At 40.5% G+C, this 144,179-nt stretch overlaps 2 protein-coding genes across 4 annotated transcripts in view; both read right to left on the bottom strand.

Annotated features, from left to right (window-relative positions):
- thrb (thyroid hormone receptor beta) overlaps positions 1–22,954 on the bottom strand; it is an 86,544-nt gene extending 63,590 nt beyond the window's left edge. For 2 of the 3 annotated variants that reach the window (XM_028400119.1, XM_028400118.1), the window contains exon 1: positions 22,524–22,954. The gene's annotated coding sequence lies outside the window, so the exon portion shown is untranslated. The remainder of the gene's footprint in view (positions 1–22,523) is intronic. The other variant, XM_028400122.1, reaches the window with a different exon arrangement.
- A 20,252-nt stretch (positions 22,955–43,206) lies between these two features.
- LOC114431596 (retinoic acid receptor alpha-A-like) lies at positions 43,207–100,839 on the bottom strand. The gene is made up of 8 exons (XM_028399152.1): positions 100,603–100,839; positions 91,020–91,168; positions 75,600–75,741; positions 60,440–60,600; positions 53,143–53,319; positions 48,933–49,137; positions 46,452–46,610; positions 43,207–44,018 (listed from the first exon to the last, which is right to left on the bottom strand). The coding sequence occupies exons 1-8, from the start codon at positions 100,757–100,759 to the stop codon at positions 43,759–43,761; spliced, it is 1,410 nt and encodes a 469-aa protein (XP_028254953.1). The 5' UTR covers positions 100,760–100,839; the 3' UTR covers positions 43,207–43,758.
- Positions 100,840–144,179: the final 43,340 nt, after the last annotated feature.

Consider the following 144,179-nt stretch of genomic DNA (forward strand, 5'->3'; position numbering starts at 1 on the left):
CTTAGAAAAAACACACAATTAAGGTGCAAAAGTGTGGAAGGATCTTAGACTCAGCAAGCATAAAAGTATAGAAAGGGTACTAATACAGACTGAGTATCAATAAAGAGCTGAAGAAACTGATCCAACAGAGGCCCAAAACACTGCACTTCCACAAGTGTCCACTTGAGGCTGGCACCAAAAGTAAGTCAATCCCCACAGACCTCTATATTTTTAACATGTGCAGTAAAGTTTACAGCCTTGGACTGAAATGTCATATCCAATAAGTGTTATTTCAGATCACCAACTTCCTCCTTGCCCATATTTGGTTTAACCATGCTGATTCAAGCAACACCATGGCGTCTACTCAGGAAAACTGGTGCATGGCTGTCACTGTCAGTTTGAAACACACTGTGTTGCAACTGATCACTGAACAATGTTGCCATCAGCAGAATCCAGAATAATAAACAGTAGTAAAAGCAAAATGCAAAAAGATATTTAAAACCCAATGGATGCATATGGCTTAGCTTTGCAGGAGGGTTAGGTAAAGAGATCATAACTTACCTGTGGTGGTGTCAGTGGTGGATTACCAGGATCCAGTCACATGAAAAGAGAAAAGACAAGCACAACATGAGTTTACTGCACTGCACTGAATTGTGGCAATTTCTGTGTCTGGTGCATAACCCCATTTACTTCAGTCACATGATCACTCAAAGTTATTTATTTCACAGGATGGTCAGCTCTGTCAAACCAGGCCAGGCTGTACCATCAAGTCGTACAATTCACTTTACAACAAGTTCTGTTTGATGCTATCTTTGCTAGGACCCAAATCAGCAAAGAAGTTTATATTTTAACAGAACAGCCCATTTCGTTGTATCACCCTCAAATATCTAGTATTGGTTAGTGTGTAATCCTTGTGCAGCTCCTTTGCAACATTTGTTAATAGACAACCACACACTGAATAGATCAGAGGTGTCAAACTCAAATTGAGGGAGGGAGCCACTCCGGACCTTGTTTTCCTATGAAGGGGCTGGTGTTTTTTTTTTTTTGGTGGGGGTTGGGCGGGCAGGGGCATGTTACACTGTGACTTTCTCTCTCTCTTTTTTAGTAACCCTAAACATGATGTATTGGATTAGATCTCGCAGTTATCACTCACTATTATTGGTACTTACCACAAAACTGACCTTATGAAGAAAATATTTTGCTAACATGTTAGCCTCCTCTGTAGCCGTGTGCCTTGTTTTTCCTCTCTTCTCCTTGATCTTTCTGTTCTCTGTATTTAGTCGAGTAATTGTGCTTGAGATTATTTTCCTTTAGGACGGCGAGTGTTTTTTTTCCACACACCAAGCAGCTTTGTTTCCACCTAACTTCCTAAAATATACTGCTGTGTCCATCTTTTAAAACTGTGTTCACCATTCACTTGCCTTTTTCGGCTTGAAACACCTTTATTGTTCACAGCTGTACAACAACTGAGCAGGAGGCGCCTACCTTTGATCTTTGCCGTTACGTTTGCTGCACAAAATAAATCATTTTTGTTAAAAGTGGAATGTTGTGTATATGAAAAATGAAAATAATACATCCCGCCCCAAAAAAGGACATTTGGGACATTGTGGTGTGGGCCAGATGGAACATTGCAGCAGGCTGGATTTGGCCCGCGGGCCTTCAGTTTGACACATGTGGAATAGTATCTCTGTTAATATGTAGCTGGCAAAGAGAAGCACAGTGAAAGAACCGTATGTCCGCACCAAGATGGCACACAAGACAATTTTGCTGATGACATTTAAATACAGATCAAACGCCACATTGGAAATGACAGATGTCCCTGTCCAATAGAATACAATAGAGTACCAGGCGGTGTAGTCTGATCATTGATAAGGACATAAAAGATAATAGAAACACCACCAACAAATCTGGTAGGTGCATTATCAGAAAGTGAGGGAATAAAAATAGCCTTATCGGGTACATATTCAAAGCAGGGCTTGAATCACACAAGCACCTACCTGTGATTTTCAAACAAATAGGGCTCCATTTAATGTTATCTTACACACACAGGTTGAGCTAAAGGACAGAAACTGCCAGGAGCAACAATAGGGTTGGAAGAGCCACTTGAGCTTTGTTTGTCTTGTTGATACCCGAGATTAAATGCAGAGACTGTTTTAATCCACACAAGCACACGACTGTTATTAGCTGAGTTCTCCTGTGGCACTATGGCAAAGGCCTTCTCTCTACTGTTAGCAACAGCGTGGAGGCGCATTTCCAGAAACATCAGAATGTTCCATTATGGAAAGTTTTATCTACCAAAAACAAAACTTAAAAGTGATTTGTTCTGGGAAAGCAGAAGTTAGGATCACATTCCAAAATCACAAGCCCCCTGATAAATCATGTCCAATGTGACTGGTCTGTAATTTGAAAAGGCTAAATTCTTGTGCTTGTATTCTCCCATATGATTAGATGGGGAGAGCAGTCCCCAGTTGATCGTAATATGGCTGAGTACATGACTAAACACATGACAGTAATGTGGGCTGTCTTTTATATTCTTGTAGTTGTGGTTACCCGCTCCATCGGATTAATATATCATCATCGCTACAACAGTGTTAAGTGCAGTCATTTAAGCAGCCCTGCTATAGCAGTACTCCTGTTTACGTTTACAAAGCATTGAGGTTAAGAGAATGGCACTGATTATCTGGTTGCCATGGCATCCATCATTGGGTGGGATATATTAGGCAACAAGTAAATATTTTGTCCTAAAAGTTTATGTTTAGAGCAGAAAATGGGCTGAAGAAAAAGCCAGTTCTTTCTCAAGTTCTTTATAACTTGTCAATACACAGAAAATATTGTTTGGGCAAACAGTTTAGTTTTGACAAAATTTTAAATTGAGACTAAGTGGTTTCAGGAAAATATATCAAATGGTGCATTTAAAGACTATGGGAAAGTTTGGTTGGGAAAAAGCAGACATTTCAAAATGCGTAGTGAACTGCCTTTATGTCATCCTGTCATCCTGTTGACAGCTGTGACAGCTTCAACATGTACACTATGTTGGACTGTGCTGGAAATAAGGAAGTTCATCCACATTAAGAACCTGTTTTCGAAGAGTGCCTGGAAGGAAGGCACCATCCATCAGTTTTCATCAAATGCAGTTCACACGGCTAACAAAACCAGATTACTGATAGCAATGATTGCCATGTTTTATAAAGGGTCAATAGGCTCGCCTTGGCGAGATAGTTAGCTTGTCATGTAGCTATCATAAAACATTCACCCGATCTAAGTGGCTTCTGCAGCAGGAGAGGGGGCAGCAAAGTTAGAAGTATCCATCTTCATTCTTAGAAATAACTATCAACTGCTATTAATTGTGTAATTTATAATCCAATTCATTAATCATCTACACATTAATCAAATATAAAAAACAGTTGTCAGGTGCAGCCCCAGTGGCAATTAAAACATACCTTTGACACAAACCAGGTCAGATTGTCACATTCAAGAAACAACAAAGATTGATCATATTTATGTTTCAAACTTTTAAAAAGGAAATAAAAAAATACAATAGCTAAAAGAAACACTAATCCTGGCTTCTGTGGCTTGAGGATTCTCTAGGCAGACATAAAAGAAGCTTCATACTGCCTTGTGATTGGGGCGAAATTGCAAATGTGTGTTTCACTGACACACCGCTACCCTCAACCTCTATAACAGACATTTGATTGATTTTTATACTATGAGTGGAATTGACTAAAGTGAAATGATGTGTTTGGTTGGATTTTGCACTATAGATAATAGCGTCTAGTGGAAGCTCTGGTCAATGTGTCTGGAACTAGTCCAAATTACATGTTCCAGGAAGTCCTACACAAGAAAGGGCCAAATAACAGGCTAAGAAAAATAAAAGGTCATCTGGATGCAGGACAGGGCTGAAGCTTTTACTTAAGAATCTCTGTACCGGCGCCCTGCCTGGCTTTTATATTGGAAAAACACTAATTCTGGCTGCTGTGTGTGTGTGTGCTTTTCTGGGAACTGCTGCACAGTTTGCTCTCCTTGCTGAACTTTAAATTTGTATGCTGCACAGTAACCTCTGTGATCAACAGCAGTGTTTTCCAATCCGCAGGGGTTCCTCTTAGAGAAATGTCAAAGAACTTTTTTTTTCCTTTTCAGACAAAAATACAACGTGCGGTAGTTGCAGGCTGTTTTGCCAAAATGCCAATTAAAAACAGTCAACCTCGGAGGCGGAATACGTGTAGAGCGCTCTGCTGACCACAGCCTTGTTTGATACTTTGTTGGCAGCTCGTTCATTAGCATTACTGCTGTGTCACTGTTTTGCTGTGCAGTGATCCAATGTATTCAATAAGAAACAATTAAAGGAATAGTTTGCATGAAAAACAGAAACTGTCCAATCAAGGTTGACGCATTATTTTCATATTAATATTTCACTCATTTAATTACAGTGCTGTGTAAACAGTCAGTCTGTCACACAGTTGACACAATTATTTTTCACTGAGCTTCATAGTAGCAGCTGGCTGGAAGTGGTAAGACTGCTAAGAATCAATTTGGCAATTAAGTACTACATATACAATCAAATGTGTGTTTTTTTGCCACAAACTGCAAATTCATGGCCACAGAAAGCTATAATATGAATGCAAAATACTGATTTGTGGCTACAAACTACGTATAAAGTGCATGTACACGGAAATCCTCATTTTAGGCCAGAAACTAGGTATAACAAGCAAACATGTTAGCATGTTCTATATATAAATCGATCTGTTTCTGTTGCTTAAGGCTGACTAAAATGTGGATGACCTACACGTTTACTTACTGCCAGTTGCAGCAACTTTCTAGTCTTTCACATGAGTTAATGGCAGTTACTACATGGTGAATTTGGCTATGGTTATTTTTCACTTCCCAGTGTCCACTTGTGGCATCATATTTTGAAAATCAACTAGATTCTCTCTGCTGTTTTGGTTCCTGACTTCCTGCCTGCTTAATTAGGTGCATATTGGCGCAGCTCGGCTATGATGGAGCACCAAAATAGACTCAGCTTTTTGTTGCGGAGCAAATCAGTGGGTTACTTTTGGGACGGCAGGTCTGGTGGGACCACAGTCATTGACTAGAGTGGCAGCGAACACAGCAGTGAACAGCGCGACCACAATGCATCATAAACACGCCCTGTGGGACTCAGGGGTTGCAGTGTCACCAGTTTCACCTCGCAGCTTCAGTAGCATTTGCTGGTGAGATTACTGCAACTCATCTGGAAATGGTACTTTCTCAATTTGGGGAATTTCTAATCCACTTGATTTGGTACAAACAAAAAAAAGAAGGAAGTGACCTGATTTTGGTTTTTCTACTCCTAACAAGAGTGAAATTATTGTTATAAGTATTGCAAGTAAGTAAATAAATAATCAGATTTTCCTTTATTTTGGTTTAAAAAAAATCTTATTTTTAGTCCATATTCCAATCCAATCCAATCCATCTTTATTTATAGAGCACCTTTTAAAAGACAACAGGGTCAGCCAAAGTGCTGTACACAGCCTACCAAGCATAGAATAATTGACTAATAAAATAGAATAAAATGAAATAAAATAAATATAAGTTGATAAAACATAGGAATATACAACCATACAATAAAAGCACCAGTCAGGGGTAAGAACAATAAAACAAGTAAAAGTCAACAACTCAAACAGAGTTAAAAGCCAGAGTAAAAAGATATGTTTTAAGTGATGACTTAAAAACCATAAAAGAATCCGTCTGTCTAAGGTGCAAAGGCAGTTTGTTCCACAGTTTCGGACCTGCGACAGAGAAGGAACGGTCCCCCCTGCGTTTTCTCTGTGTTTTTGGGACGACCAGGAGAGACTGGTCAGCTGACCTTAGAGAGCTCTTACAAACATTCTACCAATATTACAGAAAGATTTCATATTCCAAAATGAATAAAGTATGTGATCAGTATCGTATTGTCTACCATGGTCAAACAACATTGTGTTTGAATCAGCTGATTTATTTTTAGCTCTTACAAACATTCTACCAATTTTGTTGCCACAATAAAGTATGTTATGGCCAGGATGTGTGACTTATTTTTTTTCCTGTCATGCTCAATAAAAAAAAAAAATCTATTTACATTTAGAGGTTTCATGTTTCTGATGGGGTGATCCTGTGTATTTCTTCTAGTCATACCACTAATAATTCTGATTTCCATTGTATTGCATCTAAATGAGCCCTGAAACTAAACACCAAGTCTGTCTGGTCCATCTGCTCTCAATGCATGTGATCGCCTATACACAAAGAACCATAAACAGCCTTTGATACATTCACTGTCATGGCCATTTTAAAACATCTGAGCACAAAGCCAATTAAACCACATGCAAACAAACCCCAGATCCAAGTTTTATTTAATTTTTTTAGCACATTCCTATGAAAACCAATAAATCTTTGCAGTTCCCAATGTTTGTTTTAGGCTCAGATTTTCTTTCTTTCTTTCTTTTTTTAAACCTAAGGAGATCTCAAGGCAGGGCTTACAAAAGCCTAGCTCTAATTGCAGCTACTAGGAGAAAGTATGAGACAAAATCTGCTTTACTCTCAACATTAACAGCAGTTGGAGGGCCTTGGCAGAAGCACTAAAGCCTTTTGTTTACTTCTAAACCATTTCCTCCAAATCAGGCTGAATCATCTGATTACTTAGATGTCTGTAAATCTAATTAGCCTTATGTCTTCTCTGAAAGTCCTGCTGTGAAGACACAACACTGACATTTTCTTTCAACACAAGAGCGCAACTCAGGTTTACCGAAGAGGATGACAGTGTAAAGAAAAAGATATCTTCCTGCTCCAAGCTGCCTTGACAATGTTCCTTTTCATTCCTTTGTAGCTGAAACAAACACTCCTTTCATAATTTACATAAACTGCATTTTGAATTCATTGTGTCACATCAGCTATTTCATAAAAAGTAACAGCCGCTGTTGACATTTCCTTTGCTCTTCATGCACAGAAACACACACACCGATGCACAACAGACTGGCATATGGTATATAGAGAACAGGAAGAGGGAAGAGAAGTGAGACAGGAACTGAGAGCAGAGAAAATACATTGTATCTATATGACCAAGTGTGCTTACACTTAGAAGGGTATATGATTTATGTCTCAGCAGTGAGGGGGAATTCACACATTAACCGGCACACTAAAATACAGATAACAATAGTGCAAGCTTTCCATGGCACCACCTTGGATTTGTCAACAACAGGAACAGTCATCCAGTCTAGAGACACGGCTTCCTTTCTGCTTAGCCATGTGTGTTAAACTTCCTTCTGAGTGTTGAAAGGGTGACAAGAAGTGGGATGGAAAGCAGCATGAATTAACTGCATGTCATTTGTTATGTGTATTATTACATCAGAAATGTGAAGTAATGCCGTCAGCGATGCCTTCCACACCGGTTGACCAAAAGCTCATCCGCTGCTCAAGATCTAAGAAAATATTGAACAGCAGCAGATGGAGATGCTGCGTTTGTGGTAAAACTTTACTTTTATAAAATGTTGAATTGCTGAAGCCTCCTTTTAACATCTAAAAACTGCAACAGAGGTCAATTTAAGTGTGTTGGAAATTCCTCTCAGTGTTAGCATAAATGTATGCTTTGAAATAAAGCTTGTGGATATGTCTCTGCCTAAACCAGTCTCTTTAAATGGAGTCACTCTGCTTTTTTGTGTGTTAACTCAAAGAAAAGGTTTAAGTGGATTCATACTGACTTCAAACAGCATAGCTAAAACCTCCACCACCGCACCCCCCCAACTCAACAGATCTGACTTTTCTTTATGTTTTCTTTTCTGCTTACATCATGTTGCTGGAGCATAACTGCCAAAAGTTCAGGGCACCTTTAGACAATGTCTGTTGCACAGTAGAACTCAAACAACATGATGCTTTTTGATTTTTTTTGGCAGTGGGGCATCCAAGGGGCCTGTTTTGTGTCCTGTAGCCCAGCCACACATACTGCTGAAGTAACATCTTGAATATTTTATGGGTACTGTCAGCAGGTTGGGTCTTTCCTAGGGCCAACTGGAGGGTAATGCAGTGCTTTTTAACAAAAACAAAATGCCCAAAATAAGCCTTGGTACAACTTCTCCTAAACTTTCTGTATGTTTTTAACACAACACAACTGCCTGTTAAGATTTTGGATACAAGTAAAGGAACTACAGATGTACTGGCACCAATATTGTAAAAATTCCTCTAATACTGCCTTAAATGTAGGTATCATATCTATGACCCAATACTTTGATTTTGCAGTATGTAACACAAGGTTCGATAGAATTTTCTGGGATAAAATAAAGGAATTGTGATTCTGATATGTTTTCAGAAATTGCTTCTTCTTCACTAGACTAAAACAGTTGTTGTCATGGCAGCAGAACACATCTTGTGCTAGCTATTGTTTTTATTTATAATTGGCACAGACTCCAATCAGATGTAGGGCCCTATCCACATGCAGTCGTTAAATACTCAAAAGGTAAAGGTGTATAAATAATGATGGTGCGCAACATCCCTGTTTTTAATGTAGTTATTCAAGTTGATTTATAAATAGTTGAGGCTTGTGAGAACCTATCAATCGGACATTGATCACTGAAATCAGCGATCACTAAAATCTTGGATACACCAGTGCATTCTGTGTCGGCCTCAAAGAGAAGAGTTGTTGGCAGGGATTTAATAGTATAGACATAAGTATTAGCATACTATTTCCGCATTCTTTATCAAAATGACACCAACTAGATATTGAGAGCACTGTGTGCTTACTTTTATTTTTAATGCTTTAAATACTTATTTGTTGGGTAACTGTACTTATTGTTCAAGCTTCATTACTTCTTCCACCACTGCTTGTTTTCCAACTGTGTATATGACAATAAACGTGTCAGTTGTATGAGGGACACGCCCATTTCCATGAACATTACCGACTCGTTATCATCCCTCCTTCAGACAAACAGATATTTGGCCAAACGAGCAAAACTGTGAAATCCTGAAAAGTAACAAATCTTCCATTTCTGCCATTGTTCAGCAGCGAAATGTCTTCAAAAACTGTGTGTGCGTGACGCACACTGCACTGGGAGGCCATATGAGGAGTTCTGCACACATGTTTCTTGCAAAATATGAATAGTCTGAACCGAAACTAACTTATTTTTGTTCCTGTCACCTCCGGGACACAAACAGATTTCCCTGTTCTTGTGGAGTATAACAAGCTTAAGATCTGCTGTCTGTCTGCTGCAGCAGTGGTGGTGCTAGTGGCACTGGTTTGCTGCTGAGGTGGTGCAACGTTTGTGTTCATAGCTGACCTAGGGCTTCATTGATTTGAACGATTAATTACCTCTTTAGGACAATTCGTTTTTCATGAAAATCGCCGATGCACCCCGCTGTGCTCCAAAAGTTAAAAGTGGGCTCAGTCCTCTCCCACCTGTATCTGACATAGACTTAACAGAGTTGACTTAAACAACATGGAAGCCGGCAGGGAAGAGCTCGCCCCAAAATTATATTATCATCCATTAAGCAGCCTCTCTCTTCACTTGATGCCCGCAGGCTGCCCTATGACACAGACTTGACTAGTTGCCCATTTCTGGTTACAGGTATGCTGAACATTTAATTACACATTGTCACATTTTAACTTCAAGATGTTTTCTTTGATTTCAACACCTCCAACAGAGCCATGCAGCTCTGTCTCCCAAGTGGGAGACATCCACTAAAAAGCCTGCACTGAGAGAATCACTTTTAACAAACATGTTTTTAAGAAAGTGGAAAAACAATCGATTAAAATCATAAATCAGGTTTTATGTGGAAAAATTAAGAGATTTTATCTTTAAGTCACATTGCCCAGCCCTAAGCTGACCTTAAGCTAGCATTTGCTCTGGTCCATGTAGCATCACAGAACAACGATATGGGAAGCTGCTCCTGCAATTTCGCTGCTGGTGACTGGTGGATTGTCTTGGTGGTAAGGTTAGGTTTTTTTGCACGCACTGCAAAACTAATGCACAAAGAACATACATGACATGGTCTCCGATTTCCAGTTTATTTGCCGATATTCCAGATACTGACCTCTCCATGTGAGAGATCTGTCATTAAATTAATAGGTTATTAAACATGATGTTGTCACTGTTGTGCTACATCATATTGATCCCAGTGCTGCATGAAGTTGAAGGTTTGTAAAACTGAGAGAAAATCTATCTAAACATCACGACCTGTCAATGTTTTTTCAAAACCCAGATCATAGTCATTAATTAACTAAAAGTGTCTGCTCTGGATAGTAGCTGAAACACTTCATCTCTCAGTACAGAGTTTACAACATAATAAAAGGAAGCAGTGAAAAGTAAAACATACTCATATTGGACACCAGCACTGACATTAACTAACTAGCTATATCTGATGGAGGTGAATACATTACCCAATGTATTGTTTTCTACATTACAATACATTATGCATCAGCATGTGCAGCATGACCAGTAGACCTGACCCCTGACAAACATATAGAGCAACAGCATGGTGTGAACCCAAGAGTCAATTTTACACTTGCTACACCAGATCAACAGATTTTTGCAAAGGAAATAATATTGGATCAGTATCAGCTAACACGCAACACTCAGGTCTAGGGGTCGAGACTCAAAAAAGTTGCATCAGTGCATTTTCTACTGCATACATGCACAATAGAATATACTTTATTAATCCCTTTGGAAGGTCCCTCAGGGAAATTCGGGTACCAGCAGCAATACAAAACCGACAGTCAGATCAAGAGTTAAATACAATAAAATAGAACATAGTACAGTAAAAATAAAAGATAAGAGAGATTATGTACAAACATTGCACACCAGCATAGATGGAAATGTAATATAGTGCAGTAAAAGTAAAGGAATTATGTACAAACATTGCACACTAGCATAGATGGTACAGATGGATTATTGCACATATAAATTATTGCACGTGTGTTGTATGAGGCAGGCTGTACTCCTCCCTCCTGCCAAAAGCAGAGTTGTAAAGTCTGATGGATCGGGGGACATTTTAAGTTAAAGATCAAAGTAAACACTCCTGTCAATGTCTTTTAAGGTTAATTGCCCATGTGTAGTAATACCAGCGTTCACACATCTAGTGGGAGGTATCCATGGTATCAGATCAGTACTTGTGATAGGAGAGAGATGAACACATAAAAAAGCCTGGCACCTTACACCTTACAAAGTGTGTTACATGTTACCTTCAGTATTCAAACTACAAATAACAACTGATCCAGTTACTGAACAATCTCTGGGTACACTGTCAAGACTATGTAAAGTAGACAAGTATGTAAAGTAAGTACCGTAAAGACACCCAGCTACTATGTTTTTGTGGGGCCTGCGTTTCTGAGTTCAATGTGAATTTCTCCTGTGGGAGACTAATACAGGATTATCTTAGTCATTTAAGCATTTAAAAAGTCTGATGAAGTGTGGTCAGGTCAGGACAGGCAAGTCCTGCCACAACAAAGTGGGAACACTTTGTTAAAACAGAAGCTGATAAATGCAAGTTATTATCCTCAACCTCAGTATATGCTCTAAAGCCGTAACAATTAGTTAATAAGTGGAAGTTTGGGACTACTAGTCTTGAAAAAGCAACATTTTCCACTGGTTTGTCCATAAAAACTGGTTTGTCAAAATACAATGGCTGATTGATTATGGACAATCAATCAATAATGCAATCAATCATCAGATCGAGTACACTGCAGCATTAGGATTTCCACTTTTACAACTAAAAACAGTCCAGCATGATTTTGTGTATTTACTTTTGGTGACGTGCTGCATTTAGAGCCATTGTTGCCACCATACAAAGCGCCAACACAGAGTGATCAAAATGTTTTACTCATTATGCCACAATCCTGAGCTAAAACAGGATACAATAGCATGACAAATATTATAATTTCTACTAGACAGTTGATCTATTACAGACCAGCACACTATTCTTTTAAGTGTAACTTGTGAAATTAAAAAGACTCTAAACGAGCAACTTTTAAGATTACATTACGTGTTTTTGGATGGTGTCCCCCAAAACAGGCAAAGCTACTGTCGTGGCTGAGCATAAAAAGGTTTTTCTGGTCTAAGTAATTGTAATTTGAACGATGTTTCAACAAAATTTAATGATCTCCATCTTCAGCAAACATTCCTCAAGTTAAGATTATATAGTCAAAATAGGGGTGTATTCTTTTAACCGACTCGGCATGTGCAAACAGATTATAGGTTAGATTGTCTGAATACCCTTTTGCCTGAATACCAGGCAACAACCAGTAAACACCATCAGACATCTGGATAACACCTTATTCTCTCTCTGTGAACCATGGTCCTTTTGGGCGGGCAGGAGTGAGGGTACCAATACAGAGACAACCTAGAAGTAAGCCCTGCTGCGGAGTACGCACAGCCTCAGAGAGGAAGAGCACGAGTGGCTGAGGCGCCCAGCCAAAACAAAGCTGGAGTGGTTTCAAGCCTGGGTGTCCTTACATGACCCTGCCAAAGTCTGAACTTGAACTCTATCAAAAACAAACTGTACAGAGACCCAGAGATCAACAAGCCTGCAAGGAAAAAAGCTGCTTAAGTCTAAGTACATAACTCTTATAGAAGCAGACTTCATATTTAAGCTGACCTCTCTTGACCTCCTTAGGGTATCGCTCTAATTTTTCAACATAAGTGGAAACATTGACGGCTGGAGTAGTGGAAGCTCACTCATTTTGGCATTCAGCAACCGGCTCAAGGACACAGCAGTTGTCTGTCCTGCCTGTTGCCGGGGCACAGCCTCTCCAGCATACTCCCAAAACTAAACTACTAATACTATTCTTCCTCTATGCACCTTAATAAAGCAACATCTTATGAAATAGTTGCCATTTGTTCGCGAATGACACATGCATAATAGCTGGAATGTTAATTACAGTGTTAGTCTTTCTTTGTGTGCCCCCCTGACTGGGACACAGTCACTCAGGGATAAAGGTCAGGGAAAATTAAAAGGTCCAGATTTGGAGCAGATGAAAGATGGATTAGATTACATTTTATAAGCCTTGCAAAAAAAAAAAAAAAACAACAACCATAATATGAATAAGTGCATTTACATTAACATTAAGAGATTCTGGTAAGTTTTAAGGGGGGCTATGAGACTGGTCCACCCAGTGACACAAAATGCATCTAAAGAATATAGCTGCTGCTTACTACAAATTACTGTTCATCCATCCATCCATTTTCTGCACCTGCCTTGTCCTGTACTGAGGATTATCCCAGCTTTTAATGGGCAAGAGGCAAGGTACACTCTGTAGTCTATCACACTGAGAGACAAACAACCATTCACATTCATCCCCACAGCTAATTTAGAGTCCCCAGTTAACCTAACATGCACATCCACATGTTTGAGGAAAACCCAAAGAATCTGACGAAAACCCAGACAGGCATGTAAAGAATGTGCAAGATGGAGTTTGTACAGGTTTGGGACCGAGAACCTTCTTGCTGTGAGGTGGTAGTGCTAACCACTGCACCACTGTGTCACCCCTGCAACAAATGACCAAATTATGAGTCGATTATGGTGAAAGTCATCAACATAGAGTGGTAAGCTGCTTGGTACAGCTAATGAAGTTGGTATCTGTGGCAGCTAAGACATTTTACAGAAAAGCTTAGTGCCACACATGGACAGTGGAGTGCTGGATACAAACCTTATGATCCTCAACAAACCATTAAGCTGTAATGGACACACAGCATAGGGCAGTAGGAAGGAAGCTAAAAGGTAGGGATGCACTACACGGATTGGCTAATCCACAGGGACAATCTCTTCCCTTCATTTCTGCAATGTGTGCTACATCATGCATCAGCAGCACTGTGGCATACTGGTAGACCTGACTCACAACAAACACAGAGAGCAACAAAACGGAGTGAGCCAAATATTACTGCAGGCTATTTAAAACCACAATAACAAACTAAGTATGTAGAGTTCTTAGCCACGAAATTAAGTTTTTGACAAAAAAAAAAATCTTAAAGCCAATACAAATTGTAACATCATCTTTTATGCAAAGCTTTGTCTGTGCAATGTCAAGGTGCTTGCTTGTTTTTCCTAACCACAATCCCACAGGTACATGCAGTATTAACACCTTTTATGATGGTGTTTTTTTGTTTGGCTAATGAGCTCATTCAGCCAAAAAGCCATTATTTCTGAGCACATATGGCTGAACTGATACTGACCAACCTAAAAAACTGTGTTTTGCACAGGGTTGTGTTGCCTTTACAAAAGTTAATAAGTTTGAGGCAAAACTGAGAGCTCAGAGCTGCCGGAGCATCTTTAAAATTTCAATCTGTTTTTTATGTCTGACATCTCCACTGCGAAGAAGTTGCTAACACAAGGACGCTTGTTGTCATGATTTAATAAGGCCTATTGCCATGCTCTGTCTTGTCTGTATGCCATGTGAGCAGTTGATTCTGACAGCTGCAGAGTACAGTATGTACAGCCAGCTAGACATCACACCACCCGCCACAGTTTGTCAAGACTTCTGCCTCCTTGTCACTATCACAGTTTTCCACAATTTAGTAGCAGGTTATGCTACTGAAATACTGTATTGTTGGCATACAAAGCTTGAAAAGCTCTACAACTTTAGTGGTTTTTCCTTATTTTCAGTGACGGCACAATAATAAAAGAATACATATGGGATTAATCAGACATGGAAATTACCACCTCAACTAAAACTCTACCTAGTCATCTTTTAATTTGATCATTTGTGTTTCGAGGTAGCAACCAATTGTAGAACTCGTCCGTGCTGGTTCTCGCAAAGAGGCCTAGATATCAACAACTACTTGCACCTCACATCACTGCTTCCCAGAGTTCATATTTCAACAGACAGGGTGAATTGGACTCTCATGGTTGGACTGCTGCAAAGAAACCACAACTGAGGGAGACCAATAAGAAAAGAGAGCAGCTCAAGCCAACAAACACAAGGAATGGACATTAGGCCAGTGGAAATCTGGACTTTTGTCCAACGAGTGTTTCCAACTAAAATGAAGGCGACCGGACTAGCTGGAGTTTTAATAAAAGGTCATTCGTGGGTGGTACTAACCTGAAACTCACATGTCTAAAGCCTGATTGTTTGGTCCTGTCTGTCTGCCTTGCATATGGGACATTCGACTTACAAGCCCTCGAATTGCAAGCCCTGGCTCTGGGTTGTCCCCCATATGTCATTAGCCAAGTTGGATGTTACCTAATCTGTCACAGTATTGGTATTAATACTGGCCTGGGCCAAATGCATTCAACTTAGTGTAGAGTTACAGCTATGATAACGCTGTAGGCCAGTCTACACCTGTACCATTATTTCATCACATCTACATGTAAACGATTAGTGATATATCTTAACTACAGTAAAAATATCAGTGAATATTCTATAGAAATACTGTTTAACCCTCTAAAACCTTCTGTCCACCCTATTTTTGGCTACAACATTTCGAGGAATAAAATATCAACCTCATGTTATGTTTTCCAAGCGAGCATGGGCTGACTAGATATTTACCGGTTTGCATTTTACAGCCTCTACAAAGTAGTTTTCTAGTTGATATTATTCTATACATCCACTGTAGGAAGGCTATGGATCAGTCAAAACTTGCTTAATTTTTGTCATGTGACTGATGTCTAATCACTCAAAGCTTTATAACGTTTTTAACTTGTAGAATAAATCTAAGAATAACACTTTTCATGACTTATAAATAACTTAAGGCATACTTTATCTCGACATAGTAAAAAACTGAACTGACAACAGGCCCAAGTTCATCTCACAGACAGCTGCTGCAGCAGGCTCCTGCTGTGTCCAAGCATTCCTGGACAGAGAGTAGTGGCAACAACGTTACCACAGACATTTCAGTCTCATACACAGTATAATCGCAGCATTTTGTGGAACTGCTGTATTGCTCAAAACTTCTAGAGACTGAGGAAAAATGAAGTGGTACTGGTATTTAAATCATCAGATCTACATCAACTTATTGGTTGAATGTGGGTTCACAGGGATGAGATTTCAGTGGTGTTTTGATGGGTAAATCCTGCACCCTCAGGGCATAAAGATAAACTCAAGGCCTTCAAGATAGACAAACGGCAGAGGTTTGTGTTAATTGCTTTGAATACGCAGCCCTTCAGTATGCATATAAACAAAAAGCCTTGACTATATTACAGCATCCTTACTTCTATTGCCTTTAGTACGCATAGCAACACATTGTATGATTCCTAAAAGTGAGGCCAAGATATCTCACTTACAGGCGCCATCTTGGAATCAGTCTCTGTGCTGTAAAAATTCAGAGGTGAAACTGCATAGTCATTGTTCTGCCGATACACTCAATACTGTGTCAAGCACACCAGTCTCTCAGCTTGTTGCATAGATTGGCAGCTCAATTAACTGCTGACTGTGACATTACTTCCTGCTTTTGTAGCCAATACAAACCTACAGCCCGTTTGAACAAATAAATGTGACAAAAACTAGCTAACAAGCCAGGAGTGGAGTGTTAGATTTAAATCAACACCACGGGCTACACTGTGTACTATATGCAAGCAGAACCAAAAAAAAAGCATCCGAAACACAATACAACACAGCGTTTGCAAATCAATTGTACAGACATCAAAGCAACCAAGGAGCCATGAAAAAAACAAAAAACTTGATATCATTTGTTTGTTTGTTTTTTTTTTTTTTTACAGACTTCCTGCCTGGTAGACAAACAAGCCAGACTCTGTAATTCCATTCGTTTTCCACAGATTCCCAATCTGAGCTGCGAGCTGAGCCCTGGTGGTCAGTCCACCACTTGTAATCCTGCCACAGTGACCGATTGACCCACCTTCACTGGATCCCCTTACCTGCACCCTGAAAGTGGAGGCCCCACACGAATGCGATCTAATGTCACCACAATAGGTCAATTTAACACTTTGAAAATGAACAGACACTTGATTTACAGCCATTCAAAGCTGCTACCTGAACGACTACAAGAGAAGACGCCCAACCACCATCCCCTTCCTTGCGAGACCCACTGCTGGGAGGGGGAAGGTCGGCATTTAACTTGTGGCCGTTACTGAATATTGCAAAGTGCAAGATAAATTAATGTAATTGCTGTCATTTCTTTTAGAGGGGAGTTTAGAGGGCAAATTATGCATGATTACCATTATGTAATCATGAATTTCATTGTACTGTAATAGTCCAAGTCATAACTAACTGCTTCCACGTGTGGAAGGGAAGTGGTTATGGTTCATTGATAAGGCAGAGTGAAATAATGAAAAATGGAGGAGATAAAAAAAAGGACAAAAGAGAAAACTGCAAAAACCAAGGGGGAATGTACATATGAAAGCTTTAGAGGAACAATATAATGTTACACAAGCTAACGAAATAATTAACATCACAATAAAGAGTTTTATATGTTTACTTTCACTTCTAATTACTGAAATTGCAGCTTAATTCACTGCATTTATATTTATCTTTTACCAGCTCTTTCAGAGCTTTATTTGAGGGAAACATTTTGCCATTTGGATAACATATGGAGTCCTAGATATTAAGAAAGCTGAAAAATAAACAATATAAATATCACTATGTAAAGTAGTTGAATTATTTATTTGAAATGTTATTTTGAAAAATGAATGACATTTGCAACATTTGCAACAACTTAATACTGGGAATCTCGACTAAATTCATGTCACATATATTTACTATTAACCAGCCTATTAAGTCTTTGGGGGTGGGGGTGGGGGGGGGGGGGGGGCATTTCGCTTTGAGGACATTGTATAGAATCCTGAAGTGTCAAAATACAGTTTTTATAATCAAATATATAATGACACTTTCAGGCTCCAGACCCCTGTTGATGGTGCACTGCAGGACAAAGCGGGTTCAGATGATGGGTGGATAATGACACTTTCTAAAATAATTTCAAATATTTTATTATTTTGAAAAATTAACTCTGGACTTTCTGTAATCAAAATCTGAAGTAGTAGTAACAGAACTAATCCACATGTGCAAGTTCTGGCTCGAGTTCAAGTTTGAAATGTTGAATTAGTCATGTTTTTTTTGTCAGCTTTGATCTTCCACATCAAATTGTATCATAGAAAATACACAACTGCCTTCTTTGTGTTGTGCACAAATTTGGTTTGTTAGGCCTTAATTAGGTGCAATCCAATTCCTCTTAGTACAATACTGTACAATTGATTCCAATACTAATTCATCTCATCCATCGAGCCGGGCCGTAGTGAAGCCATGCTATCCATCCCTCTATGCTATTACGCTATTACGTCTTGCAACACCAGTCTAACCACATTAACAATGCAGCAAATCATTGCACTCGAGATTTCTGTTCTTAAGCGTAAATTAAAATCAGTGCTTTATTTTTTATTTTTTTTAGAACAGTTACAGAACCCCACTTTGTTGAGATAAATTCATACCAGACAACAGAAGGTTTGGAATGTAACAAGATTCTCTAATTGGAACAATAAGGGCTTATACAGCTATGAGCATGTCTGCCTGTACTTGCATGCAAACACACACTTGGCAGCTTGCAGATCCAGCAGCCTCCCAGGCTATAGAGAGCAGAGCAGCAGCAGAGCACTGGCTTTGGCATCTCAACACCATCAGAACTTCTTTGTGGATTTTGAGTTAACATGCTAAATGTATCTCATTGTACTGATTATTGGTGACTTAATATGTGACTATAGAGGAAAGAATTATTCAAATAAGCAAACTCAATCTGATACGCATCCTATGTCATAATATACCTGCACAACATTGTCCACAATTATTATGAAGCATTTTTTTCCCTATATTCTCTTACTTCATGTTGCTGCTAGGAGAGGAAGAGGAGTGCGCTAATTTCTGCACAACTTCTTCAGACACCATTGTTTGTTTACATTTTTCTTGTGAGTCTTTGGCTGCTCTTCCCCAGTGATATCACACGCATTGTGAAATACTGATGAGGGACAGACCTGCAATCTGTCAAGCATCTTAGCCAAGTCACAAATTTTTGCATCTACAATTGCATCTACAATCGCATATAGTACAGCCTTCCATATATAAAAATATGAAAAGGTCCTCAGCACATTGAACTGACAGCCAGTCTGTGATCTGGTTTAAGCGGCAGAAAGGAGCACAAACCTGACTGGCTGCATATGTCAAAACCTATATTTTATAAAATTCACTACAATTGTCTGCTGGATCAAAATGACATACAAATCACAATATGGCAATATACGCTCATGTGTTATGTACGCTTCCTCTGATTTCAGGGTAATGTTGTCTTTGCATTGACCTACTTGCCTCCTGAATCCAAAACCCCTTGAACCTTTTGGTGATGCACCTGTTGTTATGCTATCTTATGCGAGCAGATAGTTAGCCTTGAAGTCTGCAACTTCTTTGCTTACAGCATTCTTACAGCATTTTGTCAGAATTATATGTTATTTCTTATTTTTTTTCTAATAAACCATTATGGCCCAGTTTATGGTCAATGACACTTTTGCATTAATAGCAATTTCCAAACACATTGGAAAAAAAGGACATTTCATGCACTTCCTACAGTGAAACCAAGCAGACACTTAACTATAAATATCCTTCAACTACAGGAAGCTTACCTGTAGAAGTCAGAGTCATGTGGGATTTTTTTGTTTCACACACAGCTGACTTTTGTTTATTTTTTTGTTCCAGCCTGTTCCTTGCTAAATCTTGGTTTGTTTATATGTAGAGATTAATTTACAAAGTTAAGGTGTACAAGTGTTCATTCCTATTCGTTTGAGTTAACACTGAAGGCTGTCATGGTGTCATTCCAAAGAATACTGTGGCTGTGATTATTGTGTCTAAAGAAAAATAAACATGGAAAGGCACCTAAATTAATTCAGTGAAAGTGAAACTGAAGCCTATAACTAACATTTGGAGCCTAAGGTGTTTATTTGGAATATCATCAACAATGTAACAAGTCTAAAATGTGTACTTGAATGCAAACCTTTCTGTCTCACAGGTTTCACAAGTTGTTTGCAGCTGGCTACCTAGCATTTCACCCTGCATAGAAACGACATTAGCATTTTAATGCAGAGGATAAGTAATGTATTATAGATGTAGTATAGTAAAACTATTGTACTGCTGTACTGTGCAATCCCACATCTACACCTAAACAGACGGATAAGCAAATTAGGTTGTTTAAACAAATGCAACACAGCAAGAATCTTACAAACCTTAGGAGGACTACTCAGGTCAAAAAGGGTGTATACACCCACCCATCCATATAATACATAATTAACTAAAAGACTTTATGACTAGTAGAGGTGACTGCAGGAGGTGCGTGGATCAGAAATTGTGCCAAATGGAAAATGGAAAATAATGTTTTCAATGTTTACTTTGGAAGCGGAGCATCAATCACATCAAAATAAGTGCTTTTTAATTTCTCACGTTAAATCTCCAAACTAAAACATCCATCCATCCATCATCTGAACCCACTTTGTCCTGCAGTGCACGGTCACAGGGGGCTGGAGCCTATCCTAGCTATCTACAGGTGAGTGGTGAGGTACACCCATCACAGGGCAACATACACACTCACACCTACGGGCAATTCAGAGTGACCAATTGACCTAACAAGCACATTCTTAGAATGTGGAAGGAAGCCGGAGCACTCACATCGGCACAAGGAGAGTGTGCAAACTCCACACAGAAAGGCCCCAGCCAGAATCTAACCGAGACAGCGACAGTGCTAACCACTGCACCCCCGTGCCGCCCCACCCAAACTAAAACAATTGCACACTAAAACAATTGCACATAATAATGCAACAAATTTCATCTGCACAGTTCATGACGTCCAGCTCACTTCACTCATCTCCCTCCCACGCTGAATTTTACTATGATGTTTCTGCTTTCTTTTATTAGGAGTCAAGACTTGTTATGTAAAATTGTCATTGCAAGGGTGGGGCATCTGTCTTGAAAGCAGTCAGACAAGTTTCAACTCAAACATCAAAGGATATTCCAACCTAATCTGTTCCAGCTACTGTACTGTATATAGGCTGCACATAACCCTTGCCTTGTGAGCCAACACTCTCCACGCACAAGCTCCTGAACACAGGCAAACATGGACGACCTTAAATACCCTCAGCTGACTGATGCTACCTTCAATAACTCCCTTTTTGCATGCTGTAAATATGACTTGTCATGCATTCTATAGTTTAATCATGATTAGCAATGTATTGTTAATGTATTTACTCTTAAACAATATAATATTAAAGCGAATTCATAAACATAATAATTGACATGTTTCATTTTAATTTAAAATGTGATATGTTAGGACTATTTATGTGAGCACAAATGGGGATAAGTTATTTTTATTAGGCTAATATTTAACACTGTTAATAATATCTGCAGTAATAGTGTAAACCACTCCACATTACTTACCTACACCCAGAACTTCCTGGGTCCTTCGTGCTCAACCACCTTTGTGTTTTCTGACAGCCACTGAACGCATCAGTGCATGCTCACGCGGTAACATGTCACAAACCCCCGTCAACTATAGCTACTATAGGTAAAGGTAGAATTTAAGTGTAAATAACTACGCTTATGAATTAATTCTTCCCCTCCACCCCCCGAAATAACGACCCATATGTTGTTACTTGATGCGTTAGAAAATAATTAAGACATCCCTTTTGTACATATTGATAAATATTTAACTCTAAAGTCCAACATTATGAACACTTGGTGCTGTTTGCTTTGCACGCCAGATGTTAATCGAGCGAGTCAATGAAGTTCGGGCTGTGAAAGCGAAAGCAAAGTGGAAATGTTACAATATATCTGACTTTATCTATGCGGCAACGTGAGTCAAAGTAAGCCAGGCAGTGCGGGACTTGCGTTATTGTAAGCTGGTAAGATATGCTTTAGCCTGAAGGGGGGATAACGATAACTCGGGCCCATAAACCGACTCCCTCATGCACTCATAAAAGCTAACCCGGGTACGTGCTGTTCTGTTGCACAAACGGAACTTCGAGCAGAATATATGTCATTTTAAAGCGCCCTCGCTTTTAGTTACGTTAAGCAAACCTCTTAAACAACCTCTAAGTACGCTTATGCATTATTACGAACTAGTGTACAATTCGGCTTCAACAAAACACACCAAAAAATTATGAAAACGTAAACTTTTTTGCTGAATTCTTCTTTATTGCTGGTATCTCATTCCGGCAAACTGCAGCATCGTGGGCGTAAGTGAGCAAAGTACCCCGTGCTAATGTGGTAATATTCCACTTATAAAGTTCTCTTTGCTGGATAATTTTTACGCCGAACGGTCGTAGATATGCTAATTATTCCAGTAAGCTCCAAGTCATGTTCACCCAGGTGTGAACCGTCTAACTATTAGCAAATAAGCGCTAAATTGCACAATTTCTTAATGGAGTTCGGCGCGTACCCTCCACAGGACATACAACACATTAGTGGCGATGTTAAACATAGATGTGAACATTAAGCTCGAAAAGCACAATATACATTCACTTAGCTGCTACACTGTCAGGTTGCTAGTTTTTAAGAGCCGCTGTCATTAGCTACATTGTTGTCAAAAAATATATCTTCTACTTCACACACACACACACACACATATCAAACATACCGCATATGCGAGACGAAGCTCGTATCCAGATATTAGTTGGAGTCCCGCTTCATGTGCATTCCTCTTCAGCTGAAACCAGTGTTGATCTCCGCCGGCTAAACTGAACGGGACACGGGGTTTAACCTGAAATGACCCGCGCTAGTGCAAATCAGGCGAGGGCTGTATCTCTGTGTGTGTGTGAGTGTGAGTGTGTGTGAGTGTACTGTATGTGCAGAGGAGTGAGTGCAGTGTGGGCTAACAGTGTAGGCTATGCGGCTACGACAGTCTGTGCCCTGGACGCCAAAAAACTTGAACATGGAGCCGAAAACAAACCTTGACGCACAGAAAGAAAAAAAAAGAAAAAGAAAAAAAAACCGCACCGAGCTGACTGACAATTGTAGCGCACAAACTGAACGCTACGGGGACTCAGAGAGTCGAATCACGGACAGAACCGACCAAAATAAGCCTCGCCCTTATTACAAACTCCCAAGTTTTTTTCTTTTCTTTTCTTTCTTTTTTTTTCTATGGCGGTTTGCTGCTGTTACAGTAGGCCTGGTACATGCCGACAGGACAGGAAACACACAGCTCCAACCCAAAAAATAAAATAAATACTTTAATAACTTATAAGATATGAAATAAAAAAATGGATCAAAAACATTAATTTGACACATTATGTGTTTCAAAAATTAAATCTACAGTAAATAATAATATAATAATAATAATAATAATAATAATAATAATAATAATAATAACAAGCATAAATTATTATTATTAATAACCATTTATTAAACCTCACAGGAAATCTGTGCAGTTGAAAAACTATTAAATAAATAAAATATATAATAAAACTCACTTAATTTGCAAATTAAAAATAAACTGTAACATAGGCTATACAATTGTAAAAAATGATAGTGTATACAATAAGCTGTGCAAAGGAAGAAGGTGATTGTATCAGCTTCTTCGCTAATTGAGTTTTTGAGTATCACTCTGCTCTTCAGATGCTTTGACCTTAGGCCTTGTGTGCTTCTGTGTCTGTAAATGCATCACTGGATTTCCTAATGCACCTGGACTTTGCATTGCTGGACTTTCTTTCTTGGAATTTTTATGTCCACTTGCAAGAGCGCCACCTCTTTCTCTCTTCCTCCAGGATTTTATACACATTCACCCTCATACGGTTGTCACGTTTATTTCTTGTGTAAAACTGTAGGAGGGCGCCACACATAGTAATTAGTGCAGAACTTAATATGGTGTTCGAAATAAAGGATTTGAGATTTATAAACTAGGAAGAATAAAAACAAAGTACAAAAAACTATGTGCAAACAAAAAAGCTGACAAAGACAAGAAAGGACATGGAGGTAGGCACTCATAGGCAGTATAATGAGGCAAAGGTGAACACAATAAAGGCAGAGCAGGCAATCAGAGAGGAGTGGCAGGAAGTCCCTGCAAGGACATTGTCACTTCAAAATAAAACAGGAAGCAAAGCAATTTGGGCTATTTTAGAAGATTAATACAAGTCTATTAAAACTGGCTGCAATTCATCTTGAGGGGAGTTCTCATGAAAGTCCTCTATAAATAAAAGTGCTGATTGGCTAAAATAGTTTGTTTTCAGACAAAAAAAATGCTGTATTTCACTATCAGATGCTGATTGGTCGGTTTAGATTATAACTGGAGTGACAGCAGATCCTCCCTTAATGGCAGTCCTCCACTATATTTCTATATAGTATATTTTCTATATTTCTATATTCAAAATGGTGGACATAGTGAAGTGGTTTATTGTTAATGGAGCTGTATCTAATGACTATTTATAATGTAAACATTTTTTCTAGACTTATTGTTTGTACCATATGAACTTTACATTTCAGGGGTCGTATTTACAAAGATTCTAAGAAACCCCTTATCTTAGCTTGAAAACATCTTAATAAGGGCTCTTAGCCTAAAAGTGATTTAGGAACATTGTCAGAGCCAATACTGTCCACACAGTGCCTCTTACGGACAGGAAAATCAGACCACGACACTGCTTTCAACACAGAAACTCAAGGGAAGCGGACATTTCAAAATAAAACAGGGAAAAAACTACAGGTGTTTCTCATCATCATGGCAGGAATAGTCCTTCAGAGGCCAGGTTAATATGTTGTAAGAACACAGTGGAGCACTCAACAGAAAAAAAGGCTGCAGCAACACTCCGAAAAAGTGTTGAAACACTCTCACTAAAGTGTTTTTGTCAGAGGAGCCAGTAAAAAGGAAATGGTGCTACGAGATGACAAACAACAGTGTAATAAAAACATCCTGCCAAACAGTTTCTAAACTGTGGCCACATGACATAATGTTAAAAAACCTTCTGTCTTTGCGTGTGTATGTGCACACGTTTGCCACATGCATTCGGAAAATTTGGAAATCTGCTATCAATAAGTTTCCATGTTGCTGTCAACAATAGAACAGTCCTTTAGCAGGACAAACCATTCTTGAGATGCATCCTAGGACCCAGAATAGATACAGCAAAAATAAGCTATTAGGAAGGCCTGCAGACTGTACATAACGATGGACAATGTGGATCCACCTCTGCCTATTGTACAAAAGTGGGGACAATCTTGCTTGAGGATGCTACCGTGTTGCAAGAACCTGAGTCTGTGCAGGTCCTTTTCCCATCCATTAACATGACCCAGTACTGCAGCCAACCACCAGGGGGCAATCGAGATGTTTTTGGCTTCACTTTTGGGGGACTGTTATGTCGTCCATCTTTATATACAGTCCATTGAAATACTGCGGTAATACAAAGAATACAAATACAAAAAATGTGTTTTTCCTATTGTGTTTTGTGTCCCGTATGTAAAATGGATTTTTGTATAACAATATTTGATTTTAAAAGTGTTTTTTATTGCGAGATACTGTTAAATACATAAACACAACATCACATTCATATCCATGAAGAAGAGACAAACTTTACTGTCAACCCTTAGGTTTTTTTTGTTTTTTTTTACAGTGCAGGTAAATCAGTTATCAGTTTCAAAGTCTCCTGAGGTGAATTGTGTTCCCCGTCATGCATGGAGTACTTTGAATGGCGGCACCGATCCCTTTGCATTGAGCCATTACGTTTCCCTGCTTCACCTTTGGTTTTGTAGTTTAACTTGGATGCTCTCCAACTGTGTAAGGGTGTGTGTAAGAGTGCAGAACTGGATTCTGTCCGGCAGAGAAGCCTGTGGTGACTACTTATTTTCATATATAGGCCCAACTGATGCGTGGCATCTGCAGGAAAACTGCTTAATGAAGAGTAATAGTTGCCGTTTCATACTAAAGTTAAATGTTTTACACCTTGAGGTTTTCTGGTGTAGGTAAACCACACATGTTTTCATTATCCACCAAGTCAATAATGCAATAAATAAATAAATAAACAGAACAACAGGAACACATTGCTTGTGGCATGCTAAACCACAGCTGCATATGTAAACCACATGACCTGTTGCTGTATGTGGGCTGATAAAGAATGCAGAAGGTGTTTGCATTAGGTCTGCCTGCTCGTGAGAAGAATACTGTGTTACAGATCTTGTCTTCATAGTATTTACTTGAAGGTCACAAGAATGTATCAGGGTGAGTGTGATATTTCTGGAAGATTTATATGTTGGTATTCAACATTTTAGCATAATTAGTTTTAAATTAAAGTTTGATCTTGTTTAATCTATTTAAACTGCGATATACATACAGTCAATGCTGATCTTATGGACAAACCAGTAGAAAATGGCCTTCCTGTTTCTGGACTAACAATTTTAAACTTCTATTTATTGAGTAATTGTTGCAGCATTAGTGCATATGATGAGGATTTAGATGGTAACTTTGTGTATAAAAGAAAATATGTAAGGTTATTAAAGATGGCGGACACAAGTGCAGGTTTCCTGTAATTGGTCCAAGGTCTAATCACAGGCAGGCAGTGAAGCAAAGGTACACAAAGGATAAAGCAAATGATGGTCCAAAAATAAAAATAAAAAAAAAACACGCTAGAGTCATACACAGAGTAGAAGTACTAATACTAATGCTAGGAGTACTAATTCTAGGAGTAAGCTCAAAAGGCTTACAAAGAATCCACTAGGTAGCACTGAGGCTTTGTGGAGGGAAGACGCACATGATACACAGACGGATAGGAGAGACCATGAGACACAGGTGAGACCAAGCGGCAACCTTCGGGGCTCAAAGTTGAAGCCCATGTGGAAGTGGAACCTCCCACCCAGCCTCAAAACGGCTCTTCAGAAACAAACGGGTGACGTCACGGAAGCTCTGTCCATAGTTTTTACTGTCAATGGGTGAGACACATTAGGGAGGAGGAGGGAGCACAAGAGGAAGGGGGAGACAAGACACCTGAAACGAAAGGGGGCTCAGTGACTTTCAAAATAAAACAGGAAATAATACAAAACCACAGATAAAACTAATACAAACACAAAAAACTACAAAATAAAAGCCCTGGCTCAGGTTGAAACTCTGACAATAAATGATCTTCTTGGTGTGTCCTGACCTCATCACCCTCCATCAGAAGACACACAAGCTTAAAAGTCTGGAGGCAGGAGCTGGATGTCCATATTGTTTTGTCCAAATAATGTATGATCGATGCCACTGTCATCCACAAATATTAGTCTAGGATGAGTTAGCATATTATCCTCCTATAAGTTATAAGATGATTTTAAATGCCTGTAATTGACCAATTCATTCAGACCACTGACAACCTGGACAAGATCCATTCAATACAAAGACACTGAGACTGCATCAGACCGAGAGACAACATCCAGGGATAAGGATGTTCGCCTCTAAGCTGAGCTGATATAAAAAATTGTAGTTCCATAAGTGTCCACTGGAGGTGGTCAATCCCATAAATAAACATGGGTGCACCTTCTGTGATGTAACCAAGCAGCAACCTCCGGGACTCAGACTTGCAACCCATGCAGAAGTGTCAGAACTTGTAGTTCACGCCGCAACCACTGGGGGTTTCCCATAGACTCCCATGTTAAAATAGCCAACTTCACAGCTGAAATGAACATGTTTACAGCCTGGTACTAAAAACCATTATCTTAGTAGTCATTCCTCATGCTCCAAGGCTGGACAGGATTGACTCACTTTTAGATCTAGCCTCAAGTGGCCATCAGAGGAACTGCAGTTTTTGGCACCACTGTACTGTCTTCATTTTCTAGAAAGGCTGCAGCTATGATGAACAACATAGCCTTATGTTGGTGATGTTGGTGAGTCTTGCTTTGTTTATTTAGTTACATAATCATCGTGTTCAGTTGTTCTGAGATTTTGTATTCTTTTTCTATTGCTGCAGTGACCCAGATTCTCCACGTGGATCATTAAAGTTTCATCAGATCCAATGTAATGTAATCTGATCTAATATTACTCCGACTTTGTCTTGGATGTTTGCAGTGGCCTATATGGGCTGTTTTTAGATCTTAATAGGCTTTGAGCTGTGGGAGATTTTAATGTAACAGTACATTCACACTGGTGATATCTTATCTTAATGACTTGCCCCGAGTCAGTATTAAAGTCGAGGAAGTCTTCTTCCTTTTTTTTTCCTTCTGTTGTAGCTTTTTTCAGGTCAGGGTGTATTTTGCTGTCATATGATCACCTTCCAAAACAATGCTGTACTATGTCTGCGTATAATTTTATGATTATAATAATTGTAATGCTGTTGTATGAGTAAACGGCCGAAGACCCCATTCTGTCACCTTCAGCTACAGATTCCTGTAATTTTTTATAGTAAGTGACAGGAGATTAAGCTTGTCTCTATACTCATTTCACATAAATGAGCTCCTAGATTCAGACCTTTTAGCCTAAATTTGCAATCAATCAGTCGGTATGGCTGCGCATGTGACATGCCACCCAGTCATCTGATGATAACAAGAAGAAAACAAGCGGTCAGTTGTTAAACATCTACGCGGCCGGACAACAATCAAAGAGATCATTCACATCGGATGTCAAAAGGACAGATTCATCAAAACAGGGATGAATCTGTCCTGTAACCTGGAATATAATGAAGAAAGGGGCTTTGTTTCTATTTTGGATCTGAACTGGTTAAAAACGAGTCTTTTTCCCTCTTTAGTTGAACTCTGGCTGCAGACAAGCAAGATCTGTCAAAACAGCTCCAAACCATCATACTGCCACCACCATGCTTTACAGAAGTGATAATGGTCTATTGTAGAATGCAGTTTTCCTTTCTCCATATGAAATATCAGCATCATCTTCCCTTTTACTGTAGTGAGCATGTATGGAAATCAGCTGATGTTTTAGGTTATATTTCTTATAGAAATATTGAAAAAAGGTCTAAAGGATAGGTTGGAAATTACCATAGGTTTAGTAAAAAAAATCCTTTATTGGGTAGATCCTGTTTAAGACAGAGCCTAGATTTCTTTAGCAAAATGAAAAATAAAAATAAATTACATAATCAAGTAATACAATATGTACAAAAGCTTGAGGAGAGGTGAGGTGAGCCAGATGAAGCTAAACAGGCTCAAACCATAATATTTCCATGCTTCTGTTGCTGGAACATTGTTTTTTCACACTCTTCCTCCATATAATGTAATATTGGATCATTTTCCTGCATATGTGAATGATTTGTTAAATGAATGAAATGTAATATTCCTTGTTTGATAGTTGAATCGGGTTCTCTTTGTCTACTTTCAAGCACTTGAGCGAGAATCAGCTGATGTTTTTTTGGATCAAGAGAATGTGGCTTACTTCTGGCATTGATGTAGCACTCGTGGCCTTCATGAAATGGATGTTGGCCACTTTTGGCTAAGATGTAAGCGCAGTAAGCACTGGGTAATCTGCCTGTGGGTCTATAGTGGCCCAGATTTTGACCACTTTTGGTGGAGATGTGGGTATAGTCTGGCCCCGCCCTGTGGATCAGATGTGGCAAATGGATGTGGACCAGTAGTGCCGCCATTCCACGCCATGAATGATAAAAGCGCTGAAGTCAGCTAGGTTTAGGCCACACCAACCTTGCTTTCTAGGTGTTTATGCAGAAGTATATAATATTTTCAAATACCTACTGTAGATTGTAAGAGTTTGGATTAAAAGAACAAAACGTTGTAGTGCAATTAAGGTGTTTACATGCTGTGATAAAATGTGACTAAGCTCGGCATATTATAGCCAATAATATAGCCAATATAGACAATTATATTATAGCTTACTCCAAATATGAGTTTAATTGATAAAGGATAATGAGAAGAAGGTGTTCACATGGTATGATCTTAAGCTGAGTATACTTTTACACAGGTGAATCCTAAAGTATTGCTGTACATGGAAATGTAGTCGCTTCTGAGCTTGATAGACTCTGGACTCAACATGTCTCTGCTGTAGAGGATTGAAGTAGTCAAGACTTACAAAGAAACACAGCTAGTTACTAGCTAGTAAACAAAATATTAGGTACAGCTCGTCGGAGACCAAATCATAGTTAAATTGTGAGGACATGCTCATATTTGCTAGCAATTAAGCAAGATAAAAACAAAAAGGACAGCCAGTTGGACAGACACATGTGTAATATTATTATTAACAATAGCCAACCCGAGACTTGTGAAGTCTTGTGAAATCATTTAGGAAGTGAACTTTTTGCACCACAGACATGATATTCAAGAACTTCCATACACAAATGTGCATTCGCTGGACCAAAGTTAAATAGTTGAAAAACAAAGTTGCCTCAATCTGTCCCATTCCATCCATTCAGTTTGTCTGAAGTGCCATCCAACAATGTAAAAAAAAAAAAAATGAAATCAGCGACGCAGCTGACCTGCTGAACCCGTCCTCTCTCTGATCTCCTCCACCTATAAATAAAGTATCTGTGTGGAGTTGAGTGCTCGCTCCCTCTGGCAACTGGGGCATTTTGTTCTGGGAGCTGTCAAGTAGCGTTATGATCAACACAACATGGAGCCCTCCAGACCAGTTCACACAGATTCACACACACATACACATATACAAATATCTCATAACCTGTTTTCACAGCAGGTCACCACGCAGGTGAAGTGACATTAAATAAAGAGTGAGACCAGCTTTGGGCACAGCCTCTGATAGCTTGGTTGTTAAACTTAATCATTGCAGAGATGAATATATATATATATAAAGTCATTTTTAAGAAAATGCTGAATCATGATGTCATGGATTTAATGTTTAAGAAATGTGACTATTACAGTTCAGATTTAGCCTAACCAAACTTTAGCCACGAGCACCAAGAAAGGCAGGTTTAGTAAGAAAAAAGTGTAGTGTTGAACAAGCAGACTATAAAGAGGAAAAAATGAAACACTGACTCTAATTAGCATAAATCTAATTATTCAGATTATTCATCTAAAAACATCACAACAGTACAGTGTCATCTTGTCCCAGCAGAGATGATGACATCACTTAGTCGGTGTGGTGTGAAAGTCTGACAGTATAGGTGGGATTAGCGAACCAGCAGTGACAGCTTTATACTGTACAGTACAACATAGGTCATGTTTGTATTGGAATATGGCTACCAATGGCTAGTGGTGCTGTAACAAGAACCGTAATGTTAGTGTTGCAATCACTGTGTAAACGTGCAAGTAAGAGCAGATGCTTTTTGACACTGTTGAATCGCCATACAAATAAGTCTGACGCAGCTTTTAGGTACCAGGTGCGGACCAGTCCACTCAAACTGGTACCTAATTACCACTAATGTGCCATTAAAGACAAGGTTTACTGCGCACAAACCTTCTTGCTGTGGGGTGACAGTGCAGACCATAAGCTGCTAGTGGCTAATGTAGATTTTATCTATACAGAGGGGAGTGCTTCACTATATTAATGTTGCCGTATGCACATTTGTCTTACATTTTAAATACTATTGTTACATCCATTATGCAGCAGCTAGCTTTAGCTTAGAAGATTAGCAGGTTACTATTTCCTGTGTGCACAACTTGTTCATCTTATGACAAAATCCATGCAGCACATGAACAATTGTTACTGTAGTGTGCTACTGTCATCTGGAATGACACACAGCACTTGTTAGAGTTTGTACATTTAAAGTATCTCAATTATTTGTTCAAATTGTTTATATCTAATCATTTATTATGTGTGACACACATAATAAATGCATATACATAAAGACACACACACAACGCCCTGTTATGCAAGTGTTCACTTCACACATGTTGGGAAATTTGGAAACTTGGCACAACTCCAACTATGTCCTAGAAGTCTGATAAGTTCAAAGCGTGCAGGCCTTGAACACACCCTGAAACAATAGGCTAGTATGTTGCTGTTATATAATGTCACATAGCAGCTTTAAGGAGAACACCCAGAGGAGCGTGTGTGTGCACATACGGAAATTAGAGGTACACACATGACACTGATGAGATTCGTCTTTTTTAAACTGTGTAATCTCAGCAGCTGGTTAGACCGTTTGTAACCTCAGGCTCTCAACTGTGTCACCACCAAAGCCTTCCCTAACACCATATCCAAATGTTTCAGCGCTTCCTGGCAGTCCTCCCGTTGTAACTGATAAATGCGGCTTTAATATAAGATTATTTATTGCAGCGACTTTTCTCACGGACACATATAAAACTCGTGATAATCACATATGTGGTCTGGAAGTGTGGCAGTTTTATGGTTTTATTGAATTGGGAGAGAAAGGTCAATGCCAAATTGTCACATGGAATACTGTGCTGTCTGCTGCTGCCATCAAGTGGTGAAATGCAGGAACTGCACCTTTAACTCAGGGAGCATTTGAAAGGCCAATATGGAAACATTTTCCATAACAAAGTGGACAATACTAAGTACCTTCTTTATGGGGGTTTTAATTAGTTGAGCTGCAGCAGGTGCTGCTGATCATCAGTCCTTGATGAATTGATCATCAGCAGGTGTACAGACCTCTATAAAAACAAATGTTTTGGTTTGTTTGCTGCTCTGGAACATTCAGGTGTGTGTTAACACAATGACAAGAGAGAAATATAAATGGTGTTAGAGAAGCAACTGTTTCTGCACATCAGTCTAAAAAAATATATAAAATGTATGATTTGGGCTTGTTTAACAGTCACAGAGTCAGGACACCTTGCAGTCATTAAGTGGACCATGAACTGCTCTGTATACCAGAGTATTCTAGAGACAAATCTACCTGACAGTTTAAGCTTGAAATGTTCTGATGAACTGGACTTCACTGTGTGTATTGACAACCTTGGATGGCCACAAGAGGGAGACAAAGACACCAACACAACGTTCTGAGGCTCGGTGGGAGGTTCCAGGACGTCAATGACCGCCGCCATGTTGGCAGCGTCACGTCCGCCAAAACTCCAAATATGGACAAAAAGGGGGAGCATGAGCGGGGTTTATGGGGGCGGGCGATCGTGGAAGCAGGAAACTCACGTTGTGATACGTCAACTGTCTGTCACTCGAGCGGCAACGCCCATAATTATGCGTAATTTTAAGTCCGAATACAATTGAAACGAGTGAGTTGTAAAAAAATTCACCCCCCCTACAATTGACACTAGAAGGGAACCTATCATCTGAGACCAGAGTGGTTTTTTGTACCAGGATGTAAACATGTTTTTTTCTGCTGTGACGTCGGCCATTTTAACATGGGAGTCTATGGGAAATTACTCGCTTTTGGAGCCAGCCCCCAGCAGTTGCGGCGTGAATTACAAGTTTTGACACTTCCGCATGGGCTTCAAGTTTGAGCCCCGAAGGTTGCTGCTTGGTTTAGTCCCTACAACAATCAGATACAACCTAATTTATTGTCATTTAAAACTCCTACTAGGGTTTGTTATTAAGGTTATATCAAACTATATATTTATATTACAATATATGAACAAATATTTTAAAATATATATAAATAGCTAACATTAAAACACAGCAATAAATTTACATTGTTGACATGTTTGCAGATGTATTAAAAACGAAAATGTGACCATCTACACATGGTCCTAAGTATTCAGAGCCTTTGCTGTGACTCATATATTGAATTCAGGTGCGTCCATTTCTTCTGATCATCCTTCAGATGGTTCTACACCTTCATTTCAGTCCAGCTGTGTTTGATGATACTGACTGGACTTGATTAGGAAAGACACACACCTGTCTATATAAGACCTTACAGCTCACAGTGCATGTTAGAGCACATGAGGATCCCCAAATCCAGGTGTGAAAAACTTGTTGAATCTTTCCCAAAAAGGCTCATGGCTGTATTAGATCGAAAGGGCGCTTCTACTACATCTGCAAAAACGTCAACAATTCTGTGTTTTTCTGTCAATATGGGGTGCCGTGTGTACATTAATGAGGAAAAAAAATGAACTGAAAATTATTTTATTATTATATATATAATTATATAATTATTTTAATGGCTGCAATATAACATAGAGTGAAAAATTAAAGGGTTTCTGAATACTTTCTGTACCCACTGTATATGAATCTATGTTAAAATATCAAACTAATATATTACACTAACATATGAAAACTGTGATAAATATATTAAATACAAAAACCCACACGATGATGCACAGATCTTCCCTGTGTACAACCAGCATTATGAAGGTCTTAACAAGGTCTGCAGCAAAGCCTCAACTCCTAACATAACTATAGTGGAGAAATGCCCACAGAGCGTGCTGGAACCAGACCTGTCCTCAGGTCCTCATCTCTGAAACGTATATGTGTAAAGAAGCCCTGATTTCATCTACAGCTGTGACCTGATCCTCAGATAAAATGGACCAAAGAGGATCCAGCCACACCCTCAGGAGCACAGGCTGAACTCACAGCAGTGGTGTAGGAAAGCCTGCAGAGAATACTGGAACACACACCAAGGACGGCAACCACCTAAACCTGAAGACTGTTTAGGGTCTCCAATGAAAAACTGCTCCTAGGTGACAGGCTAGTCTAAGAGTGCTTCAAAAAACCCCTTATGGACAAGCAAAAAACCAAGAGCCTCGGTTTCCCTCTCCTGGGACTGGGTACTAGGAGCCCCACCTTGGAGCCAGGCCCAGAAAAATTAGCTGCTACAGTGGGCACCAGGCATGATGGGAGCGTCACTTCATCTTGTTTTGTTATTAATGGTAATAATAATAATCACAAAAAATTAAAACATAAATTGTCATCAAGTAGAAATCACTGTATTTAAGGTATGGGTGTCACACTACTTGTTGTAAATATAATCAATGTTGTGCATGATTGTAGAGCTGCTTGTTTTTACTGCCCTCTCCTGGTCACAGGCCACAACTGCAAAAGTGATCAAACAGGCAGAAAGGATGAGAGCAGAGAAATGGTCTGTGGGCAGCACCTGCAGAACCTCTCCTCTATAGGGGCTGTCTTGATAACTGCCTCTCATTTCCACCTGTTGTCTGTCCCATTTGCACAACAGCTGCTGAAATTGATTCACAATCAGTGTTGATCCTAACTGGACAGGCTGATTTCACAGAAGTGTGACTGACTTGGAGTTACACTGTGTTCTTTAAATGTTCCCTTTATTTTTTGAGCAGTGTAGTTTATCTTCTTCTTCTTATTATTATTATCACTAAGCAGGTGGGGCTAATGAACTGAGAGTTCAAAACACACACCTTTTTTTGATCAGGTGACCTGTTAATGAAATAAATAATAACAATAGTACTTAAACTATAGAAAATAGAAACAGAAAACAGAAAAAAAACATTTAAAAATACTAATAAATAAAGAAAAAATATTAAAAAATTTAAAAATAATTTTTTAATTTTTTCTCCAGCGTCATCTTCTATGCTGTAGTGTGCTGGGGCAGCAGGATGAAGACGGCCGACACCAACAGACTCAACAAGCTCATTAGGAAGGCTGGCTCGGTGCTGGGAGTGGAGCTGGAGTCTGTGGTGGAGGTGACAGAGAGGAGGATACTGAGGAAACTCCTCAGTATTCGTAACAACACGTCTCACCCCCTGCACGACACACTGCTGTCCTACAGGAGCACATTCAGCGGTAGACTGAGACTACCGAGGAGCAGCACAGAACGCCACAGGAGGTCCTTCCTGCCAGTGGCCATCAGACTGTATAACTCCTCCCCTTTCTGTAGGGAGAAGCGCTAGATAATCATGTCAGGCATCACTGTCATTCCCTCCACTTGTCTATATTATGTTTACTTAGCACCTTACATCTCCATATTGTATCCATGTATCATATATTGTGCTCATACTGCGTACTGTACTCTTATTTTTGGATTATAGTGACACTTATACTCTTATACTCTGTACTTAACTGCATGTAATGCAACTTGATACCTCTGGCACAAGAATTTCCTTCGGGATTAATAAAGTTTTATCTTATCTTATCTTATCTTAAACTAAAGAAATGATGCGTGCGTTGCGCCCTCTCACCAGGCAATTGTAATCACTTATCATCAATATTACTCCCTGTCTCCTCTCTGCCTACATGAAATAAAGACACATTCATCAGTGGGAGCCTCATGTGTCTGTTCAAACCTGATTGATTTGATCAGAAATCTTTGATCTCTGCTGCTAATCTGTCAAACATCCCGTCTCACATTGATCGAAATAAAGTGTGAAGAAGTGACACAAATCTGTAGCACTTAGACGGCTGCTAGTGATCCACAGCGGTCATGGCAGCAGCACGTCAATAAGAGCAGATTAGACGTGGCTGTAAAAGCAAAGAGCAACATGAGTGTTGTTTGAAGGGGCTAAATAAGGACACACACACACGTCACTGTGCTTGCCTTTTTTTTTGAATTTATGAATATCATATGACTTCCTCCCTGCTTTTGATTGTCTTTTTAATACATTTCTTTGATATGACCTGCAGTCAGCTTCAGGTAGCTGCTTACTGTCTACTGGTAGTCTTTAATTTTCATCCACAGTGACTTCAAACCGCCGGAGCCGAGAGTCACTGATTATCCTCTGACAGCACCGCCTGATGTAACACGGCCGTAACACAAATAATTATTGTACAAAGCGGCAGTCCTAATGTGGTATGACTCCTCTGACGAGAAGGAGGAGGGGGAGGAGGAGGAGGGGGAGGCAGACGAAGGGGGCTTGCTTTGTTGTTTTTTTTTTCTTTACTAAGGTACAAAGAGGACATCTGATACTGATGAAGATGACTCAAGGTATATGGTCCAAACCATATAGTCATCGTAACTGTAGTTATTGTAAATGGAGTCATTTTGAGGTCATACATCACCTCTCAGTCACGCTACAATCACTTTTAGCAGGTGGAAAAATTGCACGTTATGGGTTTCACTGGCCCTTTAAAAAAAGGGATTTTAAAGGTAAAAAAATCAGACTGCTTGTTTAAAATAATGCAAATTCACAAAAATGCAATGTTAACATAATTTTACAAAAATATTACAAAAAAGTCAAAGTGAACACATAATTATACATATTATTATAAACTGATTAAAAAATATGAAGTAAATAAACAGTTGAATAAATATTGACACACCAGTCAGGTTGTGCAGGTAGTCTGACAATTACTGTAATAAGAATCAGATGAGAGCACTGAATGTGTCTCAATGATTGTGACAAACTAGGCAGCGACCTCTATAGATCAGAAATGAAGCACGTATATTAAATGTAAAAAAAAAACAAAAAACTGCAGTTCCAACCTGCAGGCTTCCAAAACTGACACAATCACCATAGACCTCCATGTTAAAATGTCCAAATATACATATTCACAGCAACAGTTTTGGTCTCTTTGGATAAGTTCCCTGTTTTTGGTTGTGATTATATTAAGACTTATATTATATGCATAGATATGGGTGTGACTGCTTTGACTGACAGGTAGATGGCTACATCTTTGTCAGTATTGTGAGGTTGGCGACAGTCGGAGCCACACACCATGCGTGATGTCATGAGTGCTCAACAAGTAGTAATAACTCCATTATGGAACACCTCTCCACTGCACCTGAGTTATTGTTAGCAAAAAAAAATGTCCCAGTATGTCCAGCAGGGGGTAGTACTCCAATGTAGCCAGACAAGCCACCAACATTCTAAGCTGTCATGACATTCACAGTCAGTAGACTAATATAATCTTATCATCATCTGTAAAAATATAATGGCAATTCAAGTCAGCATCTCTCATGTTTGTTTCTGCCTAGAAACCAGACTGTAAGAAAACCAACTATCACCTGAAAGACACCAAAACAGCATTTTAAAATAAATATATTTTATTACTTTGCCAGGACAGTTCATGGTAAAGTTAAACAGTATATGAACATAAAAAGCATATGTTAATGTACAAACAAAGACAATATTTAAAATGGAGAGCAGAAAACAGATCCGAGCTCGAACCACGGAGCAGCTCCCCGAGGTCTAACCTACATATACCAGCAGCAGGGGCTGATGGGATAAATCCACAGCAGGCCCCCCCCCCCCCAAACCCCACGACCCCTCCCTCCCACCCTCATGCCCAGTAACATTTGAGCATAATATAAACACGACTATACAATGCTGCAGAAACAAAAATGTTGTAAAAGGTGACTCTGGACATTTGAGATGATGCAGACAACAACAGAGCTACTGTTTGACGATTGATAACTGAGGTTCACAGTCATGGCTCTGGGTTAGGGTGTTTCATTTGGGGTTTGACCGATATCAGGTTTCACAATTCTGTCTCTTCTGGGTTTAAATGCTTAGCTAGTTCAGTGTATTTTTACTGGTCTCTAACAGCAGCTAGCTTAGCATTTAACGACATATGAAATCCTACTAAAACTAGCTACTAATGGTGCATGTGTCAATGGGTAAACATGAGCTGTTTTATTAGAACCATGCCACTTTGTATTCATGTGGCAGTGTAATGAATCGGGCTACAATTACATAAATAAATACAAATTTTACACTCCATTTTTTTGGCGTTTAAATTTATTTGTTAGTATACGCTATATTTACGCATGAGCATTCTGCTAACAGATACTTATTAGAGATCATCCTTCAGTGGCAGCCACAGTCATTGGGTGTGTTAAATCAACATTGTGCATGTGTGGCAATCAGTAATAGCTATAGAGTTTCTGCACGTGAAATGCTGTGAATCTACTTCTTTACCATGTTACATCAAAACAGAATTATTGTTATCACTGCATGAACTTGACATTATTCGGGCTCCATATCTCTAAAGCGCCCCCTCTGGGGAGAAAAATGAAGACAGTGGGACTTCCGTCTCTCTATTAAATATTCTTTAGAGGCTAACCTGTGCCCAACTACTGTGTTATATAATCAACATTTTGGGAAATTCACCCTGTGGAGAAGCTTATTTACTGTTAAAGAAGCTAAGAGTACTAGCACCATGAAGAACAAGAAACCGAGCTAGCTAAAGTGCAGCTACAGGCGAAGAGATGGGACCTCGATACCCTGTTGTCACTCATACACAAGGCCATATATTGGCTTGTTTGGTTGGAGGAATGAGTATATATTGTGATATTGGATAGCTTCTTGTTATTTAAATTATATCTTGGATTGACTACGGCACATGCAGCTGAGTAATAGAACCCAATATCGGTCATACCCTAGCATGGACCTTGTCCACAGCATCTGGACTTGTCTCTGTGTATATGAGCAATGCCACTTGGCCGAGGTCCTGCGTTTGTGCATTCTGGTTGAGACGTCAAGCTATTATTAGCGCATATGTCCTTTTCCCTGCTTTGACAAGTCAAAATGTCCGTCAGGCCTATAGCTGTCATTTGATTGGTTTGATTGATTGGTGACAGCTGATTGGCTGAGTGGGGGCAGTGGGGAGCAGCTCTGCTGTTTGAAATGAAACAATGATTTCTGCTGTAGAGGTGATTCTGTGGTCTATTTCTCCCATTCAGGGGCTTCTCTTTTTCATTGTCCTAAAAATGATGTATGCATGTTATATGACCTGGATGTTCAGATATCAGTCTGGCACGTTCCAATTATTTTTATTTTTTTTGGTTTGTAAGTGGATGTTTTCTGAAGGACAAAAAAAAAAAACAAAAAACAAAACAAAAACACAGAGCGCCTTTTCCACAGAGCTGCCAATTGTAATGCAAAGCACACACCGTTTATATAACATCTCTGCAGTGAGCTAGATAGTAGAGTAGTACAGTTACGTCGGTACAACATTCAACAGAAACGAACAAGAGTAAATTCAGCATTGTGAAGTTGTTTCCCAAAGGAACAGTATAACAGTCCCTGCCGCATCCGGGGAGGAGGGACGCCTGATTGGCCGAGGGCCAGGCCAGCCCGATGATGCCGCAGGGGTGAATGTGGACATTCTTCGGCTGTGAAGGTTTTCCAGCTTCGAAAAAAGAAGAAGAAGAAGAAAAAAAAGCCAAGATGTCTCCCCCCTCATCTCTCACCAGGAGAGCAAGACAGAGAGACAACCAAAGAAGAGTGTTTCCTATGTTACATTGTGATAAAGTAATTCCTTAACACTGCATATCATTCTTCTGACGTTATTCACATTCAAATATGCTAAAAAAAAAAAAACTGAAACAGCTCTAGCTTCTCTTATGATATGTATTTCTGAGCAGGGATGGAATGTAGACGGTTTTATTTATATGTGCTGCTGGGACCCAGAACCCATCACTGAGAGGAAATATCTATGGCAAGACGTACGTGCCAAAAAGCAAGCGCAAATCTCCAGATCGCGAGTTATAATTAGGCCTGAGTTCTATCAAATTTAATAAATTCTGTTTATATATATTTACATAATATCTTTCCAAACATAATAATAGACACTAGTTTTATTTTAGTGGTAATTTTAGTACTAGTTTTATATGGGTTTTAATGAGTTCTTCATAAAAACATGCTTCCACAAAATTAAATCGGGTCTCTCTCAATGATGGCCATATTTTCTATTAAATTTTTACAAATATTTTACAAAAAAACTCCCAACATTTTGTGAATAAAATTTGGTAAAGTTATTTTGCATGACTTCTGGAATATGCACATTTTCTTGGTTCCTGCACAAGTTTTCTGAGTGCATCTCACGGTACACAAAGACGTCCATGTTAGTGTTATTTGTGACTATGCTGTGTCCGAAATCACTCCATATGGCACCGTCATGCGTCTTATTTCTCACAAACGTTTTTCTCCAAAATTTAAATTTAACTCAAACCTCATTTGGAGTTTTTTATAAAGTTTTGTGCTTAAATAGTCCTAGTGGTTAGTCTCTGTATTCAGTTTCAATATGACAGTATGATGCTGAAAAGGTTGACATGTGTCTAAGTGCTACAGTCACTTCGTCCCTGTGCTGTAAGTGAACAGCCACTCCATACATGCAAGTGAATGGAGTCATTATTCAGTCAGCTGGGACAGTGGGGTAGTGAGGGATCTGGGTCCTGTAAGAGGTTCATTCTTATTGTTTAATAATCATACGTGACCTCGGCTGTGGAGAAAAGCAGCTTTCTGGGATCATCTTTTAATTTCAGCGGGGACCACCTCATCTGATGTAAGACACACCGCCCACTTCCCTGCCAACGAGATTAAGAGCTCAGTTGGATCGACTGTCCAAGGAGGAGCTTTACTCGACTGCACTACTCTGTGAGGGGAGAGAGGATGGAGGGGGTCAAAGGTCATCTGAAATCTCCTTTAGCATTGTTAAATGTAGCTTACGTCGTCAAAATCTTGAAGCGAGCAAGGCAAACGTTTGGAGCGGGTATACGCTCGTCCCACCCCTCACCGTGTGCTTTCAACATCAGTGTACAATCATCCCGACCCACACGGATTCGGGCCATCAGTGTGGTTTTTGTAAGGATTGCATTGCCCCCGTGTTTCACCGGTTCAAACAAGACACTTCTTTAAAGTAAAGTAAAAAAATAATAATATTAAAGAAATAAAAGCTGTTGAGGAGCTCTACTCGTAAGGCCATAACAGAGCCCATGTGCGGTTGGTAGTGTATGCTGTTAGTGGTAGATACACACTCATCGGGCTGACATTCAGGCAATCATTCTTCAAAAAAGTCAAAACTTCAGCAGGCTGTGATCAGACCCAAAGGTTAAGCATGTGAATGCTAGCTAGAGGAGAAAGCAAAAGCAAAAAATGTGACATGAGGAAAAGTCTACTTTCACATGTTGGTCCAATCAGTTATTGTATAGTTCCCATGCAATGAAGGGTTATTTGCTGGTATTTTTGCTGTAGATTAAAGTCTGGCAAGTACCAGCAAATTTGCCAGAATTAGAGAAAAAAAGAAAGAAAACTGCAAGAATATCATGCACACATTTCTCACAAAAAAAAAAATCAGAGAACAATTTTGTACAAAAAGAAATCAACAAAAACAAAACTCCCAATTCTGCAACATCAGGGGTTAATAATGACAGTTTGGCTTTGCTAAGTTTTAGTTTCCCATGCATATTATATTATATTGTTCAGACATTAACTATTATATAATAGTTAATGTTAGGGAAGCTGAGAATAGTTGTGACTGTTTTCAACCAGTTATCTCAAATAATTAAATTGTCTGTTAAGACATGATAACAGGGCTCATTTCTTTCTGATAATAACTTGAATAACTTAACTAGAGACAAAGTCTCAACTCTCAGATCATATTTTTTCACAGGATAAAAAGATGTGGGAAATGACACCAGATTTCAGCTTTAGTATCACTGTCATGACTGTTCCGAGATTAAGATTAAGATTAAGAAAACCTCTATTTGTCCCACAATGGGGAAATTGCGTTCTGAGGTGTTGCTTGCTACAGCTAGATCCTTTAAACTACCACTACTACAATAGCAGGTATATAATAGACAGGGTTAAGGCTGTTTGGTTAGCTGTGAGAGTTTGCAGAGACTGATGTTATTTTACTTTTTTTTTTACAAGACTACAGGAGCTATAAATGATCTTTTTCATGTGTTATTACTTGCTGTCAGGGTGTAAAGACAATATAATGGAATAGAACAAATACTGGATAAAATCATCAACCCTGGTTTTAACACAAATCAGCACCCTCTTTATGAATAAGAAGTTGAAATGAAGTTGGTTCAATGGCTGTTGACTGTTAGAGACCTAAACTTGAGCAGAGCGGTGTCTGCTCTCTGAAAGCAGATTATGTGGATACATGACATCGATCTCAGTTTCACTGTTGTTGCTCCAACATCCGTGTTCTCTTGTATTCCCTGGAAATGATGAGACTTTTTTTTTCCTTTACTCTTTCCACAGAAGAAGGAAATTATGCTGGTGGAAATTAGATTAATAAATAGCAAGTAGAGTAATGTGAAGGCAGACGTTTTCCTCATATCGAATAAACCCCAGGAAACCTCTTAAGTGAGCAGATAATAATAATAATAATAATAAAGTGCGATACTTGAGTCTTGTTCGAAGTCCAAGTATATATAATGTAACAGGAGAATGGATTCTGTGTTATCACAGCCTGCTGCAGAACAAAAAAAAATCTCTGGCATCTATCAGCAACCTAATTTCCCCGATCTGTTTTGACAGTGAGGTAAACTGATTTACTGAGGAGATACAGGCAACCAAATGACTTGATTTCATAGACTGGCTTATTGTAAAATCCAATCTGTAAAGTGAGAGCGACCAGTCTGATGAGTGCGTATCGAAGGCTGCTGCCGCTGTGCCCCCCCCCCCCTCCTTTGAGGGAAAACGGGTTGAACAGACTCAGGCTGTCGATATGGAGAGAAGCTTTGCATTCTGGCGGTGTGTGGATGTACACTCATTCACGTAGACACATGAAGTGTTATAAAAGACAAAAAAATGGTTTTAAATATAGGAACAAATATAAAATATTAGACTTCCGTAATGTCTATATGCAATAACATTCTAGATACGTTTTTGAAGGACTTACGATTAGTCCTGCTTTAAACCATGATGTATCGCCTTCAAAGATAATATTTAAGACAATGAAAAAAGCACCACGAAGTTCATCATAGAAACAGAGATCTAACCATACAATGGTATGTACAATGTATGTATGCCGACAATACGAGAGATGGGAAGAGATGATGGAGAAAGAGAGAGAGAGAGAGAGAGAGAGAGAGAGAGAGAGAGAACGAGAGAAACCATTTATCAAACTCCCGTCATGCAGATAAGAATTTACACAGGAGACCTGAGGAGTATTATCTCTGGTGATTTGTGAGGGCCATGGCCTTCCTGTCACAGTCCCGGTACCAGAGACACCACACTAAATAAGAGCTCGATTCAGAATTAGACACAAAGCACTGATCCTTTGAGGCCTCCGTGTTTTCTTTTTAAGCAGAGAATTTTAAGGGGACAAAAAAAGGACAAGGATATAAAGATAACGTAATACCAAGCGGATAGGGTAGAAGAGTTAGAAGAAGTCGGGTGTCTTGACCCGGCTGTTCTTTTTTTTGTGCAAAGGAATGTCAGAAAGAGTTTCAGGGTGCCTACTAGGGCTCGTCACTGGGCGGCGTCACCGTGGCCCCCTCTGTATCCAAGGACTCCGGCGACTCAACAGGTGCGACGTCCTCAGTGGGGCTACCCTTGCTGCTGGGGCTGGCGCCAGCCTCGGCTGAAGTGCTGCTGCTGCTGCTGTTACTGCTGTTACTGCTCTGACCATCTTGGCCCTCCGAATTCTCCAACATCTCCTGGATGAGCGGCGGCATGGAACCTGGGATCTCCATCTTCAGAGAGATGACCCGCTCTGCACCTGTAAGACCCCAGAGTAGTAAGATTCAAGATGTCAGTGTGAATGCTTGTATTGTTTTTCTTCTTTAGCAACAAAAGCAATGTGCACTTAAACACACTATAGATGCAACTAATTAGCCCATATGATGTGAACCCTTGTGAGCGAAAGCAACCCTCCGCACCAGCAGGTGGCAGTAGACTATTTGTTATTCAAAAATTGAAACTGGCAGGACTGCTTACCATTTTCACAACAGTTTCTTCTTTCCAGATGCACGTGTAGTTATAAAAATATTTGAATCCTCAGATGAAATTGCCCTCTTGACTTTGCTTGCTTTGATCACGTCTGTTCTTTTCAGGGTATGCTAGCAGCCCTACAGTGTCTCACATGTGCAATTGACCCAAAATGATGTCAGGTTTTTGAGTACATTCAGCAGAACTTCGCTCATTTTTTGCATATTTGTTACAACAAAATGTAACAAACTAATTATAAGACAACAAATGAAGAGAAGAACTAAAGATTATCAGGATTAGGAGGCAACTAAATCCAGTACAAACAGTGAAAGCATCAGCAACCACATAAACTGACTGAACATTATAGAAAGCCAAGTTTAAAAGCCAGGGTTTAAAGATTCAGATAGGGTGAAGTATGGGAAAGTCTATAATAACTCATGCAGGTCATTTACAGTCAAGAGGCCCAGGTCTGCAGTATAAACAAGTCCAGAATGTTTATGAAAAGACACATCAACAAGTATAGATCGATAATTTTACAGTATATTTACACTGTATATAATACTATAGGTTTTGCAAGTCAAATGCTACAAAAGATTCTGTTTTTTATCATATTGTACAAAAACAGGGCAATAATGCAGTGCTCTCTCATGCAGTACTATGCCACTAGCTTTAAGGAGCAATTTGTAATTAAGTTAGTTTCTCTAGAATGGGGCTTAGACAAGTTAGCGTTTCCAGACCCGAAGTCCTATTACATCAGTGCAGAATAAGAGTAAGCATATAAAATAGGACTAGTCAAACTAACATGCTAATTCCGATTAATTAATTATAGAGTAAATATGTGCTGTGGTTGGAGTTCCAAGTACATTTATATCCACCAAAGTAACGCCTACTCCCTTACGTCATTGCCCTTTGACCCCATGCATCCCTGCCCCACGCGAACTCCATACTAACATTGTTAACATGATGGAGGCAGATGACCTGAGCATATTAAAAGACAATTTACTCTCAAAAAACAACGCCATGGAGCCGTTATTTGCGTTTTGTGTAGCAAATTCTCAGAGTAACTCCAGCCTTAAGTTTCACCTCAATGCAAAACACATAACAGTAAGCTCTGTAGTCAAGTCGGTGACTGACGTTAACACTAGCCACCAGACTCGTCACTCTACTGGAGGAAGAGTTCAGACGCAAAATTAGCAAGTCCACAGATTGACCAACTCATTTGAAAAATGGTTTGCAATGGACTGCAGGCTAATTTGAGTGGTGGAAGACAAAGGGTTGATGTTAAACCTAAAACTGCAGCATCCATCCACTACTCCACTAGAGAAATGAAGTACCTTGAAGCTACCACTGAACTGATGTAACATTGGAAATCTTACCACACATAATGCATGACACCAGAAATTTAGCAGTCAATACTAATATAAGATGACTCGCTCAACTCAAGGCCCCCTGCCCTGTTCTATCTGCCCCACACCCGATGTCCAAAACATGTATAATGTGGCTGAAAAATGAAGATTTTCAATTTTCATATAAATTTAAACTACCTGCAACATTCCACAGCAAAAAAACATTGTCCTACTAACAAAAATAATTGTTATTATAAATAATTGTGTGTGTGTCAAAAATAACAGCAAAGATCAAATGTAGGTACTCATAGTCTGCCTGCTGTTGTTGGGCGATCGCAGCTCTGAGATTTTTTTTGTTGTTGTATGGCTGTGAATAATCAAGGTGTTTCAAACATGAATGAAACTGGATTGTGAACACAGTTACAAACATGGACATGGCAGTATATTTTAAGGAGTTTGGTGGAAAAAAAACATGTCTGATTTGCAAAAAATGACTGTCCTAAAGTAAAAAAAATCTCAAATGTGATCGCTGGCTTGAAATGTGCTTGTGCTTGAAGTCAGGGAACAGAAATGAGCAGGGAAGACGAGAGGAAAAATGAGCCACACAGCTACAGAGGAGGCTAACATCTCAGCAAAGTTTTTTTTTCATCAATATGCTGCTGCAGCAGTTGACTTTTTGTGGTGAGTGAGTACATCGTCAACATGGGCACAGGGACAATATTAAGGGACTCCTGTATACCTACTAATAATAGTGAGTTTTAAGTCCAACGCCAAAGAGGACTTAAAAGGGGATCAGAATCGAACATCATTTAAACTCTGGGAAGACAAATAAAAAATACTACTACTTTTTTCACAATGGATGTTGATCTGTTTCCTACCTTTAGCGCTGATGCTGCGCAGGTCTGTGATCTTCATCAGGGTTTTGGGGAACATGTGGGGTTTGCTGGGCCGGCGTTTCCTCACGTAGATTTTCAGAGCCTCCAGCAGTGGCTCCTGGAGCTGGTCCACCTTGGACGGCTCCTCCAAGTCCTGACGATCTGATAAAAACACATACACACACACAAATCCATTCAGACTTGGGGCTCACTTAAGACAAAATCCATGTCTTGGCTATATCTGATGTAGACAAGCTAGAGGCTAATACTTGTTATCACAGCATAAAGCCTGGCTTGATTATGACGGAAGAATATATCTGATTGTGTCAACTCATTCGTTGTGGAGGAGAGATGGCTAGAGTTTGATAATTTAAGCAGAAAAACTAATTTGAACCCTTTCTTTTGATAAGTGCGAAGCCTCAAACGGAAGGGAAGCTGCAAATAAAAGCATCAAAATGACTGAGCAGCTGATGCAGTATTCAAAGCTATGACTCCATTCTGAGCTGAGTACAGTGGCTGTAGGATGACTCAGTGGTCAATTGAAGTAGCGGCTTGGTTCTCTGAACAGAAATGCCTGCTCAAATGCACCAACAAAATATGCTTTGGTCTTTATAGCTTTCTCACAATCAACCTTTCATTTCAATCACTGGAAATGTAGAGAAGTTACAGATTGTGGGTGCAGCATTTTGTGACTTATCAAATCCTCTTACCTCATGTTCCAGACATGAAGACAACATTACATCAGTGAATAACAACTTCAGGCAGTTCTCATCACAATACAGAGCTGTCAGACAATCCTGTGTACACCAACCTGTCAACTGATTTGTTAAGAAACTTAACAGAAAGGAATACAAAAATATCTTCTAGAAAGTCTTTTTCCCCCATTGTTCTGCTATTACAAAGTTTTTGGCTTGTATGGGACACCTTATATAGGAAAACCTGTGTAAAAATACATTAAAAATGCACCCTATTCATCCCTTATGAAGTGTCTTCCCGCAGTTCACCATCAAGCCATAAGGGGGCAGTGTGTGCACTAAAATCAGAAACTCTTGGACCTGCAGCAGTCAAGGTGTGATTACAGATGCAATCAGAGGTGTCTTGTACTTTTCATGGATAATGCAAGAGCCTGTAATATTTGCCGAGGCTTGGCGGGTTGAGTGTATAAATATAAATTGTTGAATAAAAACCCAGCAGCGATGGAGCCTCAGCACCGTTGAAAATGATGGATGGAGGGGAAAAGAGTGATAATGTGAATCTGTGTAATTTTTTGGTGGATGGAGAGTAAAACTTTGTGTGTGTGAGAGAGGAAAAGGCACACTTGTGTATTAAAGTGTGTGTGTGTGTGTGTAGTCAGACATGAGTGAGTTAGTCATGCCTCGGGTATCTTGTTGGAAAACAAGCAGCGCAGGCTCATTTCCTCTGGGAGGGCAGTTCAAACATTCCACTCAGCTAACTGACACTGCTGTGACATACCTGTACATCACCCCTCTCTCCCTCTCTCTCTCCTATTCTCCCCTCCTCATGTCCTCCTCCTTAGTCAGAATAGTGCTGCCTCACTGATAGCAACCTGTGGTTGACCTGGTTTCAGACTCCCGTAGAGGCCGGCTTACTTTCATCCCAAATTGGGCTGCAGCTCCACTCAATATTTGACTGGAAGAATCAATACGCACTGACTGTGTTGAATGGAGAGCAGTCAGGCATGGTTCAAATGTGGAGTGGATCAGTTATTATTGCCCCTTGATGCACTCTAACAATACACTGTCCACTTGTGTTTGAATCACAACTGATGTTAAATAAATAATGCAAACAGCTTTTAATTTGGTGTTTGTTCTTTTGTGGTGGTTTTCTATATGACGTTCTAAAATTTAACCATGGCTTCTTAGTGCTACTATGTAACTACTGCAACTAGCAACCTTCCATCCATCCTTTCTCTAAATACACCCTGTCTTTCCGTCTGTCTGTCTGTCCAACAGGGTCACAGCAGATGCACCCAGACTACCCTGTCTCTAGCTCATCCTCAGGTATCCCCAGCTGTTCCCAGTCCAGGCAGGAGATGTAACACCTCCAAGTGAGTCCTACTGTTTCCACCCAGATGGCTCTGCTTGGCAAACTTTTAAAAACACATGTCCAGGGGGCATTCTAACCAGGTGCATGAACCACCTGAACTGCCTCCTTTTCCATGTGGAGGAGCAGCAGCTCTACTTTGACGTAGTGGAATACAGTGTAACCAATAATGTCATAAATCCTGCATCAGGCAGCAGGCCATAAAAGACCAATGTAGGGGCCTGTGTCCATGTTTTTCTAAGACAAGCGCTGGCAAGTATTTGGCGATCCAATAAACTTAAGACAAACCAACAGTATTTGAATCGAGCCATCTGCTCCCACATTCTTTCTTCTTTCTGACCTTTTTTTTTCCAACTTAATACAGTAGCAGCAGCCCCTTTCACTCAATAAACATCTACCAGTCTGCCCCAGTTCTCTTACCTCCAGAGATGAGACAGATGGCGCTGAGGAGGCCTGTTTCCGTATCGTCCATCTCAATGGGCAGCAGCTGGTTGGCAAAAGTGAAAACCAAGTCTGTGAGTGGGCCGAAGCCAGCGTTGTGCATCTGCGTCCGGTTGAGGGTCAGCCCATCTGAAAAGGTCATGGTGTCCTGGTCGGGGGTGTACCTTGTACAGATGCGCAAGATCTGATCAGAGGGGGAGGAGGGCAGAGAGAAGATCAGTTTGGAGGGATTTAGTAGACAGGAAACTGCAGAGATAGTAACAAAAACAAAAGAACAGATGGAAGAATGGGGAATACTGCAGGTTGGAATTCTTGTCAGCATTAAAGAGTCTTGTTTCTGGTGACTTTAGATTGTTTTTTTGCACAGTGGAATTATTTTAATATTAGATTATTTGGAGATCTTTTTGTAATCCCTTGACTCAAGGGATTAATTTCACAAGACCTTAGAGAGCTCTTCTTGCTGTGATGACACAAGAGGTTTCAAGACTTCCCAAAGAATGGATTACAAGTTGCAATACATTTACTTATTTTAATTCATTTATTGTTTGACTATAAATTCAGGTAAATTACAGAACTACAGATTTCTGATGCTTCATTTTCACAGCAGTCATGTCAGGAACAAGCTGACTCTTGTGTCAGAAGTCTACAAAGTTTCCAGCAGCCAGAGACAACAATCCAGACCAAAACAATGACCTTCCACTGACTCAAAGAGAATAACCTTTGGGTCTCCCTGCTGCACTGCATGTGCGTGTTTGTGTGTGTACACCTAATGAAGCAACTGATGGTGGATGTGAAGCCTACAGTAGCCTTTGAAGCTATTTGAGTGGGCTGGCTCTGACAGTGAGTGGCAGGCGTGACTGCAACATGAAACAGAATAAAACATGGCTACTGGCGGTGACTCGCACCGGCTGGCCAGGCCTGCACTCAGATACACACATACACGCACACACGTATATATATATACACACACACACTTAGTGTTTGATCTCTTCTCTGACACTCCCTCATCCAGCCCTTGTGCACAATATCAACGCCCTTCACCATGAAAATGTGCCGGTGAGCGGATGCTGATGGCTGAGTGAGAGCCAGAAAGTCATCACGGTCGGCCTTCAACTTTTCACCTCTGTGTCCCTGGGAGTTCATTCCACTGCTTTGTCACATTTGACAAGTATGACTTGGTCAATACAAACTCCCAAACCGGTCTATTAATATGACAATGCCACTGAAAGTGAACCTGCTCACAAAACAGACACATACACATATGCACACACGGAATAACAAACACTGTATGTGCAGCTGAGCAGTCCTCATTTTCTTCAGCAGTCATTTATCCAGGTTGTGGCTGGATGTGATTTTGCTGCTTTGCATTTACATCTCACATTAGCATGCATCTTCATGCATTAATCATTCTCTCACAGAAATGCAGACTATACAGAAGTCCTTTAAAAACACCAGACTGCAGGCCGCCACCGACTTTGTGACATGTTTATAATTTATAATTAATGGGTTTATTAATGGTTAATATATCATCTGTTCATTTAAGGGATTCGCCTAAGTCTGTCTGTGGATTGCTTTTACTGTTTACATTGTTTACAGTCAGTAAGAGCTCAGTCAGCATTGGCCAATGTCGCAATTCGTTCGTTGGTTATGAGCATTTTTAATATAACCATAGCATGATGTGAAAAGATGGAGAAAACAAAAAAGAGGCCATATGGATCTCTTGTGCTAGACAGACGCTTGAATAACTGAGAATGCAAAGCAGCATTAAAGTGACACTGCAACCATGGGTGGATAACAAACTGGTTAATAGACACAACATACACCATCTATCCCTGTTGCTTCAATTTACTTCCTAGCATTGATCATTTTTTTCCTGTTTCTTTCCAGAATCATAAAGTTTGCATCTAGCTTTCCCTTGACCGTGACTCCACCAGCTGTCCCTACCGGGGACAAGGCTGCTCTGCACAAATGTCAGCTTTGGTGCCAAGTTCTGCTTATGCAATATTCTTGCTCATTAACATTAGCCCTGCAAAATCAGCAATGAGCTATGAGGTCTGCAACAAGCTATTGCTAGCGTTACCCCCTTCCAGTGATGACATCAAAAAATAAAACCAGCTTTTCTTGATAAATTCTAATTTTTAGTCTATGTTGCAAAGTGAAACACATCACAGCTCTTTCATCGCTTTTTCTTCTTCCTCCCTTTCTTCCTCTGGGAAACAAATACTAATCAAATCCGTCCCTTAAACTCCACAACACAGAAGGAAGACAGACAGCCATTTGCCTTTTTTTCCATCTCATTACTGCAGCTACATTGATACAGTACATTGCTCCGTGTAACAACTCTTAAATAACAAACAAACACTGAGCTGCTGGCAGCCTGCACACATTTTCCCTTCTGTGAAGAACACACAGCATCATTAACAAATGCAGAGCAAGTGGCTGCCCAATCTTTAAATAAAAGGAGAGAAAAGAAAGAAAAACACAGAAGTCCACTGCTGAGTGTCCTAAAAAAGATTACACGCTGAGAAATGTCTGTGTGTGTGTGTGTGTAATCTAATTGCCGCTACAGACAGCTACTCCACATGATGAATTGAATTGACTTGAATGATCAATTTATCTGCACTTCCTGACTTGGATTGGCCAGCTGAGTAGGTCATCCAATAAGGTTTGAGGACTGGTCTGATAGGAGGTTAAACCCACTGATCCTCTGGAAACCTGAGGCTATTGACTTACTGCACACTTTAGAGGAATGAATGGATTCGTGCACACAAAGGAACGACTGAAAATAAATATTTAAATTTCTTCAACTAGATCACTCTCTGTCTGCTAAAGAGGGGTGGGGGGTGGGAGGGGTGTTTATATAACTGTGTTATGTCACAGCTCCGGGGAAATGTATAGGGAGGGTTATAGCTTATTACTGAAAATTTCAGGAGGATCTTAACTTCTTGGGGTGAGTCTCTATTAATAGAAAATTTGTCTAATCAGTGTGCTGACTAAAGCAAATGCAGAGGAAGGAAGGTGGCAGGAGTTGGAATGTGAGCTTAATACACATCTAAAAACCCTTATTACTTGTTTCTGTACATGTGATTAAGAGTGGAGTTAATACAGCTGGGTTCAAATGAGGACACGCTGATGCTGCAGTTCCAGCTATGGCCACAAACTCTGCCTGTCTTTAATAATTTACTAGCACTCTTTATCTATAAATATATAAAATTGTATTGAACGATAAGCACTTATCTTTCATTCCCCAAATTCCGGCTAGTCACTAAAGGTGACCGCGCTTTCATTGTCTATGCCCCCAAACTCTGGAACTCCTTGCTAGAGGCCTCTTTAAAATCTCTTTTTTAAAACTCACTTTTATCGCTTTGCTTTTCCAAGTCGTTGACCTTATTGGACTCAAATTGCTATTTTGTGTTATCTTAATCTTGTTTTTTATTTGTCTTTATTTTACTCTTATGCGTGAAGCACATTGAACTAACCACTAACATTGAACCATTGCACTAACCTGTATGAAAAGTGCTATATAAATATTTATAAAGTTTGATTGATTAGTGTGAATACAAACACTAAAGCTACTGTATTCCAACATAACATAGCGACAATGTATAAAAGCAACTTAATTACAGTTAGCTTAGCTAACTTAGCTTGTTAATGTTCTTCTGTATGTGTCAGGGTTTCAGGTGTCTTGTCTTCCTCTTCCTCATGTGCTCCCTCCTGCTCCTGGTGATTACCTGCTCCTCCCTAATGTGTCTACCTGTGCCTCATTGTCTCTCCCTTCCTTCCGTATATCATGTGTGTTTTCACTTTTGACTATTAGACTGGAATAAATGACTTAACCTGCCTCCTGTTTTGTGCTTAAGTCCACCCTGACATTACGTTTTTACACTTGCCAATTTCCAGCATTTAAATGAATGTTATGCCACAATGTTGGGTCCCTTTTTAGGCTGCATAATTGGAAACTGTATATCATGTTTCTTGTACCAGCATAACAATGTGATGTTCACTGATCTGTTAAGAGTGAAAGGGAATGTTGGCATCCAAGGTGAGATGTTTTTACATGATAAATAGCTAACAACTAGCCAGAAATTAGACCCAGACTTTTGTGCTGTTTCCATAGTGCAAGAAGACAACTGGATCTTTAATCTTCTTATGTTTGCTCTTTCAAAATAAAAGCAGAAGCAGCACCCACCAGAATGTCCAGGCAGGCAGCTTTCAGGAGCGTGATCTGGTCTGCGATGGTCAGCCCTGTGAAGCCAGGCACTCGTTTGGCAAACTCCACGATCTTGATAATGCACTTGGTGGCCAGCTCGCTGAACTTGTCCCACAGGCCCAGGTCCAGCCTCACACGGTGGTCTGCACTCGAGTTCTGCAACACACACGCACACACATAGACAGAGAACCAAGCGTAAGGCAAAGAGGCAGCTACTTTTGTCACCGCACAGACTGCTGCTAATGATCTCCTCACAGTGCACCCTCTTCACTCTGCTCCATACAGTATGTGTCACACTTACATACAGTAAATAGGCGCCATAAGACCTGAGCCCTCACAAACACTGGCAGGATTGTTGTTGTGAATATGCCGAGCTGAGCCTGCATGGTGGCCGGGGCCTGCGATAATGAGCGTAACAGTGTCAGTGGGATGCTTTGGCAATGATGGGATGCAGAAACACAGCTGTGACAGGTAGCGGCAAGCGTTTTGAAGCCAGAGGTGCCATTAATACAGCTATACGGTCCAGAACCTACACAAACACGAAGACGAGAGCGGTGATGGGTGGAAACCGCGGAGCAATAAAGACAGTAAGGAAAATGTGGAAGCAAAAGTGCTGTAAGACACCACAGAGAGGAAAGAGAGAAAATGACAGATGAAAGGGAGGGAAGTTAAGTAGCAGTATAGCATTATGGGAGGAAGGGGGGGGGCACAGGAGAAAAATTTGAAGATCGTCTCATGGGAGGTGATGTGTAAGCTAAGGTGAGATTGATGCATCAGTTTGTTGATTTATAGGGCAGATGGCAGTTTTGATTAAAAGTCGCTTGACAGCCGGTATCATCGGCCTGTGATGTGTTTTGATCTGATTATAATTTTTGTGTTTTGGCAGGAGGAAGTGTTCTGCATGAGCCTCAACAGAGTCTGGTTTATTATTTTGAGCCATCACTTCATCAGCAGGGGAAACAACGCAGGTTTATTGCTGGATTTGGGTTGTTTTTTAGAGTAATGCTTGGTTTTTGTTGCAGAGATAGAGACCAAAAAGGCATTGTTAGCTTCACCCTGGTTTCCTTGACAAGAAGCTGTAGCCACTGGAATGTAACCTCTATTGTCTCATTTAGCTATGTGATAGCAGCTGACATAAACCTGAGTACAACAACAACCAAACTCAGGAAAACACAATTAGAAACGCTAGCAAGCCTCTACATAAATTGGTATACCCCTCAGTATAACCACCACCTCAGTATAAGTCGCATACCCAGCCAAAGGATGAAAAAAAGGGCAACTTAAAGTCTGGGGAATACGGTAGTATGTCCCACTATGTCGTATTTCAGAGGCAGTATGTCAAAGTACCAGGATGTTCCAGTACATTTGGTCACATTTCATAGTTGGCAAGCTGCCGTACCTTTTGGCTTTTCTGATGCCAAGTCCATGTGTCACATGACTGAACCACTGAGTTAAAATTCAGAATTGTATATTCAAACCGAATAACCCAACAGTTCTTTGTACTCGGCTGTAAATATGTTTATTTCTGCTGTAAAAAATCAGGAAAATTGCAGTTTTTGCTGCTTGATTGGAACAGCTCTGGCTTGTTTATGCCTCTCTTTAGTATGATTCTGCCCCTTTGTAGTCAGGTATCGAACAACACTAGCAACTTTTATAGGACATGCCAGAAGCAATGATGGACTGGTCAGGGCCACTTTTATAATATTAAATATCTTGTGGAAAATGTGAACACACTAGGTGTAGCCATTGGAAAAAAAACACAACACAACCCATTTCCCCCCCCTCATAGCTTTTCTGCCTGCTTTTCTCCATTACATAAAAGCTTGTGCATGGAAACAAACAATGCACAACTCTATAAGTAGGATTTGCTGCATCAAAAAGATTTGTGCCATGGCCCCGGCCTGCAGAAATGCTGTGATGCGTTCGGAGTTTACACAGTATGATTCACAGGCCTCAGGAGATGGTGGAAACAAAGCCTTTGTGCAGCTGTAATTGACTGTTGCATAGCCTCTTTTATTGTCTGATCACAAATACAACTGCAAACAGACACTGACAAAGAGTGCCTTGTGTCTCCAGGCTAACTCCTTGGACACTTAGGTTGTTTATGCAGAATAAACAACTGTAATGAAGTCAGTAGCAGGAATCAAAGCATCTCCAGTCAAATTAGATTTACTGGCAAACGAGACAGGAGCGTTTGAGCCAATATTAATGACTATACCTGGCGGAAACTGCAGCATGACATTTACAGTGGCTGTGATTTCTTTATGTGGTGATATATGACATTTTTATTGTATTTGGAAAGTGAACTAAGCTGTCACAGTGGGTGGATCGACATAACTGACAAGTTCTGAACTTAAAGGCAGGGTAGGAGATTTTGAAACTCAGTGAGAGTCAGCCAGATTTTGAAAGTAAACACACGCCCCTTTCTCTCGGAGTTCACCCCGAAGCCACGCCTCCCAACCAGTCTGTGACTTTGGCCATCATGCACGCACCTCTCTGGTGCGTGCAGAGCAGGGAGAGAGTGACAACCAGCCAATACTCCGCGCAGGTGCGCCTCGTAGGATTGGCTGATGTTTTTAGCGTTTTATAGCTTCCACAGATGATTAATATTCTTTGTTTTAAAGCGAAACCGCCAAACTAATTGGTTGCTATCGGATTGTAAAGAGAAGTTATACTAATTAAACAAAAAGTGCATCAGAAGGAACTCTCCTACCCTACCTTTAAGAAAAAAAAAGAAACCTTAACATACTCTATATCAAAAAAAAACAGTGAATATTAAAATTAAACCTTTTTTTTGCTTTTAGCAGTCCACATGTCTGACCATAACACTTTTGTTAAGTCTAGTCACAGGGGTGTTACATAACCAAACCATCCATTCCAAGCATGATACCATTGTCTTTTCTTTTGCATCATGTTCTTGTCAGGGGAGAGAAACCTCTATGAATCAAAACTGAAACCCAGACTGATTGAGTGTTGTCAAATGCCCTGGCAGAATGCCTTTACATTTTATGGAATAGAACTGACCTGCTGAATAATTGCCTATACACTAACTTTACTTAGAATGTGAATGATTTTTATAGCAAATGCTATTGTTGAACTCCACAGAAAAGATAACATTTGCTTTATGTCATGTGAAAATTTTATTATGCTAGTGGTAGGCTACAGCCAGGTTAACTATACCTACTCATCAGGTAAAGCTAATTTGTATTCCAATATACTTCCCCTAACTGTGCTCTTTTTTTTATTAGTTGGATGAGGATACTGCTAGTTTTAGCTTATGACACTAATCTATTGAATTCTTAATTTTGATTAGTTAATGGCGGCACATTGCAGTCTACTTCTTAGTACTTTGGGATTTCTTTTTTTGTATAGTTGTTAGACATAAATGTTTTAGATCATCAAACAAATTTAAATGTTAGACAAAGATAACACAAGTAAATACAAAATGAAGGTGTTTGTTATTATACATGGCCCTCTGTGAAAAAGTGATTGCCCCTAAACCTAATAACTGGGTGGGCCACCCTTAACAGCAACAACTGCAATCAAACGTTTGCGATATGTCAATGAGTCTTTTACAGTGCTGTGGAGGAATTTTGTTGTATGTTTGCAGAATTGTTAACTCGGCCACATCGGAAGGTTTTCGAGCATGAATCATGCCACAGGATCTCCATTGGATTCAGGGATTCAGGGAGTTTGACGAGGCCATTTTTTATTTCTTAAACCATTCAGAGGTGGACTTGCTAGTGTGTTGTGAACATTCTTCTTCAGGATGTTTTGGTAGATGGTGGAACATGGTTCCATTTACCACACCAAGTCTTCCAGGTCCTGAGGCAACAAAATAGCCCCAAACCATCACACTACCACCACCATATTTTACTGTTGGTATGGTGTTTTAAAATGTTTCCTGGTAAAACTGAGGGCCATGTAGGGTTTTTTCCCCTTAATAATAAACACCTTCATTTGTTGTTTTGTTTGTTGTTGTTGTTGCCACTAGGAGTTAATATCCCCCCTGTTTTTATGCTATTAACATAACATAACATATTAAAACATTTGTACAGGAAAAAAGTGCTATAAATACTAAAAAATTAACAAGAAGTATAATTCCAGTGCACTATGCTTTGTTCACACAGATGGGCAAAGTGGCCATAAATGTCAGCTCATCAGCTGGAAGTACAACCTGGCTGAAAAGTAGAAGATTTTTGTAAACCCAGCAGAGCAATATGACAACATATTGTTTTAGATCATGTGTAGGAAGGTGAGGTTGCTTTTACACCCCTGAAGCAGGTGGGAAAACTGACAACGCAATAAGACATCCTTTACTGAAAATCCAATATATACTCAATAATGTTAGCAAAACTTGACCATCAGTCTTAAGCCCAGACCCGGGAGCTCTTTCAGTGTGAGAGGGCCTGAGCGTAGAGGCACCCAGGCCAGCCCTGTCTCCACCGCACATCTATCCCCTGAGGTTGTTACGGTGAGGCAGTTAGCACTGTGGCTGCTGGGCACTGTCACAAGCACACAATCTATTGTGTGGCCACTCGAGAGAGAGAGAGAGAGAGATAAAAAGAGACAGAGAGAGAGAGAGATCATTAAATATGATCTGGGGTTAAGTGAGAGGCACATTAGGGCCGTGCTTAAATCACAGACAACGAGCCACAGTCGACACAACAGCACTACAGACGCACATTCCGCTGATTGACGTCCGATTTGATGGGAAAGGAGGAGGTGTGTGTTTATGTATGTGTGTGTAAGAGGGAGAGGGAGACTGTGTTTGCCCAACGCACATACGTTGGGGAGGGTGGTGTTGGCCGATATTAAAGCAACTTATCTTGTTCTTCCCTCTGGGTGAAGAGAGAAAGGGTGGCAAAAAGCAGGAGTGGGGGGGGGGGGGGGGGGGGGAACTGAGGAGGGGAAGGGGTGAGATTTTTATTCCTGAGCCCCCCCTCCTTCTATCCCACCTTCACGCCGCAATCTCAGTCAATTACACCAGGCACATAATTCAATAGAAAGAAACAAGGAAGTCGCCAGGGAATTCTAATTTCATTTAAGAACATTTATCCAAACAAATTAGACAAGTTGCAACATTAGAAAAGAAGCTGGCAGTGTAGAAATGAGTGCTCTGCAGTACATCAGTCGACTCGTGCGTACACATGCAGAAGGAAAAAAGACAGTAAAAGCAGACCGCACCTGTGATGGATGGTGACAGCGGACAAACTCTAATGTGGCTAATATCACCAGGCTGAGCTGTGTTTCTGTGAAGCAGCAGTCACCACTGCTGCCTCCGCCGCCGCCACCGCCTGGCCTCCTTGTGGAGCACTAATGCTTTATTTTGCCTTTGAAACTGCCAGGCTCATTTTTCATTACAATCACTGTCAATGAAGCGTTATTCATTGTGGAGCTAAGCCCTCTCACTCGCGGCAGCTATCTCTGCTAACCCGGCAATGAACTCCTAAATCACTGCAGACTAGGATTTGAATATTTCACCACATAATTGGAGCTTTAACCTAATCTAGGAGCGCGGGAGCTCCTCTACTGTTTCCGATGAGGAGGACTCAAAAGGCGCATCAGGATCCAATCGCTTGTGATAATGAGGAACTTCTCACAGTCTATGAGCAAGCATAATTACCACTGATCCAGATTACGGCTTTATCTGAGGCCCGACTGCCATGCCGACAAACAGCAAACACTGGCTTATATCATAACTGTGGAGCAATATTTTTCCTATTATGTCCAATGAGGGTTGTTTATTTGAGTAAAATCAGGAAGCGTCTCATGGGAGAGGGAATAGGATGAGGGTGGAGTAGAGAAGGGTTACAGCGATTAGGAGCTTTGTGTTGGGATTGAAAGAGGGAAAAATACACAGCTATGGAGAGGGAAGTGTACAGTGCACGGTGACGACAGTGTACAGCTGCACACAGTGGAGAGCTAATAGCTGCACTGTATGCCAATTTGCTTTTGCGTCTCTTACCCCGTCTCGGCTCTGAGGTCTATTGTGAACAAATGAATGAATTTCATCACAGTGACAAGAGAGACATTACCGCACATTATGGCTGCCAGCGGATCTGTTTATCTTAGCATAAACGATATTTTACATGATTGACAGGTGTCATGAGATTTCTAAAACTAGCGAAATCAAACCAATAAATATTACCCGCCCCACTCCCCCGCTCCTGCTTCCAAAAACTCCCCGCAAAAGATTTGTTTGTGGAGCATTGGTGTCAATCACGGCTCGCTCCCCTCGTCTGTAATCTATATGTAAGTCGGCTTAAAAACAAACACATTAGACGCTGTCAGCTCCCTGCGCAATGATGCCGTGTCTACGTGTCAATCAAACCTACTATCAGTTCATAACAAAGGCCTCACCGACGCCAAGTATGTGCTGGAATTACCTCTCGAGGTTTTCTCCACAATTCTATGACCTCAAACTTTTCAACCAAGTCATGAGGAGTGCAGGCATCCCTCAGGATAGGGGGCGGGGAAACTAATCAGCATCCTTGCCTGACCGTTTTGAGACTGGACAAGCGATGTGTGGAGATCCGATCCTTCCGCAAGGTCTTTCGTGGATTAGCTTTCTGCCGCTTTCATGGGTTGTTACTTCAGCAAGGAATTTGAAGGTTCAGGGACGGCAAAGAATTCTCAGCCTTGATGTGTGCTGAGAGATGGCGGGGGGAGCAGGGTGAAATAAAGACCTCACGAACCTTGACAAGCATCCTCCGCGTACAGGCTTAGGCTTCTGTTGCACAAATCTTGTCGCCTGATTTACCAAAGCAGATAACGCCATGCATCTGATTTGTTGCATTTCTACTTTTCAAAAATGTCAAAAAATAGGAGTGCCAGCCTGACTGATGGGCAGCTGTCAGCAGCACCTACTTTCACCAGTTTTTGTCTGCAACATAGAAAACCTGGGGTAAACAACCCCATCTCACATTCATCTCACCAGAGGCAACAAGAAGTCATGATATGTTATTATTATTATGGCTGACTTTTACTGTCCATCCATCACACTTATTTTCTAATCAATAGCTACTGAAAGAAGAGGTGTTGGTGAGGATATGTCTGGACAGTCAGAGGAGTACATCTGAGGTCTCAGGTTGCATTAGAGGGGGATTTAGAGTACAGTACAAAAGATTGATTATCATTAGGAGCTATGCACTTGTGGCTAGTCCGCAAGACCCAATCAAAGAAAAACAGATTCAGAGATGAATAAAAAAAAACACAAACAGTGCAAGCAGACTTTCATCGATTCAGAAAGACGTCTTCCAGACAGCAGACTCACCGTGGTGTATTTGCCAAGCTGGCAGAGGGAAGGGAAGGTTTCTTGATGGGCCTTACGGATCTTTTCAATGATGGTCTCCAACTCGGCTGTCAGCTCGTAGTTCTCTGCCAGCTCCGGCTTTGGGCTCTCCTTCTTCTTCTTATTTCGGTCATTTCGAACAGCTGAAAGAGGGAAAAAAAGGTTTCGGATTAGACTTTAACAATGAAAAAAAAAATTGCTGACGTCTGTGAACACATAAACAAAGTACAACGCAACAAGGAGAACATGAACTTTGTTGCTAGTAAGCATTTCTGTGGTTACTTTTTTAGAGCTGCAGCAAGTTGTCAAGTTTTACTCTGACTTTACATGAGGACAGAAAGTTTTCAGCTTTGTCAGCTGAAACAGTCTGTCAGCTTAACAAAATCTTAAAAGAAAGAAAACAAAAGTGGCTGTAAAAAAACGTTAAGTGACAACTACGAAGCCATTTTAACTCAATTTTCTTTCTGAACTCTGGTGGAACTCACATGGAAGTTGGAGTCTGAAAAGGAGCATACCCTCACAGGCCGCTTTACAAGATACACCTGTTCAACGGCCTACTGTTGTTTTACCAATTGGCTACATGTATCATTTCATCAATCGGCGATTAACGATATAAGCACCAGGCACTCTGTGTTCATGCAGTGGATAGTTCACACGATTTTGAAAAGACTCTGATCAGATAAAGGACGCCTCTGCAGGCAGCCTCTGAACGATCAAAAGACGAGGACCATAAATAATGCAGGTGTGCAACATCACTGCTTTAGTGTAGTTGTTCAAGATGACTTATGAATAGACAGGGCTTTTCAGCACTAATCGAAAGTACAGCGAGTGCTGAAAAAATGTCATTATTCAGCTGTGTTATTTTTTTTTAACTGACTTTAATATTCTCCGATCTGTCCTTGGGTGATGATATAGTAAAACAAAGTTAGCACATACTAAGTTCACCATAGAAAGCAAGAATCTGAAATATATTCCTGGTTAAGAGTTATACATAAATTAATTTTTTATTCCTAGAGCCTATAACTATATATGGCTACAGCAGTGTTATATGTGGTAATTATACATACAATTCCTGTGCTCCTCCACCACATCAGGATAGTACAATCACTAGCCACTTATTTATGTACACCTGTTTACCTGCTTATTAACTCTGATCAGCCCATCACATGGTGCAGCGACTTTACATGTAGTCATGTAGACCTGCTGAAGTGAAAGCTGCATCAGAATAAGGAAGAAAGGTGAAGACACCTTTAACATCGCATGGCTGTATCTTCATGGACATTACCGGCTCGTTATCATCCCTCTTTCAGACAAACAGATATTTGGCCAACAAGCAAAACCGTGAAGTCCCGAACAGCAGCAACAAATCTTTCCCATCCGCTTCAAATATGTTTCTGTCGCTGTCCAGCAGCAAAACGTTGTCAAAACCTGTGTGTGTGTGTTTGCAACATGCTCTGCAGTGGGAGGGCCTTATGAGGAGTTCTGCACACAAGTACGCAATTTCTGACCTTTTCTTTCTTGCCACCTTGGGCACGAACAGATTTCTCTGTTCCATTGGAGTGCGTAACAAGCTTTATCACACAGCATTCAGCTCTCTGCCAACACGTCCATGTTCTTCTTCTTCTTCTGGATTTCTGGCAGGTGGTCACAGTCTGACTGCAGCAGACGCATTTTCAAACGTACACACACAGAGGGTCCTGCCCTTCATTATCGATATAACGCCACGATATAGGCCTAATGTGTGTCTGTTGTTGAACCACAGGGATACTGTCAGAATTGCGGAGAATTTCTTCCCCTGGAACGGCTGGCCGCACCAGTTCGACCTCCGATTTTATTTGTTGCACCATTGAGAAATTAAGTCGCATTTGCAACCAAATTGGTCACACTCTGGAGCCCTGTATATGAGTCAAATATCCAAAATAAACACATGCAGAAACCCTTCAGGAGGGAGTCCCCTCTGTACAAAGCAGAAAGCCCAGCTTGTTGTTAGTAAAGTGCACCTTGAAAGGCGGCAGTCCACAGGGTCCTTTGCTTCATTAGGTGCAGAATCTTTGAAGTCTGTTGCAGCAGCAGATTCAAACAAAGCAGCCATGTTTATTGCTCAACATACAGCACGATCATACCCACATCACAACTCTCTGATCAGCGGCACACACCTCTTTAAAATAATAAGGACAGAGAGACAGAGGGTGAGCTGGGCCATTGTCATTGCTGAGGCACCTAAGGGACCTTTCATGGCTGACAACACAACAGTCACATCCTCTGCCCTAGTTTACAATAAATAAAATCCCTTTATGTTCAAACACTAAAGCCAGGTTTGGAAACCGATCTATAGATACACAGAGAGAGAGAAATATATATATATATATGAGGGATTTCACAAACTGTGGCCTACTTAAAGAACAGAAACCATTTTGAAGTTTATGAAACCTCACCTCAGCTCTTGTTGCACCACCATTATCATATATTGTAACCTGAAGAGGGAGTGTATAAGATCAGTGAACAAGGTTTGCCGAGGGACACAGTGACAGGTGCATACAAACACTGACATACACAAAGGGCGTTATGCAGTAGCTCCGAATGCATAAGAAAACAAAACAAGTTCTGAGAGCTATACAAGAGACTGAAAGTCACAGAACCGAAGACCTGTATTAGACTAAGAAGAATGAAGAATATAGATCCAAACGGTGTGGTAAGAATTGCCTTCAAGGCTACATTTGAGACTCTTTTTTGTGTTTTTTTTGAGTTGAAACATTATCAATAATATATAATAATATACACTGCTCAAAAAATAAAGGGAACACTTAAAGAACACAATGTAACTCCAAGTCAGTCACACTTAGGAAGCAACACTGATTGTGAATCAATTTCAGCTGCTGTTGTGCAAATGGAACAGACAACAGGTGGAAATGAGAGGCAATTATCAAGACAGCCCCTATAATGAGAGGTTCTGCAGGTGCTGACCACAGACCATTTCTCTGCTCTCATCCTTTCTGCCTGATGTTTTGCTCACTTTTGCATTTTGTCAGTGCTCCCACCCCTAGAGGTAGCATGAGGTGGTGTCTACAACCCACAGAAGCTGCTCAAGTAGTGCAGCTCATCCAGGATGGCACATCAATGCGCACTGTGGCAAGAAGGTTTGCTGTGTCTGTCAGCACAGTGTCCAGAGCATGGAGGAGATACCAGGAGACAGGCCAGTACACCAGGAGACGTGGAGGGGGCCGTAGGAAGGCAACAACCCAGCAGCAGGACCGCTACCTCCTCCTTGGTGCAAGGAGGAACAGGAGGAGCACTGCCAGAACCCTGCAACATGACCTCCAGCAGCCACTAATATGCATGTTTCTGCTCAAACTGTCAGAAACAGACTCCATGAGGGTGGTATGAGGGCCCAGACATGACAGAGTCTGGAGACGCTGTGGAGAAGGTTCTGCTGCCTGCAACATCCAGCATGACCGGTTTGGTGGTGGATCAGTAATGGTGTGAGGAGGCATTTCTTTGGAGGACGCACAGCCGTCTATGTGCTTGCCAGGTGCCTGACTGCCATTAGGTACCAGGATGAGATCCTCAGACCTACTGTGAGATTATATGCTGGTGCAGTGGGCATTGATGCCATGGACAGTGTTCCTGACAGTGTTGCTATAATCAGGCATTAATCTCAGATGGAGTTCTGTATTATTATGTCTTAATTCAGCAGCCTCATGATTGAAACGATGCACGCATCAAATCCCATCAAATCCCATGCAAAGGGCTGGCTACAGCAATGAAGTCCATATGTTGTAAATATTGTTTTGATATTCCTGGGATCTCACAATGTAAACGGTGTCCTTGCCACAACTGAGCACCTAAATGCATCAAAATGAATTTGAGTCATTTTCAGTTTCAGGGAACCTGACAACTTGCTCATTAGTGTCACTGCTGAGAGGCAGTGGTAATGTGGACAATTTAATTGCTCCATACATTTTGACCTACATCTGTGACCTATATGTCTATAGACCTTCCACTACATCAACTACTATTATAAGGTCATTAAAGCATTACAACATTGACAGTGCCAATGTCAATGACTAAATTAGACTGCATTAACCAACCAAATGAGACATAGAAAATTCAGATCCTCACAACAGAGTGGGCTGGTTTCCTCGCCTCACACCTTGAAACACTAATCTTTAAAGATATAGGATGAACCCAGTGATGGGAGAACTGATCCTAACCTTGTCTGTCATCAGAGTTTACAGTGTCACTGTGGGGGCATATGGGAGGAGTTAGACTAACTGAGGAAAGAGGGCACTAAGCTTCATTCAATCCACTGCTCCACTAAGACAAACTGCCAGTGTTGAGCACAGCAGCAGCTGATCAGCCACAGATATCGAAGGATTTAGAATGGAAACATGCTACAATGACTAGTGCAAATAAACATACCATATGTTGACCCAGATTTTTAAAGTCACAGCACAGGTGGACACTCTATCTTCACAGTTCATAGCAGAAATCATATAAATCTTTCAATATACTAAACCGGAAAAATGTATACTGACGCCCTGACTCACTGTGTTTGGATCAACCAGACTCACATGCTAACAACATGGTGACAGTCAGAGCCTTCCACACAGGCTATGTCTAATGTCTTTCACTCCTTTTAACACACAGTTAACGCATGCTAGATCACAGATAGTTAAATAAATACTGAGTGCAATGCATCCAAGTGTAGTGACCACTGGTTGTGCACTACATTTTGTGTGGATTACACACAGACCATTGCATATAAAAGTATAATTAGTCTAATTACACATTTAGCCAGCACTCCATTATGGCCAACACACTATGTAGTGGAGTATATACAGTGAGGTCAATAAGTATTTGATCACCCTGTGATTTTGCAAGTTATCCTACTTAGAAATTATGGAGGTGTCTAGAATTATTATAGGTGCATTTCCAGAATCTAAAAATAAAAATCTGGAAATCACATTGTATGATTTTTAAACTAATTATTTGTGAATTACTGTGTCAAATAATTTTTTGATCGCTTGAGTCAAAACATTTTAATATTTGGTAGAGAAGCCTTTGTTAACAATTACAGAGGTCACACGGTTCCTGTAGTTCTTCACCAGGTTTGCACACACTGCAGGAGGGATTTTCCAATCCAATCCAATCCATCTTTATTTATAGAGCACTTTTTAAAAGAAAAGTTTCGGGGCTGTTGCTGAGCAACATGGAGTTTGAGCTCCCTCCAAAGACTTTCTTCTGGATTTAGGTCTGGAGACTGGCTAAGCCACTCCAGAACCTTGATATGCTTCTTACAGAGCCACTCCATAGTTATCCTGGCTGTGTCCCCTATGGGTCATTGTCATGTTGGAAGACCCAGCCACGACCCATCTTTAATGCTCTGACTGAGGGAAGGAGGTTTTTGCCCAATATCTCACAATACATGGCCCCGGTCATCCTCTCCTTAATACAGTGCAGTTGCCATGTCCCATGTGCAGAAAAACACCCCCAAAGCATGATGCTACCACCCACATGCTTCACAGTAGGGATGGTGTTTTTTTGATGGTACTCATCATTCTTCTTCTTCCTCGTGGATGGAGTTAAGACCAAAAAGTTCTATTTTTGTCTCATCTGACCACAGGACTTTCTCCCATGGCTCCTCTGGATCATCCAGATGGTCCCTGGCAAACTTTAGACAGGCCTGGACATGGGCTGACTTAAGCGGGGGAACCTTCCGTGCCATACATGATTTCAAACCATGACGTCTTAGTGTATTACTGATAGTAGCCTTGGAAACGGTGGTCCTAGCTCTCTTCACGGCATTGACCAGTTCCTCCCGTGTAGTTCTGGGCTGATTCATTCTTAGCATTATTGATACCCCACGAGGAGAGATCTTCCATGGGGCCCCAGTCCGAGGGACATTGACAGTCATGTTTAGCTTCTTCTATTTTCTGACGATTGCTCCAACAGTGGACCTTTTTTCACCAAGCTGTTCGGTAATTGCCCCGTAGCCCTTTTCAGCTTTGTGAAGGTCTACAATTTTGTCTCTTGTGTCGTTTGACAGCTCTTTGGTTTTGCCCATGTTGCTACTAAGTCGTTGGCTGATTGTGGGGTGCACAGGTGTCTTTATGACCACTAATGACCTCAAACAGGTGCTACTAATTTAGAATCATGAGCAGAGTGTAGCTGGACTATTTAAAAGCAAGATTTCTAAGTAGGAGAACTTGCAAAATCACAGGGTGATCAAATACTTATTGACCTCACTGTAGCTATTAAGTAGTCATCATGGAAATGGCTACAGTCTGCCTGCAGAACTCCACTGTAAGGACACTTCCAGGGCAGGCTCCATTCTCAGGACACCCCCACCCCCGTCAGTACAACAAATATATAACGACTACCATAAAGGAAAATGGCTGAATTACACCGAAACTAGTATAAACAAACCCTAGTGGTCCTGCTAACTGACTTCAGACTCAACACACCTCGCTAACCCTCTAATCTTGCTTCCGGTTACACGAAAATATTGAAACTGGTGGATAAAATGTTCGCAAAAATAAATACAACTACATAAATACATACACTTACTTGTATTTCACTATAGTTTCAGAAACCCCACACTCTTGAGCTTAGCACACTGAGCAGGTCCCCTTGCTATACACTTGACAACTTTGCGGCTTCTGCCTAGCGCACTGCAAACATGGGCCAGCAACAAGAATGGCAGTACTATCTTGCTAAAATTCCGACAAGAAAGAACTTTTTCAAAAGCTGACAACTCCAAAGGCAAAAAGGGAAAAACACAATACCTGTCTTTTTTAAGAGAATATTTTATTATTAAACTATTGAAAGAAGAAAGAAGAAGAAATAATAACAAAAGAAAAATTTTGTTGTTAGGGAAGACAGTGTAAATATACTAAAAAACACAATAAATAAAATATAAAAATAAAAATAATGTAAAGTACTCTAACTATAAAATATGAATATCACTATGATATTCATGATATTATAATTATTATTTAACCCCTATCCTTTCCCACGTCAAATTGTATAATTTTACTCCAACTGTGAGGAGTGATTTTGGCCAATACAGGCTGGAGACCAGCAAGATGGCTGTAGCCTTTGTGATGTTTTCACATGCAGCACAGGTAGCTTTTTGTTGTATGTAAAAAAACAGGTCTATTTGTATCCAATATAAATATTATACTTACTTTTATAATTGATGCAAATAATTCCATTGCTTGATCAAATATCAAGGCCTTAATATCAAATTTTTATTTAACAAATGGACAAAATGCTGCTGTGAGTCATGGCGGTGGCGAGAGGGCAGCACCAAAAACATGCTGCTCCCAGGGATGGGGTGATGATGGTGGTGGTGGGGATTATGGTATAGAATAATAGTGCAGAAACTGGGGGGGATGGTCCACAATCTGTTCACGTGCGTGTCATTCGTCACAGTATAGTGACAAACTGTGTCTGGCGAGGGGGTTGCGGTCCTCACAGAGGAGATGTGATTTAAGGAGACAGCGACTTGGCAAGTGCAACCCCACACCGACCCATGGCAATCAATTACAACTACACTCTGAGCAAATTATTGCAAGCATGAGCAGATACATCCAAATGATGCATCGGACAAGAGACCATGAAAATATATGGCTTTTTAATACCCACCAAAGGGGCAGAGGAAGCCAATATGGCACATAGCCTCTCATTGTAACGTAGTGCCTGTGGTCACTAATATCAGTTTTTACACCTCGTGCTGTATTTGGCTGTTTAAATTCTACTTTTATGTGACATTTGATGACTTCTATAGAAAGTGAATGTGTTAGCTGTCAGGCTGTATACTGCCTCGGACTGTAAAATAAAAGCTTAACAAACAACTCTAACAAATAAAAAGCCCACCTGCAGTTCAGTGGTTAAAAACTTTTCATTTCTCAAGAGGGCTTTTATTGTAAAAGACTGGGAGGCATGATTATAGGACAAAAAAGCACTTGTTACCACAAACAACTTGATCCGTGCACAGATCTACTTGTGACATGTTAGCATGTCACATAAATAAAGGTACTGAGCTACTCTCCTCTCTTGCCTTACCCACTCACTCATTTTTGTGCCACATTAGCATTTCAGCAATAAGCTACTCTCTGTTCTTATCTTGCCCTGGTCCACTCCCTTGATTATGTTCCATGTTTGCATATCTGCACTGAACTATTCTCCTCTCATTCCTTGCCCTGGTCTGCTCACTCATTTATGTATGTGCCATGTTTTCTTGTCTACTGTAAGATAATCTACTCTATTGCCATGCCCACTCTCTACATTTTCATGTGGGCATTAAGCTCCTCTCATTTCTTCTTCTGCCCTGGTCAATTTATGCATTTATGTGCTATGTTAGCATGTTGGTCCTAAACTACACTCCTCTCTTTTACTGCCCTCTTCCTCATTTGTGAGCTGCTTTAGCATGTCTTTGCTCCCTACACCTGCCCAGGCCCACTCTCACATTTACATGCAATGTTATTATGTTGGCGCTAAGCTACTCTCCTCTCTTGCCATGCCTGCTCCGTCCTTGGTTTCCCTGTCCTGATCTTGACTCTACTTTGCACATCAGCCCCAAATGTTGCATTATAGTTGCAAAATGTTCTTGTTTTTTACATAAGTTTGTAGAAGTAAACAGTTTATTTTGGTTAAATGTAGTATTACGTGGCTGTGATGAAATTTCACAATTTGAAGCTTATATTGGTAGTATTCTCTGCCAATACTACATTTTGGGCTGAGGCCAAGTAACATTAATAATTTTTTTCTACTTGAGGTCAACAAGAAGCTGACATCTGGTAACATACTCTGCCTGCTGTGGGGGTGCTGTGCAGGTAATGTACAGCAGTTTAATCTGAGCTGTGTCACTGAAAACTACTGCTTGCTGTTGGCTACTAGCAACCATTTAACAATAAATCTGTGGGTGATGAAACCATCTCTGTCAATTGTTTACGCTTAACATGACTCAATGCGGGTCACTACAACACTCACTGCCATGATGATCTTTGAAGTGTTTGTTCCTGCACAACCCTTCATGAATTTCTATCCAGCTGAAAGATGTGGGTGTGCGCACTGTTTACTAGGACACAGTCTCTCAGTGGGGCTCTGAGGGAGCACTGTGAATAAGTGAGTGTCAAGTGTTTCTGGAGTGCTCTCCAGAGTGTTAAACCAGAGGATGAAGGGTCATTGAATGGAGTTCAGACACGCTGTTAAATATACTCTTTGCAGCAATGCCTACTGTCACGCTAACCCCCCCACCCCACTTTTTTTTTTACACAGTAAAAATCTCTCTTCTATCTTTGTGTCCTTTTTATTTCTGTTTTCTGATGGTGAATTCTGGCTCACTGACAGTGGGGCACGGAAAAAGGACGCTCTGCAAAACGCCGGCCAGCCATCTGCATGCTGCTGTGTCTCTGCAAGCAAACAGATGCAGCGGTAAATAAACACCATCTATCTGGAGCTCACATGGTGCGGCCCCCGGGCCACATGCCACAGCTCCTAACATGGCAGTTCCAAAACACTAACCAGGTGGGGATCAAGGAAGGATGATGGTTCTTCGGCTGCCAGCAGAATGTTGAGCTTAGGCTAATGGTCCTGCTGGGGGGAGGTGGAAGGAGGGGTGGGGGTAGTTAAGTACCAACCTCAGCAGCAATGCAAGCAGCACTCTTTACATTTCAAAACACACAACAGAAACAATGTCTGTCCAGAAAAGTATTTTAGCAACATTTGACAAATAATCTGTGGATACTATCACAGATGGCTGATAGTGCTGCTGTACAATTAGCAAATTACTCATATATAAGCTTGGGTCTTCTACCTAGAAACTTCCAAGAAAGCTTCGCTCTCAGGTTGCTGGTTTATGTTTACAGAATTAGAACAGGAAGCTAAGCCTCTATCAGGAACCTCTCCTGTGGAGCCAGCTGCCAGATTGCGGTCATAGGAGCAGATAGCCTCTCTGCTTTTATGATTTGGCCTAAAATCGTCTTGTTTGATAATGCCTATAGCAAGAATAATTATGGCTGAAGCCCTTAGTTAGAGCAGGATTGTCTAACCGTTAATTGTCCCTTAGTTATGATGCTACACATCTGTGCTGCTATGGCAACTCCAAAGTGAACAGTTTTCCTGTTCCCTTCCTCTGGTCTACTCTTGCACTTATATGTCATGTTATTATTTCTATACTAAACAACACTCCTCTCTTAGAGAAGATTGAAGCAAGGCGTCTGGACTTGTAAGTCCAGACGCCTTGCTTCAATCTTCTCTACATATGATGACCTGGATGACTGAGAATCTTCATCAACAACACTCTGCGCTCTGCCCACTCCATTATTCATGTGCCATGTTAGCACTGAGCTACTCTCCTCTTTCCCTCTGCTCAGGTCCACCCCTGCATTTTAGTGCCACTCTTGCATATCTGCACATCTCTATTGCAAGGGTCCACTCCTTGATTTGTGTGTCAAGTTAACATATAGGCACTATGGTACTCGACTCTCTTCACCTGCCCTGGTCCACCTCTACATTAATGCACTTTGCATATGCTCTGTCCCTGTCTTGGGCCACTCTTTCATTTACGCATGTGCCTGTACTAAGCTGATTTTCTCTCTTTCCCTGCATTTCCCCTCATTTATGTGCCTTGTTAGAACTAAAGGCTGTTCCATACTCCGCGAGACAAAGAGCGGAGAACGCACTCCACGGGTGGTAAGAGATAAATAAAAAAGGTCTTTTCCCCACTGAGGTACCATACGCCGCGAGACGCGTGTGTGCAGAACTCCTCATACGGCCCGCCCACTAAACTATAAGGAAAGACTTTACTGAGTTTTTTAACACACCACAAGGACTTGTGCCATGGCAAGAGGACATTATACAGAGAGGGTGCCTGCAACAGCGTGAGATGTCCGGCGATGAGTTGTGAAAATGCGACATTAAAAGTAACAATAGCAAAGTTTCAGTGTTTGTGCCTTTATGACCACATTTGCACATCTACTGTGTTCCAATGTGCCTGCGATACTTCAAACTGTCCGGTGATGAGCTGTGAAGATGCGACATTAAAAGTAACAATAGCAAAGATATACAGACATTGTTAACGAGCCTATTATGCCCGGGTATGTAGGAGTATATAGAATGGTAATAACAGTCACCATCTGGTATGTGTGAATGGCTGTCTGGAGTTATTGGTGACAAATCACCCTTACTTGCCTTTCTTTCTTTCTTTTATTGCTCATCATGCAAAACCGGTATGGTCTTATCTAAATCTGTTGAATCAGTGCTGTTTATACACCTACCTATATACCTGGAGAGGCTCTTGCGCTTCTCCACTTTCATCACGCCCACAATAAATTCCGACCAATCACAGCATGGTTGCCGCACAGCCTTGAAAGACAAAGTTCGGCCCAGACCCTGTGCACAGGAGTGCGGATCAGCGGGTGGTCAGAGACAAAAAATGACGTCATTTTGTGGGCGTAACGTCTGCAGGGGGGAAAAATGTCTTTGTCTCGCGGAGTATGGATCCAGCTTAAGCTACTCTCCTCCCTCCCCCTGCCCTGGTCCACTACTGCGTTTATGTGCCACATTGACATTTTAGCACTTAGCGGCTCTCCTCTCTTTTCCTGCCCAGTCCAGCTCCACTCCCACATTTATGTGTTAGCATTTCAGCACTTAGCTACTGTCTTTTCTTCGCTGCCCTAGTCAACTCCTGCCCTTAGGTATCAGTCTTGTATGTCTTCACTATGCCTGTCTACTATACTTATCAGTCTTATCAGGTCAGTATTTCATGCCGCTAACTGTGTGTCCTCTCTCTCTCTCTCTGTGTACTCTTTTCCAAGCTCTCTAGAGCTGCGTGTTGACCTGTAGCCCTGACCTTACTGACCTTCTCAGTGCTGAGTGGCTGCACTTGTTTATTCTAAGCAAACTATCATGCTTAACCTTCTATCAGCTGGGAAATAAATCACTACATCACTCTGTCCAACTCCAGGACTAACAAACTTGTCTTTGCTGGCTGAAACCCATGGAACAGAACACTGCGCTCTTCATCCCACCTCAGCACATTTACCAAATCAATCATAAATCAGATCTGTAATCATGATCTTATGAAACTCATGATCCCTAAAAAACACAATGACCCATTCAATCACATACCTACTGGTGCTACACAACTGACAGGCACAAATACTGACACACAAGAAACATTGCTCCCTTTGTGTAACACTCTCAGTAGCAGTTCAGTAATCTGCACAGGCACATGATGGCACAGGTCCTGCGTGCAAAAGCAGATGTTCCATCTTTTGACTGTGCTCTCAACACCCTGCTTTCATAGTGAAGGGCTACTATAATATTCCCAGATGATGAGCCTGTGGTGGGGATCTCCAATCTGAAAAAAGTTGTGCTGTACCACACCAAACTACAGTCGTAGTAACCTAAACCAGCTTGCCTTAGCCGACGCATTACTGTTGCAATATGCACATTTTTACCTGGTTACTATAAGATGCAGTATGGGAGAAAGGGCCCTGTAGTACACATCCGTGGCCCTTCTGAAGCCGAGACCACCACCACATCACCTGTATCCACAAATACATAGGAAAGAAAATAGTCTCCTTTCTCATCAGTGGCACCGTGGGGGGTTTAGCCTGAGGATATCAAGATATCATCGTTCTACGACTCCTCTTTCGAGGTGTGAAACAGCATAACAGAAAGGAATTGAGCCACCTGCAGAAGCTAATGGAGCATGAAGTGGACCTGAGCTATAAATGCTGATGCAATCAAAGGATGCCAATAACCTGTGAAATGCAAACTGTTCTTATGGATGGAGCAGGGGGGTGGGGGCACCACAAAGGCCTTGACAACAGCGAGCAACTGGGTTTTCTAAATGGTGTCAGTCATCACAGGGATAAGAACTATATAGGCTCGGATTTCTTCTTATGACATAAACATTCCAAAGTACATTTTTGTGAGTAGGCACAAAAACACTTTGACCCATTCATCCACCCTAAAGTCCTCTCTGCGTAAAGTTTCACCTCCCTCCTTTCTTTTTCTTCCATCATGATAAAGTACAACCAACAAGCCGCATACAGGTCATCTTTTTTATAGGAAAATAAATGTCCGTTTTCTGAGACAGCACTATGTGGATGCTCAACAAGACTATGATGCAATTCCTGCTTTGCTGGCTGAAATAGTGGTCAGTATATATTTAACACAGGGCTGAAAGAAGCATGAGTCAGATCAGCAGTGCTACAGTAACGATCAGTCCTGCAGCAGCTCACATGACTGATCATCCCAGCATCATACTGATAAAGCTATTACAGTAATAAGTCAGTGCAGATCTTAACTGAACCACAATGCTCTTCACTCATATTAATAAACACTATCTCACACCTTTTACAGTGTTCGATGTTAGCCATTTAGACAGAGTGTTGTACAATACATTGACAGGCCAAATACAAAATTAAAAACCATAAGGAAAAACAACTCAGCTAGTAGGTAAGAAACCATTGGATAATTACTACAACAATTTATATGATGCTCCCATCATGCCTAGTAGGGATGTCCTGATCAGACTCGAGTCTGAGTCTGAGTCATTTGATTTTGAGTATCTGCTCACATCAGTCTAATTGGGCTCACACTGAAAAGAGAGGTTCAGGGAGCATTGGACATTATTTTCCACACATGGATTGGCCACCAACCTGAACCTGAACCCCTCTGAGAATCTTTGGGATACAGAGTTGTCCCATTCACCATAATCATACATGATCTTGGGGAACAATAAATGGAAACACGTGTGGTGATAGTTACAGTCTACTGCCTCTGAAAGTCTACTCATTTACTATGGAATCACACATTTTAAGTAAGACACCAGTAAGTATGACAACATGTAAATGTCCTTTCAACAGTAGCTATTTTTACTTGTCTATTCAAACAACCCACAGGTATCACTAATAGCAACAACAGTGGTTATATTCAGTTGAAATGTCCTATTGAGCCATGCCAGTGTGACATGTGAATAATACCAGGATCCAGAAACTCAAGTACCTAATGGAAATCAGCCATCCTTCATTTGATTATTTATACCTGTGCTTTTCCTGCTGCTTAATGTCAAAACTGTCTAGCTGGAGATGAGCCAGACCTGCACAGGATCGATCACAGGTCACGGTGAGGTTTCTGACTTAATCCCAAAGCTGCTCTAATGTGCTGGTTTTTAGGAGTGGGTTGCACAGAATTAGGGCATGATGGAAAATAACTACCTCATATTATGGATCCTCCTGTTACTGATTTAATCAGAATTCTAGGATCTAGGAGGATCTATTTGTTTATGTATTTGACTGTTTTTTATACTTTTTTTTAAAAAATGAAATCATGTTATCAGGTATCATTTTCCCTGACATGATCTTGCCTTGTGACCAGAGGAAGATGATACTTAGCCATGTAAAGCTGAGACTTAGCAGCTCATTGATCAGCAATTAGTGTAAATGAAAGGCCTAGGGGAATATAGTAGCTGCCCACACAAGTGAATGCTTGCACTGCCACCTTAAAAGACTCTTAATGCAAAGTGCATACATGCGGTTTGTCTACAGAGATAGGTCACTCACTTAGACTCCGAAACAAAGATGGCTTTGCCGAGGTAAAGAACACCCAGTACAAGTTTGTCCCGATGATGACATTCCCTATATCCATTGACACAACACAGGTTGTAATCCTAATGCTGACGGCTCACATCGCACTGTACATTAAGTAAAGTGACACTGACCTACAGTATATAACCTACAGTTACTAAGAAATGCAAATAAACTTTGAAAGGAGGGAATATTTTACAACTCTGCATCTCTATGGCACTCAATAATTATTAACATAACATAATGGTAAAATTACAGGTGGACGTGTTAATTTTGGACTTTCAGATGGATCAGATTAGACAGATTATGCTAATTTTCCAGGGTCCAATCTATTTTTTTTTTTTTTGGCCTATTATCCAGATGCTATTAGAACAGTAGATTCCCTCTTCTGTGTAGCAAAACACTATGAAGTAATTGGGTGAAAAAATGAGGGGACAACTTCTAACTTTCCTGGATTATTCATATATGAGCAAAGAGACTGTAAAACAAGGGTGGAGCTAAGGTCAGCACAAAACTGTGACAGTATTGTTAAAACTCACACTCTTTGGACATTCCCACTGAGAAGCACTTCTGCAGGCGGCAGTACTGACAACGGTTCCTCGTCACCTTGTTGATAATGCAGTTCTTGTCCCGGTGACACGTGTACACCATGTTCTTCTGGATGCTTCGTCGGAAAAAACCCTGAAGGGGACAGACATAAAAGGGGAGGTTCATGAAAAGCAGGATCTGGCTTTGTTAACCTCATTTTGCTTCTAATTTTCTGTGGCTGCCTACTTTCTAAAACATCCACTGAAATTCTCCTGCCACTGGATATCATAACATCATGACAGCGTGCACATTTTTGTCTTTTCATTGCCATTAAGGCTGAGAGAAAAGAGAGCCAAAATGTCCCTGCTGGGAGAATCTGTGGAGCTTCAAATGCTGGATTTAAGCTCAGAAAGAGAGTATAGTGGGAACAGAAAGTGAAGAACCTCAGGGTATCAAACAGTGAGGCTGCTGCTGCTGCTGTATGGGAGAATAACCAAGGACTTTGGTTGAGCTGTGGGCGAAAAAGCACCACGTCTGAACTTGACAAGGTGACATTGAGCTTCTGTGAAATACCAAAGCCACTTGTCTTTTAAATGAATGCTTTCATTATAATTCAGTGGCACAAGCTGTGAAATAATAGAACTTAATTAGTCTCATTCAGTGTGTTATATTCAAAAAGAGGCAGCACTAAAAGAATTAGTGACAGTGAAGAGCTTGGGTCATTACAGTTAGTTCTGTGGGTTCAAAGAGCTGTTTACACAATTGACTTTATCACAAATAGCTTCCTCAGCATGGAAAAAGAGAACTTATGAGCTAAAAGAGAGGGTCAAAGTGATTGGCTGGAGGAGAGCAGTGTTTAATTTGTAAAATATCAGATCTCAGAACACAGAGAGAGGTGTGTTCTGGTGGCCTGGAGACCTCTGACAGGTTTTATGAGCTTCATGTTGTGCCATGTTCGTAAATAGGCAAAACTCTCTCTTTTTTTGAGGTTGCAAGAATGGATCATTTTGGTCACAATTACTGGTAGAAATAAATAAGTGGTTTCTACAATTGGGTACTTGGGGAACCACAAAAAACAAGCGGTCAATATTGACACAAGAGGTGCTAAATGTAGTTAAATAGGTTCCAGTCTCAATGTAGGAGGTGCCAATAAAGCCCTGCTTAGTGGCAAACAGGAGAGCAGAGCTCTTATTACCTATAAATGAAAGCATGAGTTCATCATCATCTGTGTTTGTTGACGAATTTTGACATCGGAAAAATGTATATTTTACTTTGATGGAGCTAGATTTATGCAGCCACAATACCCATGTAGGTGTTCATAAAGTGTTCTGCATGCTTTCTTTTCTAACTGAAGTCTTTTGTCAGACCAAAAACATATTTGCTGCCATTGATCACCCAGTTGGAGACTTCTCCATGTAAACCACACACACACACACACACACACAGACTGCCTGTTTCAAGACAAAGCGGATTCCCCCACGAAAGTCTCTGGACATAGAACCGGAGGCTGAGCTTGGCTGTTGCCGAGCAGAGTGACACAAAGCAGAGGCACATCTATAGGAAGCAGGATATTTTCTTCCTCCTCTTGATATTAATTTCTACAGTTGTCGTCCATCATCTAGACCCTTTCGCACATGTTTGCAGGCGTTTGTGCCTGAGGAGCTTCATTCAGTGTGTGTGTGTATGGGGGTTTAAATTTCCATTTACCATAGCTGTCTGTGACGGATGGGACCTTGCCTTTTCATTAGTGAAGCAGGATGCATGATGGGTAACAGATTAGATCACAGGACTGAAACGGCTGACTCTGTAGCCCATCTCGCCTCATACTGAAACATCCGTCAACTGCCCGGCCGCCCCCTCGGTAGCATAGATACTAGCCAAAAGGAACCAATCGCGAATGAGCCTTGAGGGCACGTGACCTGCCCGAGGTCACCTCCCCTCTTTTGGTATTACTCATTTTCTTAATAGAGGCCTTTATCTGGGCTGATGTAAGCTGAGTGACTTAGTAGACATTACCTGTGAGGCCTGATGGATGACAATGGAAGTGGCCTGCGTCCCCATCAGCTGCTATATAAGTGTGTTCAGGTTGGGTGCAGAACCCAAGGCTACTCAGGTACTTATGTCATTCAAAGTTGAGAGCATGCAGGTCACTTAGCCTTGGAAATCTATGTGTGTATGTGATATGCTGTACAGTGTGTGGAGATTTATTCAGGAAGCTGCCGCAGCCTGAGCACAGAATGTTTTCCCGAGACAGATTTGCATTTTGTTAGCTTCAGCTATTTGGGGAAGGTTTGTTGACAGCGATGCTCCTTGTTTAAACCTTTCCTCATCTACATACATGTATATATTACATTTATAAATATGGAAGGAGGGAATATTTTACTTGTACGAAAATGTACCAGCCTCCACAATGATACAAGCAGCCGATAAGTGAGGTCTAACTTAATGAGGTCCATCTGGAAGCAAGGCTAATAAGGTCAAAGTGGATGTACAGCAAGACCTTCAGTGAACAGACACAGTTTTATTTTTACCTAACATTTCTGCTGTTAGTAAGTTAGACATTTTATCATTGAGGTCTTTGTGGACTGACTCACTTTTAGAGCCAGCCCCTAGAGGCTGCAGAGGGGCCTGCAGTTTTAGACATGTCTGTCTATAACTTGCAATAATATCTTTCATAACTTATATATGTGTAAATAAAGGCACAATTCAAACTGGATCAGAGCACTACTCCTTTAGTCTTGATGATGCAGACTACTAGATCTGCAGCTGATTATTGTTTGTATTGATTGGCTGTCCATGATTAATCAATAAATCCAGCACCAGCTGCTCACACATATTATATACTTTATCTAACTGGCACACTGCTATACTTCTTCTATAAGATAAGATAAGATAAGATAAAACTTTATTAATCCCGAAGGAAATTCTTGACTCCTTGATTATATAGACTCCATACATACTCTTGATTCTATAGACCTCATACATACCGTACAGACAAATGCAATTGTGTAAATCTCTCTATACATATTTTCTGTATTTGAGTATTTACTTATTTAATTTGCTTGCTTTTCCCTCGTGTTTTTACTGCATTTCACTGCCCACACTTTTGAGCATGTGAAAAATTAATAAACCCTGAACCTCAATCTAACAGATCGAACCTTCCATTCATTGACTAATGTTTGCAGCTTTTAAAGAATATAATGAGGATTTAGATGATAACTTTGTGTGTTTGACAACAACAACAACAACAAAAACTCAAAGAACTTACAGAATACAGTATATACTGAATCCCACTATCATGTTTCTTAATGCCGTACATCCAAGAAATACAGTAAATGTTGCAGCTTACGGTATATAAACCTGCCGTTTAATTATTTTTTTACGGTTTTGCTTCCATTCTTCTTTCTCTGTAGGCTGTAACTGTGTGCATAATGTGTGTTAAGAAGGGGCTTTTGTGTATCTCCAGTGGCAGTAGTGAACAGATGCCACCACTCAAAGCACTTCATCTTAACAAGCCTTCGGGGATAACACCATCAGTGTCTGAGATGACACCGATACTCCCACAATCATCACATCTGCTCCCTCGCCTTTTTTCTCTCTCTTTGTTTCTGCTGTTCGTCAGCATCTCCTCTTATTCACCTTCCTCCTCTCTTTTTTCATTCTCTTCTGCCGCCGCAGGACGCAACTGTTGACCTTAGATGGCTCTGATGTTTGTCTGCGCGAGTTCCTGCGGGTTTACTCGTCTGAAGCTTATAAATGTGCGACCAAAGGACACCCTTGAGCTGAGTGTCGTACAAAGGTGTTTACCTAGGTAGATTGTGAAGGGGGAGGGTGTTAAGGAGGTTTCAGGGCTGCTGCTGCTGGAATAAATAAATGATAGGATCAGAGGTTTCAGCTGTGGGGACATGCTAAGAATGAATTGCTTAAACTTATACACGACAATGCAAAGGAGGTCAGGGATGCTAAACTTTTCATCTACAGTCTGAACACAGCACAGAGTTCAAGAACTACAAATGGAAGCTGCACCCTAATTATAATAGGCAGTTCCTGTGCTTCTTCATCACATCAGGATTGTTTCCATAGTTACATACACTCCGCCACTTTATTAGTTACACCTGTCCTGCTCGTTACATTTAGTCAGCCAATCAGATGGCAGCAGCTCAGCTTCAGACAACCTGCTGAAGTTCAAAGCAGCATCAGAACGGAGAAGATGAGGTGATCTCAGTGACTTGATATACTGGGAATTTCACACATGACCATCTGGGTTTACAAAGAATGGCAGGTCAGAGGTTAGAATGATCAGACTGGTTGGAGCTGATAGAAAGACAACAGGAGCAGGAACAATCACTGGTTCCAACCGAGGTCTGCAGAAGAACATCTCTGAACACACAACAGCCTTGAAGCAGATGGACTACAGCAGAAGAAGAAGAGCACACCGGGTGTCACTTCGGCTCAGAATTTGGTGTAAACATACATACATCCATCCTGACTATATGAGCTATATATGAGCCGCTGCTGTTATGGTGTGGGGGAGATTTTCTCAGTACACTTTAGACCCTTTCGTACCACCTAAGTCTGGCTTAAAGACCATACCCTACCTGAGTATTGTTACTCACCATGTCCATCCCTTTATGAGCACAGTGTACCATCTATATGATGGATACGTCTATCAGAATAACACACCATTGTCACAAAGCTCACATCATCTCAAACATGACGATGAGTTCACTGCACTCAAATAGTCTCCACAATCAGCAGGGATGATGTGGAACAGGAGACTCACATCAAAAATGTGTAGCTGACAAATCTGCATCAACTGTGTGATACTATCATGCCAATATGGTCAAAACCTCTGAGTGAAAGATGCAAACAGACTACAAACAGATATAAACACTAAAAAAGACACACAAAAGCATTCAAAAAGATGCAAACAACTAGGCACAAAAAATGGAGCATCTACAAGATAAAAACAACAACAAAATCATCACAAACAGCTGCACAACAACAATAAAGTACCACTAAAAGATGTCAACATGACCAGAAAAAATAAACAAAACAACTACTAAATAATACATGTAAGCGGAGCGCAGACAGCCTCTGATGTACATTAAACATGGCTATCGATAATGTGCTCTTCACAGATAAGACATGTTTACGTTGACAGCAGCCCTCTTCATTCCAGAGCTCCTAATGTTATTGTGCAGATAAGGCCGTGTCGAGATGTAATGTTGGGGCCATCAGGGGACACGGGCCCAGCCACCTGGGAGACGAGGCCACTTCCCCCTGGACTGATAAACTGCACCTTAACCGAGATCATTATCCAACATCTTGTTATCTTAATGGGCCAGGGATAGGGTGTCAGAGTGACGGCCCTGCCGTCTTAGGCCTTCTCATTTACAGATTAAAAAACGAAAGTGCCGCCCATTAATTATTTAGCTACAATCCAACCCCTTGTCCACCTGGCTTCTTTCTGTCTGCCTCTCTCTCTCTCTGTGTGTGCGTGTGTGTTGCTGCCATACACTGGCTGTCCAGGGCTCACTCGCTCCAGCTCTTTGGACTCGGCCGCAGCGTTTTGTGTTGCCTGAGCATTCAGTACAGCCAGAGCTTGGGGGTGGGGGCGTGGGGTGGCATTAGCTTTCGCTCTTAATCGTGTCGACATCTTATCACTGCCATGGAAAGTGGAGAGGACACTGGAGACCCTGGGGGGTTCCAGAAAAATGAGGAGAGGTAGAGTAGGAAGACGGGAGGTGTGTGTGTGTGTGTGTGATATTTATTCAGTTTATCCAGTCCAGGCTATTACTTACACCTGGAGTTCACTGGAAAGACACGATAGAGTTCAGGGAGTGGACTGGCCTGGCACAACTGACTATAAGCAGAAAGAGGACCCCTGTAATTTCTACACACCTATTTATAAACACATTCAAACTAATGCTGAGACTTAGTGTTTGTTACAGTTTAGGCAAATTATCAGAGAATGGGCCTTGATGCTTGTCAAAGGGCCCTTTAGTGTGAGAGCAAAGGCCTTTGTTTTATCTGTAGATGTATCTTAACTCATGTTATCCTGTCTATCTGTACCTGACTTTCTTAGCCACCCACCATTACTTTTTACTTGTCAGACAGTTGCCTTACACATGTTTATTTCTATTTGAACTGGACCATCAATGTTTCTGTTAACAAACATATATCCCTTTTATCTCTTTTGCAGTATGGCGTCCCTCAGGGCTCACTCTTAGGCCCAGTTACTTTCTCCCTTTACATGCTCATTTGTGCCAAAACTCTGCTCCACTGATAAAACCCAATAACCTGCAGGACATAACTGTCCTCCCCCTCCATGACTGCATCATCAGGTGTGATTTTTTGTAAATGTGCATTAAACTGGATTAAAAATACTGACAATAAACAAACTTTTTGCAGTGGGAAATGTTATTTTGTGTCCGTTTTGTGTATCTGTGTAGTCCATGTGTAGCCACCTAGCGCATCTCTCGACTGATGCACTTTTTCCCACCTAATTACAACCTTTTTTATAGTGGAAATACCTAAATAAAATTGTATTGTTGAAGTTATGACAAAGCCTAGCTAACACTTTGATAGCAGTTTCTGCAACAATCCTGCACTTAAGATCTGCTTGGCCTTTGTATTTTAACAATGTGGTCATGTAATTTTTGACATGCTTGCTGGGGAAACACATTTGCTCTCTATCTTACTAGCAAATAGCTGATTTAATTTTCGAGTACATTTTTGTATTTGTTGTCATTGTGAGCATCTTTCTTGTCATTTCCTACCTGCTTTTCTTTCGAGCAGAACCTTTTAACATGAGCACTAAGTGGGTCCATGCTCTCTATTCTTTGGTCAAATATGTATTTATTATACCAGGCAAAAGCCTGCTGGATGGAACATAAAGTGCACTGTTGATATTTTTGTCTAAATGTCATCTACTAAGAGAAATGTGTTTTTTTTCCAACTACAACAACAGAAACTTTTTTTGCACTAGGGTCTCTCACTTTTTTCACTTCAAGGGCCTTGTTTTTGTAGAAGCTAAAAAGCGGACATTTTGGAAACACAAATGGGGACGAGGGTGATGTTGTAGTTCACCTGCCGTATCAACTGAAAAAAAAAAAAACAGAACAACAGGACGGAAAGGAACCCGGACTGCACAAAGAAGTGCATTGTTACTGACGTAAATGTGAAACCGCGACAGATAAGGCACAAACAGAGCAGCAGTCAACAGCTACAACCAGATGCAGCTCCCTCAGACCACTACTTTTCTCCACTAACATCCCCCCACAAGAAACCCAATCAGTGCTTATCTATGTGAAGAGCACAGATGGACGAAGAGATACAGGAGAGACTGAAAAGCGAATAAGGGGAATGTAGAAGGGAGAGGGCAAACAAAAAAAAGAGGAGAACAAGAGAAGTAAGAAAAAGGAGAGATAGTGAGTGAGAGAGGCCTGAACAGAGGACTGTGTGACTCACGCGGTCTGCTCTGAATAGCTGCAGAGACAGAGAACCAGAGACTGAGCGAGAGGCATAAAAAAGACAACGCAGGAGAGAATGAGGAGGTTTCAGATCACTCGGTCCTCCACAGACACCCCACTGTTGGTCTTTTCTTCTCGCCTTTCTGTGGCTGTCTTTCGGCTCTGGACCCGGCAAGGGCTCCCGGAGGGATCAGAAGCCATCTTTAAGCTAGCTCTCACTCTCTGATGGGAGAGGCCTCCATTCTGCTCATTACAGCACACTGATTCAGGCTGTTTCTGTCACACACACACACACACACGGGCTTATGCAGACATGGAGTTGTGTGTTATGAAAAGGCCAAAATGACTGCGGTCTGACCAGACACAATGAGTTGGCTAAATGTGAACTTAGAGCATGGCATTTGTGTTTGAATGGCATAAAAGACTTGGAGACACAAAGTCACTGGAGTTTAGATAAATCATGAGAAAACAGTTCTTTCTCCTTTTAGAAAGAACTAGAACTATTGAAAATGTTGATTTATTATTGGCCAAAATATGTTTAAAACAGCTGCCTGTTGATTGAGACACTTTATTATTATTTAATTTATTTTATTTGCTCTGGCTTTTAGTTATTATTATTTATTTATACACGTATTAAAATACTATTTATTTTTGTATTGTTTTGTTGTTGACTTGTGTATTTGCACTTTTTTCCCACTATACTTTGCTATTCACTCTATATTTATTTATGTTTAGACGCAGAGTCCCTGTGGGTAAGGTTTTTCTTTAAATTACAGAGTTAGGCCATTACCATGGTTACAGAGCTCCAACATGATGCGCTTCTAAAAAAAAAGGATTAAGTGACAGTGTTGATTTATTATTGGCCAAAATATGTTTAAAACAGCTGCCTGTTGATTGAGACACTTTATTATTATTTAATTTATTTTATTTGCTCTGGCTTTTAGTTATTATTATTTATTTATACACGTATTAAAATACTATTTATTTTTGTATTGTTTTGTTGTTGACTTGTGTATTTGCACTTTTTTCCCACTATACTTTGCTATTCACTCTATATTTATTTATGTTTAGACGCAGAGTCCCTGTGGGTAAGGTTTTTCTTTAAATTACAGAGTTAGGCCATTACCATGGTTACAGAGCTCCAACATGATGCGCTTCTAAAAAAAAAGGATTAAGTGACAGGATCTTATGGTGTCTATTCTTCCTATTGCAACCTATTGGATGCCCATTATTCTTCAAGCCCATGTGATGCCCCTGTTAAAGGATTCAGCATTTTAAGTACTTGAAATCATTGAAAATATTTGGATTTTGATGTGTTTTCAGATTTGGAAATTCAAACATTTTGCATACAGTGCTTGATTATAATGGTATGTGCTTCATCAAAAAGGCCTAGTTGATTCTGATTCAGATTCTGTAGTTCCCTTATTAGATTAAAAAAGAAAGAGGGTCAGACAGCATAAAATGAAAATGCATGGCTTGGGCCTAGCTTTTGGTTTCATTAAGCTTGGCTTAATGACAAATACTAATTTATTACATCAGCAAGATGAAAATATTGAAAATAGAAGCATGAAAGTTCTTGAAATGAACATCGGCAGCTTTAAACCCTAGACAGATTTGTATAGTGCATATAAAATCAGTTGGACCATGACCAAATATAACAGAGAAGCTTGTTAGAAACTTCCATATTCTTAAATAAAATGAGTGGTCTAACTTTTACAGTCCAATTAATCGGTCAGGCTCAGATATAACAGGAGCTCTCTATGGTGCTGAGAGTGGTGGTTCACTACTTCAGCATTAGCAGTTTCCAAACTTTGCAAAAGTTTCAGCAATAAAGTAGAACTTTAATTTAGCAATATTTTAGTAGTCTCTCCTCCCCTGCTGGATGTCATCCTTGACTTGTTCCTTGCTCTGTTGGTTCTTTGTAACAGTGGAAAACTCAGCGCAGGCTGCTGATGGAGGTTTGGGATGATTATCTCTGTATTTATAGATGTCAGTAAAGGTAAAAAATAGATGGAAAAACTATAGTGGTGCTTAAAGGTTTGTGAACCTTTTAGAACATCCTATATTTCTGCATAAATATGACCAAAATATCAGTGGTTTCTCATACATGTCCTGAAAGTAAACGAAAAGAACAAAATGAAACATAAATATTTGACTTCTGTCATTTTGTAATTATGAAAAGTAATACAATATCATATCATATCATATTACATCTGTAAGTGGAAAAAGTATGTGAACCTCTAGGCTTAGTAGCTAATTTGGAGAAAAGGTCCTGGTCCTACAAAATAATGGTTGACGAAGAATAATGGTAAGTTCTGCAACTACTCAAGAAGATACTAAAAGCAAAGATTTACATATTTTTGTATACATAAATTACATTTACTACTGACATCGTCTATCTTGTAAAAAGTTGCTGCTACGTGAGCGCTAACGCTCAGCTAATCCGTCGCGTACTTCAAGGGGAAAGCGTTTACAAGATGATGATAGTAATTATGGTCAAGATTCGGACATCAACATTTAAGAAATCTAATTTTTTCTTTGAGTTCATTTGTTGTGTATTTATTATCAGAGTGCCACACAGAGTGCACAACTGCTCCATAGACCAGCAGAAAATCCCCTGATGAACAGCAGGAATAATTCAACCCAGCAGCATTATGAAAAGACACTTCACATACTGTTACATCAACCCGAACACCACCTGCTCTGTCCAAACATGGGCTCCTTCCAGGAAACACACACACACAGGCACACACACACAAATATCACATGTTGCCTCTTTAAGTGCTGATGACTGAAAAAGACACAAGGCAGCTTCACCAGTTGAGCACTGCAGCAAGAGGAGAGGGATGTCACTGCATAACAATCATATCTATTTCCCGTCACAGCTCTGCTGTGCTGACCCTCTTCGTTTGATTTTTCTCTCTATTAGCGCCAGGGCTTCTTTTATGTTGTACAACGTTGACAAATCACATTATGGAGAGTGTGTTAGCACGGAGGGGAGCTGTATAGATTACAGTGACAGGCGGAGAAAGGCCCCAGCAGATCCATGTCCTCTCTTTGCTCTCTGTCTCTGCAGTAAACTGTCAACTCAACCTGGCTCTTCGTCATGAGTCTTGCAACGGCAGCTGACGGCAGGGTGTAAATGAAGATGTGAGCAGCAGCAGCAGCACGTGGCGGGAGCAGCCAGTTGTGGGTGTACAGTAGGTGTAAACTATGAGCTGTCATCACATGGTGTGCAATTAGATTGTTGGATCAAAGTGTAGATCGGAAGCAGAAACATGCAGATGCAGTCCTGTTACCACTTTAAATTCCTGCATAATTCATTGTTAGACTGAGGAGAGTGTAGTTTTAGCCCTATTATGGTGTTTGATTGTTAGTCAGCAGGATATTTTGCAACCATGATCACCATGCAAAATAGAGTGTGATGAGGTTGTACTGTGGTAACAACACAAAATGAGTTGCTTCGTAGAGCTCAATTGCAACCAGGTGATTAGCCTAGCTTAGCAAAGTAACTAGGATTTTTGCTCCAGATTTCAGTTTACATTATGTCAGAATTTCCAATGTACTTATGTCACTAATGCTTGTTTACATGTTAACCTGACTGCCTCAGTGCAAGATCTTTGCCTGTATTTGGGTTAACTGTGAGTCAGGTGGACCCAGGATAGAAGCTCCACATTGAGCATCTTCACAAAACATAGCTGACATTCGCAGCATGACAAACTAGACAACTAGAAAGAAAGAAAGCAGAGGTATAGAGGTATATGCCATAAGATAATCTGAATGTAGGTGTGTTTCCTTCTACATTCCATCCCTGAGGTGTAAAATCAGTGCAGAGAGGGCTGGGGGGATGAGGGGGTTCAGAGAGTGAAGTGCTTCTTTCTCCAATGTGCGCGTTCTGAATTGTGTTTCTATTCACAGGGGTTAGGGTCTCTCGCTTGTCAAACCAGTTCCATCAAACTAATCCCGCTGTCAATGCCTCAAGACCCAACAAGTAGAAGAGAGAAAAGGGGGAGGAGTGTTCACGGCTCAAAGTTTTGTCTTCATCCCCAAAGACCTGTCAGCGCTGACGACACGCGTACAGATTCAAGCTGTCTTTCTTGTCATTTTCTTTTTTTTGTTTTTCCCAGACATTTCAGGTCTTATGCAAAACAACCTTAAGATGTCATTTTCTAAACTGTTACACATCTAAATGACACTGGAAAAACATTTCTGTTGACTTGATGGGAGTATGATGATTTTTAGTCTACAGTCATTAAAATAATAGGTATGTTTCTTAATCTATTTTATATATCTAATATAAAAATCTTTAAAACATAGCCTACTTGGTAAAATGGAAAATACATAAAATAAAATAAAATAAAATAAAATAAATAATACTATATATTATATGTTGATTTGTGGTTTTATTTTTATGTTTAGTATAGTTTTATTATTTCTATTACTGTTTAATATATTTTACATCAAATATATGTAATATATATGTATATTTTATTGATTAAATATAATAATAATAACCACCACTACTACTACTACTACTACTACTACTACTACTACTACTACTAATAAAAATAATAATAATAATAATAATAATAACAATAACATATTTTGAAAACGGTTTCATTTGATTGATTGGATTGTCTTTGCTGATGTTTTTGGTCATATTTATGCAGCAATTTCAAACTTTCAAGCAGTACTGTACTGACTTCATAGCAACCAGTGATTGTTGTGTTATTTGCACTTAACTTCAGTGTTTCTCCACTTATTTATCCCCTCTTTAATGACATCTGTATATGGTGACGCAATCATCCCAATCCTCCATCATTAGAAGCTCCAGCCTGCACTCAGCTCTTGCACGCACCAAGTGAGTAGATACTACTTAAATCTCCTTTAATTGTGATATTTTCACCTTCCTCTATATGCAAATTCTGAATAAAAATTCATATACAAAATCACTAAAAATTCACAGTTTGCACAAATAAAATTTGGTAAACTACTACAACAACAAAAATCAACATTATATCATGCAACTAGAAAGCCATGAAGGACTCAGCTGTGACTAGTGGTCACATGACAAACATCTGATCTGTTCATATTTACTTTTTTTTTCATATTTGTTTTTTTGTAGTTTTCTCAGCAGTGTTACATGGCGCAGTCCTCTCTACTTCTAGCCATGATTGTCCTGTTTCCACAGCGGTATACAGAAAAAAAGACCTCACAGTGAAAGGAATTGAAAAACATCCTTGGAGTTCAGGGGGTTAATAGCTGGACTTTTAGCAGTGTTTGATAGGAGTTAGTGTGTTGGCCAGCCTCGGCGGACAGAGCTTAATTTGAATTGTTAAAACAGGGGGTGCGGGCATATGGGCGTCCAGAAGCGCATGCATATGCAACAGATGACAGCCTCATCTGTGATGAACCCAAAAGTCAAGAAAAGCCTCCAAAGTCAAGGCAGCCTTCACGTTCGGTCGTCCTCTACACTTCCTGCTCCTGAAAACTCCTGTGATGGTGTCACAGATACCGTGGGACTGTTTTTTGAGGAAGAATCTGATATAACTTCCTGTAACTTTAGCTGAGCAATCTGCTCGTGTACATGAATAAAATGCTGATATAAGCTGTACTGTACATTCCATCCTTTTAAACTATGATGATTTGCTGGGATTGTGTTCCTGTTTACCCATAATCCCTTGCCATCACGTGTTCCACTTGTTTAAATAGGGTTGTTTTATGTAAATTCAACAGCCACAAATTAGCTTAAATTCTGCATAACCTTGATTATAAAATTACCACTGCTCAACACCATAGTCCACACACTCTCCCTGTCTGCCTTTGACTCCATTTGTGGCTCTAATTGGCACATTCACTGGGCAGTAAAAGGCTCTTCTTTGCTGGCTAAAAGCCTACAGCTGTACGCCATGGTTGGTTGCATCTGTCCAATAGAAGGGACTTGCCCCTTGCACTGCAGACAACAATGCCTTCACCATGGAAACAGAAATGCAACACAGAGAGGAAAAAAAACTATAATCCGCAGCCTAATCCTCTTGAGTCAGGATGTCACAAAAATCAAGGCCATTCCGCCACGATCGGAACTATTTTTACATTGGCGCGGCACAGTGGGAGCGGGTGGACGCTGTCGTGTGTGTGTGTGCGCAGTACAGCGCTGCAGATAGAACTTGTGGGCTGAAGCATGGAGGTCAGAGGTTATGACCTATGTGGGTCTTTTTACCATGAGGCTTACATTGGCACATGAATGGCATGGGAATCCGCAGAGAACTTAGTTTGACCCAGAGTCGAGTGAGTGAGCTGATCACCACCTCCCTCTGGGGCCAAGAAAAAAAAAACTCTAAAGGATTCCTGGCATACCAACCGCTTCAATTACAGAGGCGGAGAGTCTGACTGCATGGGAGAAATCTGCATCACTCACTGCAACACGTGTGTGTTTTTTTTCCTACAGATTATACTGTACTCTATTACTGTGCACACCGAGCGCACATAGTTGCATATGGCAAATGGCTTTTAAAATCCACGCTCGAGCACAGCCTCTTCGCAGACAGGATGTTGTTTGTGTGTAGCTACGCGCATGCGGGCGTGAGCGGTTGCCTAGTAACAGCTGCTGGAGGTAAGAAAGACATGTGCTGGCAGGGCAGATGTTGGAAGGAATGTCTAAAAGTAGAACATTTGAGAATGGCAGAGATGACAAATTGCAAATTAGATGTGATCAAATTTTTTTTTTTGGCAGTGAAAATTGCATAACATCCAGATTTGTCTGAAAGCAAAGAAACTTTCACAATTAAAGATCTGCTATTATTTATTTGTTTTCTTACTTTCTATTCAGAGTCCATGTTTGTAGTTTCAAGGTGATGCCTTCACATGTGGACCCATTAAATTTCTTTTTAGAGTTATGTATGTTTTTTCTTCCAGTCAGTTCTTTGTTAAGCCTAGACACAAGGTTTATTTTTAACCACTAGCAGCACAGTTTTCAAGGTTTTCCCATCTGTTCCAACAAGATTAAAAAGTAATTGTACCGTATATTCTTTGCGGGACTGAGCTCAATAACCTATTGTGTTTATAACTGACACTTCATGCGAAACAGAATGATGGAAAATTTAAGAGAACAAACAAATGTGCAAATGATAATAAGGAATGAAAATACACTTGCGGTGACGCAATAGTTTCCATTTCCAGGTCATATTGTGTGTGTGTGTGTGGGGGCAGCAGGTTTTGTAAGAGAGTCTGTTGCTATGGCAATTTAACCAGCTTCAGAGAAAAATGGTTATAGAACGTTGTATGTGAATATAAGAAGCTGTCACTGTCAATTCTCCAGTATCTGAATTCAGATAACATGAAGGAAATATGGACTTTTACATATATCTGTGCTGGAGAAAGGAAAACGCTACAGCATCGCATAAGAACCTTATCCCATCTGTGAAGCACGTTGGTGGTAGTATCATGGTTCGAGTCTGTTACGCTGCATCTAAGCCATTATGACATGCCATCATTGAGTGAATTCTGCATGAAAATGGACCACTCATCTTGCTTTGTGTACTTTTTCTTCTGACAAATTTGTTCCCAATAAAATTATAAAATATACAACAAAAAAAATCTGCAATGCTATGCACAACTAATAAACTATCAATAACTTAGCTGTGACCAATGGTCATATAAATACAATTCATTACATTTATTGATATACTGTTTCTATGGTTGAAAAAATACAAAGGTCTACAGCAAGTGTTGATTGAAAATGGTACCATAGCTACTTGGGGTTCAGACAATTAAATATTGCTATGAGGAAACTGCATTATACACATGACACAAGGCCACAGGGACAATTATGGTCCTGAATGCAACTGTGGCATCATCTGAACATGTAGGTTTTCTTTCGCGGTCAAAAAAAAAAAAAAAAGTCAACATGTACTTTAAAAATTAAATTCAGCAGCTTGTTGCGGCGAGGATTCTTACCTTGCAGCCCTCGCATGCACTGACGCCATAGTGGTATCCGGAGGACTTGTCCTGACAGACGAAGCAGGGTTTGTAGACTCTGGGAGGGGGCGGTGGGGACGGCGGGCTGGGGACAAGCTCCTCAGAACTGGTGCTCTGTGTTTCAATGGCTACAGGGGATGTAAACAAAAGGAGAGAACGGCTGAAAAAGAAGAAGCTTCTGCTCAAATGACTAAATGATTCACTTGGACACCTGGAAGAAGAAAAGTAAGTGTGCATTTTAAATGAGGAGACAAGACATGATTCAAAACTGCTTCACCACAATGTTTGTCTCCCTACAGGCATGTAGACCTCCATGTTGAGGTGTCCAAATTTACAGGAGGAAAATAAAAAAGAGAAACTTTTGGTCTGGGAAAACTTCCCCATAACTAGAGGCATAAAATTGTATTATTTGATTATTTTTTTACTCTCCTTCCCCTTTTTTATATTATAAATATTTTGTCATCTTATTTAGTTTGAACTTTTATTTTATTTTATTCTTCTTATTTTTTTGTTTTAATTTTTCTAAATTGTTGTAATTACTTTTATTTTGTTTTCATATATTTATATATATATTTCATATATTTTTTCATATTTTTCAATAATTTCTCAGATACATTTCTTCATTTAATTTACTCATTTTCTGATATTATTCATTTATTTTTTCAGCTCATAGTATGGGAGAGTCTGTGAGGCTTCGTTTGGAGAACACACATGTTATTTCTGTCTTTAATTTTGCATTAGTCACTGCTCTTGAACTCTGACGCTGCTGTTTTAATGGCACATTTGAAAGAGTCTCACACAGAAAATGTAATGTTTTCTGTAATTTAGTCTGTAAATCTAGATTTTTAAAACATTTTTATGAAAAAAGTGGGATTAGCAGTACTTTAAGATTGGGGATAGAAGCTAACGATCACAGACACACACAGTTTGCACCTAAGTAGTTAAAAAAAAGGCACCAGAACACCACATGAACACCAACCTATCTGCATTGAAAATAGAGAGCAGTCTCTCCAGCATCTCTCCTGATTAGATTACATTCTTCCGTACTTCATCAGAGTAAACTCAATTACCGATGGTAAGGGACACAAGCTCTTATAATTACTGGACCTTCGTCCCTGCTGTGTGGAATTCCCTGGCGGTTAAATCTAATCTCTGCATTCACCTCGTGTGACGTTTCTTGTGAAAATTTGCAGCTTTGTATTGGGTATCTTCGCCAGCTTGAGGGGAAACTTAAAAAAGTAGCACGGAGATGTTACCTCGGCGGTGAAGGACGGGGCGAGCACACTGAACGCCGAGGTTAATTAGAATGAGATGATTTATAAATGTATCGATTCTCCTTCTTATCTGAGGATGGCAAGTCGCTGTGAGACTGTGACAGGCTCCAAACTTTTGTAGAATCTTTAACTTGCTGACAATGGTGCTGTATTAAGATTTCAAAAAGAAAAGTTTTTGCTAGTCTAAATATCAAGTAGAGGAAGTTAGCCATGTTCCTTTTCTAAAGTTCGACCTGGTTTCGCTGATGAGGACAGATTCGTCACAGCCTGGTCATTTCCTTTGTTTTTTTCCCCAGTGCTTCCCCTGTGTGGCTGGCACAGAGGAGGCAGAAACAGCTTGCACATAAAGTAGATATATGTTGGGACATGGTGCTGGAGATGAGCCAGTCAGACTGACACACAAAGCCATTTGATAGGGGAGGAGGGAGGAAGCAGAAAGCATCTATGCACACATATAATTAATACAGCGTGCAAGCTGGGCTGCAGTTTCTATGAAGAATTTGCTCACGATTCCAAATGCTAAAATACGCACATAAACTGTATGTCTTGGCCAAATCTTATCTTTGTTTTGTCAATCTGCTAACAAAATCCTATGGAAAACTGCCATGGATGTAAAGTTTGTCTTCCCCTTTTACCCAAATGTATCCAGCATTTTTTTTCCTGTTAGCTGCTGTTGTGCCTCAGTATATCTACCCTTCATTGATTGATTTTTGAATCCAGTCCACCCATGATGCTAGAAACCACTCAGTCCCAAGGACATGTTTTAAGAGTCCCCAAATCCAGTCCACAAAAACTGCTAATGGAGAGGCTATCATGGAGTGGACTGTGATGCCCACACGTACCCTGACTCCTACCCTTTTGGCCTCTATTTTTACTTTTCACTGCACAGGTGAAAAATTGTAATTATTTCTTAATTATAATTTTTTTTATAATATAATATTAGATCATTATTTTTGACTGTTTTACAAATTAGGCATGCTGAAAACATCAATAGGAACTTTAATGTTTTTTTTTGTTACACACAAAAAATCATAGGCTATATTATGTCATATATGTAAAAACAAATATTATAATATTTATAATATTATATTGTTTCAGTTTATTTTTGCATCCTGTGACCACTTTTTATCTTATCATTTAAACATGTTATTTCATGTAGAGGCCTTTTTTTATTATATTTTATCTTAAATGCTAGCTCTTCACTTCACCCACAAACTCACTTTATTCTCCTGTGTAGACACCACACAGTAATCTCAGTTATGGTACCATATGAAACAGGTAATCAGTGAAACAAGGTGTTCCATAATGAGGACTGCATGACTACTGGAGCACGAAAACAATGTGCATTAGCCTTCAGTAGGTGGTACGCCACAGTTTAACGTACATCTACACAGAAGAGAATATATTTTTTTGCTGCTGATATGCCGTCAGTGCATTTGAGATGGCTGAGTGGTCCCACACTGAAGAGAGGCAGCAGCAACAATTCAACCCCGCCGCCTATTTGAAACTCATGACTGCTTCTAAGAGGCAGTGTGACCACCTGCAGACAGATGGGACACATAAACGTAGATGCATTACACCCCTTTAGTGTGTGTGTGTGTGTGTGTATGAGTGTGGTCATTGGGTACCTGTGTAGGCCCTATCAGGTGCAAGGGAGCCTTTTTCCATTTTCTGCGTGATTAAACTTTGAGTCGACTTCTCTGCATGTTAACATACACAGAAAGCTCCATTAGAGGAATAAAGGCCGGTGACAGACAAGCGCGCACGGCCTCCGGCCTGCTTTAGGAGCAGGCAGAGAAAAATGTGCGGCTGCAGCAGGCTGCTGAACCCTTAGCCTCTGGCTGAACCTGCCGGTGGGGTCAAACAGGAAAGCACACACTCCCTTGCTGGAGGCTGCGAGCTGAATGAGGGGAAAGACTAGAGAAAACAGCTCCTCTGATTGGTTCTTGCACTCCGACTGAGGCTGCTGACACCGAGAGCACGCTGATATACACATGGCTGACACAGGCTTTTATTATACACTATATCAGACAACTAGTATTAAGGCACACAGCTGACTGCTTTTAACCTGATCCGCCCAATTGGCCCAGGTGCATGGTCAGAGCTCAGTCCACCACCTCTCAGTACCTTATTTAAACCACGGATTTATATTTACATGGTGAGCGCATAGTTCATGCATGTGTTTTTAAGATGAATTCAAACTGCCTGAAGCCTAGATACACCGGTTTTGCCGCTGCTCTTTAACGCACCATGCTTTTCCTTATGTGTGGCTCTGAGACAAAACTATTTTAACTGCATGTTTAGCCATTCGTATACACAGGTAGCTATTTGAAAATGATCAGACTTGCACAATTATAATTTCTGACTTCATACATTTATTATATCATTTGAAGGCAAATTTGGTCACAAATAAGTTTGACGTTATCTTACAATGTTCTGTATATATATATATATATTATACTTTAATCATGTATGTCGGGTTTTGTATTCATTTGTTTTAATTTTTTAATTTTAATTTTATTATTATTTTTAAGGAGGTAATACTTAACTTTATTTATACATGCAGGCAAATTTATTTTATTAGATTGTTTAGATTTTTTGAAGCTTTTTTCTCATATAATAATTTTTTGTCAAATATTTGTTAAATAAATTATATATATATTATTATTATTTGAGATGTCATATAGATTTCTATTTTTCATTACTTTAATTTTTTTTAATTGTGTTCTAAAATTGCAACTTTTTTTTTGCAACATTTGTTCTTAAAAAACCATAAAACCATTAAACGTTGAACACAGTCATGAAAAATATTGAAAAACTGACCACCAGCTCCACCATAGGCCGGACATGAACATGCGTCCACTCTTGTGTCCTCTACATCCTGATATCCAGTCCCCCCCCCCCATGTTCACAAAAACCAGTGACATGTAAAACGCTGCCCACATGTCCACACAACCAACAGATGGCAAAGAACCTGAAGCAAAAGTCTGTCACTGCACACAGGTACTTTAACACAATGATGCCGTTCTCAAAAAAAAAAATTAGGACAAAGCTTGCAGGAGAGGTGCTCCTTAAAACCTAACATTTTCTTTTCATTTAAATAAAAATCGACCGGGTTGCTGCATCTATAAATCACAGGATTGAATTAAACCTGACAAATTATTACACATCACCAGAGGCAGGGTGGAGGTGAGGAGAGAGGAGAAGGAGCAGGATGAGGAGGGAGAGCGAGGCATTTCCTGAAGCTCCTTGGGGTGTTTGTGTATTTGGTTTGTGTTAAGGTGAAAGCTGTGGTGATTTGGGTGTGGAGCAGTGGGTATAGCCTGGGAGGATTAGAGAAATATTACTCCCAGTCGGTGGATCAAGCACCTCTCCTGCTCCTTCCCCTCCTCCTCCTCTTCCTCCTCCTGCTCCACTCAGCTGACGCTCCTTCCAGTCTGGAAGTGTTTTTTACTCCAGGTTTTCTCTGCAGGAGCGCCGAGCACATAGCTCACATACAGCAGGCCCAGTCAGAGGAAATGGTCAAAGTTCACCCAAAGTACACCGAATTAGAAGCAGCTTTGCGCTGCCCTGCGACGCTCATCGCGGAGAGGGATATTTAGAGGGGCTTTAAACACTCAAGGAAAAGAAAATAACAATGAGGAACAGTCATTTGACTTCATGTCTGCTGGGGGAAATGGAGAAGTCACGTAAGGATCTGCTTTTCATCAAATCTACAGAATGCTTTGAGAAAAAAAAAAAACACAAATTCTGACAAAATATATTCGCAGGCCTCTGACCCCTAGGTGACCCCTCCAGACACAGAGGTCAAACTACGCAGGAAGCTCTGCGACTCAGAGCCAACAGGTGCATGCCACTTCAAAGCTTTCATAATAACTGACCGGCGGCTATAAAAATCAGATGACAAGGGAGGGAGGGAAGGAGAGGAAGCTCGGGGAAGGAACAAGGAATAAGGTTGTTGAAATGCGAGAGGATTCTTTTTAATCCACAGGAATTTGTGGCTTTTCTGTATGATTTTATTTCCTCATGCTTGCCAGCGGTTTTTTTCTGAGTTGTGGGATGGGTGTGCAAAAAAAAAAAAACAAAAAAAAATGTCAGAAGAGACATAACAAAAGTTTTCTTTCTAAAGGCATCACACTTAATCTGGAAAATAAACACAGAATATCTTCAAGTACACAGTTTGTGTACATATTGAAGGCAACTTACTTGGAGCCCCGAAAAAGTCAGGGGCCTCCAAGGGCTGACAAACTTTACACTACAGCTTTGGCAGTGTACAAAATTTACAAAGGCATTAAGAGACATCTGTGTAATTTTTAAGTTTTTAAATGCTGTTTATACTTTGAAAATAATGCAACTATGATTTTTTTTATTTTGAAACAAAAAAATGTTTCAGAAATCTTTGTTCTAATGGTGATGAATTCTAGTCAGAGGGGCCCCCTGTGAATATTTGCTCATGGTCAATTCAAGAATCACCTCTGGTTATGAGCAACAATTACCTACACAAATATTCTTGCAATAGTAGTATAATCAAAAGGTATTATTTACATTTTTGAAATAAATATTTGTTGTGAGAGTACAATGGTGATAAATCCTGGTTGGAGGGGCCCCTTGTGAATATTTCCATCTAATATTGCCATCGGATTCTTGACTTCAGACAAATAACTACAGAAATATGATTATTATAGCGGTGTTCTTTTCAAATATATGGAAAAAATTTGGAAACATTTGGGAAAAAAATATGTAAGTTTTAAGTTTTGTTGTTGTGAGAATACAGTGATGATGAAAGGTGGTTGAAGGTGTCCCCTTGTGAATGTGTCGGTGTCCCTATCAGTGTCTAGGACTGGTGTGAGGCGGTGTCCCTCACAGCTGTGGATAACATCCTGCCCATCCTGGACCACTCCTCCCACCCAATGCACAGGACTCTGACCAGGCAAAGGGGAGTGTGTTCAGCCTGACCTGCTCCACCAACAGACAGAAACTATTCTGTAGTCCTGGCAATTCGGCTGTACAACTCCTCACTGGGTGTCCATTTTTTATGGACATTTGTTATTTCATTTTTTTAGCACTTTTTGAGCATCCTGCACATCCTGTTCATGCGCCATTGTTAATTATTCTTGTATGTACATACTCCATAAAAGCTTGTTGTTATTGCCAGTCCAACTTATTTTGTTGAGATGTTAGTTTAGTATATATATATATATATATATATATATATATATATATATATATATCCAGAACAGACTGATGCTGCTTGTTTATGATGTGATCCATCACTCCTTAGTTCATCACTCTAGTTATTTTATTGACTTGAGGCTTGCTTATGAGTTTGAACTTATAATAAATACATTCTAACAGGACAGCGTAATTAGTTATTACTCACTGAAACAGGAATGGACAACAAAATAAAAGCTGCTTAGGATTTAAAATGAGGTTTTTAAACTTTTGGTCATACAATGTTTGTTTTATGTAGAAAATTAAATTATCAATAAATAAATAAATAAAATATGTTCCTGGTATAACAATGTATTGGCAGTATATGCACCTAAAGCATCTGCCATACATGCATGTCAAAAAAGCAGAATTGTTATATTTTTTATATGGAGGATGCAAATTGATTACAAAATAAAAGCGTGCTTTAAAGGACAAAGTATTTTAAATGATACTGACTTAAGGATGTGAACTGTTGTTGAAGATATGCACATGAAAAAGGTGTGTGTGTGTATGTGTGTGTGTGTGTGTGTGTGCAGCCGCCTGCTGGTATTTGATATTTATTAAAAGGCCCGGTATCTCTGTCGACACATGGTATCAGTGTAACCCTGGTAGGACCCTAACGGCGTCCTAATCACGTCGATTAAACGCGCCCGGCATCAGATAGCTCTTCTTTCATTTTGCTGTTGAACACAGCTTTTTATTTCTCCCCTGTCCGCCTTTCATTTCACACGCCCACTAAATTAGCTTGGTGTGCAAGCTGTGCTAATGGCCTTTCATGTCCATATCAGAGGCGCTTAAGCCTTGAAGACAAAAAAGGCCCCAATTATCCCATAACACACATCAGCTGTACAATAACTGCTGCGACGTGCCTTTTTCCTCAGTCACCTTTTTTTTCTCCTGCTGATTTGTTTGATTGGCTTTTTTAGATTTGTTTTGATGAGCTACAATGATGCTTTTAATGTGAAAGGCGTCGTGTTGCGTTCGGGCCATTCCTCAGCCGGCAAAAAGCCCAGATTCATCTTGTGTAAAAAAAGGAGATCCTTGATCATTCTTAATTAACATCTAAACTGGAAGAGGAAGTGCGTTAATGGTCATCTCGTTGTGGATGTGGCTAATTAACACCCAGGAGGTTTCCATTATCTTGAATAAATAAATGAATAAACCAGCATGGCAGTGACCCTGAGAAGCCTTCTTCAAAATTAAAGTCTTATTTAAACTTACTCAAACAAGTAAAAGGGCGAGGGGGGGGGGGGGGTCACTGTGTCCAACGAAAGGTCGGTGTGCGAAAAGAAAATGATGCAGAAATCTTATATAACAAGCTCATGTAGGTGATTTAATTGAATTTTAACCAATATATAGAGTGCACACATTATCATCGATGTGGTGACCGGGGGGGGGGGGGGGGGGGGGGGGGGTTGGGGGTTTCCTGTGTTGTCAAAATGTTAGCTACGGCCCTGCATGTCCCTGATCATCAAACTCATGGGTGCATCACAGTCCACTCTTAATTGTATTTATTTAGGCCTTAGAGTGCCTTTAAGGCTTTAACACAATCTCAGCTAATGCTGAGTGTTTGTACAAGAGATTATAAGCATGTGCATGTGCTGCATTTAAAGGGACGATTGGCCAATTTCTGCGTCACTTTAGATTATTCTCATGCACAAAATATTTTTTTTGTATCTGCACAAAGTTTTATTTTCTGCAAGTAACTAAAGTAACTAACTAAATTTCATGTATTGAATCTTTTTTGTAAAATATCCTGACATTGTTTGTAAAATCCTGCTAAAGAGCTTCACAACAGTCTGTGAAACTCTTGATGATATTAATCTTCATATACTTTACATGATTTTCTTCTCAATGGCGAAAAAGTCATTTAAGGCTTAAAAAGGTATGAATGTAAATTTTCTAGGTTTTAGTAAATGTTTAGGCGACAAAAATAAAAAAAACATGTTGACATACATGTAAAAAAGAAAGATTTCTATTAATACCAGCATGTTTTAAGGCTACAGTACTTAACTATTCACCTGAAAACGGCTGCCAACTATTAGAATAAACACACAAAAATGTTCTATCACAGAAAAAGATTCCAGCATGTGTGCTGTTAGCAAAAATTGTACAAATAAATAAACAAATAAATAGAAATGAATGTTTGTTTGTTGTTTTTCTTTTAATCCTGCACTTTTGGACCTAAGTGCCCTTGAGCAAAGTGAAGAGAATAGCAGCTGGAAGCTTATCAGATGAGGATAAATCACGGGGCAGCAACAGCAGGGCGACAGCCAAAAACAAACACTGACAACTGCCTGATGAGAGGGGTTACAGAAGGCTGGAGAGCAGAGCAGCTTGGTGCTGATGGATAATATTCACCTCCATGGTGCGCATAAGAATAATTGCACTTTGCGCACTTTTTCACTAGTTATAATAATGGCTTGGGTGACATGTAATTTCTTTAAAATATCAAAGAACTTAGCTGCACCCACTTGGTCTCTTGGATAAGAAAATAACTAGCAGTGCTCCATCTATCAGCCTCGGACAATTCCTGTTCCGATAAGCAGACCGCTAATCTTGTTGAAAAGTCCGCGGGGTCGTTTATCTAAATCAGTGTCAGAGAGCGCAGGTCGCGGCTCGTCAGGCCGCCCCTCCTGTCATGTGCGGCCTGGGGAGGGGAGGTGTGGAAACACCGCCTGTGTTTACGCTCTGCATTCCTTCAGCCAGCATGCTGCTCTCTGAACTCCACTGATCTGAGACAAGCCATACATCAGCCAGGTCGGAGCTGTTTCCACACAGCTGAGGATTTATGGAGGAGCGTGAAATATGAAGTCTGGGAGAGTTTTCTACTTAGTGTAACATTAAAAAAAGAACAACTTTCTTTTAAACCTGTCACTGAGCTGTTCCATGAAAAATCTTATTATAATAATTTCTATCATTCCTCACCATAATTAGGGCCCCTCATTTATGGCAACTTGTTGTGGCCCTTCATCATTTTAAACCACAGCTATAGACAATAAACATAACAACAACAACAACAGCAGCAGCAGCAGATGATGATGATGATGATGATGATGATGAGAAGTTTGACCTACAGTGTGCGCTCCGGCGGTGCTGCCACTCTCTGTGCGCCAGTCCGCTGATGCAGGCTTTCAGAGCCTTCTCCTGCAGCATGCAGGAGGACGGGCTGGACGTGTAGAAATCCAGCATCTGTCCGGGACTCACGGCCAGCACGTCCATGCAGTCAAACATGATGACGGACGGGCGCTTCGTTCAACTACTCTTGTGCGTTATGGATAAAATCGCCGGCATAAGCGCACACAACTCCATCAAACTCCTCTGCTTCCCCCCCTCCTCCTCCTCCTCCTCCACCTTCTCCTCCCTCTTCTTCTTCTTCTTCTTCTTCTTTTTCTTCTTCTTCTTTTTGGCACGGTAGATCTCGCTCCTCTTCTTCTCCTTTGTCCCGCACCGGAATCATGAATTATTTCGAGACCAAAAACGCTCCGCGGCTTCTTCTAAATTTGACATTTTTCTTCTCAGAGAATCCGCACACCGCGACGCCACGGACGTCTATAACGGGACACCTCCATAATCATAACAATAATATCCCCCCGACGTGTTTTTTTTTCACTGAATCGCCCCGTCCCGGCTGCCCGACAGCAGCGAGAGCAGTGTTTAAAGCCCGCCCGAAAACGGAGGATCTTTCTTTACTGGAAAAAAAAATCAAAAAATAACACGGACCGCGGTTAAAAGCACACGTTCTCCTCTCTGCGATGACGAATATGCTATCCGTTCCCCTGTGCAGCTCATTTCCAACTAGTTTTGCCACAGAGAATGAAAGATTGAATTGCCTAATATATGCGAGTGAACTTTGTATGAACCCTTCCGAGGCTGCTGACCTTCAAATGACCCAGGCAGGCTGACATCACTGCAGCTCCGCAGCGCGGAACAAGGCGGAGAGAAGAAACGCAGGGGGAAAATAATACAGATTTTTTTTTCTTTTTTCTTTTTTCTTTTGGGGAAAAGAACAAAAACATACTTTAGTCCCCGAAATTTATTCCTTAAAAAAAGAAAGGAAAAAAAAGCTGCTGCTGTGTGTGCGCACTGATGGGTTGTTTTTTACGCACGGTGACAGTAAAATGCCAATTCCTACACAGATATATGACCATTTAAAAGTCCATAAGGCTGATTTATGTTTTTATAAAAACTTTTAAAGATTTGCATTTCATCTCCATGCAGACTGCAGCCATATGTAATTGTGCCAGAAAACACAAGGAAAAACACAAGAAGATACAAACATTTGACTGAATGTAAGTCTTAATTTTGATTCAATTCTTAACAAATGGGGGCTTTAAGCTTATTTACAGTGTAGGTGACTAATATGTGAACATTTTAGTGACACCTCTTTTGCTTTCTCGGTGTCTGGTGTCCATTTTGGACATATTATGATTGTGTTCTACAAAAATATGAGCATGATTTATGACACTTTTTGTTATTGTTTTTTTGTTTTGACATTTTAGTCAAATTTTTTGATTTGATATTTTAGTCATAATTCCTGATTAGACATTTTTATATCTTCAAAAGTTTTATGTATGTATACTTGAATGATGAATATATATGAGTTTTTAAGTCTTTTTAGGTTTAAATTAGTACATTTAGTTGCAACTGTCTCAAAACTGTCGTGATTTTTGACACCATTTGTGTCTTTTACGTGTCAACCGTGAAAGGTCATCAAAAGATGTCATCATCGGGAAAATACTTCCAGTCCTTGAAAATGAACACTGTGGATGCGCCTACTGCCTGCATGTCATATGTGTTGTTGGGGGATGTGAGGCTTGTCACCATGGTAACAGAAAATGGTTGCAATGGAAGAAAAAGCTTACCATATAAAATATGTGTAATGTTATAAAAGTGTGTTTTAACTTGAACTGTGGTTTGTACATAAAGCTCTATTTTTAATGCTTAAACTTTAACCACAGTGTTGTGACCATTGACAGTAAAAACTATGGACAAAGCTTCTGTGACATCACTCTTTGGAGTCTCGGTGGGAGGCTCCGGGATTGCTCTGCCTGTTGCCGTGTCAGCAGTGTCACATAAACCTCAAATATGGAGAAAGAGGGGGAAGCGCAAGTGGAGCTGAGGTGGGTGGGCAGTCATGGAAGGATGGAAGCTCACACTGTGATACACCTGTCACTCAAACAGTCACGCCCATAATTGTGCAGAATTTTAAGTCATAATATGAGTCAAATTAGTGAGTTGGGGAAAAAAAATCACCCTTCTAGTTCACAAGGAGGAAACTTATCAACCGGAAAGTTGGACATTTTAACATGTAAGCCTATGGGGATTAACTTGCTTTTGGATCTAGCCCCTAGTGGCGGCTGTATAAACTGCAGCACTTTGCCACGGAGGTTCCCTCTTTGTCGAGACTGATGTGACCCTCAGAGTGCTGGGTAAAAGTCTGCTGCAGGATTGAGCCCACCAACATCCCAAACCTCCTAATGTGGACATTTGTTGACATATTGTCCTATGTTTAGTTGGGCTTTATGTCCATATGTTCCGTCCAGTTTAAACATAACCACCAATCATGTGTCATATCACTCCAAAATGGTGTTTATTTGTAAGTATTAGTAAGTATGCGCCACACATCAAGAGGACCCTTACCTTGCTGTTCTCTTCACCCTGTCTGTTTCAGTGTTTTGTTCATTTAGGTTTAGAAAAATAGCTGTTGGAAACAGAATTTACTGTAGACCTATAAGTAAAAGTATTCGCAGCTCATGACATCTGTCACTTTCTTTGAAGTTGAAGAATTAGTGATCGCTTCATGGGAAAAGCTGACGTCCAACCTTCAACTTCTTACAAGGCAGTTTTTTGGTCACCAAAATCCTAACAATCATTCACAAGGACTTCCCAGGATGATATCTCAGTAGGACTCCATCAATCAAGTCTTAGACATTACAGTCTACTTAAAAAAAGAAGACTTTTGTCTGACCCAAGAGCCTAACATAATCCCTGTATTGAAGCATGGTGGCGGGGGTATCATGCTTGTCATTAGCAAGGACAGGAAGGCTATTTAGAACTAAAGGATGAATGTAGAGGTATGACCGGAGACCCTTACAACCTTTAGACCGTGTCTGCCTCAGCTATTTCATCATATGCCCTCACATTCACAATTAGATATGCCTAATAGACTCAAATATCTGTTTATTCAAATATAGTCATCTGAACATTTGCATAATTACATCATCATGTCGTTAACTGCCCAGATGCTCCATTAAACAGTCAACCTCCTACATATTGTGCATAATATTTTTATTATAGCGTTCTCTGAGTAGGCTCCTGTGCGCTTACAGTGTATTATGGGATGCATTGCACTGCAGGTTGAATGTCATAATTCACTCTAGGTTAGGGAATGATGAGGTGTCAGGTGGTAATTGCTCTTTCTAATAACTTGGAATGCTAATGAACAATGCTATAACAATAGCACAGTAGTCTTCACATCAACCACCATTTATTCAGCAAAAAGACATATTTCCTGCCTATTCGAGCTGCTTTAGGGAGTAACCTAAATTTCCAATAATGCATGAAAGGGGAGGTGCAACTTGTTATCGTCGACAAACTTCATTATCTAATTACTGTTTTTCTCTCATTTCTGGAGCACATACAGCTATCTACTTAAGTATGTACTGTAAGCAGAACACAGTTTAATGATGTGATGTATATTCAAATGCCATGAAAAGAGCTTCCTGTCTATTATGTACACAATAGCCACTGGGGACATCAGCACTTCACTTCATGTTCCTAATTTAATGCAGAGAACAAGCACACAGTGTGGTTAGAAAGACACTCTAGGCAGAGTACTCAAGTGACAGTAAAAGCTACAAGTAATGCTGCCTTATATTGCTTTTGATCTTGGCTATTATTCCTATATACCTATATACTTATTGTAATATCTAACTCATTTAAATTAGGTGGGGACATTGGGAATTTGACATAATCCATCCCTAAATGCAATAAATCCCTTCATAAATTGCTATAATGGCCAATGCTGCTAAAACTGACGGAACTAATCTTGAAAAACATGCAGATCAAAGCTTAGCTCTGATTGGTTGAACCTACTTGTTAATGTTACTTGCTGATTGCTGCTGAGACTCAAACAGGATTTAAAACACTTAGCAAAATATGACAATAAAAGTTATTTTATTGTCATATTAAACTGATGTTATTATTATTACAACAGTTTAACTTACAGGCATTGCTTTTAATTGCATGACAACAGGATGGCAGTGGATGAACTTTCTGTGCAGTGGTTTGGCTGCTAAGGTCATCATGGGCCTTGATTTCCTACTTCCTGTTTACACAGGAAGTAAGGGAGTCAGACACTGGACACAATTAATCATAAATAATCAAAACCAGTATAATAAATTGTAACCTGTCACTGTGCTCAACTAAAGTCACTTAATATAATCCCAATAACTGGCATTAATGTAGTTATTTTTTTCAAGTAAAAACCATAGACTGGAATTAAGTATGGCTGATGAGTTCACCTCAGTTCATCCTAATACAGACAAAAATGTGAAACATGACTGAAGACATGGTGGGCGGGCAGTTGCAGAGCCAGGAGGCCTGTGATGTGTGTCAGCATCTGCCTGATGTACAAAGTCTTAATGTCGTAGAAAACCTGTGCAGACACACTAACACTGCTAGCCACTGCACAACAGTGCTTTCCATACCCATAGACCTCCAAGTTAAAACATAGCAGACATAAACATGTTTACACTAAGATTTCAAATAAATATAGGTGTGACCGCTTTGAGTGACAGGTGGGGGCTGACTCAGGGCATGAGGTCCCTATGTCTGCCGACTTACTCTCTAACTGTTTTGCCTGTATTAGACTATGACGCTGCAAACATGGCGATGGTCGAACTCTTCAGAAACCTACATCCAAAGACTATGTCAATATATCGGGATTTTCTCAAACCAAACAGTGGATTAATTGAAAACAATCAACAGAAAAAAATTAAAAATAATGATTGCCTACATCTGCTGGATACATAGGTACTCCAGCAGAAAAGAGAAATTCGTGGTCATGACTTTTTATACACGAGAAACGTATGTCCAGATATCCTCAAGGGCCCTCCTACTGCAACGCACATTACATGCACCAGTTTTCTTAAAGACGTTTCGCTGGTGAACATTAGCAGAAATGAATGTTTTTGAGTTAGAAAAAGAGGAGGAGGAGGAAGATTTCACAACATGACAGTTTTGCTTGTTTGCCCAAATATCTGTTTACCTGAATGAGTGATGATAATAAGCCGGTAATGTTCATGGAGGTGGGCGAGTACCTGCTCGTAGCATGATAACAGATTAAACAACGGGTCTGGCAGACAGTATTGTTTGACCTGTGTGGATTCCGCGTTAGTGGAGAAACCTTTTTTGCTTCTCATCATTCATCAACTCCCACTCCAAAATTATGACCAATCGCACAATAGTTCTTGGACACTACCAAGGAAAAAGTACTGCTCAGACGACGTGTCGGGAACAAGCTGCAAGAACTCCCATACTAGCTCTCTGAGAAGAAAGTGATGTCATTTTCTTCTCAGAGCGCTGAGAGCAAGAACAAGTTTCTCTAGTCTTGTGGAGTATGGAACAGCCTTAATGCAAGAATGTGGTCAAACATATGGAAACAGGCCTGTTATGATAACATTATCCGCCTTTATCCACACCTGCACTGCAGCCCTGACTTGAATCCAGTGTGATGTCTGATCCAACACGTGTTTAATGAAGCATGCAGTTTTGTGGAGAACTGATGTGCATCATGTTCTACCTCCTGCCTCCAAACTTACAACTGCATCATGGGAAGTCAGAAACCTTTTCAACAATCTACGCACAATGAGTTAAATCTTCATACACACTGTATAGGCTTAAGGTACAATATGATGAGCCATAGAGTGCTAAAAGCCAGATGCACACTGCCACTGTTGATACAGCATGATGGAGCAAAGAAGGCGGCAGAACCGGCCTGCGCAGCACACCGATCCCCACGGAACTCATGAATATTGCACAGAGCCTACAGCAGAGTTGAAACAGGAACCCCCACCCCCACAACACACACCATCTGACCCCCTGCAGTTCAGTCTGTGTAACAGTAACCCCAGTACACACACACACAACCCCAGTCAGCACAGGTAATGAATACACCTGAAAATCCACCTGTAATTAGAAGGTGATAATGAACCCATCCATCAAGATAAGCCGCTTTTTGGCATCAGTGCTCTGCACAGCTCATGGCTGCTGCTGCCAAAAAAAAAAACGGGCTCACCGGGCTGCGACAATACACAGCGTAGCTGATCATTTAATAAGGCCGGGCAAAGCCTGACAGCTTTTCAGAACGACGCACATGCATCAGCTGCTGTTTTCACCAGCTCTAAGTGGATAAGTCGCCCACATCAGGTACACCGTTACTCTCATTTCTTCTCCACCAGAAAAAAAACTCCCTGATTTCAAAGCATATAGCGCTTACAGTTCCTGTGTGGGTCAAACCCCGTTCAGATGCCTATATTTAGTTACACTTGCACTTAGCCTATTGGTAATTTAATTGAAGCTGTGTGGCAGAAGCAAATATATTTTCCACCCGGGTTGTGTATCATGCCAGAGCGTGTGCTGGAATTATGCCTTTGTATTGCAACGTGATACACTGACGATTAGGATTATTTTCGGTACACATCATTAGCATAAATTCTTCATATTCCGAACAGTGTGGGAGCATTTATTGGTATGAATACCTTTCCGTTTCAGAGTCAAATCTTGTTAATATGGAACAATATGCTGATACATAAGCTTTAAAAATGTCTATATTCAGTGCCTGATCATCAACAGCTCCGTATTTTCAGGTTGTATTTAAAGCTCTGATTCATACTGCAATTACTGAGCTGTCATAAATACATTTTATACACATTTCTCTGCAAGGAACGTCACATGTGTTCATGCATATTTGGTAAAGTCATCATCTGGTTACAGCAGTTTGCAAATTAGCCCTGGTCCTACAGTGAACTGGCTCCCTTTGACCCCATGACCCTGTCTGGGTTTGTCTGCGTCCACTTCCTTCTCACTCAGCAAAGCGCCTCAGAGACAATAATACATTTCAACAGAAATAAAACACAGACTGCTTATGGACAGCTGTTTCCCCAGACTGCTATATACACCATTGTAAATGCAAAACTGGGATCGATGTGACACAATGAAGCTGTTTATCCCATTTTTACACTGTAGAAAAAAAGAGTGCATAAAATACACAACAGGCCGCTGTAAGATGTTTGTCTACCCCCACTTCCTCAAGAAATACATATGAGATGCAGATCAATAAATAAATAAATACAAATATAGAGCACAATCACACTACCACCCACAGGACGAGCTGTCAACATGCACAAAATGTGCAATGGAAATTATGACTCCGGCTCAGATGGGAGCAACATGAAAAAAGGAAACAAAACAAAGTAAATATTGATTTACAGATGAATTTAAAGAACAAATAAACTGGTGTGGTGAGACACTGCTACTGCAGTCTGCCATGTGGGAGGTGGAGGAAGGTTGAAAAAAAAAGTTACAAAGCATCCATTTATTAAGCAACAAGTTCAACTACTTAAAGTAACTGTATGCCTCAGATTATAAAGGTGTGTTTGTTGCTGACCTCAGCAGAGGTTTAACCCTTACCACACAACACACAAAAATTACTAAAACTTAACCCTCATGCATTGTTCGCAAACACTACCCTAATGTGTTGTTCGGGGACAAAAACGTCCCCTAACTTTAACGGTTTTAAAAATATATTAGATAAATATTTTTTTGAATTTTTTTTGCATAGACCTTTTAATTAACTTCAGTTCTAATCAACAGTAGTGAAAAAATCATTTTCCCCCAAGATTTTAACCCTTTAATCACCAATTTTATAAGGGGTGGTGCTGAAAATTGAAAAAAAAAACACACAATATGGCTCATTTTTAATAGAAAAGGTGAATGTGGACTGGATTCTTTTGAACCTTTATTACAGTCTTGGTCATGTCAAACATCAGTAAAAAAATTGACTTTATTGCATTATTAGTTTTTGCACAGCACTGGATTTTCTTTTTTTCTCCCATTTTGTCCCATAGACTTACATTATAAACACACTTTTTTTGACTGCACAGCCATGGCACTACATAATCATGCATTCTTGATTGTTGGTGGTTTACCCTGTTGGTAGGAGGTAACATTTGTGATTTTTACAGTTAACAACTTAATTACCATATTAACCCTTTACCTGCAGGCCTGTACTCATGTAGTGTAGTTTCTGGCTTGTATATGGAGTTATAGGGAGTATTTTAGCACATAATTGTGTGTCTACACACTGTGTGTGTATGTTAGAGAGGAAGAGAGCCATTTGCACACTGATCTTGTTGTCTGTGAGTACACACAACCACAGAGTCTTCATAGTAAACAAAAACAAAGAAAGTGTTGCTATGCATGTGTGGCCCTTTGATGTCTACAAGTGCAGACTAAACAAAACAAAAAGGCAAGTGGTCTTACATGTGACCTTGTGGTCATTTGATGGTGAGAAGAGCAGAAAGCAACATGAAGAGAGTGCACAATCTCTGGAAATGATTGTGCAGCCTGGCTCTATGAAGGGCCAGGCTATGAAGCTGTGAAGGCTGCACAAGTAGATCCGTCACTTGTTCACAAGCGAATCCTTCATTCGTTCACAAGTGAATCCTTCATTCGTTCACAAGTGAATCCTTCACTCATGCACAGGTGAATCCTCTCTTCATGCTGCTTGCTGCTCTTGTCACCATTAAATGACCAGGAGGATGCATGCAAGTCCACTAGTGTTTTTGTTTTGTTTAGTCTGAACCTCTCAGCATCAAAGGGCCCGGCACTTACTTTTAGGGCTGCAACAAATTTACTTTACATTACTTTACTAAACTACTTTTAATACTAATTTTAGTAGGGGACTAAACTGTAGATTAGATTTGGTTAGTCAATGATTATTTATTATGTTATCAAGTTATCTATCTATGGTGTCTATTTAGTAACATGCACATGTACGTATAGTCGTGTGGAGCGCAACACACCATGGAAAAGGGGCACTTAGACTTCACTTAGACTAATTCAGTGATCTCAACTGAGACACTAACCTAAAAGTAAAGTCACTCTACTGGAGGACGTGTTTTCCGAAAGCTAAAAAAAAAAAAAAACAGCTATTTTACCCATCCACAACTTCAGACGCCAGAACTCCTGGATGTTTTCATTTTACATGCTTATGCATCGCCGTTGTACGTCTGAATTAGGTACACTTCACTTACTTAGTAACTTTATTTTCCTGACTTTCCTTCCCTGACAGTGTGCAAATGGCTCTCTTCCTCTCTAACATACACACACAGTGTGTAGACACACAATTATGTGCTAAAATACTCCCTATAACTCCATATACAAGCCAGAAACTACACTACATGAGCACAGGCCTGCAGGTAAAGGGTTAATATGGTAATTAAGTTGTTAACTGTAAAAATCACAAATTTTACCTCCTACCAACAGGGTAAACCACCAACAATCAAGAATGCATGATTATTTAGTGCCATGGCTGTGCAGTCAAAAAAAGTGTGTTTATAATGTAAGTCTATGGGACAAAATGGGAGAAAAAAAGAAAATCCAGTGCTGTGCAAAAACTAATAATTCAATAAAGTCAATTTTTTTACTGATGTTTGACATGACCAAGACTGTAATAAAGGTTCAAAAGAATCCAGTCCACATTCACCTTTTCTATTAAAAATGAGCCATTTTGTGTTTTTTTTTTTCCAATTTTCAGCACCACCCCTTATAAAATTGGTGATTAAAGGGTTAAAATCTTGGGGGAAAATGATTTTTTCACTACTGTTGATTAGAACTGAAGTTAATTAAAAGGTCTATGCAAAAAATTTTCAAAAAAATATTTATCTAATATATTTTTAAAACCGTTAAAGTTAGGGGACGTTTTTGTCCCCGAACAACACATTAGGGTGTAAAATTTGCCCACAGTGTACCGTTGACCTATGAAAAATTTTAAAATCATATTAACAAAATTTATGTAAAATTAAGCTTATTGAGGAAAAATGATTCAATTTGTCTACATATTGACAAAGTTATGGCCAAAATAAAAATTTCTCTCAGAGGACAAAAATGTCCCGAACAACACATGAGGGTTAAATGCAGTGCTTGAACCCTTTGGAGCACATCCGTACATTGGTAAGTTTTCACTCGAGCAGTCTGATTTACTGTGACTGTAACTGGTACATGGATAGAGAGGTTTAAACACAAAAATCTCATTATTTTTTAAAGTCATGTCATAGACACATTTCACCAACTGCCTGTATTCTTATAAAAAGCAATATAACTAGAAAAGCTAACTAACTGACTAACTAACCAAACAACAATGTTGCCAGGACATTACTTTGTTACTTCCCTGCAGGTGTAGAAAGAAAACTGCAGCTCCCCAAATCTTGTTTCAAAGAGTTATGTGATGTAATAATGATAAGTCTGAGATTTCAAAGCAGCATCATCTGTCCAATCATCACATTGCTTAAATTCCTAGGTTAATTAGGCATCAGGGATAGGATAGGATTTAAGTAAAAGTCATGGTTTGGGTTAAAATAGAACCTTTCACAACATCTTCATCTTTTTTGTAACACACCTCAGCATTTCAAAATAAAACAGGAAAGAAGGGGAGAAATACAAAGCACACAGCTAAGGCTGTGACACAGAAATCAGCAATGGGTGGTCTCTCTGTCAGGTTCACTGCTCAGCCTCTACTGCTGCTGGTTATCATCTCCACCTGTGGGCGCCTCATGGCTCAGCGTGACAGAGTAATATTGATCTCTCTCTGCCTTCACTTTGTCAGGCTCATGGAAAGTGATAGAAAACAGAGCTTCGATGCCAAAACACAATTTAGATTATTCTCAGATGGCTTACTGCTTGTCACCAGCTACAGATCTAGTAGACTGCAACATTAAGATGTCCACTTTCTAAAACAGAGCAGCAGTACAATAATCTTGTATCCAATTATAACCCCACTGACCAGGAGGAGGAGGTTATTTTTTTCAAATGTTTCTCTCTGTTATTTATGTAAAAACATAAAAAGTGTTAGTTAAGCAAATACAGCTCTCTCTCTTTCGCTGAGACTCTTCTGTCTAAAAAGCACATGGAAGCACGACTGAGTTTCACAAAACTGCATCTGAACAAAGACCAACACTTGTGGAACATTGTCCTATGGACAGATGAGACCAAAGTGGAGTTGTTTGGTTTTAATGTTCCCCACCATGTCTGCTGAAAACCAAACAGCATTTGAGCAGAAACACCTCATACTCACTGTCAAGCACGGTGGATGATGATTGTAGGCCACAGAGTCTGGGCACCTTGCAGTCATTGAGTCGACCATGACCTCCTCTGTATACCAGAGTGTTCTAGAGACAAATGTGAGGACATCTGTCTGACAGTTAAAGATTGGTGGAAACTGGGTCATACAACAGAACAATGATCCAAAGCACAGCAGCAAATGTACATCAGAATGTCTAAGGCCAGACCTCAACCTAACAGAAAGACAGTGCAGGGACCTGAAGAGGGCTGTGCATGAAGAAGAATGGACCAAAATTCCTCCACAACAATGTGAGAGACTGCTAAAGTTATCTTTTTGGCTTTATTTTTGCTAAATAAATAACTAATGAGACAATAAGTTATGAGGCGTATTTGCCAATACTGAGAACAACTATGATGACATTAAAAAACATAGATTAAGAGAGAAAACGTTTGTACACAGCATTTTAACCTAACACACAAATACATACATTTTGCCTCAATACAGTACTTCTGCTACACAATGAACTAAAAAAAAGCGCTGAGGTAAACTTAAAAGTCTCCTGTGGTCATGACAGGGCATTTCCAGTCAAGTGCACATTATTGTCTGCTCTGTACAAGACAATAGCTAATAAACATCGAATGCGCGGGCTGATTGTGATTGGTTAAAGATGTGTACCGCTGGCCAGAGGTATGGAGGGGAGACCCATTACAAACTAGAAGGCAATAAAGTGAGCTCATTTACTCCTAACAGCATAAGTACCTTCAGCGATGGGTCCCCTGCTGGAAATTTGGGTCGATGGAGAAGCAGTAATTACACTTACGTCTAAGTGTCTTAATGTGACTGCTTCCATTGTTTACTTTTCTGTCTCCCGCAAAACACTGGCTGATGGATTGTTTTCATTTCCAGTCAAAGCTCTGTGATTCTGTGTGTCTGCTTGATGCCAAATACATGTGCACAAGTGTGTGGGTGTCTTTTCTCTAACATAATACAATTTAATGTTATAATCATTGTGTGTTCACTCTACAGGAAAAGGCTTACTTGGAAATGTGTTAATGTGTTCCTCTGTTTTTATTTTTATTTTTATGTAGTCTGCGGCGATGAGCACTTGTGAGAGTTTACATATTGTTTTCTCAAAATATCACGTCTTCTGAAGGCTAAATTTGCTGGACGTAAGCAATATTATTGTGATGACCATAGACCAGAGAGTCCAGATGCTTTGCCTTAACGTTCTGAATGAAAATGACCTGGATGACTGAGAATCTTCATCAACACATAGACCAGAGAGTGACCCAGTAGCAAAACTAGGGATGTCCTGATCAGGTTTTTTTTGCCGTTGAGTCCGACTCATTTGATTTTGAGTATCTGGTGATACTGAGTCCTGATCCGATACTTTTAGGGTTCTCTACAAAGGCGAATGGCAGGTCACTCATTGCAATCATTTGTGCTATCTTGGTTGTGATGTCCTGCGCCTTCGCGCTGTCACAGGGCATTTTTTTCTCTTCTCTTTGAAACAAGTTACCTGTTACTGCTTGCTTTTCTTTTTGCATAAGCAAAACTCTGTGTTTGTCCCGAGAGGAGCGCTTGTGCTGTACCGACTACCCATTTCCAGGGGCACAAGCTGCCCGAAACACATTGCCACAGACTATAAATACTTCATCCATCCCCAAACTGTGTAATTTCACAAAGAAAACGGCTCATCCGAGTCTTGAACCCAGGACCTCTCCTACCCAAAGCGACAAGCATACCCCTACACAACGCAACCAACGCTATCAATGACAGAGAGTCATTGATAGCTCTAATACATATATATCCAAGTACTGATGGGGAGGTTCTGTCCAATTCTGATCTAGTCTAAAACCACGTAATCGGGCCCGATTTCCGATCACATGATCGGATATGGACATCCCTACACAAAACACCAAATATAGTTCAGAATTCCAGATTATATTTGAACAGACACATGCCCATACACAGGTAGTCAGTCCACGAGGCAACCACAGAGTCCAAGGTCAAAGAATACACAATACCATTACAATTACAAAGTCAGGTGCAACTTTAACTGATTAAGGTAGAATCTGTCATTTGAGCTTAACAGCAAAAAATTCAGCATCTCAGTTGACGACCTGCATCAGGATGAATTGCTCATGATGCTATCCAACTGAGGATTTCCTATTGTTACAAAGCATCACAACTTGACATTCACCTTCATCAGGTCATAAAGCCATCACTGACAGAGGATGGAATTCATATAAAATGCTTCCAAAAGAAAGCTGCATTGACAGAACCCCCCCCCCCCCCCCCCCAAAAGAAACACTGTTTGCAATCTTGCTGGTTTTCTTGACAGCAAAATCAACTTTCTTCTCGGTTCTCCCCACTAAACCATCACCTCAGCCCTAACCTCCTTAACTCGTCTGTAGTCTTCCCAGTCATAGCCATAATGAACTGTTTTAGAGGCAGGAGCCTGGTGTTTGCAGTGAGCGGAGCTGCCCATCAGTCAGGCGGGCTTCTCTGTGGCTCGGGGAGGGATTACTGGGCATTCAGGCGGCTTCACGCGGTGAGCCACAGTCCGTCTGATCAGAGAGGCACTCGCCTATCTCCCCACCTCACCCCTGGGGCCTGTGATTTCATAGGGATTAGCACACAAAGTCGCCTAATCTCTCCCTCCACTCTCTTTCTATTGATGGCCATCTCAAACATGAATGTGTGCACTCACTGGCAGACACACACTCGCAGATGTAGAAACATGCAGGGCCGTAGCCAGAGTTTTAGAAACACTGAGGTCCAAAGATCTCCATGTACAGGCTAAAACATATCATCTTAAAATTTATTTGGAGTGTGTTTAATGACCACAGGCAAATTAAAAACATATTTAAAATGTACTCATACAAATTATGGCCTTCGTGGATGGACAGCATCATGATTGAGGGGTATATATAAAAAATAGCACAGAACATAACACTCCACTTCTTCTTCCTTTTCCAGACTCTGGAAGAGATGCGTTCTTCTTCTTATGGATTTCAGGCAGACTGAATGCCCAAAGGCACATTGCTGCCTCTCTCTATGTGGCAGTTTATGTCTGAACAAAGATCTTGTATTACAGTAAGAGGTCTCACTCCTGCGATTATGCACCCTCCAATAAACAAACTCGCAATGACCAAAGCGATCAGCAGAAAATGGGAGGTCAGCTTTATACAAGATCTCTGCAGCACCAAAGCAGTCAGGCAGAGTAACTTTTTATTAAGCACCTCAGACAAAATGGAGAGGTCTGGATCTTGGGGACTTGAATGGTAGCTATGGCCTTGGAAACATGGTGAAACACGCAGACAATAGAGTAATCTTAGTGCTACAATTTAATAACTGACAAATTGGGAAGAACTTTTGGAAGAAAACTGTTAATCATCCATCCATCATCTGAACCCGCTTTGTTCTTCGGTGCAGGGTCACGGGGGGCTGCAGTCCATCACAGGGCAACATACAGACAAACAACCACTCACACCAACACTACTGTTAATCATATACAATAATTCAATGAAATAAATATTTCAATTAAAGGGACAAATTTGTGCATTATGTTGATGAATTAATAATCCTGATTTAATAGTATCTGTGTAATACATTGCAAAGATATCTGTGGAAATTACCATGCTACCCAGCTAGCCTAGGCTCATACTGAAACATTTCAAAGAATTTAACAATTAGTAGTAGTAGCTGTTGGATATGACCCTGTGTCTGTTTCCTTGTTTTAGGTCTCTGTTTTATCCTGTGTTCACTGTTATTTATCTGGTAGTTGTAGTTTCTTGTGTCTTGTTGTCCTTGTAGTGTTTGTCTTGCCTCGTCTTGTGCTTCCTGTTTTACTTTGATAGACCTGTCCTCCTTGTGTTTTGTCTTGTGCTTTACTTCCTGTAGTTTCCCACCTTGTGTGATTACCTGCTCCTCCCTCATGTGTGTCACCTGTGTCTCATTGTCTTCCCTACTCCCTTTGTATTTAGTCTGTGTCTTCCCTGCACCGGGTGCCAGTTTCATGCCTTGCCATGGTTTTGATCTTGTCTAGCCTTGACTTCTTGTTTTGATCTGTTTTGCCAAACCAGGTTTTGCTGCCACACGTAGTGTGATTTTTAGTTTTTGCCTTTTGCCCTCCTGTCTTTGAATAAAGATTTTCTCAATCAAGTAAGGGGTCAAAATTATTGTTATAATTATTGTTTATAATGCATAAACAATGCACCTGAAACACTGATAACACTTTACCCTCTGTACATAGAACTGCACATTTTTATTTATTTAGTTTTTCTTATTGCTTATTCTTATTTGTTTTATTCTTATATTTTTATTTATTCTTATGCCTAAAATAAGTCTACTTATTTAACGTTTTTTTTATCTTAGTTTAGTTGTGTATAAAGTCATGAGAATGGAACTCGCAAAGTAAGAATTTCATTGCTCAGTGTAACCTCTGTGCATTTGACAATACATTTCTTGAATCTTGAATTTAATGCAAATTTTAATATATAAACAGTAAATTGATTGATAAATGAAAAAATGATGAATAAATACATTTTCTTATTTAAAAGAAGTGGTAGCTGATTGTATGTGTAACTATATATACATAAACATACTGTATCTGTTATATCATCAATGCTCAGACAAATCTATAAGTTTAAATAAAAACATTTTTGGATGTATAGGGGTTGAAATAAAAAAGTTAATAAAGTTCTTGGTCTTGGTTACCATGGCTACAACACCTCCCACCCTGCCTAAAAAGAGTCATATCTACACACACACAGCTCTTTTTAAGGAAATATAAAGTATAAAACATATTTTATCCTCTATAATTTTATATAATAGTCCATACATCCAGTCTAAGCCCCTATAATGTAGATCTTTAAAACTTAAATGCAAAGACTTGCTCTATAGGCGAGATGCTTACAACTGTATTGTTTGCATGCTGTGCTGCTCTGCAGTCACAGACAGACAGGCATCTGCTGAAGAATCTTAAATTCCTTATGAAATCTGCTGATGCATTATGTGAAGCCACAGCATGGTATATAAGGAAAAGTAAACAGTTTATATTAGCTGTAAGAAAGCTGGAGACTCCCTAACAGCAGCATTGTTCTTTTTTTTCAAGCCCCCTTTTTAAACAGTAAATAACTTCTGCCCCCATTAAGTGTTGGAAATACTTCAGACTGGTACCAAATGGCAGAACACAGACACCTAATTCAATCAGAAAGCCCTTGGGCGGCCCAGCATGGCTAACTACATCACGCTTAAGCATCTTGATTTTGTCAGAATTATAGAAAATGACAAGTGAACTCGACATGAACCAGAGTGTCGGGGTGGAATCCTCGTATTGGCATTTCTTAATCTAAGCAGGGCGGTGCCAGAAAATCAATACTTTTCAGCCGAGCTCCTGTTTTCTGCTGTTTTCTCCCCACGAGTCTGAGTAAAAGAACTCCCAGTACAGTAGCACATAACAAACACAGCCTGTACAGTCATAGTTTTGCAGAAATAACTTCTAATAGTTTTAGCAGTTGTACGCACACAAAAAGTGTTGCTTGTGACATCAGTAGAAATGTGTGTAATTATGGTGGATATAGTAGATGCAAATTTGCGAAAACTGAGGAAAAAACACTGGATTGGTTGACTAAGTGTGAAGACAATCTGGCAGAAAGTTGTGGCCAGAGGGGGTTTAAATACACAGTCTGTGATTGGCTGGTTGGACACAGGTGACAGAAAAATAAACAAAGGGAGGAAAATGAACATGCTAAAATGTGTCTATTGACCAAAATATCCCATTTATTGGGAGGTTTGATGAAGATAACATCACACTCAGTGTAAGCTGGGATATCCTCTACCCCTCAGTAGCCATAGCAGGTAATGGATGAATAAATAAAGTCCACGGTGACAAGTAAGATCATGTTGATTGTTGTTGTTGGAACATTGTTCATGTTTCCGATTGAAAAACAAAAAAATAAGCCAGTGTGCTAGCTATGTGTTAATCCAGAGAATGTTTAGGGCTGTTTATCACCATTCTTAGAACAAAATCTGTAATACCATTTTTTCCCTCTTCTAATATTCTTTTTAGCACGTTCCTTTTTTGTTTGTGCAAAATTTCAAACCAGAAAACTCTCCTGAAAAGTGAAACTGTGAGCCCCAAGTGTACATGCAATGATAGGAACAGAGGGGCCACTGGGAAATAGCAAAACACAAAGTGAAGAGAAAAACAAAGAGGACAAAAGGGGGAAAACTCTGAGGGACTCCTTTCAGTGCAAACCAACTTACTTTTCATCAGGTGCTATTACTAGTCCCATTCACATTTATTGGATTGAGTCCATACAGCATAACCAAGGTGCTGACAGGGGCCGATTACTCCAATAAGTCTCACAGGACTAGAGGGGTAGGGGTCACCCAGAGGACAGGAATGCAGAAAGGCCTTCCTGAGGGTCAACAGTGACCCAGGTTAGAGCTCCTTTCACCCCGACTTCAACACTGAACCTCTGCTGTTCATTCTGCCCTGCTCTCTGGCTTGCTATCAACCCAGCTTCCTTACATTACTTCCTGTCTCTGTGCTGCTCTCCTTTGGACCTTTAGTGTCCCAGCCTATAAATCAACTTATCAACATGTTGGCTTTGAAGTTTTACAACCATAGAAACTATTCTCCAACATGCTTCCATGCTTGAGGATCAGATGAGTGAGACGGGGAGATGCCCAACTTCCTCCAGTTCCTGCTGGAGGATCTTCAGCTGCTCCCAGGTCAGCCATGAGATGTAATTCCTCCAGCATGTCCTGGGTTGGCTTTGGGAGTCTTCGCTTTAATGGTCATGCATGGTACACCTCTAAGAGGATCCTACCAAGGTACCCAGAGAGCCTCAGTGGACCCATGAAGAAAAATCACGAAGAAATCTAATTTTCACTTCTTATATTTGCAATCTTTTGGTCAAAAGTGAAAATTTTATGTCAGAGGTTTCCTACATGAAGGTTAAAGAATTGTAAAACTGAGTGACCCAGCAAAACCCATGAAGGCAGCACCTTCTAATACAGTATAGGTCGCAATAACTGAGAAATGACAAGGGTGCCAAGGCATAAAAGGAATAAAGTCCTATTGAAGTTGGAAAGATTTCTTAATATTGCATAAAAATTGCAATCAATCAATGTCTGGTCAATACATCACTCTATTTCCTGTGTAAAGCATGTAATGTCTTTTTTAAATGATGCTGAACCAGAGGAGTGTGATGTTGCAAGCGAAGCCATCTATCTGTCACTGAGTCGTTTGTTCTCCATTTGTCTTTTGTCTCCCTCGGCTGTTTTCTGCCTCAGCTCCATACATCCAGTGGTTGTTAATTAGCCGCTGGAACTCTACAGTGCTGCTGCTGCTCTGTCCAACCCAGGAGGAGTATGTGGCTTAGCGCCTTTCAAAGCTTGCCCGCCTGCCTGCATTGGAACAAACAAGACACAGCAAAATCCAGCTCCCTCTTACTAGAGAGAACAGCTTCCACACATAAACAACTTTTGTTCAAGCTCTCAAAACACCCTCCTCTTTCTCCAAAAAAAAACCCGGCTCCACAGTCTGCTGGCCTTTCCCCAAGACAAACTCACTCGATTAGAGGGATCTGTTCATGGGTTGTGCGCACTGGTGAAAGCCAGCGACCGGCAGCCAATGCTGAAGAAAGCTGCGTCTATGTGATGGTTCCTCATAATGATAGCGCTGCCCCAGCATTCATCTAGTACCCACATGCTAGAAGAATGCACTAATGTAATTGATGAGCTAGGAGCCAAGTGGTGGCCAGAGGCTAAATATAGCGACGCAGCTATACAAAGGGTTCAACCAAGCTAGACGTACTGCAAACACACACACACACAGTGCGCAGGCTCGCAGCATGATAGATGACAGCGGAGATGGCTGGGACTCAGAATGTCTGTGGGAAAAGGCCCCTTTCATACTAACCTGGACACATGATCCATATTTATCTGTTTGTTTTTCCAGCAACGGTGTGCATAAATCAACAATAAAAGGTGATTGTGGTTTATCCAGCGTAGGAATGTATTTATATAGGACAAACTTGGAAGGCGTGATTTACATGAAGTGCCAAGTGTGGAGGTCAGAGTGGTAAATTTGTTCCGTCCTACAGTTTCCTGACCCTTTGACTATAATTACAATAAATCAGTAGACAAAAACAAAGACTTGGTGTAAAATACCAAGGCGTCTTTAGACTCTGACTTCATATCTTGGTATTAAATCTACATACAGATCCTGACATCAGCATGATAAACAGGGAGCACCCCTAATGTAATATAGTTTTTTAGCACAAGAGGTTCTTGTGAGTCACTGCAGCCTGCTTTCAGGCCTACAGAAAAGGAAAAATTATTGACTGCATTTAGTATTGTATGAACACAACAGCTGAGAATAATTTTTTAGGTTTACTGTAGTTCAACAATGAGACTGAGCTCTTTTCTGGTCCCACCTCTTCTCTGTCATTCATCCAATCACAGTATACAATCTGCCATCTCCTTATGTCACCTCCCATTCAAAAATCTACGCTCTTCCTCATTGTTTTTCTTGCTTGTCTCTCAGGCACCTCCCGCCACCCTCAACTCCACCTTCCACCAGGGAACTCAAGACTCCTCACCGGGGCAGGCTCAGACGCCTCCTCCTTCCACAGCCTCAGTCACAATTTCACAGAGTCTGAGTCAGGGCTAATATACATATATATAAATTTTTTTTTTAATTTCACATGGCGAACTGTGTTATACATGAAGTTATAATGGTGTACATTAGTCATATGTCACTACAGCGGCTAGCCGGTAGCTAACTGTAAGATGGAGCTATGTACGTTGTTATTGCTTTGAGGAGACACCAGTGAGGAAACCAAAGAGGATCGTGTCTGAGTAAACAACTGAAAAGAAAGCAAGAGAAGTGACCATGCTTTAAAGGGGATGCAGACCGATGGTGATGTGTCCTTGTTGCTGTTGAAATAGTACGTGAAAAAATGTCTGCTTAGCTTCTGTGTCTCTGCATAATATAGGCTGGAGACGTCTGTTCAAAGCACCAAACGGGTAAACACATTTAGCACTCCATTCAAATGGTTGGCCATTTGGATTTAGCCTGTGTGTATGAATGTGTGCATTGAAGTGAGTGAATGAACGATAGATACGAATTGTGTGTGGGGACGTGTGTGGATGAAAGGAGTGTCCTGTATACCAGTGTGTGTGTGTGAGAGAGGTGTGTTTGTCAGTGATGGCCATCCCCAGTTTATGTTCATAAGCCAAGTTATTCAAGTGGCATTTTCTGTGTTAAACATAATTTTAGTATGCTATAATGCCACTAAATAATAAGCTAGCTGCATAAGTAAAAGATTAAACTGAAAGAAAGCACATCTATATTAGTGATAATAAGCAATTTTTTCAAGTAGAAAGCAGCTGGAACTGTTGTGTAAAATGTGATAAATGTTTACAATGGACAGCCTGGTAAAGGGGTTAAAATTTGTTCAAACATTCCAGGAAGGATACGGGTAAGCAAAATGATGCCCAAAATAAGCCTCATGTTGTCAACAACTTGAATTGTCCTTTCAATGTATTCACTTAAAGTCACTTTCCAGAATCTGCAAGTGTGTGTTTGTGCAGTCACGTGTCCATCTGTGTGTATTTCAGGCTGGTGGCTCTGTGTGTTGTGGAGTATCCCTGGCCCATTTTTAGCTGCGTAAAGCGCATTGGCTCTCTATGAATGAGAGAGCGCATCCGTCCAACTTATCTGCTGAGTGCAGACTCGGGCTCTGTGCCTTGTAATTGCAGGTTCATACACACAACTCGTGGACACACACTAAATAGCTTCTTTGTGTGAAGCTTAAAGAATACCACTCATTTCCCACCCACCCCCCCTTTTTTTTGCACAGTCCAGATCAAATGAAGGGAAACGTAGTGTGAAAACTGTACTTTGCTACCACATAAGTCTCTTATAAAAAAAACTGCACTTGCAATAGGAGGATACACTTCCTGTGATCATTTATCTAAATCTCAGAGTGCATCCTCTGCGGTGCACACAAACCTGAGCGTGGTAACGCTTCCTATAGATGTGAACCAAATTTAGCACTCCAAAGTTCACGCTGGCCTGTGTTTGACTCCTGGATCTCCAGCTTCACCTCTCTCTCTGTCTCTCTCTCTGTCTCTGTCTCTATCCCTGCCCCCCACATCCCTTCCTGTGATGAAATCTTCCCTTTATCGTGGTTAGTTTTGTCGGGCCCCTCCTCCACTCCCTTACCACCCACCACTACTACCACCACCACCACCCCAAAAAAAGAAAAAAAAAGAGGGGATCTTTGAAGCAAGCCGCATCTCTGCTGGCCCTGCCGAACAATGAGATGCTCTCTGGCTGCTTTGCGCTGCGGGCCTCTCAATGCAAACACAGGGCTCTGAGAACTGCTTTTTCATTGTCTCATCTTCAAGGGGTAATAAATAAGAGCGTGGACAGCTAGACAAGCTGCTACAGGGCGAGAATAAGAATGTCGTTGTTAAAAGGGCCGGCTTTCAATCAAAGTCCATTCAAAGAATAGTCGGGGTTTTGTATGAACGCATGTTGTGCCTATTAATGAACATACAAAAGAAGCCATTTTCTTGATTTATGGATGACTACCGTGAAGAAAGCACTGTGGCCACAGGCGGAGGGGAGGGCTGTACGTTGAGATGAGCATTCAGATATTTCCGTGTTTGTTTGTTGACTCAGAAGTCAATCTGTTTTCAAGAAGAAACGTCTGAAATGAGCTTGGATCAAGTCCCAACAACAGCCGAAGTGCAGAGGAAGCCCTCAGGTTTCCAAACGCGCAGAAACGATATCAATGAACTCCAGTAAGCTCTGTAATCAGCGCAGCTCGGATCACAGGTTGCATATTGCTTCAGGGAGTATAAGACGCATTTTCAAATTGGAGGCTTTCCCCAATTAGTTTTTGCTCTTTTTTTTTTTTTTTTTTTTTTTTTTTTTTTTTTTTTTTACATTTTTTACTTCGCAGATGGTTATCCTTCATGTATCAACGTGGTTTTGGCTTTTGCCGGAGAGGGGATGAGGGTCTCTTGACATCCTAGGAATGAAATGGATTGATGGTGGGCTCGGAGTTGTGCAGACTGAGACTCTCATTAAAGAGTTCCAGATGCATGCCAGATGTTGAAAGCGGCAGAGTTGGGGTGGGTGGTGTCTCTCACATAAAACATATATGTCCCCCCCCCCCAAGTGACAGACGTGATCGAGGTGGGCGTTTACTCGCGCATTTCCAAACAACGGTAGCTGAAGCTCTAGTCTGCGTTTTTTTGGTCTATGTATGGAATGTGCGGCGGCATGTATGCATAGGATTCTCTCAGCGCTTGTGCAAGGCTGGGTGGGTGGATGGAGGTGGGGGGGGGGGAGCTTGGTGAGACTCTTGGCAATGTGAACTATGGTTGAACTGTAGGAGGGAGTGCACTCAAAGGTTGGAAACAGTGGGGGTAAAAAAAACTCCCAGCCCCTCCTTCAATCATACAAGTGCCGACAATGGTCTCGTTTTCAGACATTCCTCTATGCATTGTCAATGACCAGTAATCTTTTTCTTACTTTTTTTTTCCACTAGCCTTGTTCTCATTACATTCAGCCTTCAGTGAATGCCGCTTCTTGCAGACAAGCAGATGAAAAGCACATTGAATTTGGCTTTAGAAACCTGTTAAAATAGAAATGCTGTTTAAACCTTTAGGGTACAGCATGAAGAGACGTGGTTCTTCACTTCTCTCAGCATGGTTGGAGTTGGCTCCATTTATTTGCCAGCCACTTGAGTGCACATTGATTTTCAATCCAGAGGGTTAGCACATGGTGTAATGAGAGATGTCTACATTATTCATACTTTGCCAGGGCTAGAAACCGCATGTGACCTAAATACCCTGCGATGGATTCTAAAATAACAACAGGAAAACACTGACAGGCAGTCAGGCAGACAGACAGACTAGGTAGACAAAGGAAGTGTAGGTAGGGGAGGGAAAGAAGGATGGGGTGGGGGTTGGCATGTGTAGGTGTGAGTGTGATTTTGCCATGTTCAGGTGCAAACTGACAGCTTTTAACGTTATACTGTTTGTATACACCGATGTGTACGATGCGGCATCCGTGTATTGGTGTTGTGTCTCCCAGGTCTGCTGCGCATGTGGCTTCTATTACTAAGAAGTGTCCTCCTTGTGTAACTGCATTATGAATTCTGTCTGACGCCACTCCCTCACCTCATGCATCACACTTTAAAGTGCATGTGCTGCTCCAGAGGTGACGTGCATCAATTTTTAACATATGATGTAAAGAGGTGGTGGCAGATGAAAAGATGACATCCAGGGAGGAAAGATCTTAATGAAGCAACCGTTATGGTTAGAGAGAAGAAAGTAATGGCCCTGAAGATGGACAGAGATAAAAGGTCGGATTTCCGTGATTGTTACAGATACGATGATAATTCAGGCGCCAGACTGGATATATGTGGTGCCCCCTTGTGGCTGCTTCTATATAGTGCAATGTCGGACATGTGTGGAATGTGTCTTTTGTGTATGTATAGTATTACTATAATGTCATAAAAAAAATTTAATCTAAACTTAACCAGGTAGTTTAAAGCTTAAAGATCCATCCCTCATTCCATATATTTTCCAAAACTCGCTACAGGGTCATGCACAAGAGTCTATTCCAGCTGTCAATGGATGAAAGGCGGTGTACACCCTAGGTAGGTCGCCATTTAGAGTTAGAGCTCCTGAGAAAACCACAAACTCCACACAGAAAAGCTCCAGCCATTTGTGGGGATTGGGTCACTTTGGAGCCAGCCCCTAGTGGCAGCGGTTTGAACTGCATTTGTAACATTTCCACACATGATTGTATTTTATACATGTATATTTATTATCTATTGTATGAGTAAAATTAAAATACTGTGAAAATGATAACATCTCATTTCTGTGCCTAGAAATCTAGCCTAGAAACAAAAGTCTGTTTTGCTTTAATATCTAAACTGAGTAAAATAAGAAATGAGATGTTTGCAAAAGGTCAGGAAATGGGCAGTACATTTATCCATCCATCAAGGTTCACTTTTGTAAGGCCCATTTTATCATCTGCATCAGACCTGTAAGGTCAGATGTGCGATCTTTGCTATCCAGTGCTGCAAGTTTACCTCAGATTCATGCCTCACCCTCAAGGTGCTGCCTGATTATCACAGCTGACAGGGCGCTGCAGGCCTGATGCTTTCACAGAGGACAAAGACAGAAGCATTTCCTGGGTGATGGGCTAAGACTGTTCCCGTGAGCATCTCAGTGTAAGACTGGGAGCATGTCAGCGCTCCCCTGTCAGAGGAAGGCTTTGATAATATGTTGGGGGGTGTAAGCAGGTAGGACACTGACAGGCTGAAAGTACAGGTATCTCCTCCCCCTCGAGGCCAGACAGGAGGAGAGTACAGGAAGGGGGAGCGGCAGATGGAATGAGAGGTGGGGTGGGGGGTGGGGGGGGAGCGAGTGAATGACAGGATCCATTAACCAACTTCCTGACACGCTGTTGTGATGTGTTATTGTACTTTTTAAGAAATCTTCAAAATGTAATTATACATTAGATTTTTGGTGTGTATATAGTGTTATTTATGTCATTTATTTTACATCTGGATTCTAGAGAACCAATTTCACCCTACACAATGATGTGTGTTTGGTGGTTGTTGTTGTGTTTTAATGCATTTTTTATGGTTTTAATACAATTTATTAAGTGTTGCTCTTAACTACTCCTTAATGATTGTGCAAAAATTATTAAATTAATTAATTATGTTATACTATTTATGGTCTTATTTTGCACTCAAAAAGACTTTTTTTCCTTTTAATCTATATAGTTGACAGAAACATGTGTGCTTTACACAATGGTGCTTATAAAAAAGCCCTTAAAGAGTGGATCAATTCCCATAGAGGTCTATGTTAAAACATCCAACTTTACAGCATAAACATATTTACAGCCTAAGACTTTTCATATGACTAATTTGCGTTTATTATTATTAGTTTAAAAAATGCTGCTTGGATGAAACGTCTTCAAGAAAACTCTACGAGTCCAGACGCCTTGCTTAAATCTTCTCTATGTAGTTTAAAAAATCTACACACTTATGGATGTTATTTGATCAGAATATAATATCAAAATATAACATCATTATAACGGAATTCAAATTTTTTGCTCCATCTTTTTCGTTGTCTCAGCTGTTTTATTATTTCATGTACTTTCTGTATGAATTGTGGACCAGGAAGTGGATGAGAACAGTTCCTAACTCATTTCAACAGTCAAGGGAATGGCTTCGCAGCCCCTTTGCATCCTGGGTAAGGATGTGGAGGTGGTGGAGGAGTACAAGTACCTGGGAGTGACCATCGACAGCAGACTGAGTTGGATGACCAACAGCACAGCTGTGTATTGCAGCCAGTGGCACCAACAGACTGAAGAAACAGCTCAGGAAGGCTGGCTCTGTCATTGGCTGCAGACAGGAGACATTTGAAGCAGTGGTGGAGAGGAGGACACCGAACAAACTGTTATCTATCCCTGATCACCCTCTTCAGCCTGTACTAGACAGACAACCGAGCGCCTTTTCCAAAACACTCTCTTAAGGACCATTAAAGGATCTTTATTGCCTCATGCCATAAGACTGTATAACACCTCATCTCTGCGCCATAGACATACTGTTGTAACCGACAAAGTTTGCAAATGGTTTAGCTCTTCATTGCACACTATTGTATTTATGCATATATTAAATTTTTCTTTGTCTTGTAAATATTGTTTATACTGCTTTCTTTACCTTTAGAGATATATGTTTACTATGTTGTGTGCCTGTATATTGCTGCTGTAACAGTGGAATTTCCCAGCTTGGGATGAATAAAGTACTTCTATTCACCAAGCAGGTTTTTAGTTGTACAATAAAACTTCCATTTTAAACTCTCCAGTTTCCAGACTGGGAAGTTCTGAAACATTATACTGGCCTTTGTGTCATCCTTCAAATAATTCTGTATGTTGAACTCTTGTAATGAAGCTTTCTGAATAAATGTATAAATTCATGCGTTTGATCACAATATTTCTTTTGTCTTTATTTCTGCTTTTCATCTCACACACACATAGGTCTCAGTGGTGCTGACTGGGCCACCGGAGTTCCCAGGAGGTGTGTGATGTATTCAGGAGAGTTCAGCCTCCTTCTGTGAATCCCCCCAAGCGGAGGTAGAAGGCAGCACCAGGGGCGCCCCGCACTGCTGACCTGCATCAATTGAACGAATCCACAAATAACACTCAACAGCAGCTCTCATTAAGTTTCTGTTTGTTTCATCTGTCTTGATTTTTTTTTTTTGATGTCCATTTTCAGACATACAGTATCTGTATAAGACAGGCACATGTTTATTCTTTTGTCTCTAATGTTGTAAACAATACAGTCAATTTCACACACCAAAGGATGTTCAGGGAGGAGACGGCGCCTGAGTTTGTTTCATCTGTCTGTTGTTATGTTTTATATGCATGCTGCTGTATATATTTCACGTCCTGCCCCAGTCAGTGAGGTGAGCTCATATTCACTGTCTTTGTGGAATTTTTAAACAAAACCTGTTTTGATATTGTGTTCTATAGTTTTAATCGTGTGCCTTTTATTAAGAATTGCCATACATGGTTGTATGAAATACTTGGTGATTAATAAATTAATGTAGGAATGAAGAAACAGACTGAAAAATTGAGGTCTGCCAGAAGATTGTTGACAAAATCAATACAAATTTAACAAGACATGTTTGTTGAATGAAAGCAAAGGGACGCCTTGTCAACTCAATGATCTTCCCAGTTTGTTGTGGAACAACCTGTCTGTCCTGACAGCATTATCCTTCATTGGTCTTACCAGTGCGTAATGGGCTTAGAAAGGGAACCGGAAAAATGTGGACACATACGATGGAAGCTGGGTGTCTGCATACTTTTGTCAGTATAGTGCCCCTCTATTAACGAGGAGGAGGGGTTTGCCTGAAGGATAGCAGCTATGTTGTCCTCAGCCTAGTAGGGTCCCTCTTGGCACAGTGTCCTATGTGATGGGCTGGACTAAGAGTGATTCAAAAAGATCATTATGGACACAGGAAAACAAACAGAACGGTGTCCTTCGCCCGGGAATGGGCACCCAGATCCCCACCCCTGGAGCCAAGCCCAAGGGAAGGGCTTATCAGGGAGGCTCTTGTGGCTTGGCTAGATAAAATACACCCACAAGAGGGGCTAAAGGGGTCAGGTAAAGACTGTGTTGGGTGGAACCCTGACATTTCGATGCTGGGCCCCTTCGGTGGTTGTCCAGAGGAAGTCTGGGTTTCCCTGCTTAGGGCTGCTGTCTCTGTGACCTGACCTGACCCAGGTTAGTTAAAGAAAATGGATGGATGGATGGATGGATGAATGGATGGTGTATTTAGTCAGCAGCTCTTAAATTTAAAAAAGAAAATATATAGCAAATTATGAAGGTCCAAATGTTTCCATTCTCTACAGTAGTTTCCCTGCTGTCACTGTTATATATATATATTTTCACCCATTCCATGCTGCAGTTTCTATTTTAAGAGGATTAGTCTCAAGGCAAAATAAGGTGTTGCAGGGAGCTGTTGAGTAGGGAGCACATTTCATTCCCCTCAGTTTTTTTTTATCTCAATAAAACTCTGAGCCTTCATCGTTTTTTCCCAGACAAAACCTCCAGGAACTCCTGGAAAACCACATTTTCCACATTCACATTATATGTAATTATTATCATTTTCATTTACTTGTTTACATATCAGAAAAGAAAACTTAATATTCTCCTAATTTCTGACTATGAATAAAAAAGGATAGCTTGCTTTTCATTATAGTAATACAAAAAGTAAAAAAATATAAAAAGATAAGGAAAATTCTTGAATAAATTTGAAATAACAGATCTCGGCAAATATTCCACATTGTTATTCCTATCAGGCACATTTACTGAGTTTAAATTACTATATAAAATGTTTAACTAACTTGTGCTTTGCTAAATATGAAAACTGCTTTTTTTCCCAAATATGGCTGTCGACATTTATCCCTCAGCATGCTTGTAGAAAAGCCAAATTAACAGGGAGAGAGCCTCCACAAAAACAAGCTGTGTTGAAACTGCCTGCCTCTCTGTCTATTTACACTTCAGAGTTCAGCAGCATGCAGAGCTGCACACCTGAGCTCCTCACCGGGAGGAGAATTCCCCCCCGGGTGAACCCGCCTGCTGGTTTTCATGTCTGAGCATTTTTTTTGGTGGAAAAATAGAAAGGAGGGAATGAGATGGAGTAAATCTGTGCAGCTCAGTCTTAGGAAACAGAAACCACTGTGTCAAAATATTTCTGCAGCAATGGGAAACACCAGGGGCCACTTACAGTAAAGGAAATAATTTAGCAGGTGCACAGGTTTCTAGACTGCTGTCTGGGGTCCTATCAACAGGTCCTGTAGGATTAGATCCAGTTCTCATGCCTTAAGTAGTTATCCTAATTGTGGCTCTAACAACTGAAATCAGACTTTAACCCTTTTGATACTACTAAAACATACTTAATGCATCACACCCTCATCACACCAAAACATTTAGGAGCCATTTTTCCAACTAAAAGCTATTTTAAAGGTGCAACAGTGACACTGGTGGCAGCTAGAGGAACTACAATTAGAACCAAAAACACTTTGCACAACTCTTGGTATTACATTTTATATGCATTTTTAACACTTAAACATATCACACAACACAGTATTCATTCAGAGAAACTGCAGCTTCTCCTATGGCCTCTAGGGATTGGCTCCAAAAGTGAGTCAGTTTGGCCATTTCCCCAGCTTAGTTTATAAAGGTGTGAAAGTCTATGTTGGAAGGAAAAAGGCTTGGTGAATTGGTCGAACCCCCAACCCCATCGCCACCCCAGCACCGTTGCTTCAACTAACTAATCATTTTTATCCTGTTTTTATCACTCACTGTCGAGGTTAGTACAGTGGCCAGGAAGGGCCATGACAATGTGACAGTTGTCTTAGATTCTAAGCCAAAGAGACCCAGACTCAGACCCAACAGAACCATAGCTAGTCTCCTAAAGGGGCGGGGCAGTCAAAAAGCCCATGTGACATACAGCCCTTTAAAGAAGTGAGCATAAATAATATATTGGATTTATATAGAAATGTGTGCATAGAAATCAGAGCACAGGTTGTTAAAGTAAATATCTACTACTATTTTTTAGCAAAAAAAAAAATCACCATGTAAATGAACAAAAAGAACAAGCAGAACTCACCAACAGGCGACGGTGTGCTGCCGCTGCTGGACGGCTGTTGAACCTGCAGCCTCTGAGGCGACGCCAGCTGAGGCAGGGAGCTGATGACCGACGGGAAGAGGAAAGGGTACACCCCGGGCGTGTAGCGCCTCATCTGGACCAGCGAAGGGCTGCTTCGGGGCTGGGCGCGGCTGGCGGTCTTCATCACAGCGATGGGCAAAAGGCGCGCTGAGCTCTGAGCGGGCTGAGGTCTGGTGAGGCCGGGAGGCCATCGGACGACCCCCTGGCTGCGGTTAGTGTCTCTGGAGCGGGCGTGGTACCACCTCAGCACTCCAGAGATGCATGGTGGTGGAGATCGGTGTCACCCGCTAACACTATAACACAGACACACATTAATGGTTAGCTATTCTGCAGTAGAAGATAAATGAAACTGTACATACACATGAATATAAATCCAATCCTATTCTATCCTATGAGGATTCTAGGGGATTTGACTGGGTGTCACTTTGTATTTGTCAGTTGTTTCTCCCTTTCTCCACTTCCTGTGTACTGGCTTCTATATGTACACTCCGTTTACCCTCAATCTCTCTGAAATCTGTCTGTCCAAAGGTGTTACTGAGTGGAACAGCAGACCATCTAACCCTCTGACCGCTCACAGTGAGAAAAGCACAGGTGCTGTGACTGTCATTAATGACAGCCCTGTTCTACTCAAGCATCATTATTTACACCTGGGGCCACATTCACAAGCAGCCTAAGAATACTGTCTAAACTTAGGAAGGAATGAACACACATAACAGTATATTAACCCATTTCTAACATAATCCTCAAAAAATTGGCCAGACTGTGGGACCACAAATCTGCCAATTCTATGGCAAATGTGACTTCAGAAGATAAAGTTTCAGCGCATTAATATCGAACATCGAGCCTGTAGGCTCTGACATTTAGCGTTCTTTTTTGTGTCTGAGCATTGCACGGTCTGATCTTGAGGTGATTAACAATCTCAGAATTCCGAGAAAAAAGTCTGAAGTATGACATTAATCTCAGCATCGGGGCATTTTAATCTGGGAATTCAGAATTTTGCATACAAATTCTGACTTCAGTCTTAGAATCATGATTGTAATGACAACATTCTGACTTTTTTCCCCTCACAATTATGAAATAAAACTGCAGCCCTAATCCTCTTATGTAGTCTGAACATAAGAAAAAGAAAATTGTACAATCAATAGTACAATTATTTTTACAACACTATTTGACAGTGTAGAGAAGTGGGAAACAGAAGTAATATGAAACAATGGTCTTAAAGTCAAGAATCCAGTTGGTGGCTTCTGGTATCTGAACCACTTTGCCAACCAACACATCCTTATAATACAATTACAATAAAATACTGTAACTCTCCTTAGACATCTGGCTTTAAAATGGAAATAATAGTAAACACCTTTCTAAGACCGAGATACAAATCTTTATCATTCTCATGGCATGGCTTCTCAACTCATTCTCATATTTCCTTATTTATATCCTGTAAGTAAATAATATTAATTAAAAAAAACAAAAAAACTTAAGCCTTCCACTATAAAGTAACACTACAAGCAAGCCTGGCACAGTTATAGAAACTGATCCTGTGATTCCCAAAGGTTTGGGGGATTTCCAAGATATTCCCTGCAGAGACTTTCTCTTATTAACCAAATGCAGCTCTTTTCATCTTGTCTCCTCATGCCAAGGTCGCTTAATAGATCAGCTGCCATGTGCTGCATTCTGGGGTTAGAAACTAAAGTATGTGGTCTGTTGATGTGATGATGACAATGTGTAACCACGCTTTGTAATTAGCAGCCACCAGATAGCGTCTCAGCTCCGTCTCAGCAGGTAGCAGTGAAGGAGGGAGGCAGGGAACCTGCACTAACATGTGATCCAGATTTCTTACCATACAGTGTGTCAAGGTTTAGGATTGGCTCTGACTGGAACGGGATCTGCTTTCCGACTCCCAAAATCAGACAGATGAATTGTTCCCAGTGGGGGAAAAATGATAGGGCTGCATGTCAGCTCTGTCACCACAGGTGGAAATCTATCAGGACAAATGGAACTCAGCAAAGAAGGAAAGGAAAGTGGCATCGTCATCCTGTATATAAACACCACTGCTGAGCAAATAAGATATCACGGCTAGAAATGTCAGCGCAGTTAGAAAATGTCAATGCAGATAGAAACAAGCTTACAGCAGATGGAACTGTTGATGTTGCAGGTGTAAATGTTAACACCTACGTACATCTTATATCATGATTAGAAGAAATACTTTGATCAACATCATTCTTCACCTTTTACATAAACAATACAGAATGTGTCCACTAATCCTTGGCTAAGTCTGGCTGGCATCAATATATTATGTTTCATCTGCACTTCTATATTGACAAATTTGAGTTGAAGTCTTGAAGGTCTTCAAATATCACTCTTAAAGTAAAGTCATTTCAGATAAAATGAAAATAAAAGCTGTTCTCAAAAAAGGTAGCTTGCCTTCAAAATAAAGGATGTACACTTCTAAATGTTAAGGATGCAAAGAAGTTGAAGACTGAGAAACAATACTACAAAGTAAAAGGTGTGTTTAGGTGTGATGGCTGCAAGGAGGCTGAGGACTGTAAACTGAGCTAGCTTCCCTTCAAAGTAAAAGCGGTGCCCAGAAACAAACAGTCAATTTCAACAGAAGAAGGAGGAGAAGAAGGTAGTTCACCTTCACAGTAAAATCAATTTGAATCTCACGAAGCACATCTCATTTCAACTTTTTTTTTTTTTTTTAATTTGGCCAACACTGGTTGTGACTGCAAGGAAGTAGCGTACCGGAAACCAGGTTAGCTCGACTTCAAAATAAAAGTTGTACCCAGAAACAGGCCACCCATGTGTAATTGGAGGCTGATACAGCTCACCTTCAAAGTAAAAGTCATATCCAGAAACATGTAGCTCAATGTCAAAGTTAAAGATGTGCCTGGAAATTGGTAGTTAACTGTTGTGTAAAATGTTTATACCCCGAGCTCAATACCCCAAGAAAGTTAAAAAAAATATTAAGTTAGAAATTCTTAATACAGATATCCAGCTTTCACTATCAATTCTGGATGGTATCGATTTTAGCCCTTTGACCTGTATTAGTTTAACATGTATGAGATTAATACATTTTAGGAGATTAATACATTTTATGATATGATTTTCTCACTACTTTCTGCATGTGAGGCATCATCTGAAGTTATGAGTGGAGAGCTGTCAGTTTCTCAGTAACAGGTTGAAGCAGTAGGAGATAAGAGATGGTGCAGCTTCCAGCGGGAGGAGAGCTGCTGCTTGTTTTGCTCTTGCTAGACTTACTGTATCTCCCCCCAAGGGTTCCCTGTTGTCATACACACATTACTGTAACAGGTTCAATCAGGAGGGACAGGGGAAACACACACACACACACACACTTTCAGCAAGTTATCACTTACCGGAGGCTTGTTCAGTGCCGATACTTGGCAGTTTTAGAATAGCATGTAATATTTGTGATGTTACACTGTATATGATCTACTCTAATAATGTACAATCTTGGTCTCTGTGCTTCTGTGAACACCTAATAACTACAGTAGATTGCATGTTATCAGTGTTGCCTCAATTATAAGAGGTAATTATTGCTGTCTCTGGCAAAGCCAATGCTTAACGCACTTAAGATAGCAGCTGGCCCGTAAGAGACGTCAACATGAGCAAAGTTATAGCCATCATCATCATCCATTCTCAACTTCCTAACTTTTGGCAAAGTGCACAACAGCCCTATGGCCACATCTGTGAAAATCTTATGTGACCCATGTCTTGTTTCTGTGATGGGTAAATATTACCCAAAATGTGTTGTTCATTAGTGAAAATGTGATGTCCAGTCGTAGCAGCCAGATTTGTTCCCATTTTATGTTCTCCTAATAAGCACATTAGCACATTTTAGAAGCCAATCCAGGGTCAGTAACCCATCCCACTAACACATCAATAAACACCACATTTTGTCTATAATAAGCTACCACAGTAAAGCATGTGCTTACATTTACTCAAATGTGACCATAGCACTGATATACCTCTGTGTTAACAGGTCCCATGTAGCACCTCGGCATTATTTTAGTGAAGTGCTTCATGAGTGTTTCCTTTCTGCTCACGGTTGAGGTTCGCCATTAAGAACAAATGATTGTGGTTAAAAAATAGGTTTAGGTAAAGATTATGGTTTGGCATAAGATCCATCCATCCATCATCTAAACCTGCTTTGTCCTGCAGTGCAGGGTCACAGGAGCTGGAGCCTATCCCAGCTTGACCACTGTCAAGTCTGTGTTTGATGGAAGCAGATAATAATCTGTTTTTGTGCTGTCCCAGCTATCTACTGGTGAGGCGGGGTACATCCTGGACAGGTCACCAGTCCATCACAGGGCAACATACACAGACAAACAACCATTCACACTGGTTTGGCATTACACAGTAAGGCAGAAATTCCTCTGCTGCCACCATTTTTAGCTACAGATAGGTGCACAGAGGTCATTTTCAAGGACTCGAAATATCAACCTTGCCATGGTATCTTTTACTGGTTATGACGGGCATTTCACAATAAATGTCTTAAAAGCATATTTTGCATACAAGTGCAATTTTACAGTGTTGAAATGAATTTGTATTAAATAATGGTATTGTTATTGGCCAGTATGAGACTCATCCTTTGCATTTTCTTTATTTATTGTTTTACATGGTTTCTTTGTTGCTGTTGTTATTAGGGAAGCACTAATCCAATATTAATAAGAGATATTGGTTGGTTATTAATTCACATATACTGTATATATGAATATACATAATTAAAAATAAATATCTCTGCATATTACATATAAACACACATTATATTCATATATATTTGCTCAAAAGGGAGTGGAAAGAACTATTTATTTATTCCCGCCACCGATTCCTGATATCAGACACATAATTAACTAAATCCATATGGCTTATACGTGTGATGTCTAAGTTTTGAGGACCACTGTCAAGTCTGTGTGTGATTTAAGAAGATAATCATCTGTTTTTGCCAATCAGTGTTGTCTGGGAAGGCAGGAGTGTTAATGATTATTGTTATTACAACATTAATATTAGACATTGGGCCTACCTATTTACTTTAATTCCATGATCGCTACATATGCATCATCTACCATCGGCAGCACATTAGCATGCAGATAGACTTGACTCACAACAACAAACATAAAGCTTGTTACACCACCATCATTATTTTTTAATTATTATTATTGCTGTTATTATCACAATTTGTTTTTTTTTTACACTGTAACAAACTGGGCAAAGTAAACAACAGCAGCATGCACTGGGTAAGAGCACCAATTTATAGAAGCTATTAAAGTAAAGCACTTGCAGAATTAGAGTTTAGTTATTTCTAATACTTTATGTTGCCATGGCAACGGCTTGCAGCCCTCTCTAAGTAAACAGCCTCTAACCCTGAAGAATACAAAGATCTGCTGTGGTTGTAGAGGTAAGCCAAAATGTACGTCATCTTTTTCCTCTCTTGTGTAGCACATACCAATAATTATCCAATTGACATCAGGCCATCAAAGCAATCATGGTCCTGCTAATGCTTTTAAGTAGCAGTCCAGAAAACCGTCTCAATTTCGGAACCGAAAACATCACAAGTAAACAATGACGCTTTAATGATCTGACACCTTAACATGAATGGAAAGTAACAGTCTTCATCTGGGAATTCAAATTGCAGCATAACCCTTTGCATGCTTGTTTCATTCACTCAGCCGACTGTCTTCTTTCCCCAGCTGCACCGTGCAACTTTTAAACAATCTACTTTGGGAAAAAACTTTCTTCCTTCGTCGTAGCCAAGAAACAAGGGGGTAAAACAATGCAAGAATAATTCATGAGGCTTAATTTAGAAATGTAGCTCCTGCTGCTGCTGCGGGTGGAAAACCGCAGCCACCGAGCACGGCCTGAATAAAAATAGAAGACATTAAAAGCGGTAAGTTAGTGCATGGAGGAGTGACAGTTTTGATGGAGCTGCATGTGCTGCTGCAACACACACAGTGAGGAGCACTCAATCACCTGTGTTTGGTTGGTTTACCTCTTGTCAGTTACCTCAGAAATTTCAGAGTACAGTCATAATAATGCGCTAATAATAAGCTAATCAAATTAAAGGATTAACATTTTTGTTTCTTCCTTTTTTCCTAAAGGTGTTTTTTAACTGCAGGAACTTAATTTACAGTAAATGACCTGTCCTTGATCAGTTTGATCAGGTAATGGAATAAATCAAGAAATCAATATTTCAAATCTTCTGTTGTTTGTCCATTTTTAACCTGATGGGACCAGTGATGTTGAGTGATTGATTGAGGCCATTCTAGTCGATGCATGTGGTCCTATTTAAAGATGGTGCTTCAAAACCATCCCAAACCTCACATATGCACCGATGGCAGGTCTAAACAAGCAGATCAAGCAGGCAGGAAGTGAGTCACAAGAATTGCATATAGATAATCCATCAGATTTTTACAATAAAATACTGTTGAGGATGAAACGAAACCACGGCATACTGCACCCGAGCGTCTAGCACAACTGGGTCTTTAGCCAATCAGTAGTAGTTTGGCCTAAAATATCAATGAATGCTACATGGATGAGCACCATCACCTCGGGATCCTTGTGACTTTTTGTCTACAAAAACTTTTTGTCTGTTCTCACAAATGTTTTTATGTTGGTGGTGATGCAGAAAGGTGAAAAGCCCTCACTGGGTTGTTTGATGAATTACTACTAGTCATGTGACAAAGTTGAAGTATCTCAGGGTTTTGTTCACAAGCTGGGAACGACTGTAGCGTCGGCAGTGATTCGTGCTCTGCTCTGGTCGGTTGACCAGGAGAACAAAGAACTCAACTAAAAGGTAAGGAAAGGCTCTCTATTTGTTGGCCAATCTACGGTCATACCCACGCCTGGTCACAAACTAGACTGAAAGAACAAGATCGGATATACAAACGGCTAAAACAGGCTTCCTTGGAATGGACAGTCTCTTAGATGGTTATGTTAAAGAGCTGGGTCATCTGACAAAAGCTTGGTGTAGAGTCACTGCTCCTCGCATCTGAAGTACGGTGCATCTCTACTCAATCCTCCATCCTCTTCTTGCTTGGTTTAGCAGCCCCGCTGATAGATGGAGGTTCCACCAACGGCGACCCCTGGCATCTGGATCACAGCCAGTAATGACCGGGACAAGTGGTGCTAATATGCCTCAGAGAAAGGTCAATTGACCTGAATGGCTGTACAGGTAGACATCGTCATCTATCTGAGGCTGGAAGGGCTCTGACAACAATTGATTGTACATCAGTCACACAGGGATCAATTACAAAATCATCCCTGCATCATTTTCAGATGCAGGAAAATCAAAGCGAAATGCAGCCGCACCCTTAATATATATATATATATATATATATATATATATATATATGACAGACTCTCACCTTATCAAACTGCACAAACTTGTTATCCCCACCATTCATACCCCCCCCCCTTTATGATGTGCATTATTCATTATGCTACACTAAGGGAGCTTCCTCAGTGTGGTAGACATACAGGAGGGCTTCATGTTTCATGTTGAGCATAGAGCTGCTTAGACTGGGAGACTTGGGACCCACTGTGAGTATCAGGTGTTAGGAAGACACTCGCTTTATTAATTCACATGCACCCACAGTCACACACAAGCACAAAGATGCACACATGAAAAAGACCAGGCTCACACACAGACGCCTGCACTGCAGAAAACATCACGAACGTAGGAACATATTTATTACCTCCTGCACTTTGTAAGCCTCGTTAGGAAGAAGCTAAAACAAGGTGTAAGAGACACAGGAACCAAGTGCAACAAGTCTAGTTATTTTAGTATGAATAAGCTAAGATTTGAACTTTGTACTGGATCAAATGGATCCCACATTTCCCAAAATGCAACTAAAAACTTTGTTATGCTATAGACTTTCACTAAATGGTAGAAGTGGATTTTCTGTCTTAATAAATGTGCACAAATCGTTATTCATGTGCCGAACTTAATTCCTGAATGTTTGTCAAACTGATCGCTACTAATCGTTCATATAGTCAACAAATACTGATGACAAAATCCGTTGTTAAATCCAATAGAATAGTTGTGGAACAATATTTAAACCAAACCAAAAGCCCACAATGCACTGCTCATGGTATGCCTAGCCCCCCCCCCCCCCCCCCCGACCCCTGACTGCACTCCATTGGAAAAAAGAAAAAGTTAATATTGATACAAACCGTACATTGACAGTAAACCAAACTTCCTTCCTTAAACAGCTAGCACAGCTAACATATTATTAACCAGAACTAGTCATTGGCCCCACATTACCCCTGTTCTTACATCTTTCCCCTGGCTTCCTATTGAGTTCAGAATATAGAACAAAATGCTGTTGACCACATTTATAGTACTACATGTCATTTGGCCACCCCAACCAGTCCTGGGATTTATCCGATCCCAACAGCTCAGTCAAAAGTCAAAGCTAATGATGCATATGCTGTACTAGACCCCTTCTCCTTGGAACCAACCAGGTAGAACTGCTAATCGGTTGGTGATTGTCAGTTAGTGTTTAGTATCTCAAACTGTGTCAAATAGAATGGTTAGAGATAATGTTGAAGTAGATACAGATGGAGGAGTCCAAACCAAGGATGACACAATGTATATGCTTTCTGGCACATAATGTTTTAAATGGAAATAAAACTTGCCCACAAATATGCAATAGAAGCAACAAGGAAATACACAACAGAAATAAACATAGTAATAAAAGTATAGTAAGAAGTATAAAAAAATGTATAATTAAAGTCATACCTCCCAGTGGACTGGTCGATACGTTCTGGCTCGACCAAAATTCTGATTGTTCGACTTTTTGTAGCATTAATTTTATCAGGAGGAATGTACCAAGTGCTAATGGGGGTGTTTTTGGCACATCCGTTTCAAAAAAAAAAAAAATAGATCCAGAAAAAAAAAGAGTTTGCATCCTGAATTTCCCCTGGCGGATCAATAAAGTGTCTATCTATCACAGCTCGACCACAAACATTGCATATCAACTAAAAACGGTAAGCTGCCTTGTCTGCGTTAGTTGTTTTGTCCGTTTTGAGCATATAAACATTGACGCATTTCAATGTTTTAGTCTAATAAATTGTTTTATAACTGTAGGCGCACCCGCTCGCAGCAGTGGCAGCATGCTCCAGACATACCCAGACCAGGCTGGATGTCATTCAGCAAAGCAGCGCTCCTGTGTTTAGTGACGTTCTGTGCGCAGAACATGTACAGAGCGACATAATAGTGTCTGTAAATTATTATAACATGACAAAAACAACTGCCTAAATATTCCTCAACAGGTTTTGTGCTAATATTACTAGATGAGGGTATATTTTTCAGAAATCCAGAGCTATAATATTGCGCAGATGCACGTGATTCAAAACGATGTAATAATAAACAAATAAATTACTACTCTTTGTAGTCCTTATGTTACTACTACTGTTATTTGTTAACCTTTCCTGCTTCACCTTCCCCGCCATAGTCAGAAAGCACAGTAGAGCGATACAGCTCCAGGGAGGAGCAGCTTTATACACCCCCCTCCCTGCGATTAGTCGATTTTTTGTCGAAATTTAAGGGTTTCAGTCGACTAAGACTTTCTTTAGTTGATTACAGCCTTACTTCACACTACTGTTTGACACGCACACATTCACACACCAATGGTGCAGCCACTGGGACTTTCAAGTGTCTTGCCCAAGGATTCATTGGCATGCAGCCATGGCCAGTGATTAATTAAACTGTACAGTTGGTGGATGACACTACAAACAGCACAAAAACAATGTGTAGGGAAAATAGGATTAAGGAAACAAGGGCTGGAATTATTGTGTTATCCAAAACACGGGTAAGAGCAATATGAGGAAGCATTAGAGAGAAATGTTGCAGATGATGATGATGGTGATGCCATGTTGGAAAATAATGCCAGACTTGGAACCAGAGTGTGCGTGCAGTACAAATCAAGAGATGAAGCCGCATTGGCGCTGTTCTGCCAAAACACTAATCCCTTAGTTGTTCCTATTTGTAACACATAAACGTGGATCATCATTATACGAACTAACTAGCAGACAAGCGATAAATCATCTCTGGGAAAGATTTAATAGGAGAAATAACTTTAGGTTTTAATGGGGCCGGGCATGGTTTATGACGAGTGAGTACGATACTGCAACCAGCAACCAGGGGGAAAAGTTTTAGTCTCACCTTTGAAGACCTCAATGTAGCATTACCTGATCTGATCCATCTTTCTTATTAAAAGGTGGTGCTATCTCCCATTAAGAAAAGTGAAGAAGGAGAACTGCTGACTCCTTGACAGTTTTATGTGGCTTTTAAAGGCATGCCTGTATAGGCTAGCATTCTCATTGTCTGTAACCTTTGTACTGTCGGATCAATGTATTGTGTTGAAGTTATTGAAATGTCCATGCGACATCTCCTAAATGCAGAAGTGTGGTTGCTGCTTCAAGTAATGCTTTGCAAATGGCAATAAAACTGCTTTCAATTAATATGTTAAAACCTACAAAATAGGTGAAATGCCTCTTTAAAATGATGAAGAGGAATGTGTTTCACATGGGGCTCACATACCCAAACAGGGACACCTGCACATGTTGAGAGAGCTGTCCAACTGAGCCTGTTCCTCTGGCTGTTGTTATCTCCACACAGAGGCGCACACTGGGAAAGCTGCTCCTAATCATGCTAAGTGTGACTAACCAACCTGAGCCAGCGTCTCCTCAGGACACACACCAACAGACATATGGCTGTGATGATAACTTCTGAGGGGATATACCATTACAAGCAGACATTTATTCCTCCTGTCACCACTGGTATGTGTTGTATGGTACAATGGCTACTGTACAGAAGATATGTTTTTCATTAATGGCGCTTTGGGAAACTTTTATAAAAACAACTACTCCTTACAACATCTAATTACATGCAGTGTTAAGCTGGTATAAGCCTATTCACTGACACTTATTCCTGGCACCATATGCCTGGTGAGGTAAAACAATCTCTGCTCCCTCTGACCAGTCAGCTGTGCTACCATAACCTACAGTATACTGGGAAGGTGCACAGAGCACACCCTGATGAAGCCTAAAAAACATAAATTGTTTATAACTATAGACAAACTGCCAGACATCACTGCTAGTTTTCTGTAGAGCTGTTTTGAGTCACTTTGAAAGGCTCTATCAATTGCTAGGCCTAATTTGTCAGTATAGGTGGTTGTTGCTTGTTAAAAACTCAAATGGCTTTTTTAGAGCAGGGACTTAACTTTGAGCCCACTCACCCTGCAGCCTCATTTGTCCAGCTTATATTGTAATCTCAATCTTGCTGTTAAAGTTCATGACAAGAAGTAAAAAAAAAACTAAAATCCCTAATTTAGAAAAACCTAAAATCCTTAACTCTTGGAGCCAAGAACCAAAACCTGTGGAGGTGCTGACCTCCAACCCACTAACTTTTATCCTAGTTTTCGAGTGCACGTGGAAGGTCATTTTCTAACAAAACAACAGAATCACATCATCTGCAAAGAATAAAAGCTATTTATAGTTTGTACATTCACCATCACACAGGGACTGCAAAATCGTCCCCAGTTAGCAGGTGATAGCCAAAACATAAACCATCAGCACTAATTGCAATGGCATCTCAGAAGCTCAGGGGTTACTACACTAATTGTAGAAAAATTGAGAAAAATATAGTTTTAATTGCAACTCCAACTGTAAATACTCTGTAAAAGCTATGTAAAGCTAACAAGCAAACACATACCTGCTAAGAAAAAGCAGCCAGACACTTCTCTTGATCACATCGGTTCTGGTAGGAAGAGGATGAAACACTGTACTGTTGCCATAACTTCCAACCTAGGCTCATTTTCAGTATCCTTAATAGTTGTCCTCGGGATGTGAGTTGTTGCCATGTGTTATGACAAGAGTCATATATTCTGTGTGTGTGAGTGTTCTCCCTCCCCGACAACAGGGGGGAGCATACTATTGGTTTCACACCTGGATGACGTGGAGCTTGAGGATTGGAGGACACAGATGGGCTCTGAATTTAAAAACTCTTCACATCAACCATCCGATGCTCTTGCCCTCCGCTCCACATCCCGAGAAGACTGCGTTCGATTTTTTGATTATACATTGGACACTAGATTGTGAATAGTATTTTGTGTAATTTAGGTTTGTCGTTTGATTTTCGCTTTACCTAGAGTAATTGAATTTAAGTTATTACTACATACCAGGCACATTCGAGTAGGGGTGAGAAGCCGTTTTTTTGTTTATTCGTTTTCTCCTGTTTTTTGTTAGGAAGTCAGGGAAGTTACCTGTATTTTTGTTTGAATCTATTTTCTTTTGTTCAGGAAAGACAGGAGCTGAGAACCTTAGTTGTTTTGTTTGTTATTTTGGCATTGCTCACCCTGAAGGTTTCCGTTGTCTCGGTTCGTTTATAAATAAATTTATATAAATTCCATTCGTCGTTGATATTTTTTTATATCTACCTTGGGAGTCGGAACAGGAGGGAAGAGTCACTTTATGCTACAACTAGGTTTCCCCTAGGCCGGTTGTAACATAAATTGGGGGCTCGTCGATTCTTTTGAAAGCGTGTTGGTAAGTAAAACGGCTCGTTCGTGTTTTGATTCGTGTCAGTAAGTAATTGGCAATTCGTTGTTTTTTTTGGAATATTGTATTTTTCATATTACTCTGCATAATACTGGTTGACAGTTTTGCTCTGAATATGAAGTTTGATCTAGAGTATTTTGTGAAGAATCCTACAGTCCAGCAGTTGGACAAGTGTAGGAAGGTGGATTTATTAATGATTGCTGCGCGTTTTCAGGTCAGAGTGCCTCAAAACGTTAAAAAGGAGGAACTGAAAGAGCTTTTGCAGGAAAAGCTAGTGGAGGAAGGTCTGTGTGTGTCTGTGCCCTCTGTGGAGGAGGCGGCGAAAGCTGACGTGAGTTCCCGTGACACGGTGCGGCCCAGCCCAACCGCTCCCTCTGGTCCTTATGTTATGATGGCAGAGGAGATGCAGCTAACTCTCAGAATAAAGGAGATTGATTTGAGAAATGGCGAGTTAGAGGTGAAGGCCATGCACCTGAAGGTGAGGGCCTTAGAGCTAGAGCGTCTCCCCTCTGCGACTGCACACCCATCTGCCTCATGACAGGTTCCTCATTCTCCTCATGACACATTTGATATGAGCAAGCACATTGCTTTAGTGCCACCATTCAGAGAGTCTGAGGTGGATTGTTATTTTAGTGCCTTTGAAAGAATCGCAACCACTCTGACTCACACTGGCCTAAAGAAATTTGGTCCCTACTGGTTCAATGCAAACTTGTAGGTAAAGCACAAGAGGTGTGTACCGCCCTTACGCTTGCACAAAGTCTAGATTATGATATCGTGAAAGCCACTGTGTTGCAGGCCTACGAGCTGGTGCCGGAGGCATACCGGCAAAAATTCAGAAACTGTGTAAAAACTGTCACCCAGACTTATGTTGAGTTTGCGCGTGAAAAAGGAGTGCTTTTCGACAAGTGGTGTCACGCCACCGCCACTAAAAGTTTTGAACAGCTGCGAGACTTGGTGCTGCTAGAGGAGTTCAAAAAGTGTCTTCCTGAACGAATAGTTGTATATCTAAACGAACAAAAGGTCGACACGATTGCTGCAGCTGCTGTTCTGGCTGATGTGTTTGAGCTTACTCATAAGAGTTTCTTTGTTCCACCTGTGCGTTGCGAACCCCCGGTCCAGTCTGACTACAAACAACGCTCACCGAAAACCTTTCGGCGCAGCCTGGCTGTGACTGAAAAGACACACGAATGTTTTTATTGTCATGAGACTGGTCACTTTATTGCAGCCTGTCCTGTACTAAAGAATAAAGAACAAAATAAGAGCAAAAATCCTTCCCCTGTGAGTTTGATCCAAAGTGAGACTCAGATCGCACCAGATCTGTCTGAAACAACAGAGGTTGATGATGATTTTAAACCTTTCGTTTCAAAAGGATTTGTTTCTTTAATTGGCAGCGAGGAGGACCGCGTTCCAATCACTATTTTGAGAGACACTGGT

Source organism: Parambassis ranga, chromosome 2 (assembly GCF_900634625.1).
Source record: "Parambassis ranga chromosome 2, fParRan2.1, whole genome shotgun sequence".
Lineage (NCBI taxonomy): Eukaryota > Metazoa > Chordata > Actinopteri > Ambassidae > Parambassis > Parambassis ranga.

Coding starts and splice junctions, on each gene's coding strand:
- LOC114431596 (XM_028399152.1), bottom strand. CDS start 100,759: ATGTTTGACTGCATGGACGTGCTGGCCGTGAGTCCCGGACAGATGCTG. Junction 91,169..100,602: donor GCACCGCCGGAGCGCACACT/GTAGGTCAAACT, acceptor CATCCCCTGTAG/CCATTGAAACACAGAGCACC. Junction 60,601..75,599: donor AGTGGGAATGTCCAAAGAGT/GTGAGTTTTAAC, acceptor TCCCTCTTTCAG/CTGTTCGAAATGACCGAAAT.